The 144,179-nt window shown below is 45.7% G+C and overlaps 3 protein-coding genes and 1 long non-coding RNA gene across 8 annotated transcripts; 1 reads left to right on the top strand and 3 right to left on the bottom strand.

The window, feature by feature from the left end:
• Positions 1 to 17,330: 17,330 nt before the first annotated feature.
• Positions 17,331 to 45,603, bottom strand: CELF5 (CUGBP Elav-like family member 5; the record flags this gene model as incomplete). The annotated part of the gene is made up of 3 exons (XM_032233677.1): positions 45,360 to 45,603; positions 18,894 to 18,982; positions 17,331 to 17,357 (listed from the first exon to the last, which is right to left on the bottom strand). Coding segments are annotated over exons 1-3 (360 nt in total), but the record flags the coding sequence as incomplete, so codon positions are not given.
• An 8,044-nt stretch (positions 45,604 to 53,647) lies between these two features.
• On the bottom strand, positions 53,648 to 94,202 carry NCLN (nicalin). 4 transcript variants are annotated; one of them, XM_032226933.1, is made up of 15 exons: positions 93,922 to 94,202; positions 83,468 to 83,658; positions 80,302 to 80,446; positions 76,618 to 76,712; positions 75,399 to 75,479; positions 68,874 to 68,977; positions 68,674 to 68,762; positions 66,684 to 66,823; positions 62,965 to 63,155; positions 61,566 to 61,653; positions 58,353 to 58,391; positions 58,044 to 58,207; positions 57,637 to 57,690; positions 56,126 to 56,204; positions 53,648 to 53,949 (listed from the first exon to the last, which is right to left on the bottom strand). In XM_032226933.1, the coding sequence occupies exons 1-15, from the start codon at positions 94,106 to 94,108 to the stop codon at positions 53,890 to 53,892; spliced, it is 1,707 nt and encodes a 568-aa protein (XP_032082824.1). In that variant the 5' UTR covers positions 94,109 to 94,202; the 3' UTR covers positions 53,648 to 53,889. The 4 variants fall into 4 exon arrangements, with proteins under 4 accessions (XP_032082824.1, XP_032082905.1, XP_032082966.1 ...); XM_032227014.1 differs by having other exon boundaries at positions 58,044 to 58,204; XM_032227075.1 differs by having other exon boundaries at positions 62,977 to 63,155.
• A 126-nt stretch (positions 94,203 to 94,328) lies between these two features.
• On the top strand, positions 94,329 to 132,349 carry LOC116515360. 2 transcript variants are annotated; one of them, XR_004256248.1, is made up of 3 exons: positions 94,329 to 94,447; positions 108,860 to 109,115; positions 132,216 to 132,349. It is a non-coding gene; the product is annotated as an uncharacterized LOC116515360 (long non-coding RNA). The 2 variants fall into 2 exon arrangements; XR_004256243.1 differs by lacking the exon at positions 132,216 to 132,349 and adding an exon at positions 120,752 to 121,098.
• Positions 103,796 to 109,975, bottom strand: S1PR4 (sphingosine-1-phosphate receptor 4). Its single transcript, XM_032227267.1, has 2 exons — positions 109,890 to 109,975; positions 103,796 to 105,915 (listed from the first exon to the last, which is right to left on the bottom strand). Exon 2 carries the CDS (start codon positions 105,556 to 105,558, stop codon positions 104,230 to 104,232), a length of 1,329 nt encoding a protein of 442 aa, XP_032083158.1. The 5' UTR covers positions 105,559 to 105,915; positions 109,890 to 109,975; the 3' UTR covers positions 103,796 to 104,229.
• Positions 132,350 to 144,179: the final 11,830 nt, after the last annotated feature.

Raw genomic sequence — 144,179 nt, 5'->3', positions numbered from 1 at the left:
GAAGTTACTTACTTCCGGGTTCGGCGACCAACCGGATCGCAGGGACCGGTGCGAACCGGTTGAAACCCACCCCTGGAATGTATATATCCTTTTTATGTACACCGAGAGCATCTGCACCCCTGGTGTATAAGCCTGGCATTGTGCACGTAGCTAAAAACACACTCGCACATGAGATACTACAAAATGTAACACACACACAAACACACACACACACACACACACACACACAGGCAGAACTTCCATGTGCTATCTAGGACAATATTGCAAGGCTGTATAACCACAACCTGCCTTCTATTCTGGCAAATTCCAGAACAGTCAGGATGTGGTGATTTGCTTCCTGGTTACATAAAAGGGACTCTGCCCAATACAGAAAAATACACACTGTAAAAAAAGAGCCACTGTGCCTCAAAGCTCAGCACTAGCACTATTTGCAAAACGCATGTTTCCTTCGCATCTGCAGGCGGCCTGGGTCTCTCCCCCTCCTTCTGTTTTGTTTTTTTTCAAACGTGAGATTTAAGTTTATTAAGTTGACACCATATGGGTGACACTAGGGAGGAAAAGTCGACTGTGCATGGGCTGCTTTAACACCTGGTCAAAGCTATAACAACATCCCAGGTGTACAACACAGAGCATGGATAGTATACAGCACAAAATGCTGCTTGCTCTGTCTATCATCTATTTATCCATCCTGTCTGCCTGCCTTATCTATCTATCCATCCATCCATCCATCCATCTCTCCATCCATCTGCCTCTCCATCGATCCATTCATTCATTCAGCAATCCATCCATCTCTCCTTCCATCCATCTCTCCATCCATCCTTCTCTCCATCCATCTGTCTCTCCATCCATCTGTCTCTCCATCCATCAATCCATCCATCCATCCATTCATCCATCTGTCCATCGCCTTGCTATCTTATCAATCCATCCATCAACTGATCCCTCAATCCATCAGTCCATCGATCAATCCATCCCTCCTTCCATCCATCTCTCCATCTGTCTCTCCATCCGTCTGTCTCTCCATCCATCAATCCATCCATCCATCCATCTGGCCACCCACCCACCCATCTGTCCATCGCCTTGCTATCTTATCAATCCATCCATCCATCAACTGATCCATCAGTCCGATCAATCCATCCCTCCTTCCATCCATCTCTCCATCTGTCTCTCCATCTGTCTGTCTCTCCATCCATCCATCAATCCATCCATCCATTCATCCATCTGGCCAGCCGCACCCACCCATCTGTCCATTGCCTTGCTATCTTATCAATCCATCCATCCATCCATTCATCCATCCATCCATCAACTGATGCCTCAATCCATCAGTCCATCAATTGATCCATACCTCCTTCCATCCATCTCTCCATCCATCTGTCTCTCCATCCATCTGTCTCTCCATCCATCTGTCTCTCCACCGATCTCTCCATCCAGCCATTTATCCGTCTCTCCATCCACCCACCCACCCATCCATCCATCTCTCCATCCATCCATCCATCCATCCATCTAGCCAGCCGCCCACCCATCCATCTGTCCATTGCCTTGCTATCTTATCAATCCATCCATCCATCCATTCATCCATCCATCCATCAACTGATGCCTCAATCCATCAGTCCATCAATTGATCCATCCCTCCTTCCATCCATCTCTCCATCCATCTGTCTCTCCATCCATCTGTCTCTCCACCGATCTCTCCATCCAGCCATTCATCCATCTGTCCATCGCCTTGCTATCTTATCAATCCATCCCTCCATCAACTGATCCCTCAATCCATCAGTCCGATCAATCCATCCCTCCTTCCATCCATCTCTCCATCTGTCTCTCCATCTGTCTGTCTCTCCATCCATCCATCAATCCATCCATCCATTCATCCATCTGGCCAGCCGCCCACCCACCCATCTGTCCATTGCCTTGCTATCTTATCAATCCATCCATCCATCCATTCATCCATCCATCCATCCATCAACTGATGCCTCAATCCATCAGTCCATCAATTGATCCATCCCTCCTTCCATCCATCTCTCCATCCATCTGTCTCTCCATCCATCTGTCTCTCCACCGATCTCTCCATCCAGCCATTTATCCGTCTCTCCATCCACCCACCCACCCATCCATCCGTCTCTCCATCCATCCATCCATCCACCCACCCACCCACCCATCCATCCAACCATCTGGCCAGCCACCCCACCCATCCATCTGTCCATCGACTTGCTATCTTATCAATCCATCCGATCCCTCGATCCCTCCATCCAATTTACAGACCAACCCAATCCATATGAGTCTGGCCAGCTTTACAAGATCCAACAATGAAAACCTTACCAAACACAGACTCTATAAATCAGACAAGCATGGCAGAGTGTGGCATGGCCGATCCGATTTTATGACCTCGTTTTTGCAGCAGTCGTTTAAGTGAAGCAATTGTTTGCTATGGTTGCTGAAAACCGGGAACAAGTGCCACTTTTTTTTTGGCAAGACCATCATAAACCGCAATCCCGTGTGTCCACGGGAGACCGCAAGCAGCCATGCCACGCAGCCGGTGAGCGCCTGAAATTCGGTCACATAACCATGGGAAGGGAGCACCGACCCTCAGAACTTTGAATCCGGGTCATAAATAAGGTAGGTTTGTCATCACTTCGAATGGTTGCTAAGCAACCCATCGTAAGTCGAGGATCACCTGTGCTGCCTTCGGATGGACACACACCCCAGGGCCACGACAACAGGCTGCTATCTTCCCGCTATCTCTGCAGCACCTCCAAGCGAGTGGCACACAGCGCATAAGCCAAGGCAGGGTCTCTCTCTCTCCTTTGGGCTCCAAAGCCCCATTAGCAACGCGTGCAAGACGCAGCTCTTTGGTTCTGTGTTTTGCGTGTCACCGAGATGGAGCGTGCAACAGGGGTTGTTGTCAGGCGAGGCACTCCGTAACGTCCTGCACCCGCTGGAATATTCGGCAGTTCTTTGCTGCACGTCGAGCCGACGCCGAGGGGAATACGTCAAACTTTTCGGACAGGCGAGCAAAGTGGAAAACAAAAATTGGGGAAGCTGAAATGGATCTTCGCACGCGCACACACCACACACACACACACACACACACACAAACGCACACGCCGTCACCCGGGTTGGGAGGGAAACACACAGTGCCGTGTTGCCATGAGAACGGCGGTGTGAATCCAGGGCTGCGCGAGGCCAAGTGGAGAATGGCGACACCCTCCTTCCCTCCCTCCTTTCTTTCCTTCGACAAGAAAGAACATTTAATTAGCCGAGCCTAAATTATTCCCAAATTATGGTAATTAAGCCGGAGAAGAGAGGAGTTTGCAAGCCAGTTTCTTTGCTCGCTCAGTGGGGAAGCGGGGAACCTGAATCCCGCCTGACATCCGAAGAGCTGATTTGGGGGTGTAGATGCAAGATAGTTTCCCCCTTTGGAAAAAGTAAATGACCCCTCACTTTTGCAAGATGTTGGTGGTTATAATTTGGGGGTCTCTTTTGAGTCAAGCTTGGCTTCCGTGGATGTGAAGCAATTGTTCCCCGTGGCTTTTTCGCCCGCGAAAATAGCTCAGCTGCTTCCTTTAAGGCAGCCGTCACCAACGGGTGGTCCACGAGAAAATTTTGGTGGTCCGCAGAAAAATTATTTTCATTTTTTATATTGCACTAAATCAGGGGTCCTCAAACTACGGCCCATGGGACGGATACGTGCAATGAAAGCTTGTGTTGCTGCAGAGAGTCTCCCCCTTTGGGGTCTTTTTGTGTGGGTCGGAGGGGGAGCAGAAATTCTGATTTGGGGTCTGCTTCAGCCTCCTGGTGGGGGGCTTTGGGTGAAGGCTGGAGGGAAGCACGGCTGGTGGTAAAGAGCCGGAGGGCCTCGTTCCAGTGGGACTGCATCATGGCCTGGAACTGGCTGACCATCTCAGCCCAGTGAGCCTCCAGGCGCCAGTATCTGACCTTGCATTCCCGCAGGTCTTCCCTCTGCTTGGAAAGCCTATGCTCCTAGTCCTCATTGAGGTGCTTCTCCTGAGCCTCCTTCTCAGTCAGATCCAGTTTGAACTGAGCTGTTTTGCCAACCCTTTCTCATGGGGGCTGCTTAGCTCCAGCAACTGCTTCCTGTTAGGGTCTTAAGGAGCCCAGGCAGGCAGGCCAGTAGTGGCTGGGAGGGGAGGGGCGAGTAGAGGCTGGCGAGGTGCCCCTTGATGTGAGTGACATTGATTTGGCCACGCTCACCCAGTCACATGACAACCTAGCCACGCCCACCCAGCCAGTCATTAGGCAGATCATATTAGTGGTATGTGGGATTTAAAATTATGAATCAGGGGTGGGTTTCAACCGGTTCGTGGCGGTCCCCGCGATCTGGTTGGTCGCCGAACCCGGAAGTAAGTAACTTCTGGGAACGGCGAAGGGCCCCCCCCGCGCCCACACGCCCGCGCGCGCCCGCGCCTGCTCCTTACCCGGTTTTGCCGAATTCTGCGCTTCCACGCATGCGCAGGACGCATACAGCACCTGCGCGATCCTCCAGGAGCAGCTGGAGCATCGCACAGACGCTAGTACGCATGCGCGAGGACGCCGCCAGCCTCATTCCAACCGAACCGGTTGGAACGGGGCGAGAAACCCACCCGTTATGAATTTAGCGGTCCCTGAGGTCCGAAAGGTTGGTGACCCCTGCTTTAAGGCATGATTTCGTGGCGTATCTCAATTTAGCTCTCAGATCGGGCTCGTCTAGTGGTCTCCTTTCCCCCACTCACTAACCAACCTGTGCTGATGCTGGTCAGCTTTTTGAGATCAGGGAAGGCCGATTAGGACCTCCCACTTGAAGTTAAATCTCCCAAAAGTCAAGCTTGTGACTGTATGGAGAAATACCGTAGAGAGCGTTCTTAGAAGTGGTTGGCCAGGGCCTTCTTCTAATACCAGTGGTCCTCGACTTACGACCGCAACGGAGCCCAAAATGTATGTTGCTAAATGAGATATTTGTTAAGTGAGTTTTGGTGCATTTTTTCAACCTTTCTTGCCACGGTTAAGTGAATCACTGTAGTTGGTGTTAGTAATGTGGTTGTTAAGTGAAACCGGCTTCCCCGTGGTCAGAAGGTCACAAAAGGGGACCACACGACCCCGGGACACTGCAACCCTCACAAATATGAGTGGCCAAGTATCTAAATTTTGATCACGTGGCCATTGGAATGCTGCAAAGGTCACAAGTGTGAAAAAAGTCTCTTTCTTTCGGTGCTGCTGTAATTGTGAATGGTGGCTAAATGAATGATTGTAAGCCAAGGACTACCTGCATAGGATTGGGCTCACCTGGTGGTCTCCTATCTGCAAGCAACTAACTGGTCTTGACCCCACTCAACTTTTGGAGATCAGCTATTAGGACCTGTCACTTGAAGTTAAGTCTCCCAAAAGGCAAGCTTGTGACTGAATGGAGAGATAAGATAATGTGGGGGCTTCATCAATACAATACAATAGCAGAGTTGGAAGGGACCTTGGAGGTCTTCTAGTCCAACCCCCTGCCTAGGCAGAAAAGCCTACACCACTTCCGACAAGGGAAATAGGTATGCATTGTGTCAGAACCTCTGGTATGTCAAATATGGGAGGGAGCATACTGCTTCCTTGTTCTGTCTATCGGCTCACTCTGGGAGCCATCCAGGCAGAAAGCCATTGCAGCTTTTCATTTAGTGAACGTCTGAAGTTACAACAGCACATACAACCGTTTTCCACACTTACAACTGTTGCAGCATCCCCATGGTCAGCTGATCAAAATTTGAGTGCTTGGCAACTTGCTCGTATTTATGACGGTTGCATTATCCGCGGAGTCACGCGATCCTCTTTTTGCAACCTTCCGACAAGCAAAGTCCATGCGGAAGCCAGGTTCACTTAACAGCCATGTTCCCGACTTAACAACTGCAAGTGATTCGCTTAACTCTACATGCTCTACATGGGGCAGCCCTTGAAGAGCATTCGGCGACTTCAGCTTGTCCAGAATACAGCCGCGCGAGCGATCGTGGGTGCACCTCGGTTCACCCACGTAACACCTATCCTCCGCGAGCGGCACTGGCTGCCTATTGGTCTCCGGATACGCTTCAAGGCGCTAGTCGTCACTTATAAAGCCCTTCATGGTATTGGACCTGGGTACTTGAGAGACCGCCTGCTGCCAATTACCTCCACCAGACCGATTAGATCCCACAGACTAGGCCTCCTCCGAATTCCATCCGCCAGCCAGTGTCGACTGGCGACTACCCGGAGGAGAGCCTTCTCTGTGGCTGCTCCGACCCTCTGGAACAAACTCCCCATGGAGATTCGCACCCTCACCACCCTCCAGGCCTTCCACAAAGCCCTTAAAACCTGGCTGTTCCAACAGGCCTGGGGCTAAAGAACCGTTGCCCCTATCTCGAATGGTATGATTGTTGCGTGTTTTTAAATTATGTATTGTTTTGTGTTGTTGTTAATTTGTCTGTATCCCCTTTCCCTGGTTTGAGTTGTGAGCCGCCCTGAGTCCCTCTTCGGGAGAAAAGGGCGGCATACAAATGAAATAAACATTCAACATTCAACAAACATTAACCACTGTGGCAAGGAAGGTTGTAAAACGGAGCAAAAACTCCATTCCAAATGGTTCTTGTTTAGCGAACAGAAATTTTGGCATCCATTGTGGGTTTTTTTTAAGTCGAGGACTTAATGAAACTCCCCAGGTTCCCGAAAGCAAACCGAGTATTTCTATGCACAGGACTTTGAGAGAAGATGCACCCACACACAAATTCAGAGATTTTATTTTTAAAACCACAGAACGTGGATCTGACATTTTCCATTTCCCTTCGAGCCCCCACAGGTGGCACCTCTGTGATTGCCCCCCCTGCAAATATAAGAGAATGAAGCCAGCGAGAAAATATTTCAAAATAGCAGAGGTGAAAAGGCTAATGGTCTTCTTCCTTGACTGTTCTACCTTAAGAAATAGCTGTGGAAAGGACTGAACTTTAGAAGAGGGGGAAAAAATTCCCTTTTTGATGTTTCTGCGTGGGAGGGAAGGAGAAACGACCAGCTGCTTTAGAACTACCTTCCCCAGACTGGATCCTGGCCAGGGTTTTTTGGACTACAACTCCCATCAGCTTTAGTTATCGCAATCACAGGCAAATCTCAACTTAGAAAGTCAGCTGGGACTGGAATCTGCCATTGAGCCTGTTAGGAATATAATCTAACGTTTGGGTTGGCAATATATAAATCATGTAACAATGCTATACCTGTTTCTTTAAATCGTGCTGTAAAATGTGATTGGTTGCTGTTTTCCTCAATCGGCCATAAGAGGGAGCCAGAATGACTGTTAGCTCTCTGTTTTGTTAGATGCTGGGCTGATCTGATCTGAGTGTTTTGGAAGGTGGCTGTTAGAAAGTGCCGTGAGCTATTGTAAGTTTTGCAACTGCTAGCAAACTTTGAGTACTGAACTGATTATATGATACTGGACTATGTTATTTGGATTATTTGGACATTGATGACTGACTGTCTTATCCGTGTATGACTTGGACCGTTTGATGGACGTTTGATACCTCTTATTTCCACGAAAGTAAAAGCCTATTTAAACTGCAGTGTCTCTGTATGCTGGTTTGTGTGGTCTCCAACACAACTCTCAAAACGCTTCTTTGAACGCACTCGCTCTCACAATGGGGAGCTTACCTAACAGAGCCAAATAGTGATTAAGCGAGATGCCTACGTGACTACTTCGCTCAACGATTGCAATCCTGGCCTTACCAATTGCAGTTGTTAAGCAATTGCATGGGTTGTTACGGGGAGCACTGGAGAGCTTCGGGGATGAGGGTGTCCCTTGGCTGAACTCCTTGTTGGGGTGCAGAAACAGAGTTTAAGATCATGCTTCCCACCCCACCACAGCCAGAAGGCTTCGGGCGGCTTCGGAGGAGCTCACGGGTGTGTTCAAAGCTGCGACAGGCCAGGTAACTACAAGGCCCATAAATGGCTCCCTTTCTTTTTATGTTTTTTCTGCAGCTGCTGGTGGTTGCATCCATCTGACGAGAGGCACAGCTTACAGTTACAGAGGCGGCTTCGCACCATTTCTGCACCAGCCAGGAAAAGGGCAGTGAAAATATCTACAGACACCCCCCTCCCCAATCCAGTGGTGGGTTTCAAAAATTGTTCGAACCTACTCTGTGGGTGTGGCCTCCTTTGTGGGAGTGGCTTGCCACCCATGTGACCGGATGGGAGTGGCTTGCCGCCCATGTGACCGGATATGAAGATGCCGACGACACTTGTCAGAACCACCTTAAATTACCTAACACACAGCACTGGCATGCATGAGAATAGGATGTCAACTTGTTTTTTAAAAGGCATCTTTGGTTTGCGTTAAAACAACTTCAACACACGCAATGTTCTGATTGCACCACAAACGCAGTAGTCATCCTTACCTTTCACAGAGGCACTGAGTTTTATAAATATGAGCATGATAGTGTAAAATAATCATATCCAAGGACCAGTGGTGGGTTTCAAAAAATTTCGGAACCTCTTCTATAGGTGTGACCTGCTTTCCGGGTCCACTGGTGGAGCCTCTTCTAACTGGTTTGGTAGATTTGACGAACTGGTTCTACCGAATAGGTGCGAACTGGTAGGAACCCACCTCTGCCCCCATCCCACCCACCCCCCGTCCTGGACACAAACGGTTTTAACTTCTTCCCTCAAGATGATGCTACAGGGCATGGCATGCCAAAACAGCCCGACACCAAAGCAATTTCCACCCCCACCCCCTGCATGCCATCACTCAGCTAAATAACGCATTCCCACAAGGCTTTCATCAGATTAACAGAATGGGAAGGGACCATGTAGGTCATCTAGTCCAACCCCCCGCCCAAGCAGGGGACCCCACACCATTTCTGACAAATGGCAGTCCAGTCTCTTCTTGAAAGCTTCCAGTGATGAAGCTCCCACAACTTCTGAAGGCAACTTCTGTTCCATTAGGCCCTGGGATATCAAACCACCTAATAGAACCTGTATTACTAAATGTTTTTACAGATGGCACCTGGCACCAACAAGGTTAGCTAAAATCTTAACAAATACCTCCCCAAAATGTTGGAAATGCGAATCAATACAGGGAACATATTACCATTTATGGTGGACCTGTGAGGAGGCTAAAAAGTTTTGGAAAAGGATCAAAAATTGTCTGGAGGCAATAACGGGGGTTAAAATAGAATGGAAACCTGAAGTATTTTTTAATGAGGAATAATGTCTGCGAAATACAAAAAAGAAATCCAGTATTTAATACTACATATAATTACGGCGGCAAGGATTGCCTTTGCCCAGAAATGGAAAAACAAATTAACTCCAAGCGAAGATGAAATAATAAGAAAGGTTATGGATTGTGCTGAAATGGACAAACTAACTAAAGAAATCCAGGGAGAAGAAGAATCAGAATTCTACCAGATATGGGATAAATGGTATAGGTGGATGGAGGAAAGAAACAAGAATCAATGAAGGAATGTAACAAAACTCAAAAAATAATACTTATGAGTAAAATAAGAGGGTTAAGAATGGTGAAATCCAAATGAAATACAATAGAAGGGGAAATAATATACGGTGAGCGGTATCAATTGATGATTGCTATTAGAAAGAACAGGGGGAAAAAAAGAACCTGTATTACTATTATCTTTCTTATCTTTCTTATTACTTTTATTACTTCTTTCCTTAGCTTCTTATGACTATCGCTTTGTTGTTTATATCTTATAGTTTATGACTGTCACAGACTGTTGTGTCTTATGATTCACTAGCCGATAACTCGGCGTTGCCTGGGTATTTATTTATAGAAGGAAAATGTCCAGATCAAACATAATTTCTAATGTTGGATTTTCCCCCTTGCCAGAGGGAGCCCCCCTGTAGAGTACTGTGAAGCCGTTGCCATGGTAACTCCATAGCGCTGTACAGTAGAAGCCATTTACAGTTCAATACAATAGCAGAGATGGAAGGGACCTTGGAGGTCTTCTAGTCCAACCCCCTGCCTAGGCAGGAAACCCTATACCGTTTCAGACAAATGGCTATCCAACATCTTCTTAAAGACTTCCAGGGTTGGGGCATTCACAACTTCTAGAGGCAAATTGTTCCACTGGTTAATTGTTCTCACTGTCAGGGAATTTCTCCTAGTTCTAAGTTGCTTCTCTCCTTGATTAGTTTCCACCCATTGCTTCTTGTTCTACCCTCAGGTGCCTTGGAGAATAGCTTGACTCCCTCTTCTTTGTGGCAACCCCTGAGATATTGGAAGACTGCTATCATGTCTCCCCTGGTCCTTCTTTTCATTAAACTAGACATGCCCAGTTCCTGCAACCGTTCTTCATATGTTTTAGTCTCCAGTCCCCTAATCCTCTTTGTTGCTCTTCTCTGCACTCTTTCTTTAAGTCTCCACATCTTTTCTACATCGTGGTGACCAATGCTGAATGCAAATATTCCAAGTGTGGCCTTACCAAGGCATTATAAAGTGGTATTAACCCTTCATGTGATCTTGATTCTATCCCTCTGTTGATGCAGCCTAGAACTGTGTTGGCTTTTTTGGCAGCTGCTGCACACGGCTGGCTCCTATTTAAATGGTTGTCCCCTTAGGACTCCAAGACCCCAAGATTTAAAGGCACAACAGGCTGCATCTTAACAGAACATACACCCCGAGGGGTGTTGGGGCATTTTTACCCCCCACGGTATTTGTCTCCAGAGGGTAAGTCATCTGTGTACCAAGTTTGGTTGAAATTGCTCGAGGCATTCCAGAGCTGGAACAAACACACATACATACATACACACACACACACACACGTATGTATGTATGTATGTATGTAGAAGATGATGAGTGTATTTAACGATTATGATCATAAACAACTGTCTTACTGACTTAACAACTGCAGCGATTGAAGTCACACAACAGGGACAAGAAAGGTCACAAAATGGGGCAAAACTCACTTTGAACAACTGCGTCGCTTAGCAACGGAAATCTTAGGCTCCGCTGAGGTCATAACCCGAGGACTCCCTTTACTCAGGTAGGAGGTACAAGAATGTAAATGAAGTCAACAGCTTTGCTTTCAAGCAGAATTCTTCTCAAGGCCACGAATTCAGCTCTTTTGTAAAGTGGAGGCTTTGAAACGATTTCCATTTTACTGTTGTTTTGTTTTATTTAATCATTAGAGGCGATAAGAGGATAGAACAAACTGGATACTAATGGAAATAGTTAATAAAAGAAATATCCTGAGATCTGGGGACCAGGCTGTTACTCTCTGGCCTCAAAACTGTGCAGAGGAGAAATGAGCCTGAATCTCCACCAGGATGTGAGAAACCATCCCGCAGTGTGAAAATGATTGTGTGTGTGTGTGTTTGTTTGTGTGCCACAGCTTTCAGAGAAAGTGTGGAGGAAAAATGCTGTATGAATGGCTTTTCCTCCAGACGAAATGACTACAGTAGCAACTGAATGAAATGCTAGGGCAAATCCTAGGCTGCGTAAACAGAGGGATGGAATCAAGATCATGTGAAGTGTTGATACCACTTTATCATGCCTTGGTAAGGCCATACTTGGAATACGGCATCCAGTTTTGGTTGCCACGATGTAAAAAAAGATGTTGAGACTCTAGAAAGAGTGCAGAGAAGAGCAGCAAAGAGGATTAGGGGCCTGGAGGCCAAAAGATATGAAAAATAGTCATAGGAATTTGGTGCTTCTAGACCAGGGGCGTCAAACAAACCCCAATTTCATTGAGGGCTACATCAGGGTTGTGTTTGACCTCGGGGGGGCTGGGGTGGACATGGCCAGCATGACGTCACTTGGGGGTGCCTGGAGTGGGTTCCACCACAAATGCGCGAATGACAAAAGCGCGCCTGACTAAACCGCGGTGACAAAACCGCGCCGACAAAACCGCGCCAACAAATGAGCGCTGAAGCGCGCCGACAACAGTGCGCCAACAGAAGCGCGCTGTAACCCTAACCCTAAATCAAACCCTAAACCTAAACCTAAACCTAAACCTAACCCTAACCCTAAACCTAACCCTAAACCTAAACCTAACCCTAAACCAAACCCTAAACCAAACCCTAAACCTAACCCTAAACCTAACCCTAACCCTAACCCTAAACCAAACCCTAAACCTAACCCTAAACCAAACCCTAAACCAAACCCTAAACCTAACCCTAAACCTAACCCTAACCCTAACCCTAAACCAAACCCTAAACCTAACCCTAAACCAAACCCTAAACCAAACCCTAAACCAAACCCAACCCTAAACCAAGCCAACAGAAGCGCGCTGTAACCCTAACCCTAAATCAAACCCTAAACCTAAACCTAAACCTAACCCTAACCCTAAACCTAAACCTAAACCTAAACCTAACCCTAAACCAAACCCTAAACCAAACCCTAAACCTAACCCTAACCCTAACCCTAAACCAAACCCTAAACCTAACCCTAAACCAAACCTAACCCTAAACCAAACCCTAAACCAAACCCTAACCCTAACCCTAACCCTAACCCTAACCCTAAACCTAACCCTAAACCAAACCCTAAACCAAACCCTAAACCAAACCCTAAACCTAAACCTAAACCTTACCTTAACTTAAATCGCGCTTCTGTCGGCGCACTGTTGTCGGCGCGCTTTTGACATCGCGGTTTTAGCGCTGCGGTTTTGTCGGCGCGCTTTTGTCGTTCGCACATTTGTCGGGTCATGCCTGGAGTGGCCTGAGCACTCTGCCAGCGAAAACGGGCTCCTGAGCTCCGTTTTCAGCTAGGAAGGCCTCCTGCAATCCACTTCCAGGGAAAAAACCGAGCTCCGTTTTCGCTGGCAGAGATATTGCAGGTCGGTCCTTGGCTATTTCCAGGGCAGCCTCGCGGGCCAGATCTAAGCATCTCGCGGGCCGGATCCAGCCCCCCCCCCCCGGGCTTTGAGTTTAACACGCCTGGTCTATAAGGAAGAGAAGGACAAGGGTGACATGATAGCAGTCTTCCAATATTTGAGCGGCTGCCACAAAGAAGAATGGGTCAGCTTATTTTCCAAAGCACCTGAAGGCAGGAAGAAGGAATAGGTAAATAATTAATAGGAATTAGTAAGACCACACCTGGAATACTGCACATGTGGTCACCACATTACAAAGAAGATGTTGGGAAAAGTGCAAAGAAGAGACTAAAACAGATAAAGAAAGGTTGCAGAAATTGAGTATGTCTAGTTTGAAGGCAAGGCAAGAAACAACGGATGGAAACTAACCAAGGAGAGAAGCAACCTGAAATTAAGGAGAAACTTCCTAAACAGTGAGGACAAATAACCAGTGGAACAGCTTGCCACCAGAAGTTGTGGGTGCTCCATCACTTAAGGCTATTAAGAAGAGACTGGACAGCCGCTTGTCTGGAATAGTGTAAGGTTTCCTGCCTGAGCAAGGGGTTGGACTAGTCTAGAACAGTGTTTCCCAACCTTGGCAATCTGAAGATGTCCAGACTTCAACTCCCAGAATTCCCCAGCCAGCATTTGCTGGCTGGGGAATTCTGGGAGTTGAAGTCCGGACATCTTCAAGTGGCCAAGGTTGGGAAACACTGGACTCTAGAAGACCTCCAAAGTCCCTTCCAACTCTGTGATTCTATTAGGCAAAGGACCCCCTGGGAGGTGGGAGAGGTGGTTAGTTATGTTAACCCACACATTATTCTCTTTTCTGGATGCTTTTCTTCTGAGGAGAGCCCCCCCCCCCCCATCAGGCCTGCTGCCATCTTTTCTTTTGGATCTTTGGCCTGCCATAGTTTCTATTATTCTACCATGCAATTTCTATTGCGGGAAAATGGGAGGGGGGTTGGAAGGAGTGAGATGCGATGTAGCCATAACAACATTCTTCCTAAAAAACCAAGGTCATCCTTTGTCTCTGCAACTCTGCACCTGACCGGAACTGGATGGGTGGAAGTGCCAGCGTGGCAGTGGGAGATTGGACCGTGTGATGGTCTTGTGGGTGTGGGGGCAAGATCTTGAACTTTCAACTGGGTGGGGAAAACCGGGAAGCTTTCAGATTCGGGTTTTCCCAGATGTGCCAACGTGTCTCTCTTAATCAATTGGACCTTTGAGCAATACTTTGCCTTGGACTCTGATTTACTTTTGGATGCTATTTGGAACCCAGACACTGTTAAATTGTCAGCTCCACCCTTTCACAAAAGAAACAGTTCTCCTCCCCCCTCCCCCCCAATAGGAATAGCAGGAACTAATTGCCTGCATACGTAGGTAGTCCTTGATTTATGACCGCAATTTAGCCTAGAATTTCTATTGCTAAGTTGTCAAGTGAGTTTTGCCCCATTTTACAACCTTTCTTCACTTAGTTGTTAAGCAAATCTCTGCAGCCGTTAAATGAATAACGCTGTTGTTAAGTGAATCCCTGCAATTGTTAAGTCAGGAACACGGTTGTTAAATGAAGCTGGATTCCCCGTGGGCTTTGCTTGTTGGAAGCTTGCAAAAGGGGATGATCACATGACTCCCTCGGGGACTCTGCGACCGTCATAAATATGAGTCGGTGGCCAAGGGTCTGAATTTTGGTCATATGACCATGGGGAAGCCGCACCGGTCGTAAGTGTGAAAAACAGTGTAAGCGAGGATCACTTTTTAAAAAGTGTCGGCGTAACTTTGAACGGTCACTAAATGGATGGTTGTAAGTAGAGGACGACCTGGAAAACAAAGGCATGAAGAAGTTTGCACTCCTAAAAGGAAGTGGCTTGAAACTAAAAAAAATAATGGGTGGGGACAGACTAAAACCAAAATGATGCTATTAAAATCAAAGCTGTTTTAAGACAATTAAAGGAAGTGATGAGAGTCTAGGCGCCTGATGGCGAACCTATAGCATGTTTGCCAGAGGTGGCACTTAGAGCCCTCTAGATGGGCACGCACACGGTCGCCAGATGCTCTTCTAGATTTTGTGGGTGCAGGAGTACTGGAAAACAGCCCGGAAAATGGTGAGGAAATGGCCAAAAACCAGGGTGTTTTTCAGGCCACTTTTTGGGCCATTTTTGGCCTGTTTTCAGGCTGTTTTTCAGGCTGTTTTTGGCCTGGAAAATAGTCTGAAAAAGGCCCAAAAAATGGCCTAAACAGCCTGAAAATGGCCCGAAAAATGGCCTGAAAATACCTCTGGAAATGGCCTGAAACAGCCCAAAACCAGCCTGAAAGCGGCCCCAAAAAATGGCCTGAAACAGCCTGAAAAACAGTCTAAAAACAGCCCAGAAAATGGCCCCAAACAGCCCACAAAAAACACCCTGAAAACAGCCCAAAAAACAGCTTGAAAACAGCCCAGAAAATGGCCTGAAACAGCCCAAAACTGCCTGAAAACGGCCTGAAAAATGGCCTGAAAATAGCTCTGAAAATGGCCTGAAACAGCCCGAAAAACAGCCTAAAAACAGCCCAGAAAATGGCCCCAAACAGCCCACAAAAAAACACCCTGAAAACAGCCCAGAAAATAGCCTGAAACAGCCCCAAAACAGCCAAAAAAACAGCCTCAAAACAGCCCAGAAAATGGCCTGAAACAGCCCCAAACAGCCTGAAAACGGCCTGAAAAATGGCCTGAAAATAGCTCTGAAAATGGCCTGAAACAGCCCGAAAAACAGCCTGAAAACAGCCCAGAAAATGGCCTGAAACAGCCCCAAAACCAGCCTGAAAACGGCCTGAAAAACGGCCTGAAAACAGCCCAGAAAATGGCCTGAAACAGCCCAGAAATAGCCCAAAAACGGCTTGAAAAATGGACTGAAAACAGCCCAGAAAATGGCCTGAAACAGCCTAAAAAACAGCCCGAAAATGGCATGAAAAATGTCCTGAAAACAGCCCTGAAAACACTAAAAAAAAAAGGCAAAAAAACAGACAAAAAAACAAGCAAAAAAAGAGGCATGTGCACATCGGCCAGCATTCCAGTTTGGACACTTGGTGCCGAAAAGGTTAGCCATCACTGCTCTAGGCCTTGGGTCCCATGGATGGGCTGCAGCCTATTCGGAATTGGACCCCGTGAGTGGCTGGCTGGAGTGTGTGTGTGTGTGTGTGTGTGTGTGTGTACACAGTTCAACATGTGTGAACAGTGGGCTGGCAGGAACTAGTGCACACTGTCCCACCGTTTGTGCAAGTCGAGCTGCGCCCATGTGCACCGGCCCACCCCTCGCACTCATGTGGCCCACTTCCCCTCTCCCTCCCAAGACAGGCCACCAAGCTGCAAAATTTGGGGACTGCTGGCCTGGGCTACAGCGTTGTGATCTCTGAGTGGTCTCCCTTCTAAATAACTGGTCCAGCTTAGCTTCCTGAGCTCAGCTAAGTGCTAAGGCTTTATTCATGTTAAATATTACAATTTGGGGAAAAGAATGGAGCAGTTCTTAGAATATACTAATCATTCGAGCAGAAGTTCCTAAAATAAAGTTTGCTAAGCTTAATTTTCATTGATTCAGTCTGCTTTTTTGCAACATTTATCTGGTCCCGAAGGCAGCCTCTGCCATTTAATATTTCTGAAAGAGTGGCGGAAGAGGGACAGGATAGAAGAAGGAAGTGTGAAGAGTTTCTTTCTTGTTCCATCTGCTGAAAAAAAGTAATGTTCCTTTCAATCTCTTGGCTCGAAGAAGATTACGAATATTGATAAAGGTAATTGTTCGGACCGAGGCTTCCTGAGAGCATGAAGCAAACTCCTTTGTCCCGACAAAAAACCCTTTTATTAATTTGCTGTGAATTCTGCTCATTCACATCCAGCAAAGGCTTTCAAGGGAGGATTTACAGTCACAGACCTTATCTGGCTTGGAGAGCTGCCAGGCCGAGATCTGCAGAACTTGGCAAGGAGCCTCGGAGGGTCACAAACCAATTAAGCGAACTAATTGTCTCTTCTAATTGTCTCTTTATAGAGCCAAGGTGGCGCAGTGGTTAAATGCAGCACTGCAGGCTACTGCTAGATCAGCAGGTCAGCGGTTCAAATCTCACCGGCTCAGGGTTGACTCAGCCTTCCATCCTTCCGAGGTGGGTAAAATGAGGACCCAGATTGTTGGGGGCAATATGCTGACTCTCTGTAAACCGCTTAGAGAGGCCTGAAAGGCCTATGAAGCGGTATATAAGTCTACTGCTATTGCTATTGCTATCATTCTGCAAACTCCACTCCCCTTTCGCTCCTCTTTTATTTCTTCTGGGAGGGGCCATTCACCGTCCACCTGAGGCCTTACTCCCAAGTCGAACCCTGTTCTTTAGCTCTTCCCTTCGCCTGGCAACTCTGGGAACAGGCTCCACGTGTTCTTCTGCCTCACTGATGTCTGACTCTGAAGGCAGCTGATAACTGTCAGAGGGCCCTGGCCCCCTCTCTGCCTCCGACACAGAGCCCTCATCAGAGCCTTCCCCAGACTCCAGGACTGGCCCAGGTTCTTCCCCGAACTCCTCACTCTCCGACTCTGCTGCCAGCTCCACTGGGTGCTGGGAGGTCACATCAGTACCCTTTGACTTACAACAGTCCATTTAGTGACCGTTCAAAGTTACAACAGCAGTGAAAAAAGTGACTTATGACCGTTTCTCACCCGTCTACACGTAAACATTTTCTAGACCCACCAAAGGAAAAGCGATGTAGGAAGCATCTCAGAAGGGGCACACCCTTGTTTTCCAGAGTTTGAAAGAAAAGGAAGGAAGAAATCATTTCACCCTTGCAAGATTCTTGCAACAAAAATAGAGCTATACAAGTAGTCCTCGACATACAACGGTTCGTTTAATGACCAAAGTTACAACGGCATTGAAAAAAACCCTGACTTTGACCATTTTTCACACTGACAGCCTTTGCAGCATCCCCATGGTCATGTTCAGATACTTGGCAACTGGTTCGTATTTATGAGGGTCGCAGTGTCCCGGGGGTCACCCGATCCACTTTTGCGATCTTCTGACAAATAAAGTCAAAGAAGAAACCAGATTCACTTCACAACCGTGTGACTAGCTCAACCGCTGCAGTGATTCACTAAACAACTGTGCAAGAAAGGTCGTAAAACAGGGCAAAACTCACTTAACAAAACTTGCTGCTTAGCAATGGAAATTTTGGGCTCCATTGTGGTCATAACTGGAGGACCACCTTTATTATATTTTCCTGTGAATGGGGAATGGATGGATGGATGGATGGATGGATGGATGGATGGATGGATGGATGGATGGATAGATAGATAGATAGATAGATAGATAGATAGATAGATAGATAGATAGATAGATGATAGTGTCAGTGTGTGCACAGTGTGACTATTTTGAGACAACCTTGGAGCAAACTACAGTAAACAGAGGTTTGTCTTTCAAATTGTGGTTTACCTACGAGGAATATATACATACATGTACTAGGCAAAGTCAGGGAATCAATCATCAACTACAGCACAGAAGTACACATGGAGAGAGAGATGCCCTCACAGGGCCTCTCTTATATAGACAGCCTCTTAAAGTGATAACCCTGCTTATTCATTCTCATTGCATCATTATTTCAGTTTACTGGTCAGCTATTAAATCATCATTACCCTGACAGATAGATAGATGTAGGTAGATGGGTAGGTAGATGACAGATAGATGATAGATAGATAGATAGATAGATAGATAGATAGATAGATAGATAGATAGATAGATAGATAGATAGATAAATAGACAGACAGACAGACAGACAGACAGACAGATTAAAAAGTGAACAAAACTTCTTCTAAGGCCTGAACTCAAATTTGGGGTGCAAAACTGGAGTTCATTGGTGAAGGTTTCGACACCGGAAAAATCAGATTTTTCAGATGGCCCTTGGCCTTCTATCTCAAATAAAGAAATGCAAGATTACTTTGATGTGACATTTGTCTGGACTACCTCGCGGGGCTAAAACCAATGGGAGGAAAAATATCCCAGGAACAATTCATCTGTTCCCCCAGCACATTTTAGCACATGATGCAAAACTGAAATCGTTCCAAGATTAAGGGGTCCCCTCCTGCAAATGTACTCGATTCCCACACTTACCCCCGGCAGCGTCTTCTGTTCGTGTAAGGCAGTCTGAGCTTTGATAGCAGAGTCTCGGGCGCAGTAGGTCAGGAAAGCGCACCCTGAAACGGAAGCAGAAGGAACATTAAGCGCATCACCTCGTCTCTGTGCGCAGAAAGCATTTAACCGATTTATAAAAACCTTACCAGTAGGGGGCAGGGCTTCAGGAGGCCAAAAATGCTGTGTTCAGTGTATAAGAGGCACCCAGATTTTCACCCTCTATTTTGAGGGGGAAAGGTACGAAAGTAGGTGGCGCATTGGTTAAACGCAGCACTGCAGGCTACTGCTAGATCAGCAGTTCAGCAGTTCAAATCTCACCGGCTCAGGGTTGACTCAGCCTTCCATCCTTCCGAGGTGGGTAAAATGAGGACCCGGATTGTTGGGGGCAATATGCTGACTCTCTGTAAACCGCTTAGAGAGGGCTGAAAGCCCTATGAAGCGGTATATAAGTCTACTGCTATTACTATTACTAATACTCCGAAAAATACGGTACTTATATTAAAATGTCATCTTTCATTCTTTCATTAATCGGTGTCTCAATATACACTTCTCGTACCAATCACAATCATTTCAACATTTAAAGTACTGGTACATCTGTTCATATTCTTTCCAACCCTTCAACCCATATAATTCTACTGTTACTACACATGTCTACATTAAAATACGTCTCCACGATGTAGAAAAGATGTGGAGACTCTAGAAAGAGTGCAGAGAAGAGCAACAAAGAGGATTAGGGGACCGGAGACTAAAACATATGAAGAACGGTTGCAGGAACTGGGTATGTCCAGTTTAATGAAAAGAAGGACTAGGGGAGACATGATAGAAGTCTTCCAATATCTCAGGGGCTGCCACAAAGACGAGGGGGTCAAGCTATTCTCCAAGGCACCTGAGGGTAGAACAAGAAGCAATGGGTGGAAACTAATCAAGGAGAGAAGCAACTTAGAACTGAGGAGAAATTTCCTGACAGTGAGAACAATTAATCAGTGGAACAGAAGTTGCCTCCAGAAGTTGGGAATGCCCCAACACTGGAAGTCTTTAAGAAGATGTTGGATACAATAAGAATGCACTTGTATACTGTTGCTCTCTTTTCTTTTCTTTTTCTTTTTTTTCTTTTATTTTCTCTTTTTTCTTTTCATTTTTCTTAATTTTAGAGTAAAATATAAACTGAATAGATTAATGAATTGTAGAGATACACCAAAGTGAGGAGTAGAGGGAAAGAAGAGGGAGAAGTAAAGAGGGAGTGAGAGGGGAATGTAAGGAGGGTGAGATGGAGGGAAGGGGAGAAAGGAATGTTTGAGGGGGAAGGGAAGTAGAAGAGGGGAATGTTGGAGGGGAGAAATGAAAGTTGGAGGGGGAGAAGAAAGGGTGTATGGGGGATTGAAGTGCTATGTTGGTTTTCTATGGTGGAAGATGAGTTGTGTTCATTGATTTTCCCTTTTTTTTTAAAATGCACAGTATATAAGTGATTGTATAAAATGAAAATGAAAATGAAATAAACAGTTTTAAAAGGACAAAAAAATATATATATATAAAAAAAAAGAAGATGTTGGATAACCATTTGTCTGAAACGGTATAGGGTTTCCTGCCTAGGCAGGGGGTTGGACTAGAAGACCTCCAGGGTCCCTTCCAACTCTGCTGTTGTATTGTAAAATATATTCTTTCATTTTCTAATCAACCATTGTTTAATTCTAGCGTTTCACCGCGAATCATATTTTTGTGACCCCACCTGGAATACTGCACGTGGTTTTGATCACCACATTACATAAAAGAGAGAGATATATCTGAACCAGTGATTGGTTTCACATTTTGTTACCACCGGTTACGCCGGGCATTCTGCGCATGTGCCTTGCTCGTGCGCGTGGCTTCTATGCATGCGCCCTCTCTCAAAAACGTGTCTCAATAGGACAGCATGGGTGGGTGGGTGGGGCCCAACCATGATTTCTGCTACCGGTTCGAGTGAACTGGTCCAAACTGGCTGAATACCACCTCTGATCTGAACTTGGCATACTGTATATCCTGCAATCAGTGGTAAATACATGCCAGCTGCCAAGCAATTATTTTTATCACATGACTGTGGGGATGCTTGATGCATGGTGGTGCAGTGGGTAGAGTAGCAATAGCAATAGCAATAGCAGTTAGACTTATAGACCGCTTCATAAGGCTTTCAGCCCTCTCTAAGCGGTTTACAGAGTCAGCATATTGCCCCCAACAACAATCCGGGTCCTCATTTTACCCACCTCGGAAGGATGGAAGGCTGAGTCAACCCTGAGCCGGTGAGATTTGAACCGCTGAACTGCTGAACTAGCAGTCAGTTGAAGTAGCCTGCAGTGCTGCACTCTAACCACTGCGCCACCTCGGGTTGTGGTACTACTTCTGCTGACTGCCGGCGTCTGCCTGCAGTTTGGCTGTTCGAATCTCACCAGGCTCAAGGTTGACTCAGCCTTCCGTCCTTCCGAGGTGGGTAAAATGAGGACGCAGATTTTGAGGGGGCAAGAGGCTGACTCTGTCAACTGCTAAGAGAGGGGTGTAAAAGCACTGTCAAGCGGTACATAAGTCTAAGTGCTACTGCTATGCTGTGATGGTCATAAGTGTGAGGACTGGCTGCTAGTCCCTTTTTTTCCCGTGCTGTGGTAACTTTGAGCTGTCATTAAATGAGTGGTTGTAAGTGGAGGGCTACCTGTAGGTCACACACCCATCTCATAAGCATGGAGGAATCACGCGAAGTAGCGCTTTATAAAACCTTAGTAAGGGCCGCACCTGAAATTCTGAAATTATTAGGGGGAAAATGTTATGATATAGGATATAGTTAAATAAAGAAAGGATAATGATTATATATATATATATATATATATATATGTATGTATGTATGTATGTATGTATGTATGTATGTATGTATATATATATGTATATATATATATATGTAGGTCTCTAGTTGTTCGGGTTTTCCCGCGTAGAATTGGAGATGTCTTGGCGACGTTTCGACGAAGTCTCATTCGTCATCTTCAGGCTGCTTCAGACTACTTCAGGTTTCCAGAAACACCAAACCTGAAGTAGTCTGAAGCAGCCTGAAGATGACGAATGAGACTTCGTCGAAACGTCGCCAAGACATCTCCAATTCTACGCGGGAGAAAACCCGAACAACTAGAGACCTACATACTAACACCCGCGAAAACCTCAGAAAACATATATATATATATATATATATATATATATATATATATATATATATATATATATATGTGTGTATGTGTGTGTGTGTGTGTGTGTGTGTGTGTGTGTGTGTGTGTATGTGTGTGTGTGTGTGTGTGTGTGTGTATGTTGTATTTGTGCTGATAAATAAATAAAGGGAGACTAGTATAGATCTATTTCAAGCTATTTAGCTCTCATCAGCTAGCCATACCCTTACTGGGATTTGAACCTGTGCTGTATTACATCTTAGGCAGATGTCTTAACCATTAAGCCACAGGTCCTCCTCCATTATCATGTAATACAGCACAAATGTAACAAAGGCAACAGTAAAAATATTGGGTTTCTGTCTGGATTGTCTCTTGTGACGAGCCGATGGACAGAGAATGGAAGCAGTTAGCTTCCTCCCATAATTGGGGCATACCAGGGGTTGTGACACTAAATATATACCTACCTCCCTGGCTCAGCTGATAATGGAGGAGGACCTGTGGCTTAATGGTTAATACATCTGCTTAAGATGTAATACAGCACAGGTTCGAATCCCAGTAAGGGTATGGCTAGCTGATGAGAGCTAAATAGCTTGAAATAGATCTATACTAGCCTCCCTTTATTTATTTATCAGCACAAATACAACACAAATGTAACAAAGGCAACAGTAAAAATATTGGGTTTCTGTCTGGATGGTCTCTTGTGACGAGCCGAAGGACAGAGAACGGAAGCAGTTAGCTTCCTCCCATAATTGGGGCATACCAGGGGTTGTGACACTAAATATATAATATATATGTATATGTATATGGGTATAATATAAGGGAATTGGATGTAAATGGTAAACAGGGATTTGGAAAGGAGGATTAGAAAATTTTGGTATTAAATATTATGGATGTTTAGCTAGAATAGAATATGAGGATTTAATGTTAATGGAGGATTTTATAAATAAGTAAATGAAATGCCAGTATGTGGTTATGTATTAAATCTTGGTATATTTTATGATGAAGGACGTTTAAATAATCATAGTCAAATAAAAGTGGAGATATGATGATGGTAATATAATAAATATCCGAGTTAAGATATTAGAGTTAATATGAATTATATTTGATGACGGTGGAAGAGATGCACAAAAGCCTTTTGTAACCAACTGATACACTTTCTACAGTATGTAAAGAAGGAGGATTTGAATGTTTGTTATGAAAATAAATATATATATTTAAAAAAAAGAAATTCCGCATCCAGTTTTGGTCACCACGCTACAAAACAGATGTTGGGAAAAATGCAAAGAAGAGCAACTAAGATGATTAAAGGCCTGGAGAATAAAATGAAGAAAGGCTGCAGGATTTGAGTTTGGCCAGTCTAAAGAAACGAAGGACCAGGGGGAACATGATAGCAGCATTCCAATATTTGAGGGGCTGCCACAGAAAAGAAGGGGTCCCCCTATTTTCCAAAGCACCTGAAGGCAGGAAGAAGGAATAGGTAAATAATTAATAGGAATTAGTAAGGCCACACCTGGAATACTGCGTCCAGTTTTGGTCACCACGTGACAAAGGATGTTGGAAAAAGTGCAAAGAAGAGATTAAAACAGATAAAGAACGGTTGCAGAAATTGAGTATGTCTAGTTTGATGAAAAGAAGGACCAGGGGTGACATGATAGCAGCCTTCCAAAGTTTCAGGGGCTGCCACAAAGAAGAGGGTGGGGGGGCAAAAGACAGCACCAGAACAAGAAATAATGGATGGAAACTAATCAAGGAGAGAAGCAAGCTGGAGTTAAGGAGAAACTTCCTAACAGTGAGAACAATTAACCAGTGGAACAGCTTGCCTCTAGAAGTTGTGGGGAAGTTTTTAAGAAGATGTTGGATAGCCATTTGTTCAGATTGGCAGAGGATCACCTGCTTGAGCAAGGGGTTGGACTAGAAGACCTCCAAGGTCCCTTCCAGGTCTGTTCTGATCGAATGAACCCCGGAAGCGAATCTATGGCCCTGGGTTTAACTCCCTCTCTATCAAGCCCAAGGGAATCCGCTCGCCCCCTGCATTGTAGGCAAAGGATCACGTTAGCAAAAATCGGTAGGTTCACCCTTTTCCAATTGAGACAGTTTACAGGCGGTCCTCGATTTACGGCCATTCATTTAGTGACTGTTCAAAGTTAGAAAGGCACTGAAAAAAGGGACATGATCAATGAACTATGATTTATGGCCTACGGCCTATAATTTTGTTGTTGTATGTGTTTACACTGAGAACATCAGCATCGGAGACAAATTCCTTGTGTGTCCAATCACAATTAGCCAATAAGAATTATATTCTATTCTGTTCTGTTCTGTTCTATTCTCCATATTCTATATTCCATTCCATCCTATCCTATTCCATATTCCATTCTACTCTACTCTACCCTACACTTCCTTATTCCATATTCCATATTCCATATTCCATATTCCATATTCCATATTCCATATTCCATATTCCATATTCCATATTCCATATTCCATATTCCATTCCATTCTATTCTCCATATTCAATATTCCATTCCATAGTCCATTCTATTCCATCCCATCCCATCCCATCCTATATTCCATATTCCATATTCCATATTCAATATTCAATATTCCATTCCATTCTATTCTCCATATTCAATATTCCATTCCATAGTCCATTCTATTCCATTCCATTCCATTCCATCCTATCATATTCCATATTCCATATTCCATATTCCATATTCCATATTCCATATTCCATTCCATTCTCCATATTCAATATTCCATTCCATAGTCCATTCTATTCCATTCCATTCCATCCTATCCCATTCCATATTCCATATTCCATATTCCATATTCCATATTCCATATTCCATATTCCATATTCCATATTCCATTCCATTCTATATATTCAATATTCCATTCCATAGTCCATTCTATTCCATTCCATTCCATCCTATCCTATTCCATATTCCATATTCCATATTCCATATTCCATATTCCATATTCCATATTCCATATTCCCTATTCCCTATTCCATATTCCATATTCCATATTCCATATTCCATATTCCATTCCTTTCCATTCCATCCTTTCCTATTCCATATTCCATTCTACTCTACTCTACCCTACACTTCCTTGTTACATATTCCATATTCCATTCCATTCTATTCTCCATATTCCATATTCCATTCCATTGTCCATTCCATTCCATCCTATCCTATTCCACATTCCATTCTACTCTACTCTACCCTACCCTATCCTATCCTTCCATATTCCATATTCCATTCCATCTTATCCTATTCCATATTTCATTCTACTCTATGTCAAGGCTGCTTCACTTAATAACCAAGAAAGAAACCACTCAATTCCATTTTGCAGAATTAAGAGTACTGTTCTGACCCCCACTCTTCATACACCAAAGCACGCCGAGACAAAGATACTTCAAAGATTTATTAACACACAGACTAGACCTTGGCAGCAATCCAGCACAGACCACACCTTGGCAGCAATCCAGCCTGCCAAGCTAGCCACGTTAGCTTCTCCAGCTCTAGTGAATACGTTGATTCCTGTGACGAGCGTGTGGAAAGTCATTCCTTTTATAGTCTTGAGAGGAGCCTAATTACCACCAGCTGAGTTCAATTATCTCCTGTAACTGCGTAACTGTTCCTTACGCCTATTAGCCCTCCGTTGCCGGGCATCCAGGACCAACTCCCTTGTCTCCTCCTCACTGCTCCAATGCATGACGTCAGGATCACACTCCCTTGTCTCCTCCCCACTGCTCCAAGGCTCAGGCGCCTCCTGGTGGCCAACCAGCCTCTCTGCTCCCTGTTCGGAGTCGGAACCCTGTCCGGGGTCCTCCACATCCTCCAGGGCCGACTCATAGGACCCCTCGCTGTCGGAGTCTGGTGGCAGCTCCAATGGCTCCTACTGGGCCACAACATCTACCCTACCCTTCCATATTCCATTCTATTCCATGTTCCATTCCATTCTTCCACTCACAACCGTTGCAGCATCCCCGTAATCACATAATCAAAATTCAGAAATTTGAAAACTGGCATGTAGATATGACGGTTGCAGAGTCCCGGGATCTCTTTTTTGCAATCTTCTGACAGGTAAAGTCAATGGGGAAGCCAGATTCACTTAACAACCGTTACTTTCTTAACAACTGCAAGTGGCTCACTTAACAACTCTGCCCAAGCAAGGTCTTAAAATGGGCCAAAACTCGCTTAACAACCATCTTGCTTAGCAGTAGAAATTTTGGACTCCATTGTGGTCGTTAGTCGAGGACTACCTGAATTCCCTTCACACGCCTGTCCCTCTGATTGAACTCTGTTCATTCATAGTTGTCCTGGGCATGCCTGGTTCAAGTCCATCAGTTGATCCTTTTAACCATAAGTAAGGCTGTTTTCATTTGAAATCCCCGGAGCCTTACAGAGGGCAAAGGAGTTGTCTGAATGAAATCGTTCGTGAAATTTGCAAAATCTGATTTTCTCCTCTATCAAAAGTCACTTGGAACAAGGCACCAAGGGAAGGATCGATGTTAGATCCAGTCAGGACATAATCAGGGGTTGTGGTTGTTGTTGTTAGTTGCAAAGTTATGTCTGACCCATTGCAACCCCATGGACAACGTTCCTCCAGGCCTTCCTGTCCTCTACCATCTTCTGGAGTCCATTTAAGCTCACGCCTGCTGCTTTGGTGACTCCATCCAGCCCCCTCATTCTCTGTCGTCCCCTTCTTCTTCTTTTGCCCTCCATCGTTCCCAGCATGAGGCTCTTCTCCAGGGAGTCCTTCCTTCTCATCAGGTGGCCAAAGTCTTTGAGTTTCCTCTTCAGGATTTAGGACCTTCTAAAGAGCAGTCAGGGTTGATCTCCTCTAGGACTGACCAGTTGGATGGCCTTGCAGTCCAAGGGACTCAATGCAGGAGTCTTCTTCTCCAGCATCAGAGTTCAAAGGCCTCCATTCTTTGATGCTCAGCCTTCCTTATGGTCCAACCTTCACAGCCGTCCATTGCAACTGGGGAAACCAGAGCCTTGGCTAAACGCACTTTGGTTGGCAAGGGGATGATATCTCTGCTTTTTAGGAAGCTGTCTAGATTTACCCTAGCTTTCCTCCCCAGGAGCCAGCCTCTTTTAATGTCTTGGCTGCAGTCCCCATCTGCGGTGATCTTGGAGCCAGAAAAATAAAATCTGTCACTGGCTCCATTTTAATTGGAGGCTAAAACATATGAAGAACGGTTGCAGGAACTGGGTATGTCTTGTTTAATGAAAAGAAGGATTAGGAGAGACATGATAGCAGTTTTCCAATATCTCAGGGGTTGCCACAAAGAAGAGGGAGTCAAACTATTTTCCAAAGCACCTGAGGGCAGAACAAGAAGCAATGGGTGGAAACTAATCAAGGAGAGAAGCAACTTAGAACTGAGGAGAAATTTCCTGACAGTTAGAACAATTAATCAGTGGAACAGAAGTTGCCTCCAGAAGTTGTGAATGCCCCAACACTGGAAGTCTTTAAGAAGATGTTGGATAGCCATCTGTCTGAAATGGTATAGGGTTTCCTGCCTAGGCAGGGGGTTGGCCTAGAAGACCTCCAAGGTCCCTTCCAACTCTGCTATTGTATTTGTATTTAAAAGTCCCAAATTCTGTTTTTGGTCATCTGGTGTCTCCTCAGATAGAAAATGTTTGGTTTGCAGACAGCATACAGGTAGTCCTCAACTTACGACCACAATTGAGCCCAAAATTTATGTTGCTAAGTGAAAAATTTGTTCAGTGAATTTAACATTCACTTAACACATTTGTTAAGTGAATCAATGTAGTTGTTAAACTAGTAACACGATTGTTAAGTGAATCTGGTTTCTCCATTGACTTTGCTTATCAGTTGGTCGCAAAAGGGGAACACATAACTCTGGGGCACTGCAACTGTCACAAATGTGAGTCAGTTTGTGAAGCATCCAAACGTAAATTGTGTGACCATGGGGATGCCGCAACGGTCAAAAGTGTGAAAAATGGTCATCAGTCACTATTGACAGGGCTGTTGTAACTTTGAACGGTCGCTAAATGAGCTGTTGTAAGTCGAGGACTACCTGCAGTTCCGTTCACTCCCTGTTTGCTAAAGCAGCCCCTTAAAGGTACTCCTGGACTTACGACTACAGCCGGGGACAGAATTTTAATTGTTAAGCAAGACCGTTGTTAAGTGAGGCATGCCCAATTTTACCACTTTCTTGTCATGGTTGTTAAGCAAATCGCTGCGGTTGTTAAGGCAAATCATGTGGTCATTAAGTGAATTGGGCTTCCCCAATGGACTTTGTGGTTAGAAAAGTTACAAATGATGATCGTGTGACCCCAGGATACCGCAGTTATTATAAAATACACACCCAAATTTTTGATCACATAACTGCGGGCGTGCTGTATGGCTTGTAAGTGTTAAGGACCAGTCATAAGTCACTTTTCTGTGTTGCTGTAACTTCAAGCTGTCACAAAATGAATGGTTGTAATTAGAGGACTACCTGGAAATATCCCTCTCCTAAAAAAATATAGACGAAATCATCCTATATAGCCCAGAAAAGGCACATCCAACCAGCCCACAAACCACAAAAAATTGACAACAGAGTAGAAATTAAAAAAATTAAAACTGATGGCAAGAAGTTGGCCTGTGAAAGAAAGATGTCTGCCCCCACATCAGTGAAAAGCACAAAATACGACAACATTTTGTAGCAGACCCACCTCGACAGGTTGCTACTGTCAAGGTGTGTGGGTTTCTGGGAATGGAAGTCCACAAATGCTGGATGGGGAATTCTCGGAGTTGAAGTCCACAGATACGGGCTGAGGAATTCTGGGATTTCAAATCCACAAATGCTGGATGTAGCATTCTGGGAGTTGAAGTCCATAGAACCTGACTGGGAAATTCTGGGATTTCAAATCCACAAATGCTGCCTGGGGAATTCTGGGAGTTAAAGTCCAAAGATGCTGCCTGGGGAATTCTGAGATTTCAAATGCAGAAATGCTGCCTAGGGAATTCTGGGAGTTGAAGTCCAAAGATGCTGCCTGGGGAATTCTGGGAGTTGAAGTCCAAAGATGCTGCCTGGGGAATTCTGGGAGTTGAAGTCCATAGAACCTGACTGGGAAATTCTGGGATTTCAAATCCACAAATGCTGCCTGGGGAATTCTGGGAGTTGAAGTCCAAAGATGCTGCCTGGGGAATTCTGGGGTTTCAAATCCACAAATGCTGCCTGGGGAACTCTGGGAGTTGAAGTCCAAAGATGCTGCCTGGGGAATTCTGGGAGTTGAAGTCCATAGAACCTGACTGGGAAATTCTGGGATTTCAAATCCACAAATGCTGCCTGGGGAATTCTGGGAGTTGAAGTCCAAAGATGCTGCCTGGGGAATTCTGGGGTTTCAAATCCACAAATGCTGCCTGGGGAATTCTGGGAGTTGAAGTCCAAAGATGCTGGCTTGGGCATCCTGTGATTTCAAATCCACAAATGCTGCCTGGGGAATTCTGGGAGTTGAAGTCCAAGGATGCTGCCTGGGGAATTCTGGGAGTTCAAGGGCAGAAATGCTGCCTGGGGAATTCTGGGAGTTGAAGTCCAAAGATGCTGCCTGGGGAATTCTGGGGTTTCAAATGCAGAAATGCTGCCTAGGGAATTCCGGGAGTTGAAGTCTACAGATGCTGGCTTGGGCATCCTGTGATTTCAAATCCACAAATGCTGCCTGGGGAATTCTGGGAGTTGAAGTCCAAAGATGCTGCCTGGGGAATTCTGGGACTTGAAGTCCACAGATGCTGGCTGGGGCATCCTGTGAGTGTGATTTCAAACCCACAAAGACTGAATGGGGCTTTCTCAGAGGTAAAGCCCACCATGCTGGCTAGAGCATTCTGGGAGTTGAAGTCCGCCCATCTTAAAGTTGCTGAGGTGAAGAAATACTATTCCAGAGCACCAAAACCGCCTTGTCTGATTGCCCGAAAGCTAAGCAGGGTCAGGCCTGGCGAGTGTGCAGATGGGCGAGGGCTTCTGTTCCTTCCTTGCTGCCTCTTTTTCCTCCCCCCCCCTCCGGTTTCCTGAACGGGAACAATTTATAGACAGGAGAAACGGAACCCACACTTGTTGTGTATGTGTGTCTGTGTGTGTGTTTGCCTCTTGTTCCATCTGTGAAAATGCAACCTACACACCAGCTGGAACCAACACGGCACAGAGATAGTGGGGGGGAAAAATGAAAGGGGAAGAGAAGAAACGAGAGTTTTGGGAGGGGACAGCGGAGAACAGATCGTTCGATGAAGTTCAGTTAAATTCTGCCACGGGAGAACAGTTGGCGAGAGGCCCTGAGAGGTCAAAAAAGTCAAAATGGTGGACACGTCCGTTCTACCGAAGCCCTGCCACTCAGGAGGAGTGGTATTCCCTTACTTTCCCTACCAGTTCACAAATGTGAGGACACACACCCACACATGCGCTCGGCCTTCCGTGCGTGTGCTAACGTGTCTAAATAGGACGGCAGCTGCCATTTTGACTTTTTTGACCTCCCCTCTGTAGATACGGTAGCCATTAAGAGGACGCGTTCTCAAATAATGACAGGTATTCCTCGACGTACGACTTACAACCGAAGCCAAAATTTCCATCGTTAAGCAAGACAGTTGTTTTGCCTGAGTTCAGGACATTTTTGCTACGGTTGTTAAGTGAATCTCTGGGTTGTTAAGCAAATCCAGCTTCCCCCATCGACTTTTCCTGTCAGGGATGGTCGCAAGTGGGGGTCGCATGACCGCTGAATGCCTCAACCGTCAGAAATAGAGTTGTAGGTTGTTGACTAACCACACTTCAGTTAATGACGGTTCAAAGTTGCAACAGCGCTGAAAAAAGTCACTAAATGAACTGTTGTAAATTGAGGATTACCTGCATTTTTTTTTAAAAACGTATTACTTCTTTTTTTTATTAAACAGCTAATCACACGAAGAGAAAAATGCAAAGAAATTTGATCCGTGGGACATGAATAACTTAGAGGGCAAAATCTAATTATCAACAAGGCAAAGATAAATCCTTTTTTTGTTTGGAGACTTTTAATTCACAGTAATCTAGTTTACCTTACTTGCTGTAGTATCTTCAAATAATAACAGGGTATGACAAAAAAAAATGCAGGATGGAAAGGAGAGAAAGAGGAGGAGAGAGGGTAGAAAGGGGAAGAGGAAGAGCAGGAGTAGGAGAAAGGTAAGGGAAGAAGGAAGGGGAAGGAGAGGAGGAAAGTAGAGAAGGGAGGGAGGGGGAAAGGAAAGGGAAAGGAAAGGAGGATGGAAGGGAGAGAAAAGGAAGGAGGGTAGGAAGGGAAAGAGGAAGAGCAGGAGCAAAGGAGAGGTAAGGGAAGAAGGAAGGGGAAGGAGAGGAGGAAGGAAGGAAGTAGAGAAGGGAGAGAGGGTGGAAAGAAAGAGGTAAGGAGAGGAGGATGGAAAGGAGGAGGAGAGAGGGTAGGAAGGGGAAGAGGAAGAGCGGGATTAGGAGAAAGGTACAGGAAGAAGGAAGGGGAAGGAGAGGAGGAAGGAAGGAAGTAGAGAAGGGAGGGAGAAAAGAAAGGGAAAATAAGGTGGTGTTAAAACAGGCGGGTGGGATGGTAAAGCAACCCAAACTGTATATTATAACCTATTAAATGAAATAATAAATGTATAAGAATGATAAATGTTAAAACACTTGTAACCAAATGACATGCTATATGTGATGATGTTTTTTTTTCATTGTTGTGGGTGTGTTGTCTATGTAACAAAATAAAAAATAATAAAAAATTTATAAAAAAAAAATGCAGAATTCAAAAGTCTTGTAATGGAGTCTCGACTTAACGACAGTTGGTTTAGTGACCGAAGTCACAATGGTACCCAAAAAATTGACTTATGACCATTTTTTGCACCACCATTGCAGCATCCCTATAGTCACATGATCAAAATTCAAACCCTTGGCCACTGGCTCGTATTTACAATGGATGCCGTGTCCTAGGGTCACGTGATCGGCTTTTGCGACCCTCTGAGATGGCAAAGTCAGTGGGGAAGCCAGATTCACTTAACAACCGTGTGACTCACTTAACAACCGAAGGGACTCACTTAACAAGTGTGGGGAGGAAGGTGGTAAAATGGGGCAAAATTCACAGAACAAAAGTCTTGCTTAGCAACCAAAAATTGAGGCTCAATTGTGGTCATAAGACGAGGACTACCTGTACATAATTGAGAATTTTGGGGGGGGGGGGGTCGGAATGTAAAGTGACTCCGAATCTGTGCATTTCAATGATTCCAGGATTAAATAGATGCAACACCAGAATGCAGAAATAGCATTGCAGTGATAGGAATTGCAATGAAAGCAAAATATTAAATTTATGCTGAATGTCACTCTTAGACAGCATGGCTTCAAGCTGTGTTATCACTGGGATATCACTCCAGTCTTAATTCCTAAAATAGATAAAGCCTTCTCTAAAAATTTGTTGGAAATGTAACGAGAAGTTTAGGTCGATATATATTTGATGGCAATGTTGAAGAGCTCAACAGTTCTGGAAGAGGATTCATACTAAAAGGAAACAATGATTAAGAGCTGAATTCCGAATTGTAAAAAGTATGGTAAAGTCACACCTTAAAAAAAAAACCCGACATAGAAATTAATTCAAAGTAGAAACCATTCCTGCACCATAATTCAGTACATGGACTTATAAGGTAAAGGTTCCCCTCGCACATATGTGCTAGTCGTTCCCGACTCTAGGGGGCGGTGCTCATCTCTGTTTCAAAGCCGAAGAACCAGTGCTGTCTGAAGACGTCTCCGTGGTCATGTGGCCGGCATGACTAAACGCCGAAGGCGCACGGAACACTGTTACCTTACCACCAAAGGTGGTCCCTATTTTTCTACTTGCATTTTTTACATGCTTTCAAACTGCTAGGTTGACAGAAGCTGGGACAAGGAACGGGAGCTCACTCGATTACGCAGCGCTAGGGATTCGAACTGCCGACCTTTCTGATCGACAAGCTCAGCGTCTTAGCCACTGAGCCACTGGGTCTCTAGATATTAATGATATTAATTTCTGCTTAAACCTCAATACTGTTTTTTAGTCATTTAAAGTGATAAATTCACTTGTTGCTATGGGTAGACCTCGACTTACAACCGTTCCCTTAGTGAACTTTCGAAGTTACAAAAAAATAATAACTTACAACGTTTATTTCAAACTTACAACTGTCGCAGTATTCCCACCGTCACGCGAGCAAAATTCGAATGCTTGGCAAAGTGACTCATATTTGTGACCGTTGCAGAGTCCTGGGGTCACGGGATCCTCTTTTCTGTGACCTTTTGATAAGCAAAGTCAATGGGGAAGCCTGATTCACTTAACAACCATGGGACTGACTGACTGACTTAACAACATCAGGGATTTCACCAAATGGCTGTGGCAAGAAGTGTCGTAAAATGAGGCTAAACTCACTTAACAACTGTTACACTTAGCCAACAGAAATGTTGGGCTCAATTTCGGTCGTATGCCGAGGACCCCCTGTATTTTATGCCTTAGTAAATTTCAACAATTCACAAATGATATGCCAGAAAACATGTATTTCTTTAACCTACGTTCTTATTTTATTTCCTTCCTTTGTTTCCTCTTTTCTATTTGCACTGATTTATGCAGGTAGTCCTCGGTTAACGACCACTCGTTCAGCGACGGCTTGAAGCTACCACCGTGTTGAGTGAAGGGTGGCTATGACTGGTCTTTGAAGTTCTGTTCCCATGGTCATGTGATCCACTAACCAGGCGCTTAGCAACAAGCTCACACTTCTCTCCTATAAATATATTTTATTCATTTTTCAGATTCCATTTGCAATCACTTATATACAGGGTATTTACTATAAGAAAAGAAAAAAAGAAAAAGGAAATAAAACGAACAAGTAAAAAGGAAACACAACTCATCATTCACAACCCCACCTAACCCTTCCATACTCCTTCCTTACTCCTCCCTCTTCTTTCCCTCTACCTCCCTCCTTGGTGTATGCCTTTATTCGAGTGTTAAAATGAACCAAGAAAAAGAAAAAATAAAATAAAAGAAAGAAAAAACCACCGTATATAAGTACATTCTTATTCTTATTAAGACTATTTTAACACCCCCCCACCCCACCCCCACAAATCCCCATCCCCAATCCTCCCGACTTCCCAGGGCCCACACCTGGCACTACCTTCTGTCTAAAATATCTTGTATACATATGGATTAAAAAATAAAAGTAATATGTCAAAAGAAAGAAAAACAGAAAAAAAAAAGAAGAGAGAAAAAAAAGAGAATAGAAAAAAGAAGAAAAAGAGAAAAAGAGACCACTCTTTGTGTTGATCTCAGCCCCCCATCTTTATCTATACTTAAATAGTATAAATCATTCTATCTATATTTTATTCTCGTCTCTTACTTCTTTGCTATTTACCCCAACCTTCTATAGACTCTCCCGTTCCTCTTCCTAAACCTCATGATCCCTTCCGATAAGATTTAAGCTACGTGGTTCATGCCACATATTCAAATATGACTTTACAGAAGAGTAATCAAACTTTCCCTTCTAGTAAAATTTAAACAGCGTAAGTGATCTTTCTTAACCTCCTTTTCAAACAGTAATTCAAAATAGTCTAGCCAAGCTTCCCCTTCTTAGTAAAATTAAGCAGCGTAGATCAAATATTACTTTACACAGAAATCAATTTCTATCTTAAGATAATTCCAACCGACTTTCTCTTCTGATAGGATTTAAATAACGTAGTTCATTCCACATGCATTTTACCCTCATCCCTTACTTGTCTAATATTTACCACTATCAAATTTATACTAGCATTTGTTTAAAATCTAACTCAAAGCAATTTCAACCAACTTTCCCTTCTAATAAAATTTAAATAGCATGGACCGTTCCACATATTCAAACAATACTTTCAGCAAGAGTCAGTTAACCTTCTATTTTAAAGTAATCCCTTCTAACAAAGTTTAAACAACATAAATCATTCCGCATTCTTTTTACACTTATCTTAAGATAATCCCAACCGGCTTTCTGTTCTAATAAGCCCAACGTAAATCATTCCACATATATTTTACCCTCATCCCTTGCTTGTCTGATATTTACCACTATCAAATTTATGTTAATGTTAATTTAAAATCTAGCTCAAAGTAGTTTCACCCAGCTTTCCCTTCTAATAAGAATTAGTCCGCTTTTTCTACCGGAGAGAGGTCTCAAACCCCCATTCAGTCCTCAACTTTGGCGAGTATTTTAAAATGTCTAAATTCTCGATCTCCGTTTTTCTGCTTCTCCGAGGGAGGAAGGGCTACCCCCTCCATCTTGCAGCCACATGGCCTGCCGTTTGCCTTCTCCTTCCGCTTGTCTCTCCTCTCTTCCAAGCGAGTCAGGAAGAATCCTGCAATAGAATCTTGAGCCTCCAAAACAGAGTTAAGACAAAATCTTTGATTCTCAAATGTAACCGTGATGCCGGCAGGGGCCTCCCATCTGTATCGAATCTGTTGACTCCTAAGCTCCTTAGTTAAAAAGGTGTAATCCCTTCTTGCCTTTAACATCTGGAAAGGTATTTCTTTGAAGACAATCAAGTTCTGGCCATCAACTCGGAGACTGTTATTATAAAACTTTTGCACAATCGCATTTCTAGATTCTTTTGTAGAAAAATATATAATTATGTCCCTCGGGAGCTGTCGCTGTTCCGCAATCAATGAGTTCTGGCGATAGATTTTCCGAATCTGCCAATCAAAGTTAAGTCCCGGGCTTCCCACCGCATCGCTGAAGGCTTCAGCAAAGGTCTGTTTCAAATTCTCTTGCTCCTTTTCACGGAATCCTCTGACTCTTATTGCAAATGCCTTCCTATTAAAATTTATCATCATGAGCTCTTCTTCATTGTCTCTAATTTTTTGTTGTAAAATGTGAATGTTGGTAGTCAAATTAAAATTAGCCTTCTCCAAACTTTCCAATTTGTTCTCTATTTCAGCAGAGTAATCTGACAGGGCAGACACGGCTGCAAACGTATTCGCCTTCATTTGATTAACTTTAGACTTTAAATCATCATAAAGTTCCCATACAAATTCCTTAATTTCTTGTTTAAAGGCATTAAACATTTTAAAGAAATATTCCTGTGTTAGAAATTCTCCAGTAGAGGGCATAGGAGACAAAGGCTGTGGTTCCAGTAAAAATTCTTTAAATTCTTTAGACACATTTGTAGCAAGACGCTTCTTTGACCTGGGTGCCATAATAAATAAACAAGTAAGCAGCGCTTTGCTCCCCTCTATTTCCAAAAAAAAAGAGTTTATTTTGTTAAGGAGCGGTCAGCAGGAAGGTAAAACCGGCTAAGTACGTCCACTATTAATCATCCACGGAGAGAAATCGCCATTTTGAAGTCATTTAGACAAAGAAGTCTCTAAAACAAATGGTGCTGGTATTTAAGATAGTAATAAAAGCATAAATCTCACAGGGGTGGGACCCGCCCGTATCAATTCTAGCTTGAAAAAACTTTGTTTTGTCCTGGGGGGCGCTAGCCTGTCTGGGGCTGCCAAAAAAAAAAAAGGCAGCTGAGAAGAACTGGCTGGAGAAAGCTCTGCTCCGGCTGAATCTAATCTCTGTCCACAGCCAAAAAAAAAGAAAAAGGCTGTGGCTTACGAATAGACCCTCGCCTACAAAGCTACTCCCTGCCCCTTTTTTTGCCAAAAAGGGGTGCTATCTATGATCTTGTTTAGATATACAGACCAGATCTCTGAGGAGCTCGGTGGAGCCCTCCTCGGCAACAGGCCACGCCCCCAGGAAGTCCAACAAGCTCACACTTAAGGTTGTGAGTCCCACAGATCCACAGTGATCACTTGCCCCTTCCTTGCCGGCTTCACACAAGGAGCATCGATTGATGCTCCTGATTAGGAAGCAGGCAGGGAAGGTCCCAAGTTCTCTTGGTAAGTGTCAACAACCTACAGAGCCTTCCCAGTCTTTCTACGTGGAAGTTGTGCCTTGCTGGCCACCTGCACCATCTGTATAGCCACAGTAAGGCTCACTAAGCTTGCACTATGCTTCTCTGGACACGGACACACACACACACGCAAACACACTCTTCCACCCAGCAGTAGCAGTTTGGTCTAGGAAGCAGGAGACAGTGAGTTCTAGTCCCACCTTAGGCATGAAAGCTGGGTGGAGGACCGTTGGGCCAATCACTAGGAAATGGTGAGTTCTAGTTCTGCCTTTGTCATGAAAGCTGGCTGGGTGACTTTGGGCCAGGCACCAAGAGACAGTGACTTTCAAGCCCCACCTTAGGCAGGAAAGCTGGGTGGATGACTTTAGGCCAATCCTCAAAAGATGGTGAGTTCTAGCATGAAAGCCAGGCGGGGGAACTTTGGGCCAATCACTAGGAGACTGTGAATTCTAGTCCTGCCTTAGGGATGAAAGCTGCCTGGGTGACTTTGGGCCAATCACTTGGAGATGGCGAATTCTAGTCCCGCCTTAGGCAAGAATGCCAACTGGGTGACTTTGAATCAATCATCAAGAGAAAGAAAGAAAGAAAGAAAGAAAGAAAGAAAGAAAGAAAGAAAGAAAGAAAGAAAGAAAGCTTCATGGTAAATTTCTGGGGGGGGGGGGAATAGAATAGATTCAGGAATTTGTTTCCCCTGTATCTTTTTCGTCTATAGCCCCTTGTTGGGTCTGGTCCATTTTCAATCTTGATCTCTCTTTTCCTTGTTTTTCCCCCTCTTCTTCTACACATTAAATAGTCCGGTTGTGTTCATTGGGGGGGGGGAGACGCCATCAAGTTGACCTTTAGAGTTTTTACACCCCTCACCCCCCCTGCATAATTTCCTTCCACTATTCTGCTGTGTTTGGGAGGAATTCAAAGAAAATTGTGAATAGCAGACAGGAATTCTCTAGAGGAAAAATTACTCATGATTTCAGCTCTGCGAGAGTGCGTGTAACCATATTCTCTCTCTCTCTCTCTCTCTCTCACACACACACACACACACACACCCCAAATCTGCAGAATTCGCAAGGCAAAACCAGCCCACCTGCCACATATTCTGGCACTTCCCAGCTGTTCAACCCACTCCTGGGGGGGGGATTTATTGCACTCAACTGGGACTTCTGAATATGAGTGTGGATGAAACCAGGATGGTGGGCCAAAATTAGGATCTGAAGTTGCCAGGGAGAAGGTGGCAAAATTAACAGCTGCAATCCCGGCTTCCAAAGCCAGAAATAGTTTTCTGTAGTCCCTTCCAAAACCAGATAATTAATTCTCCTCGAAGTCAGGGTATTAAAATTAGCCCGCCGAACTCCTGGCCACAGGAGAGCTAAATTGTGTGGATTTCTTTAGGGATTGAAATGTGCCATCTCTGCACGGCCCATCTGGCTGAAAGTGATGCTGGGGAGGTTTGCAACATCGTAATAAAAGCATATAATAAAAGTATAAATGGAAAGAATTAAAAACGTACAAGAAAATTAAATTTAACCATGATTGTTGGTTAGAATAGCTTACCGGCTGAAACGCTTATGCTTAACAAAACACCATGATTGTGTCTATATAACACATTTAAGGCACCAGGCCAAGAAGTAGGAGACCCTGAATTCTGGTCCCATTTTAACCTTGAAAACCAACTGGATTTCTGAGTCAATCAGGTTGCAAGTTTTAGTCCTGCCCTCTGCATGAAAGCCACCTGGGTAGCTTTTGGCCAATCACCTGGCTGAGTTCTCAGAAGATTCTTAATAGCAGTAGACTTATATACCGCTTCATAGGCCTTTCAGGCCTCTCTAAGCGGTTTACAGAGAGTCAGCATATTGCCCCCAACAATCTGGGTCCTCATTTTACCCACCTCGGAAGGATGGAAGGCTGAGTCAACCCTGAGCCGGTGAGATTTGAACCGCTGACCTGCTGATCTAGCAGTAGCCTGCAGTGCTGCATTTAACCACTGCGCCACCTTGGCTCTTAAGCCAGGTAAGCCCCAGGTCAACAAAAGACCATGGCTTGTGTCAATATAACACCCTTATGCTTAACTCAGCAAACATCTTAAGCTTCAATAAGAAAGTAAGAGGCAGTTTGGTCTAGTGGTTAAAGCGCCACACTAGAAAGAGGGGGGAGACAGTGAAAGGAGGAAGAGGAAGGATTATGTTGGATATGGTTGCCTCTGGAGTCATTGGTAAAAAATACTGAAGGACGGATGCAAATAAATAAATCAAGTGTTGTTCTGGTGGAGCTTTCAAACACTTCTAAGCCTTTAAAAGTCAACTAATGCAAACAATGGATCTCATTTTCCCTCCATTGGGCTCTTACACCATTTCAGCATTCTCCCGCCTACCTTTACATGTTTTGAAGATATGTTTTCCTTATCCTATTTAACATTCCTTCCTTCCTTCATTCATTCATTTGGGTCTTCTTCCATTTTTTGACCACCACATTACAAAAAAAAGATGTTGAGACTTTGTAAAAAATAAAAATAAAAAGTGCAGAGAAGAGCAACTGGGATGACTAAAGGCCTGGAGAACGAGAACATACCAAGACCAGTTGTAGGAATTGGGTAGGGCTAGTCTATAGAAAAGAAGGACTAGGGATGACGTGATAGCGGCGTTCCAATATTTGAGGGGCTGCCACAAAGAAGAGAGGGGTCAAATTATTTTCCAAAGCGCCTGAGGGCAGGATAAGAAACAATGGATGGAAACTAATCAAGGAGAGAAGCAACCTAGAATTAAGGAGGAACTTCCTGACAGTGAGGACAATTAACCAGTGGAACAGCTTGCCACCAGAAGCTTGCCAAACCAAAAAAAGGTTTAGAAACTTTATTAACAGATTCTATTATGTTCTGTTCTGTTCTGTTCCGGTCCAATCCAATCCAGTCCAGTCCAGTCTATTCTTTATTCCTTATTCTATTCTATTCCTATTCCTATTCCTATTCCTAATTCTATTCCTATTCCTTTCTTACATTCTATTCTATTCCTATTCATTTCTATTACATTCTATTCTTTCTATTCTATTCTATTCTATTCTATTCCTATTCCTATTCTATTCCTATTCTATTCCTATTCCTATTCCTATTCTGTTCCTATTATTATTCCTATTCCTATTCCTATTCTTCATTCCAATATTCTATTCTATTCTATTCTATTCTATTCCTATTCTTATTCCTATTCCTATTCTGTTCCTATTATTATTCCTATTCCTATTCCTATTCCTATTCCTATTCCTATTATACTCTACTCTAATTCTATTCTTTATTGCCCAACCGTTGATACTCAATGGATTTAGTCTTTGTTTTATGACTAGGTAAGGTTAAAGGTTCCCCTCGCACATATGTGCTAGTCGTTTCCGACTCTAGGGGGCAGTGCTCATCTCCGTTTCAAAGCCGAAGAGCCAGCGCTGTCTGAAGACGTCTCCGTGGTCATGTGGCTGGCATGAGTCTCAACACCGAAGGCGCACAGAACGCTATTACCTTCCCACCAAAGATGGTCCCTCTTTTTCTACTTGCATTTTTTACGTGCTTTCAAACTGCTAGGTTGGCAGAAGCTGGGACAAGTAACGGGAGCTCACTCCGTTACACGGTGCTAGGGATTCGGACCGCCAAACTGCCAACCTTTCTGATCAACAAGTTCAGCGTCTCAGCCACTGAGCGACCACTTGTTTTATGCCTAGGAGCACCTTTCAGCAATTCAGGATGACCCACCTGTTGCAGGTGAGAAGTTGACCAGAAGGCCATCTTCAGGTGCCCCATCATGGGAGAATTTCAAGAAAAGCAATAGCAATAGCAATAGCAGTTAGATTTATATACGGCTTCATAGGGCTTTCAGCCCTCTCTAAACGGTTTACAGAGTCAGCATATCGCCCCCAACAACAATCCGGGTCCTCATTTTACCCACCTCGGAAGGATGGAAGGCTGAGTCAACCCTGAGCCGGTGAGATTTGAACAGCCGAACTGCAGAGCTGCAGTCAGCTGAAGTAGCCTGCAGTGCTGCATTTAACCACTGCGCCACCTGTCATTCATTTATCCAGGATAGTGTGAGGACTCCTGCACTGGGAAGGGGGTTGGGCTAGAAGACCTCCAAGGCCCCTTCTAGCCCTAAGGCTCTAGGGGTGAGTTCCAGATGTGGGGGTAAATTCCAGGTGTAGGGGTGATTCTTTGCCACCACCCCAACACCCAGAGCTTAAGGCATAAGGAACTTAAAGAGGGAACCAACAGCCTTCATAACTTGAAGTGAATCTGGGTTCCCCATTGACTTTGTCAAGCGAGACGGTTGTTCAGTGAGGCACGCCTGATTTTACGACTTTTTCTGCCACAGTCGTTAAGCGAATCCCTGCAGTTGTTCACTGAACCACGTGGCTGTAAATACATGCTGGTGGTTGCCAAGTGCCCAATTTTTGCTCATGTGACTTACGGGATGCTCCAGCAATGATCACTGCTAATACCACTTGTAAGTCAGCACCATTATGGGTGATATTTTTTATTTTATTTTAAACACATAAGCACATCAACAAAAACAAACACATAACTTAGAAACAACATAGGAACAATAAGTTCCATCATATATCATACAGCAGTTCCGAATCGGTTTCTTTGCAGTTAAGTGTTTTCCCTACTATACATTTCCATCTTTCATTCATAATCTCCTTATTCGTTATCCATTTGTATGTACATTTCTTTATTTATTTATTTAAACTTAGCATACTTATGACCAGATATTATTTATGCTATATATTTTTACTGTCATTTGTTCTCTTAACATACAGATTATCGATATACATTCACATAATTATTCTTTTTCTTTGCCATTCTTATATTATTATTATCCCATTTGGAAGGTTATAAGGTATAGTTTAGAATGCTTTGTTTACCATCCTTCGCACCTGCTAAGACACCACCTTGTTTTCTCTTTCTTTTCTTTTCTCCCTCCCTTCCTTCTCTACTTCCTTCCTTCCTCCTCTCCATCCCCTTCTTCCTTCCCTTATCTCTTCCCTACTCCTACCCTTTTTCTTCTCCCTACCTTCTCTCCTTCTCTTTCTTTCTCTTCCTCCCTCCTCTTCTTCTTTTTCTCAGCACCATTATGTCATTGAATGGTTATTAAGCAAATAGTTGTAAGTGGAGTAACTAAGAAGTAACTAACTACCTGTGACCTGCAAATTCTTCTGTAAATACAGGTAGTCCTATACAAATCTATATAAATCATATGTCTATTTATGTATGTTTATGACTGTTTCTGTAACTTAACGAAACTGGTTTAGTTAATGAATAAATCTCATTTAATAAATCACATATAGATTCAGTTAATCAATAAATCTTATTAAATTCCTGTCAAAGTGATGAGGGCACAGCCAGGTTCTTGCATACAGGTAGTCCTCGATTTACGACCATAACTGAGCCCAAAACCTCTGTTGCTAAGCAAGGCAGCTGTTAAGTAAGTTGTGCCTCTTGTGCCACAGTTGTTAAGTGAATCACTGCAGTGATTGAACTAAATCGTGAGGTCATTAAGCAAATCTGGCTTCCCCCATTGACTTTGCTTGTCAGAAGGTTGCAGAAGGGGAATCACGTGACCCCGGGACACTGCAACCGTCATAAATACGAGTCAGTTGTCAAGGGTTTGAATTTTGACCACCTGACCACGCTACCGTGGTCATAAGTGTGGAAAAGGGTCATAAGTCACTTTTTTCAGTGCTGTGGTATCTTCCGTCACTAAATGAACCGTTATAAGGCGAGGACTACCTGGATTCTTCAAAGACACCCGTATTTGTGTGATTTTCAAAGGCTGCGTGAAAACAGGATGCGCTTTCACTTTGAAAATTAATTTTACTTGTAATTCATTGGACCTTTCTTTATATAATACAAAGCACCACTCATGAACAAGATTTGTGCTTTTGTAAAATAAATGAATATGTAAAGAAGTGTTCCTCTTTTGTTTGTGTGTTGGTGACACACCAACAGAATCAAGTTAGGCATTTTCCAATTTTTTTTATTTTTGACATGCCAAGCCCCTAAAAAAAGGTTTATCATCATTGCCCTACGACCTGAATCTCCATTAGGAATTTATTTTCTTAAATCTAATTTTTAAAAAACCCACACACAGCACTTGTATTTAGCTCTGATCAACTAGGTTAAGTTACCAAGATCCCTTTCCCAAATTTGCATTTGTTTCTTGAACGTAAAAATATTTTTTAAATGCAACCACATTCCCTCTGCTTTCACAAACCTTCCAGTTCCTTGATCATCATCATCATCATCATCATCATCATCATCATCATCATTATTATTATTATCACAATTTTATCACAGCGGCCAGTTGTTTCGCCGGATTTGGCATTGGTTACTAGTCGGGCCCCACCCAGGGGCCTAGGACGTCGTAATATGCGTGCAGATCCAAGCAGTGCGGCTTTTTGCATTTGACTGATGGTGATTTTGTCAATTTTTAACTGTTTTAAATGTAATTCCAGTGCTTTTGGAATAGCACCCAGTGTGCCAATTATTATTATTATACAATTGTATCACAGCGGCCAGTTGTTTCGCCGGATTTGGCATTGGTTACTAGTCGGGCCCCACCCAGGGGCCTAGGACGTCGTAATATGCGTGCAGATCCAAGCAGTGCGGCTTTTTGCATTTGACTGATGGTGATTTTGTCAATTTTTAACTGTTTTAGATGTAATTCCAGTGCTTTTGGAATAGCACCCAGTGTGCCAATTACCACTGGAATTACCACTGCTGGTTTGTGCCATAGTCGTTGAATTTCAATTATTATTATTATTATTATTATTATTATTATTATTATTATTATTATTATTATCTTTAAAACACATTGAAATACAGGAGAGAGTTGGAAGGGAGTGGCCCGCAGGCTGGAAAAAAAATATAAAATGAGTCTGGTTGGTAGCAGTGATGGGGGGGGGAGGGAAAGGGAGACAAGAGATGGAATTTGGGTGCAGGAATTAAAAAAATAAGGTGAAGATAACCAAAGAGGTTGAGACACAAGTGTTGCGAGAAAGGCCTCTAGATAATAACAAAATAACAGAGTTCAAAGGGAGCTCGGAGGTCTTCTAGTCCAACCCTCTGCTCAAGCAGGAAACCTTATAATGGTTGTCCAATATCTTCTTTAAAACTTCCAGTGTTGGAGCACCTCCAACCTCTGAAGGAAAGTCATCTCACTGGTTAATTGTTCTCACTCTCAGGAAATTCCTCCTTGGTTCTAGATTGGCTTCTCTCCTTGATTAGTTTCTATTCGCTTTAGAGAATTCGGGGCAGCCTCTTCGATATTGGAAGACTGCTATCGTGTCACCCCCAAATCCTTATCTTCCTTAGACTAGACATGCCAAATTCCTGACATTATTCCTCCTTAATTCTAGGTTGCTTCCCTCCTCTGATTCATCCCTTGCTTCTTGCCCTGCCTTCAGGTGCTTTGGAGAATAGCTTGAAACCCACCCAGCCCTCTTCTTGATAAACCTCCACAAGGAGATGGTTATGGGGTGAGAAAGAAGGAAGCTCGGCTGATAGGAGATCTAGGATCTTTCCCTCCCAACGCACCGTAATTTTAATTTGCAAACAGTAGAATAGCCCAGCTGATACCAGCCACAGGGCCTTCCCTGAGTGTCAGGCCTGGAGTCCTCTGTGTGTGTATGTGTGTGTGTGGTGTGTGTGTGTGTGTGTGTGTAGGTGTGAGTGGGCTTGGACTCTGACCATGTCACGGTGCACCCCAAGAGATGACCACAGGGTAGGGGTAAATCTGAAATAAAATAAAGACAAGGGGTCATTGTTTGCTCCGCAGGGGGGAAAAAAACAGACGGGACATCTTTGGATAACATCTGCGTGGACAGCAAAAAAAAAGGGGGGGGGGAAGGTTTGTGTTTGTGTGTGTGTGTGTGAGAGAAAAACGCACATGTGCGGGTGTGTGCGCGGGCAGACGTGTGTTTGAGCGTAAGCCGGGTGGCTGGAATGAAAGGAAGGAAAGACCGGGGGAGCGAATGAAGAGGAAATGAGAAATGTGAAAGGGATGGGGGGGGAGAGATGGAGAAACACCCAGGAGATGCTTTAAAAAAAGGGGGGGGGGATGCAGGAAACCCAACGGAAGAGGGGGAAGCGAGGTAGGTGGGTGGGTGGGAGGGAGGGCAGAGAGCACCGGGAGGCGGAGAATGCCTGGTCTCCAACCTGGGGCTCCTCCCCCCAATTGTCTCGGACTACAGCTCCCATCCTGATATGGGATTTGTAGTCCCTCCCATTTAATGGGGGACAGATTTGGGGAGAAAGAGGGGGGAGATAGGGAATCCAGGCGGGCCGAAGAGGAGAAGGCCGACCTGGGGACGGGGGTGGGTGGGTGGGATGAAAGAGGTGGGGGGGGGGCATCAGCCTACCTTTGTGCATGCCGGTGTAGCGGTCCTTGAGCACGGTGAGCTCGTAGATCTGGCCGAACTGCTCGAAGAGGGGCTTGAGGTCCCTCTCCTCCAGGTTGCGAGGGATCTGGCCCACGAACAGCTTGATGGCATCCAGATCCTTCATGCCCTCCGGGTCGGCGCCGCCGCTCATGGGGGAGGCGCGGGGCGGCGGCTGCTGGGGCTGCGCCTGCCGCCTAGGCTCGCTGGCCGGCAGTCTGGCCATGCCCCGGGTCCCGACGTGGCTGGGCGGGCGGGCGCCGCACGGGAGGAGGAGGAGGAGGAGGATGCTGCGGGCGGCGCGGAGACGGGAGCTGCGGGCGGCGACCAGAGAAGATGCAGAGGGAGGCGAAATGCCGCTCGCAGCATCAGGACCACAAAAGGCGGACGCTCCGCAGCGACGCCGCCTGGACGGGCGCGGAACTGCAGCGCCGCCACGCGAGAAATGGGGGTGGGGGGGGGAGAAAAAGGGAATCGGGAAGGAGGATGGGGGGGGGGGGTTCCCCGGGCCTGCGAGAGAAGCAGCCGCCCCCCGCGACGTTCACATGACCGGCTGGGCTTGGTTCGGGTGTGCGGAGGGTATTGAGAGCCCCGGGGGATGGTGGGGAGGGGAGGGAGAGACAGATGCTCCCGTGGATCGGCAGCGTGGGGGGGGGGGGGAGAAGCTGTTGAAAGAGTCACACAAATCACGGAGGGGGCACGTTTGGGGGCGACTCCAAACACTTCCGGGTGGAAAAATGAGAGAGAGAAAAAGGGAGGGAGAAAGAGAGAGGGAGGGAGGGAGGGAGAGAGAGGGGGAGGAAAGGGAAGTAAGAAAGAAGGGGAAAGGGGGAAAGAAAGGAAGGAAATGGGAGAGAGGAACAAATGAAATCGGAAGGAGGGAAGGAAGGAAATAGGAAGGAGGAAATAGGAGGGAGGGAGGAAGAAGGAGGACGAGGGAAAGACAGGCAGGCAGGAACGAAATGAGAAGGCAGAACTAGGGAGGAAGGGAAGGGAAGGAAGAATGAAAGAAGGAAGGAAATAGGAAGAGGAAGAAAATGGGAAGGAAGAAAATAAGGAAGGAAATGGGAAGGAAGAAAATAAGGAACAAAATAGGAGGGAGATAGGAAATGGGAAGGAAGGAAGGAAGGAAGGAAATGGGAGGAAGGAAATGGGAAGGAAGAAGGAAGGAAGAAGAAAAGAAGGAAAGAAATAGGAGGAAGATAGGAAATGAGAAGGAAGAAGGAAGGAAATAGGAGGAAGGAAATTGGAAGGAAGAAGGAAGGAAATGGGAAGGAAGGAAATGGGAAGGAAGAAGGAAGGAAGGAAGGAAATGGGAAGGAAAGAGGAAGGGAGGAAGAAATAAGGAGAAAGAGGGAAAGGCAGGCGGGCAAGAAGGAGGGAGAGAGAGAGAGAGAGAGAATGAGGGAGCAGGCTCCAGCATTTGGGGTTCCACCCATGAAACTCCCTCACCCTCTTCTAGCATTTCAAAAGGGAGTGGGTGGGTGGGTGGGTGGGGTTCCATCTTACCCAGCCGGGCTTTCCCCCTGGGTGGTTGGATTTCTGGTCTTCGTCTTGGGGGGTGGGGGCGTTCTTTGCATTCGACCTGATCTTTCTCCTCTGTGGCACCCCAAGCCAACACCTCGGTTTGGGGGCAGCTCCCCAAACCTGTGAGAATGGCAGAGATCACACCCCAGGGGTTTTTCTCACTCTTTCGCACTGCGTGAGCCTGAAGTCATCCTTGGAAAAAGTCCACACCCAGAGAAGGAATTTCCCCCCCCACCTCACACCCAGCAGAGGGTGTGAAAGGGTGAGGTTTGCCGTGGTGACTTCAGGCCTCTCAGTGCTGTCACATCTGCTGTTAAATCTCTACAGGAGGCCACTGGGTGTGATTGTGGTCCATCAGTTGTGAGCCAGACACCATCAATACCTTGGTGATTGTACCTGTGTACCTGACACTCTGAAGGTCTTCTCGGAGGGTCTGGGGGCTGCGTGAGTCTGGATCGTGATCCGTAAAAGACTGCTTGGTTTTGTGGTGGCCATCCAGCAGCCAGCAGAGCTGGCAGCAGAGTCAGACAGTGAGGAGGGTTGGGGAGGAAGATGGGCCAGTCCTGGAGGCTGGGGAAGGCTCGGATGAGGGCTCTGCGTCGGAGGCAGAGACAGGGCCGAGGCCATCTGGCAGCGATCAGATGCCTACGGAGCTAGACAGCAGTGAGGCAGAGGAACAGCTGGAGCCTGTGTGCGCATGCACAGAGCTTCCAGAAGAAAAGAACAACTCAGAAATCAGGGTAGACTTGGAAGTAAAGTCACAGGTGGAAGGTGATTGGCCCCCTCCCATAGGAAGCAAAAGAGGAGCGAAAGGGGAGGGGGCCTTTGCAGGAAACAATTCCTTCGTTCGGGCATTAGATCTGTTTCAGGAGTGTGAAGATCTGTCCGTGAATCTCAGAGACTCTGTGCCCAGTCTTTCCTTGCACAGCACTTCATTTGGAAAATGTTTACATGGCAGCTTTCCAAGTTAGATAAGGTCGGTGGTCTTAAATACTCCTTTGAAAGAATGTTTGCCAGGCCTTGGCTGAATGTGAATGTGAGGGATTCACATTCGTTTAATAAAAGGGATTTTGTTGGGACCAGGACTCTGCCTCGTGCTTTTTGGGGAAGCCTCGGTCAGAACAGGTTTTGGGGCTACCCAGATCTTCAGATGCCCCTCCCTCTTTAGACCTAAATAGTTGTAATTTGGGGAACATTTTGTTTCCAAGGAGCAGGTGACCAACTATGACCAGGAAGTTCTTTGCACAAATCCAGTTCACAGCCCAGTTTGCTCTAGTGATGAAGTGCTGGCGTAGAAACCAGGAGATGGTGAGTTCTAGTTCTGTCTCAGGCACAAAAGCCAGATGGGTGACAACCACAGTGAATTTTAGTTCTGTCTTGGCCATGAAAGAGGATTGGGCAATTCACCATCTTCTGGTGAGTTTGTGAGGCCAATCACTAGGAGACTAGGAGTTCTAGTCCTACCTTAGGCATGAATGCCAGCTGGGTGACTTGGCCAATCACCAGGAGGAGCCGAGGTGGCGCAGTGGTTAGGGTGCAGTACTGCAGGCCACTTCAGCTAACTGTTATCTGCAGTTCAGCAGTTCTAATCTCACCGGCTCAAGGTTGACTCAGCCTTCCATCCTTCTGAGGTGGGTGAAATGAGGACCCAGATTGTTGGGGGCGATATGCTGACTCTGTAAACCGCTTAGAGAGGGCTGAAAGCCCTATGAAGCGGTATATAAGTCTAACTGCTATTGCTATTATCCTACCTTAGGCATGAAAGTTGGCTACATGACTCCGGACCAATCACCAGGGCACTGTGAGTTTTAGTACTGCCTTACGCAGGAAAGGGATGCACAGAGGGTCCGTTTTTGGCCTGCAGAGTCCTTCTAGATGCTGGAGAGGGTAAAAACGGGACGCGTGGAGGCCAAAAACTATAAACAAAAAACTAAGCTTAGATGTGTCTTATAGTCCAAAAAATATGGTAATTAAGGAGAGAAGCAACTTAGAACTAGGGAGAAATTTCCTGGCAGTGAGAACAATCAATCAGTGGAACAGCTTGCCTCCAGAAATTGTGAATGCTCCAACACTGGAAGTTTTTAAGAAGATGTTGGATAACCATTTATCTGAAGTGGAGAACGGTTTCCTACCTAAGAAGGGGGTTGGTCTAGAACAGTGTTTTTCAACCTTTTTTGTGCAAAGGCACACTTTTTTCATGAAAAAAATCACGAGGCACACCACCATTAGAAAATGTTAAAAAAATTTAACTCTGTGCCTATATTGACTATATATAAAGTAATTTTCCCACGGCACACCTTACACTATGTCACGGCACACTAGTGTGCCACGGCACAGTGGTTGAAAAACACTGGTCTAGAAGACCTCCAAGGTCCCTTCCAACTCTTATTTTATTCCCTTCTATTCTAAGAGTGGGAAGACAAAAGACAGAAATGATAATGCTATGTTCTTCTTAGGGATGGCGGGTGCATTTTTGCTGAAAAGCTGTTTCTCTTTCTCTTTTTTAGCACACCGCGTGCGGGAAATGGCTGCTGTTTATTTAACATTCTCCAACAGCCAATAAATTAACACGAAAATACAAAGATATATGCAACATAACAAATGTAAATGCTTGAATATTCAACACCCAGGACAGAATTGAAATCCCAAAATAGGCCAGGGTGCCAAATTTGTTTTCACCCAGCAATAGGAAGTTGCACTCCCGAGCATTTTGAATGTGTTGCAATAAGGATGGAGCAAAACTGGGGAAATTACAGGGAGTCCTCGACCTGCAACAGTTCATTTAGTGAACATTCAAAGTCACAACCACACTGAAAAAAGCGACATAGGACATTTTTTTGGGGGGGGGGGCAGCATCTCCATGAGCATGTGATCAAAATTCAGACGCTTGGAAACTGGTTCATACTTACAACGGTTGCAGTGTGTCCCGGGGTCATATCATTTGCTTTTGGGAACTTTGGACGAGGAAAGTCAGTGGGGAAGTTAGATTCACTTAACAACTGGGTTGCTAATAGTAGAATAGAATAGAATAGAATAGAATAGAATAGAATAGAATAGAATAGAATAGAATAGAATAACAGAGTTGGAAGGGACCTTGGAAATCTTCTAGTCCAACCCACTGCTTAGGCAGGAAACCCTACAGCACTTGAGACAAATACTTGTCCAATCTCTTCTTAAAAACTTCCAGTGTTGAGGCATTCACAACTTCTGGAGGCAACTTCTGTTCCACTGATTAATTGTTCTAACAGTCAGGAAATTATTCCTTAGTTCTAGGTTGCTTCTCTGCTTGATTAGTTTCCATCCATTGCTTCTTGTTCTACCCTCAGGTGCTTTGGAGAATAGTTGTGACTCCCTCTTCTTTGTGGCAGCCCCTGAGATACTGGAAGACTTCTATCATGTCTCCCCTAGTCCTTCTTTTCATTAAACATTAGACAGACCCAGTTCCTGCAACCGTTCTTCATGTTTTAGCCTCCAGTCCCCTAATCCTCTTTGTTGCTCTTCTCTGCACTCTTTCCAGAGTCTCCACATCTTTTCTACATCATGGTGACCAAAACTGAACGCCGTATTCCAAGTGTGGCCTCACCAAGGCATTATAAAGTGGTATTAACACTTCACGTGATCTTGATTCTATCCCTCTGTTTATGCAGCCTAGAACTGTGTTGGCTTTTTTGGCAGCTGCTGCCCACGGCTGGCTCCTATTTAAATGGTTGTCCACTAGGACTCCAAGATCCCTCTCACTGTTGAGCAAGGTACCACCTATCCTGTACCTGTGCATTTTGTTTTTCTTGCCTAAATGTAGAACCTTACTCTTTTCACCGTTGAATTTCATTTTGTTAGCTAGTGCCCAATGTTCAAGTTTGTCAAGATCCTTCTGTATCTTCAGCCTGTCTTCTGGAGTGTTGGCTATTCCTGCCAGCTTGGTGTCATCTGCAAATTTGATGAGTTCCCCACTTATTCCCTCATCCAAATCATTGATGAAGATGTTGAAGAGTCCTGGGCCTAAAACAGAGCCTTGGGGTACTCCACTGCATACTTCCCTCCATGTAGATGCAGTTCCATTGAGGACTTAACAGATGTAATTCCATTGAGGACGTTGAGTGCGGTTGGTCAGCCAGTTACGAATCCATCTGGTGATTCACTTAACAGCTGTGGCAAGAAAGGTCGTAAAATGGAGCAAAACACAATAAATTTTTGGCCTCGATTGTTGGTTGTAAGTTGATGATTACCCATATTTATAACAGATTCCACTGCTTGCTAGCCGCAGGTTAAAAGAATTATAGGCAATCCTCGTCTTACAGACACAATCAGGACCAGCATTTGCATTACTAAGCAACATGTTTATGTCTGGTTTTATGACCTTCGTTAGGCAAACCACTGCAGTTGTTCAATGACTCACACGGTCATTAAGTGAATTCAGCATTCCCCGTTGACTTTGCTTGTCAGAAGCTGTCTGGGAAGGTTGCAAACGGCGGTCACATCATCACATGTTGCCACTGTCATAAATTCATGCTAGTTGCTAGGTACCCTGATTTTGTTCACATGACTGAGATGCTAGGACGGTTGTAAGTGTGAGGACGGGTTGTAAGTCAATTTTTTTTCAATGCCACTGATAGTAAGCCTAAAATTATCTGTACCTTCCTGTCCTTCATATTTCCCGACCGTAACAGCTTGAGGTGTTGGACTTCAACTCCCAGAATTCTCCAGCCAGCATGCTTGCTGGGGAATTCTGGGAGCTGGAAGTACACTTAATTTACAAGCTCCCCAAATTGGGAAACATTGAGCTAAAGGCATTTGATTGAGCAAAACAGTGACTGGTGTTGTGTCCCCCCCAGGATCTGTTCAAGCCACAATTCATGGTCTATCCTGCAACAACACACTCCATGAAGGTTCTTTGGTAAAACCAAGTTATTCCCCAAAATGTGTTTTTGTTCTGTGATCTATTTCCGTGCAACTAATTCTTTTCTTCCATGTTCTATACACACTCTGTGCCCCACTAAGTATTCTTTACCTTTGTGTACAAAACATTTGGAGAGAACCTGGAGTTCATCAAGACCAACCCCTGAAAAAACCCACATTAAGCCATCTCTGAGTGAGGGCTTTTTAGTTTCAGATTTGCAGTGACGCCCCTCACCTCTCTGGGTCACAGGTTCCAGTTCTCGTGTTGAGACTTTGGGCCAGTCACTTTCTCTTAGTTCAACCCACCTCACAGGGTTGGTTGTTGTGGGGGAAATAGGAGGGAGGAATATTGGGTGTGTTCACCATCTTGAATTCTATCTATCTATCTATCTATCTATCTATCTATCTATCTATCTATCTATCTATCTATCTATCTATCATCTATCTATCTATCTATCTAATCTATCCATCCATATCTGTTGTGGCCCATCAGGAGTCGTTGGAGCTGCTGCCAGACTCCAACAGCGAGGGGTCTTATGAGTTGGCCTTGGAGGAGGTGGAGGATCCTGGACAGGGTGTCAACTCCGAGCAGGGCAAGGAGAGACTGGTTGGCCACCAGGTGGCGGCAGAGCATTGGCTCAAAGGAAATGTTCAGGAAAACATTTGGGAGTTGTTTCAGGATGCATGCAGGCGAAGGGCTACTCGGAAGGAACAACTGCGTAATTGTAGGAGATGATTGTGCTTAGCTGATGCTGATTTAAGATCCTCTCCTGATTATAAAAGAGACTGTTTGTGCCGTGCCCTGTTTGCAGGAGTCAACGTTCTCGTTCACGAATTAAGAGAAACCAACTTGGATAAGTGGTGCGGCTGTGAGAAGCCTGTTTGCAGTGCTGCGTAGGTTTACAAGACTTTTTGCCAGAGTGATTGTCTCTTGTTTATTTTGGGCTTGCAGCCAACAAGAGTCTGGACTGATTAAAAGATTTTCGTACTTCTGTTTTGGCTTTTGTTCCTGGACGGAGAAGGGGGGGGGCAGAACACATTATCTGTCTGTCTGTCTATCTATCTATCTATCTATCATCTATCTATCTATCTATCTATCTATCTATCTATCTATCTATCATCTATCTATCTATCTATCTATCTATCTATCTATCTATCTATCTATCTATCATCTATGGCTGTTCATGTGTGCGTGTTTCAGCATAGCTCTGGAATGCCTCAAATAATTTCAACCAAACTTGATACACAGATAACTTACTCTCTGGAGAAAAATACTGTGGGGAGGTGGGTGGGGAGTAAGATACCCCTTGGGGTGTGTGTTCTGTTAAGATACAGCCTGGTGTGCCTTTAAATGGCTTCTACTAAACTGCCACAAAATGGCTTCTACCGTACAGCGCAGTAGAGTTGCCATGGTAACAGCTTCACAGTATTCCATAAGGGGGCTCCCTCTGGTAAGGGGGAAAATCCAACATTAGGAATTGTTTGGTCCGGACATTTCCCCCCCTATAAAGAAATACCCGAGAAACTGAATGAATGAAATGAATGAATAAATGTCAAAATCAGGCAAGCTCACAGATATTGTTTTTTTTTATAGTTTTAATTTACATGTGCACATTTTTTTTTAAAAAAAAACCAACCACATCCCCCTTTCAAGTTCTTTTGACAGGCGGGTGTGGGGCCCTCCCCACCCCAGTCTCCTGCCTCTCCCCACCCACCCCCAGCTTAGAATTATGGCACATGTTGTTTCTCAACCAGCAGCAACAGGTTGATGGAAAAAAAAGTCATTTTATCCGGGAAAAGGTTTCCATCTGTAGTGGGTAGAGATCGTGTCCAGAAGTTTGATCGGGTCTCTGCAGCTCTGTGCCAGGGAAAAAGAGGACAGGGAAGGAGCTTTTGCAGAAATGCAAGGGATGTGGGAAGAGTGTGGTTGTTGTGGTGTTGTTGTTTTTGTGGTTTGGTGGGTTCTGTTTGTTTGTTTACCATCTCGAGCTTTTGCGTCCTGCCCTTGCGGGAGAGGAGAGCAGGAAGGAGGAGGAGGAGAAGCAGGATGCAACGAAGGAAGAAACAACACCAGGATGCAATTGTTGTTTCATTGCTGTTTGGATTTCCGAGAGACCCTTTGGACCAGCTTATAAAGGAGGCCGAAATGCTAAAAAAAGAAAGACAGAATGAGCAAGCAACCTACATCAGGAAAGGGTTTTTTCCTCAAACTTGGCAACTTTAAGACGTGTGGACTTCAACTTCCAGAATTCCCCCAGGACTGTGGATGAAACAAAACCAGGAATGGCTAATGCACCAACGCACGAGACATTATAAAGGAAGTTTATGTCATGTCAATCTAGGATCAGCATCCAAAGTATTTTAATGTATTTGTTACAGTGGTACCTCAGTACTCGACTGCTTTAAAATGCGATGGATTTGGTACTCTTAAGCCTTTTTTCATTGCAAATATTGTCCCAGTAATTGGTCTTTGTTTAGTACTTGACACACTGCGAGAGGAAGAGGGGGGCGGCTGTGGGGAAGAGACAGGAAGTCAGGCATGCTGGGAAGGTTGCTGACATAGGAAGAGGAACCCTACAGAATGGCAGATGAAGTGTCGGTTTTTTTCTTAGGAGACGCTTCGCTTCTCATCCAAGAAACTTCTTCAGTTCTTTTTCTTCTTGGATGAGAAGCGAAACATTTTCAAAGAAAAACCAGAATGTCCAGTTGCCTCTCAACCCCCCCCCCCCTTTCAGACAACCACTATCCACACTGACTGGATGGTGAGGAATGGGAGGATTTATGCTCCTTGCAGACAAAGCTGGTCATCTGCATCCTTTCAGAGGGTTCTTGAGGCCACCTGGAGATTTGTCTGTGTCCTCAGAGTCACCTGAGTAGTGGAAATGGTTCCTGTAAGTCTTCAATTGTGTTCCTGAGGACACAGAGAAACCTCCAGGTGGCCTCAAGGACTCTCTCAAAGGATGCAAATGACCAGCTGTCTGCAAGGAGGGTAAACCCTTCCGTTCCCCACCATCCACTGTGAAGAAGCTTCTTGGATGAGAAGCAAAATGTCTTCAAAGAAAAACAAGGAAGTCCAGTTGTCTTTTGCTTCTTCCCGACTGAAACAATGGATTATATGATTAATCACACCGCTTCCTTGGGACTCTGCTTTTTTAATATCCGTCGCACCTCCCAGAAACAACGGCGAGTACCAAGGTACCACTGTATAGGTTGACGTGTGTCTTCTTCACACATTATTATGTTCGACCAAGGAGTATTACAAAGAAAAGAGTATGAAATATTTATCAGCCTCTGGACCAGCTTTTAAGGGAGGTTGGGGTGCTAAAAAGGCCAAGAAAAACTGAGAAAACAGAGCCCTAACTACGTTGGGTGCAGGGTTTCTTCAAACCTGGCTACAAAATGCTAGAGCAACATTTATTTCATTGTATTTATACGTCAAATTTAGAAGCAGCCCACATCACTTGCAGAGTGGCTGAAGATTATCTTTAGCCTAAGATAACAGGGGCGCCTCGGCGTATATGTTCTGACCGAGGCTTCTCCAGCAGTACGAAGCTGAGTCCTCATCCTGAAAAACTCCTTTTTATTTCATTGACAGTGAATTCCTCTCCAGCCAAGTCTTTCCTCTCCCACAGTCTTTCAAGATAGTCCACAATTACTGACCTTCGTCAGGCTTGGAGAGAGGCCAGGCCGAGATCTTTCAGACGCCCACAATACTTGGCAAGAATGTGGGAATGAATTGATTCCTGCAAACTCCCCTCCCCTGTCGCTCCTCTTTTATTTCCTCTGGGAGGGGCCATTCATCGTCCACCTGTGGCCTTACTCCCAAGTTGATTCCTGTTCCTTAGCTGCTCCCTTCATCTGGCCACTCTGCGTATGCGCACACTGAGAACAGACTCCAGCTGTTCTTCTGCCCCACTGATGTCTGACTCCAAAGGCAGCTGATAACTGTCAGATGGCTCTGCCCCCCCACCCCCACCCCTCTGCCTCTGACACAGAGCCCCCATCAGAGCCTTCCCCAGACTCCAGGACTGGCCCAGGTTCCTCCCCAACCTCCTCACTGTCCGAATCTGGTGCCAACTACACTAGCCACTGACAGGCCACAACATTATAGTTATGATGGCCACATGACCCACGGAAGCATCTTTGGACAATGTTGGCTCCCTTGGCTAAGAAACAGAGATGAACACCAACTCATAGTTGGACATAACTGGACAAGGCAAACCTTTATCTTTTTAGCCTAATCCAGCAGGGCCCATTCCTACATTCTTAGCTTCCATTTCATGCAGCAAAAATTCTGTAGTGAAGGACCGTGCGTGGGAACTCACCTGCACAGCGATGTATGCCACACCAAGGTAGGCTGCTATGCAGAGAGCCAGGAGCAGGTCAAAGATGGCCGGCTTGACCCTGAAAAACACAAGCCACGTTCTCACACCCAGTCATGGGACACTGGAGTTTCCCTTCCCTCTGAGCTGCTTGTTCGCACGTCTGCTCCGTCAAAGACCTCTTTCTTCTATCACACCTTTTCTGGCTGCCCCCAGCCCCAAAGGACGGGCCCAACTTTGACGGTTGTCAGCCACCCAGAATCCCAGAATCAGACAGCATACAAGTTTAATACATCTAAGCTTGTCGATCAGAGAGGGTGGCAATTCAGCAGTTCAAATCCCAGCTTCTGCCAACCTAGCAGTTCGAAAGTGCGTAAAAATGCAACTGGAAAAATAGGAACCGCCTTTGGTGGGAAGGTAACAGCGTTCCATGCCGGCCACATGACTGTTAGGAATATAATCTAACGGTTGGGTTGGCAATATATAAATCATATAGCAATGCTGTACCTGTTTCTTTAAATCATACTGTAAAATGTGATTGGTTGCTGTTTTCCTCAATCGGCCATAAGAGGGAGCCAGAACGACTGTTAGTTCTCTCTCTGTTTGTTAGATGCTGGGCTGATCTGATCTGAGTGTTTTGGAAACTGGCTGTTAGAAAGTGCCGTGAGCTATTGTAAGTTTTGCAACGGCTAGCAAACTTTGTGTGCTTGACTGATTGTATGATTATGGACTATGTTATTTGGATTATCCCTTAACTAAGAGACGTTGATGACTGACTGAATTATCCGTGTTTGATGGACTCTGATACCTCTATTTCCACGAAAGTAAAAGCCTATTTAAACTGCAGTGTCTCTGTATGCGGGTTTGTGTGTTCTCCAGCACAACTCTCACGCTTCTCTGAACGTACTCGCTCTCCCAATGTGGAACTTACCTAACACTGGTTATAGGCCCAGGTTATACCAGACGCAGCTAAAGGGGAGTTGGTGTTGATACCCAATATTGCATACAGACAGCTGTCTATTGTAGTGATTGTTACTATCCTGGAGAAGATGGCGAGCGACCCATCAACAAGCCTATCGATGATAACTCGGGTTGGATGGAACAAACTATGTTTCCTAGTCTATGAAATGCAGTCTACTCCTGCGTAGGGAAGGTTTACAGGAGAACAGAATCCACCGGATGTAACTGCTTGGAATCCAGATAACGATGATGATGCCAAGAAGACAGCAGATTCGGACACGTCTTCGGACAGCGCTGGCTCTTCGGCTTTGAAACGGAGATGAGCACCACCCCCTAGAGTCAGGAACGACTAGCACATATGTGCGAGGGGAACCTTTACCTTTCACCTTACCCTCCAGTTAGCCCATATGGTGCATTATGCAGGGACAACTTTTGAATTAGATTGCCTCCAATCTGCTAACTTAAAGAATATGCTTTTTATACTCTGAGTCTTAAAGGAACGGCTCAGGGCCAGTCAAACTCCAAAACCCTTTTTGCCGTTGTCCCACACTTACCTATACGCGTTCATTACTTGCTTCAGCTGGTCATAGAAAACAAATTCAGGATCCCTGTATATATATATATAGGAAAAAAGGAAATAACAAGAAGGTTTAAAAGAGCTACAATTTTTAAAGGCAGGACTAAAAGCCCAGAGACGACCTTATACCAAGTGAAAACAGACATCTAGCCCATACAGGTATTCCTTGAGTTTGTTTAGTGACCGTTCATAGTTACAACGGCACTGAAAAAAAGTGACTTGGGACCGGTTTTCCACATGACCGTTGTAGATGCGGGGGTCCTGGGTGCAGTCTGAGCTTGGCGGTTTTCTCGCGGATGTCTCTTTGCCAAACTAGGTTACATCATCAGGGCTAAATGAAGGGGGGGGGGAGGAGACAAGTGGGAATGCCATCACCATTCTCACCGCTTGTCTGCCTTCACGTAATGCTGCTTGACGTCTTTCAGGTAGCGGCTCAGGTAGTACTCCAAGGTGTTGATGAACGTGCTGTCTTTGTCCACCAGCTGGGCAGCCCTGGGTTGACTGCTGAGCCAGTCCATCACCGACTCCATCTGCTCTTGCTGAATCTGCTGAATCAGGGAAGAGGGAGGGAGGGAGGAAGCCGGCCGGTTCTGCAGATGAAAACCCCAAAACATTCTTCTCTCTCCCCTCCCCTCCTCCCTCCCACACCTCTCTCTCTCTCACACACAGAGAGCCCTCTGCCCAGGAGCTTACCATATGTTCAGTGAAGATTTGGAGGTCAGCAGGCACACCCTAATGAGGGAAGGAAGAAAAAAAAAAACAGAGCTGGGTGAAAATCCTCAACTGACCACAATGTCCGTTATCACCATAAAGCTGGAAGTCTTGGCAGCTGCTGTTCTCCCTTCCCGTACGAGTCCTCAGCTCCGTGATCCAAGACCTGTCAAACACCTGGAGGAAGTCTCATCTGTGCTCTCTGCTCTGTCCTTGGCCTTTGTGGGCAAGAGTGTGTTTCCGACCTTGGACTGAGTGGAGCACAAACTTCTCAGCTTTGTGGAGCGGCAGGGCAGGGAGAAGGGTTGGTTAGCAACAGCAATAGCAATTAGACTTATATACCGCTTCATAGGGCTTTCAGCCCTCTCTAAGCGGTTTACAGAGTCAGCATATCGCCCCCACAGTCTGGGTCCTCATTTCACCCACCTCGGAAGGATGGAAGGCTGAGTCAACCTTGAGCCGGTGAGATTAGAACTGCTGAACTGCAGATAACAGTCAGCTGAAGTGGCCTGCAGTACTCTTTGGTTCCGGGTGAGCAGGCACACGCAGATCAATTTGTGCAAGCAGTCAGCACTCACGCTCAAAAAATGGAACTGCACGCACGCAGGTTGCTCACAAAAGGGGAGTTGCGCGCACGCTCGCCCGTTGCGTCCATGGCCTGCTTCTGAACGGCTGCAGTCCGGTACTGGGCTGGGGATTGGGGACTCCTGGTGTGGAGCCCATCAGCGTTGAGTCTCTAATGATCAGAGCTCGAATGAGGTGGGTGGGACGCATCCTCGGAATGAAGGCCTTGTCAGCTGCTCTGTAGCCGGGGTGAGCAATTTGACTGACCCGTGGACTTCAATTCCCAGAATCCCTGAGCCAGCCATGCTGGGAGTTGATGTCCAGAGGCTGTAAAGTTGTTAGATCTGCCCTGCTCTTGGGGTTTTGGAATATGGGAAGAGACCTTGAGGCTGATTACCACTACTTAGCAATAGCACTTGGACTTATATACCATGTCACAGTGCTTTGCAGCCCTCTCTAAGCAAGAAAAGAGACGTGTCTGAACTAATGGACGATTAAATCTGAATTTAAATTAAAGCCCTCTCTCTTCCACAGATCTGGTGAAGGTTTTTCACATCGGCTCACAGACACCGATGCCTTTTTATAAAATGTGTTAGCTGGAAAAGGAGCTTGTGGCCGTGGCAGAAAAGGCTCCCACCAGATGAAATCCCTTGGCTGATGGGGTCTGCAGGAGGCCCTTTCTACCACCGTGTGTGAGACAGGCCAATCCAGAGGTGGGTTCCTTCCTACCGGTACGGTCCAACTCGGTCGAATAGGTAATAACTCCGTACCGGTTGTATCCTCGGCGCTGCCATCTTTATTTTCTGTTCTGCACATGCGCAGAACAATCTTCGTTGAAAAAATGTAATTATTTCCCCTTTTTAAATGGTGTGCGCATGCCAGTCCCAGCGATGGGCTGCTTTTCGCAAAAAACAGGGGCATTTTTGCCTTCCCTCCAGCCCTGCTGAAGCCCTCAGAATGTTCCTGGGGGCTGGGAAGGACAAACACTTCTTTTCTTACTAGGCAGTTTGCAGGCGCTCCCTTAACTATGCTGATTTTTGTGCGAAAACCTCAGAGCTAGCCTCGTTTCTTCTGTGTCTGTATGGATCTATCAGTAAAGTTATACTCTTGGTAAAATAATGTCCCAGGAGTTTCTTTTGCTGCAAATTGCCAAGGGGACAGTTGACAAATGCTTAAAGCAAATTGGCGGGAGATAAGAGTCAACAGAATTCAAGGTGCGCTGGACAGTAATAAGTATCTGGGGGTGCAGATAACTTAATCTGAACTGGTCTCTCATCCTTAGTGAAGCGTGCAAACCAGCGTCTGCATTTCTTGCATCGCCCTGGCCACTTTTTACAGAGGCATGACTGAGAGCATTTTAACAAACTGCATTGGTGGCGGCAGCACCTCAGATAAAAAGTCCCTACAGAGAGTGGTGAGGACAGCGGAGAAGATTATAGGAAGCTCACTTCCCGTTATTCGGGATGCTGCTTATAAGCGCTATGCGCTTATAGCTCAAAGAAATGTTAGAGACCCCCACACACCCACTTCACGGTCTGCTTCTGTTGCTCCCCTCTGGGAAGAGGTTTCATATTATTTCTAGCAGGACTATCCAATTCTGTAACAGCTTTGTTCCGTAGGCCATTAGCAAATTTGCAAGATTCATTTCTCTCACCATGTACATGAATACATCTGAACTACACTGTGTTGTTTCTCCATATCATATAATGCATGTGGGTATATGCATAATTTTATATTTATTTATTTTGTCATGTTTATGTAATATGTTAGAGGTGGACACCCTTTGAGAGTTGTAGGCAACAAAATTTCATTTTAATGTATGCCGATTAGTGTATACCGTATTTTCTCGAAAATAAGACATGGTCTTATTTTCTTTTGACATCCAAAATAAACACGGCCTTATTTTCGGGGAAGTCTTATTATTTCTGAGATGCAGGAGGCAAATGAGCATGGTGACCTCTGGCTGCTATGTTGCAATATTTTCGGGGAGGGCTTATTTTGGCGCATGCGCTCAAAAGCCCGATTGGGCTTATTATCAAGGGAGGTCTTATTTTCAGGGAAACAGGGTATTCAAAGTGACAATGAAGTTATTCTAAGTCTAACTTAGAACTCTTTTTTTTTTAATTAAAAGTTTTAATGAGTTTTACAATTACATCCACCTTCCCTCCCTCCCCCCGAACCCACATCCCCTCCTCCCCTCCCCACCCAACCTCCCAAAGCAAATACAGGGTATAAACATTTAGCAACCATATACTAAAATAAACTAACTAACTTTAGTATCATCCTTCGCTTGTACTTTAACTCCCCTTTTGTAAAGCTAACTTTAGATAAGTTGTAACATTCCTTGTTCATTCATTCATAAACTATCTGGAATTTGTTAGTCCCATATTTATTCTAACTTAGAACTCTTGTGGGCACGCAGCGGCTCAAAACCGTTGACGCCTTTGACCTGTCCCTCGGGCTCAGCCTGCTCATCTCCTACAAGGCCATTCCCACAGGCCGTCACTCTCTGATTTTTTTGGGGGGGGAGGGGAGAAGTGAGTGGTGCAGCCCACTACTAGAACTGAGCAATCCCAGCCACTGCAGGGGTTCCCAGCAGCCATTTCATCCGCCCTAAGAAAAGACACTCACCTTCTCTGTTAAGTTGTAGACCACCCTTGTCAGAGCCTCTACAATGATCCGGGTGTTGCGGGTGAGGATTTGGAGGTTCACCCGTGGCCTGCAAGAGGGAGAACAGCAGCTGTGTCAGAATCAGGTTTCTAGGGAGGGAGAAGCGCCGAGGTGAGGCTTCTGATGGCACTTGGCACAGCCTCACAACTCACGCAATGTTGATCCCAGTTTACATGATCAGATCAACATTTGGGGGTTAGCCCATAAAATGATCTGTATAATATGTTTGCCTTGAAAATTCTTGGGAAGAGGTACTGGGGAACATGAAGGAAGGCTGGCGTAGCCATTCTTTAAAGCAGCAACCTCTTTCCTCCCACCTGGGATTATAGCATGAAGAAACCTAATGCTCTGTAGGTATAAATAAGGTAAAAAGATAAAGGTTCCCCTGGCACATACCGTATTTTTCAGGGTATAAGATGCATCTCCCGCCCCCTAAAAGAGGGTGAAAATTTGGGTGCGTCTTATACATTGAATGTAGCCCTACCCACCCCAACCCTTTGGCCTCTGCCTCCCACCAATTTACCTCCTTGCAGCGGAGGCTTCAATAAGCTATAGCAATCCCTGCAGCCTGAAACAGCTGATGATCGGGAGAAACTGAAAGTGAAACCTGTGGTTTGCTCCACAAGGCAAATTGCTGGGAGGCAGATTTTTCTTCTTCTTCTTGTGCTAATCAGGCTGTTTGCTGCAAGGAGGTACGTCAACAACTATAAAGGCCTATAGGATGTTCAAATTATTAGACTTATTTTTTAAAGACCACTTTATTATTGTTCTAGACAACTTAAGAAAATGAAGAAGCTTTTTAAAATAAATGCTTGATCTGAAGAGGACCAGTGCTATTGTATCTTCTTTTAAGTAGCAGAGAAGAACTATACTTCCAGAAAGCCACATCCATTTGAACAGCATCTGTACAAGTATAGTCTGAAATATAACACTACAAACAATGTATATTGTCTGTACTGTTTGTTGCAAGGAGGCAAATTGCTGGGAGGCAGAGGCAGATATTTTTCCCTTGTTTTCCTCCCTAAAATCTAGGTGCGTCTTATACTTTGGAGCGTCTTATACTCCGAAAAATACGGTATGGGCTAGTCGTTCCCAACTCTAGGGGACGATGCTCATCTCGGCACTTAGGCTTTGGGAGCAAGACAGCCTGGACAGCCTTCTCATTTTTCCCAACCTCCCATATTGGAGGGATGAAAGAAACGAAGGGAGAAGAAGCAACCAGACCTTGGTCCTTTTCTGCCTGGTGTGCCTCAAAGGGGAGAATGCGCTTCCCAAGACAACAGGGGGGGCAGCACAAAGCCTTCCCACCCACACCCAGCCCCCTCTTGTCGACCCATGGGTCCATGCAGCGCCTCCTCACCCAGCGGCTGACCTGACGTCCATGATGCTGTTGCGCAGGCCATCGCGGTGGCTCTCCAGGTGGGAAACCGTGAAGGCCGGGAGGCGACGGATGGCGAAGCGTTCATGCTCCCAGGCCAGCATGTCTTCAGCCAGGTTGATCTTCTTGTGCACCATGGAGAACCTCACCTCTGGGAAATGGTGGGCAATGACCTGGAGATGAAACGGAAAAAGGTAGGCCACAGGGTCAGTGGAGGAAGCAGCGTACGGCCCACTGTTCTTCCAAAGGAACGATAACCCATCAGAATAGAGCTGGAAGGGACCTTGGAGGTCTTCTAGTCCAACCCCCTGCTCAAACAAGAGACCCTATATCATTTTAGACAAATGGCCGTCCAATCTCTTTTTAAAAGCCTCCAGTGATGAAGCACCCAACATTTCTAGAAGCAAGTTGTTCCACTGATTAATTGTTCTCACTGTCAGGAAATTTCTCCTTAATTCCAAGTGGCTTATCTCCTTGATTAGTTTCCATCCATTGTTTCTTGTCCTGCCCTCAGGTGTTTTGGAAAGTTGACCCCCTCCTCTTTGTGGTAGCCTCTCAAATATTGGAAGACTGCTATCATGTTCTCCCTAGTCCTTCTTTTCACTAGACCAGTCAAACCCAAATCCTGCAGCCATTCTTCATATATTTTTGTCCTCCAGGCCTGCAATCATCTTAGTTGCTCTTCTCTGCACTTTTTCTAAAACCTCAAAATATCTTTTTTGTAATGTGGTGACCAAAACTGGATGCCGTATTTCAGGTGTGGCCTTACTGAGGATTTATAAAGCGATACAAAGACTTCACGTGATTTTGATTCTATGCCTGTGTTTATACAACCCAGGATTTATATTCAGGGTTTTTTTTGGCTATTGCAGACACTGCTGGCTTAAAAAGGATCAGTGCTGCAGAGTCCTTGATGTTGTTTCAGCTTGGCTGTTCGCTTGCAGAAGCTTCATTCCCCAACTATTCCAAAAGTTTTTCTTCCACAAGGCAACTCAACCAAGAAGCTTCTTCAGTTCTAACTGACTGATGGGGAATGGAAGGATTGAATCCTGGAAAATCTTCTTGGATGAGAAGCAAAATGTTTTCCAGGGGGGGGGGGGAGATAAAACCCCAGAAAATTTGGAAAAAGCACTTTTGGGATAACAAGGCCCCGATGGTTGAGAATCTCCACAGACATTACCCAATGGTAACATAATTACATTACCCTAGGTAACATAATCAGTGTGAGGCTTTGCCCTGTTTTTATACATTTGCTTGCCCGGCCAATGTTTTTGGGTGTGTGTTGTGGGCCAGCAGGAGCCGTTGGAGCTACCAATGGACTCCAATAGCGAGGGACCCTATGAGTCGGCTCTGGAAGATGTGGAGGACCCTGGGCAGGGTTCAGACTCAGAGCAGGGACCAGACAGGCTGGTTGGCCACTAGGAGGCGCCTGAGGCATGGAGCAGCAGCGAAAGCCAAAGGGAGTGGGTCCCTGACGTCAGGCCCTGGAGCAGTGGTGAAGACGTCAGGCCCTGGAGCAGTGGTGAAGACGTCAGGCCCTGGAGCAGTGGGGAGGAGCAAAGGGAGTTGGTCCCGGATGCCAGGCAGAGATGGGCGGATAAGCGCCGGCAGCAATTGGGGAGACATAAAAGATAATCAGGCCCAGGTGGTTGTGATTTGGCTCCTCCCAAGAGAGTATATAAGAAGAGATGTTGGGAGGAGACCTTTTGCAAGACACAACCGTTTTACTATAGCTGGAGAAGCTCCTGTGTGTATGTCTTATCTGTGGGAGTCTGGGTTGCTGCCAAAGTCTTGTCTGTGAGTAATTACTGTGAATAAAGCGTGGCTAACAGTAATCTTGTGTCACCGTACGAAGGGGGGGGGGGTCAGAACAGGTGTGTATGTAGTTTTACCCCCCTAGTAGTTCCTTGATTGGGGTATTGTTTTTTTCTTCATTTGCCTGGGGTTAATTTCTTTTATCTGGGTGTTGGCTTTTGGAGATAATTCTGGTCTGTTTGTTTCCTTCAGTTTCATGATGTTCTCTTTTGAATGGTGTGAATATTCCTCCTCCTCCTTTCCACAAATATCACCCCCTTCTAGCACTGATGTGATTACCAAGTTTGGTAATGAAACATCTCAAAGAAAACAACCAAGCTCAGAGAGCACCAAGTGTCCCACACTTCAACCCTGAGCTACACATTTTCTCTTCAATGAAGAGCTTTGCATCTGTTCTTCTTTAAGCATCCAGCAGATGGAGCTATTGCTCTAGGCCAGGGGTCTTCAAACTTGGCAACTCTGGGAATTGAAGTCCATGAGTCTTAAAGTTTGGAGACCTCTGCTCTAGGTAGGCCAATGATGCCTAACCTTTTTTGCCCTCCAGAGCCTTCAGGGAAGCCTCCTGAAGGTCCCTGAAGGCTCTGGAGGGCAAAAACCAGCCCTACGAGCAAAGCGGAAATGCCTTCCGGTTTGTCCGTAACGCTGTTTTTGCCCTCTGGAGCCTTCAGGGAAGCCTCCGGAGGGCAAAGAAAGGCCTCAAAAGAGGGCCAAAGTCAGATGGCCAGTGCATGCATGTATGCTGGCCAGCTGACAGGGCAATGTCTCGCGTGCCCTCACAAATGGCTCCGTGTGCCACCTGTAGTCCTTGACTGATGACTGGTTGCTTTGCAATCGTTCAAAGTTATTGACCCTCCAAAAAGGTACTTATAAACCAGTTTGGAAGTTCCAAAGGGCACCCAAGCAGTTACATGATTGTATTTTGGTTGCTGGGCAACTGGCCTGTATCTACAGCTATGACCGTGATTTATGACTTGTTTTTTTTTTTACAAGAAACTGTCAAATAAACTAGCATTTATTTCCAAGTTTCATGTCTTAACCGCTGCAATTTGCTTAACAACTCTGGATTCACGTAACAACCATGGTGTTTTATTTAATGACCACTGCAAAAAAAAAAAAGCCATACAATTGAGTCGGCTACATGATGACTTGCTTTATGACTATCACAGGCTCCATGTGGGATGTAAAACGAGGACTACCATAGCATGCTGGCTATGAAGTGATTTAATCCCTCACATCCTGGGCATAAATTGTTTCAGCTCCTACCCTGAAAACGATGCTATAGAACACTGTATATCAAGACCACTACACCCAAGGACAGTTTTTCCCCAAATGCCATCGTTCTGCTAAACAAATAATCCCCTCACCACTGTCAAACCATTCACTAAGGCTGCATTACTATGAGTATTAGTCTTCTCATCTTTCCTATCACCCACCTCCTCCCACTTATGACTGCAGGACTGTAACTTTGTTCCTTGTGTCCTTACGATTTATATTGTTTCCTAGTATGATTTGATTGCTTATTTGTAGCCTAAGATTATCATTAAGTGTTGTATCTTATGATTTGTGACAAATGTATCTTTTTTTATGTACACTGAGAGCATCTGCACCAAAGACTAATTCCTTGGGTGTCCAATCACACTTGGCCAATAAAGAATTCTGTTCTGTTCTGTTCTAGTCCTATCCAGTCCACTCCATTCTGTAGTATTCTTTCCTTATTTCTTTCTTATTCCTTCTCTTCTCTTCCCTCCCCTTCTATTCTATTCTCACTCCACTGTTTCCATAGCTTCCCGGAGGAGAGGGGCAAGGAAAGTCCACCAACCCAGGCTGGAGAAGGAGGCAGCTGTGACCCCAGTTCTCACCCCCAAGGCATCCCACCTCCCCTTTACCTGTTCCAGCTCCTTCAGGAAGGTGTGCTGAAGAGTCCCTTCTTTTGGAGGCTTTGAGACGTGTAGGTGAAGACTGTTGCCCCTCCCCAGAGTGTCCAGGCAGAGGACAAACGCCACATTATCCTGCAGCAGACTGAAATCTGGAATGAAGAGAAAGCCACACAATTACAGGCAGTTCCCGACATACAACAGTTCGCTTAGTGACGCTTTGAAGTTACAAGGGGGCTGCAAAAAAGGGACTTAAGGACTATTTTTCACCCCTAGGACGGTCAGTCACGCGATCAAAATTCAGACGCTTGGCAACTGACTCGCATTTGTGACGGTCCCGGGGGTCATGTGATCCACTTTTGCGCCTTTCCGATGAGCAAAGTTAACGGGGAAGCCGGGTTCAATTAACAACCATGTCACTCGCTTAACCAACTGCAGTGAATCACTTAACAACTGCGGCAAGAAAGGTCGTAAAATGGGGCAAAGTTCACTTCAATACACATTTCACCTGGCCGCAGAAATATTGGGCTTGATTGTTGTTGTAAGTTGAGGACGAACTGTCTCTGTACCATGTTTCCCCAAAAAGAAGACAGGGTCTTATTTTCTTTGAACCCCAGAAATAAGCGCTTGGCCTTATTTTTGGGAAGGTCTTATTATTATTATTTTTCCAATATATATATTTTTTAAACATAAAAGACAACATAAAAAAAATTCTCATCCATTACATACACAGCATGTCGTTTGGTTACAAGCGTGCATCCATTTTCAATTACATATACAATCACAGATTTTCTGTCTAATATAACTAGATACCTCACTTTCATTGTACAACATATATTCAATTATGATTAATATTTCTTTCTTTTCAACAAACCTAATTCCCTTGCATTCTTGATTGTCTATTCTGAATATTTTTACAGTGTAAAAGAATTTACCAACTGTTTATGTTTATACATCACTATTTTCAATTATGTACAATCCCGCCAATCATCCATCAAGTATGCTTATGTTCATTGTTGCCCTTGTACATCATACAATCAAATAAAAATGTTATTCCTTCATTTTTCAACAAGGTATTCTAAATACTCACTTCATATATATATGTGTGTGTGTGTGTGTGTGTGTCTTTTTATTTGTGCTGATAAATAATATATATATATATATCCTTCATTACTTCCTTATTAAAATTATTTATCAACAACAAGATATAAGGGAGGTCTTATTATTTTTGAGGTGCGGGAGGACCTCATGGCTGCTGCTGTGTTGCAATATTTTCAGGGAGGGCTTATTTTAGCGCCTGCGTTCAAAAGCCCGATTGAGCTTATCGTCTGGGGAGGTCTTATTTTCGGGGAAACAGGGTAACACCCCCAAGAAATAGGTCTTGCTCATACTTGGGCCCTCAGGTCCGGGCACGGTGGCAGGTCTTTAAGGTCTTATGAAACACCTGCAGGATCAAGACCAGCAGAAAGAATGTTCCAGAAATTGAGCTTTACAGGAGAAAGGATCCATCCCAGCCCTATCAACCCCCATTCCTTAACAACCGATAAGACCTAAAGCATGCCCGTCCTGTCTAACCGGATGAACAGGTAGAAACAATGGGGGAGATTGTGCCAAGCCATGAAGGGGTTAAAACCCTTTGAAGAAGGGGTCTCCAACCTTGGCAACTTTAAACCTGGAGGACTTCAACTCCCAGAATTCCCCAGTCTTCTTTGGGGATGTGAGTTATGACCATTTTTCGCACTTTTTCACATCACGATCAAAACTTGCTTGGCAAGTGGCATGTATTTATGACGGTGGCACTACCTGAGGTCATGTGATCACCATCTGTAACCTTCCCAGTGGCCTTCTGACAAAGTCAATGAGGGAACCAAGATTCGCTTAATGATGGATTCACTTAACGACTGCAGCAGAAACAATAGTAAAATGGGGGCAAAACTCCCCTAACAAATCTTTCTCCATAAATCCCAAGCGTATCAAAAAATGCAATAATCTCCGCTCACACCTGTGTGATCCAGGTTGTCTTCCAGCCACCTCTTCGTCCCCTGATAGTTAAACTTGCCACCTCCGGATGCAAAGAAGAGCAAGTTGTACCTGCGCAGAGAAGAGAAGGAGGCAATGGGTACATTTCTATTGGCAAAGGCGCACCCGCCACCTGCCACCTGGTGCGGGGTTTCCCTACCCCAAAGCCGATCCCGTTCTTACGCGGCGTGGGTCCTTTTGTACGTGTAGAGCCGGGAGAACAACCTGGCAAGTTCTAAGAGTACCGCGACCCCACTGCCATTGGAGTCAGCCCCATGGGACAGCCACTGGAAGGCAAGAGAGGGACTTTAGCCAAGGCTGAGCAGGGAGGTTTGGGAACTTAAGAGCAGCACCAATAAAGGAGAATATCTGTAGCTCAGGGTTGAAAGGAGGGGCCCTTGGGGACTCTCTGAGCTTGGTTGTTTTCTTGCAGATGTTTCATTACCCAACTAGGTAACATCATCAGTGCTAGAAGAGGGTGAGATTTGTGGGAGGGGGAGGATGAGGGGCAAAGAGGATGGGAGGGTGAGAGAGGAAGGAGGAAGAGGAGGGGAAGGAAGATGAGGAGGAGAGGAAGGAAAAGAGGGAAGGAGAAGAGAGGGAGGAGCAGAGGAAGTAAGAGAAGGAGGAGGAAGAGGAGGGGAAGGAAGACAGGGAGGAGGAATATGAGGAGGAGAGGAAGGAAGAGAGGGAAGAGGAGGAGGAAGAGAGGGAGGAGCAGAGGAAGTAAGAGGAGGAGGAAGAGGAGGGGAAGGAAGACAGGGAGGAGGAATATGGGGAAGAGAGGGAAGAGGAGGAGGAAGAGGGAGGAGCAGAGGAAGTAAGAGAAGGAAGAAGAAGAGGGGAAGGAAGACAGGGAGGAGGAAGATGAGGAGAGGAAGGAAGAGAGGGAAGAGGAGGAGGAAGAGGGGGAGGAGCAGAGGAAGTAAGAGAAGGAGGAAGAAGAGGAGGAGGGGAAGGAAGAGGGGAGGAGAACACCACCACATTGGGGTCCTTGGTGCTCTCTGAGTTTCCTTGTTTTCTTGCACGTTTCATTACCCTAACTAGGTAACGTCATCAGTGCTAGCCCCACGGGATTTACATTCAGATGCCTGACAGCTGTCTCACATTTATGATGGTTGCAATGTCCCAGGGTCACGTGATCCCCTTTTGCAATCTTTGGACAAGCAAAGTCAATGGGGAAGCCAGATTCACTCAATAACCGCATTTTGGTTTTTGGTTTTCGAGGGAGGGGGAAGGGGTCCAGGTGTGAAAATCCCTAGACACTGAGGGATTCCTTCTGGATATTTAGAATAGAATAATAAAAATGGAAGGGACTTTGGAGGTCTTCTAGTCCAACGACCTGCCTAGGCAGGAAACCCTACACCACTTCTGACAAATGGCTATCCAACACCTTCTTAAAGACTTCCAGTGTTGGGGCATTCACAACCTCTGGAGGCAACTTCTGTTCCACTGATTAATTGTTCTCATTGTCAGGAAATTTCTTCTTAGTTCTAGGTTGCTTCTCTCCTTGATTAGTTTCCACCCATTGCTTCTTGTCCTTCCCTCAGGTGCCTTGGAGAATAGTTTGACTCCCTCTTCTTCGTGGCAACCCCTGAGATATTGGAAGACTGCTATCATGTCTCTCCTCATCCTTCTTTTCATTAAACTAGACACACCCAGTTCTTGCAACCGTTCTTCCTGTTTGAGCCTCCAGTCCCTTAATCCTCTTTGTTGCTCTTCTCTGCACTCTTTCTAGAGTCTCCACATCTTTTCTACATCGTGGTGACCAAAACTGAATGCAAGATATTCCAAGTGTGGCCTTACCAAGGCCTTATAAAGTGGCATTAACACTTCATATGATCTTGATTCTATTCCTCTGTTTATGTGGCCTAGAACTGTGTTGGCTTTTTTGGCAGCTGCTGCACACTTGTTCTGTCCTCGGGTGCTTTGGAAAATAGCTTGACTCCCTCGACTTTGTGGCAACCCCTGTGATATTGGAAGGCTGCTATCATGTCATTTGTGTTGATGGAAGGGGAAAAAAAACAAACAAACCAGGGCCCCCAGGCTGAATCTTGGCTGGGATGGAGAAATAAAAGCAGGAAAGAAACAAGGATTGTGTGGGGGGGCGAGGGGGGGATTTCCTTAGCAATGGTACATGGAGGGGGGGACGGACAAAGAGGCACAGAAGCACAGGGGTCACGCAGAGGAGGCAGTTGCAAGGCAGACACAAGCCACACTAGCCTCAAGACATGCCTGGTTCCCAAACTCAGACCAAGTAAAACACTCCTGGTTCTTTTACGGCAATAGTCTGGCAGAACATTTTGGAGATAAACAGTTTGTTTAAGATTAGAAACAGAACATATTTTTCCACTCTGAACAAACTCCTCGCCTGCAAATCATCCTGAAGGCTACCCTCTAATATTCCTCCCCTTCCCTTGTTTAGGTCCTCTGGAGTTCAAGGAGATGGATCAGGATTCAGCCTTTTGGAGCAGCGATGCTTCCATTCAAATGATCAGGAGTGGGCCACTTTACACCTGTGTGGACTTCGACTCCCAGAATTCCTGAGTCGGCTTAGGGATTCTGGGAGTTGAAGTCCACAGGTCAAAAATGCACTACCCTTTCTTCATAAGACCTCCATTTTTAAATTGCTGGGGAAAGAGGAGAGGCACTTCTGAGAGGCTGAAAAATAGAAATGTGTGTGTGTGGGGGGGGGGAACAGAGTGCAGGTTGTCCTCGATTTATGACTGGTTGCTTAGCAACAATTTGAAGATGCAACAGACTGTTGTGGCTTGCCTGAAGCCAGAAGAGCTGGGAGCAGATTCGGAGAGTGAGGAGGTTGGGGAGGAACCTGGGCCAGTCCTGGAGTCTGGGGAAGGCTCGGATGAGGGTTCTCGGAGGGGGGCAGAGACGGGGGCAGAGACATATGCCAGTTTTCAGCTGCCTTCGGAGTCAGACATCAGTGCGGCAGAAGAACAGCTGGAGCCTGTTCCCAGTGTGCGCATGTGCAGAGTTGCCAGACGAAGGGAACAGCTAAGGAACAAGGGCTGACTCGGGAATAAAGGCATGGGTGGATGGTGAATGGCCCCTCCCAGAGGGAATAAAAGAGGAGCGACAGGGGAATGGAGTTTGCAGGAGACAATTAGTTCGCTTAATTGCTTCGTGACTCTCCGAGACTCCTTGCCAAGTTTTGCAGATATTGGCCTGGCAACTCTCCAAGCCAGATAAGGTCTGTGACAACGGTGGCAAGAAAGAGCCTAAAATGGAGCAAAACGTCAGTTAACCAATGTCTCATTTAGCAACAGAAATTTTGGACCCAATTGAAGTTGTAAGCCGAGGACTATCTGTAAATCCTTCAGGGAACAGATTTCTGGAGAAAAGGCTGCTGATTCAATCAGAATCCTGATTAAATTTATCAGATTTTATACACGCCTTGGTGTTCTCTGAGCTTGGCTGTTTTCTTGCAGACATTTCATTACCTTAAATAGGTAGCATCCTCCTCCTCCTCGTCCCTCTTCCCCCCCTCCTCCCCACAAATCTCACCCCCTCCTAGTACTAATTGTTCTGACCTAGGCCTCCCAAGACCATGAAGCCGTCCCGATAAAGCCTCTTTTATTTAGTTTAAAGTTAATTCCTCTCCAACAAAGTCCCGGCCAACAGCCTTTCAAGGGTGAATTTACAACTGCAGGCTTTTATCAGGCTTGGAGAGCTGCAAGGCGGATATCTTCCAAACTCCACTCAATGGCAGACTTCTTGCCAAGCATCGCCTGCTAAACAGACCCTCACCCTAAGGCAGTGGTTCCCAAACTTGGCAACTTTAAGACTTGTGGACTTCAACTCCCAGAATTCTGAGAGCTGGCTGGAGAATTCTGGGAGTTGAAGTCCACAAGTCTTAAAGTTGCCAATTTTGGGAACCACTGCCCTAAGGAGTTGAACTAATTGTCTCCTGCAAACTCCCCTCCCCTCCCCTTTTTGCTCTTCTTGATTCCCTATGGGAGGTACGATTCACCTGTGGCTTTACTCCCGAGTCGGCCCTTGTTCTTTAGCTGTTCCCTCTGTCTGGCAACTCTGCACATGTGCGCACTGGGAACAGGCTCCAGCTGTTCTTCTGCCTCACTGAACTCTGACTCTGAAGGCAGCTGATAACTGTCAGAGGGCCCTGGCCCCCTCTCTGCCTCCGACACAGAGCCCTCATCAGAGCTTTCCCCAGACTCCAGGACTGGCCCATCTTCCTCCCCAACTTCCTCACTCTCTGAATCTGCTGCCAGCTCTGCTAGCGGGCCACAACACTGATGCTGTTACCTAGTTAGGGTAATGAAAAGTCTGCAAGAAAACAAGCAAGGACCCCTAATTTCATCTCTGAGCTACAAACATTCTCCTTTGTTGGTAGATATGCATATAACGTGAGTTGTTCTTGAACGGCAAAGGTGACTAGCAAGCAAATATTGGAGCACATCACACCAGCCATGTCTCTGGAAGGCAAAAACCACAAAGCCACGCCTCACATATTTTGGCCAAGTCATGCAGGGGTAATTACTGGAGAAAGTAATCATGCTTGGAAGAGTCAGTGGCAAAAGGAAACCAGCCTGTCAAAGAACACGGCGGATGGACGACATCAAAGCTGATATCGTCTGGAGCATAGAAAAACTCAAATAAGCAGTGGAAGATCGGAAGATGCAGAGAGGGGTCTGGCCCACGGAATCGCCAAGAGTCGGACAAGGACTGAATGGATAAAATCATCGTTAATGTGAGCTGTTTCCTCACCAGAAAGCTCAACTCAGAAAGCTTGGAGTGCCCAAGGATCTGCTTATCCAGTTCTACAGAGGAATGATGGGGAGTCTTGTCCTTTGGACCTCAAGAACTGTCTGGTTTGCCACAGCAACCAAACAGGACAGGTACAGACTTCAAGGGATAGTTAGGCCCGTAGGAAAAACAACCTGCCTTCCATTGAGGGCAAACATATAGCCGATATAGGTGGTCCTCGACTTACGGCTACAATTGAATCCAACATTTCTGAAAGCTTTTAAGAAGAGATTGGACAACCACTTGTCTGAAATGGGATAGGGATTCCTGCCTGAGCAGAGGGTTGGACTAGAAGACCTCCAAGGTCCCTTCTGTTTCTATTCTGTTTCTTTCCTTTTCTCCTTTTCTATTATTCTAAGTATATTCTGTATTCTATTCTAATCTGTTAAGTGAGACATTTGTTAAGTGAGTTTTGTCCCATTTTACAACCTTTCTTCCAGTGAATCACTGTGGCTGTTTAGTGAGTAACCCAGTTGTTCAGTGAATTTGGTTCCCCCCCTCCACTGACTTTGCTTACCCCACTGACCGTGGGGATGCTGCAACAAGTTATGTGTGAGAAACGGTGTCACAAGTCTACTTTTTTCAGTGCCGTTGTAACTTTGAACAGTCACTAAATGAAACATCAGACAGAGGGCTGATCAAACTATCTGGACCCCCTCACATCCTCAACGTAAACTGTTTCAGCTCCTCCCCTTAGGACCCCGCTAGAGGGCATTGTGTGTCAAAACAACTAGGCAGTGCTGTGGGAATTAGGTTTTCAACCGAATGAGGTCACAAGGGAAAAATTCCCACAGCGCTGTCTTAGGCCTAAGGATATTTGCCCATGTAGTATGGGTGTGGTGTATTGCTATTCTTCTCATCTTTCCTATTACCTTCCACTATTGGTATCTTATGATTTATCACTTGTTTGCACCTTACGATTAATGATTTTAACTGTGCTTTATGATCTCTGACCTATCACTTTGTTTTTATTTATGTACACTGAAAGCTGATGCACCAGAGACAAATTCCTTGTGTGTCCAATCAGACCTGGCTAATAAAGAATTCTATTCTATTCTAATTTTTTTAACCTATTTTACATACACTCTATTGCCAAAAGTATTCGCTCACCTGCCTTTACTCGCATAGGAACGTACTGTAAGTGACATCCCATTCCTAATCCATAGGGTTCAATATGACGTCGGCCCACCCTGTGCAGCTATAAGAGCTTCAACTCTTCTGGGAAGGCTGTCCACAAGTTTCAGGAGTGTGTTTATGGGAATCTTTGGCCATTCTTCCGGAAGCGCATTTGTGAGGTCACACACTGATGTTGGACGAGTTTACGTGGCCTACCACTTCGTGGCTGAGTTGCTGTCGTTCCCAAACACTTCCACGTTCTTATAATACAGCTGACAGTTGACTGTGGAATATTTAGGAGGGAGGAAATTTCACGACTGGGTTTGTTGCACAGGTGGCATCCTATCACAGTTCCACGCTGGAATTCACTGAGCTCCTGAGAGCCACCCATTCTTTCACAAATGTTTGGAAAAACAGTCTGCATGCCTAGGTACTTGATTTTATACACCTGTGGCCATGGAAGTGATTGGAACACCTGATTCTGATTACTTGGATGGGTGAGTGAATACTTTTGGCAATATAGTGTATATTTAAAATGATGAATGGTATTTTACATGAATGCTAAAACTTAAGAATCTACTATCAAAATTTGGTCTGTTGCATCCAAAACCTGCAAAACGAAGCTTTTTAAATGGAAGGTTTACTGTTCAGAGCCCTGGTAATAAAACGTTCTCTCACATCCAGCACACATGCCTGCAGTGATTACTACAACTTACTACAAGTTGTAGCTTGTAGGTAGCTCAAATCAGTGAGCCAAGCTGCATCACACTGAAATTGCCAAAACACAGACATTTGCCAGCCAGTCCTTACCGGTGCAACTCCAAAGGAGTCATAATGAGCAACTAGCACAATGGTAGGCAGGTCTTCTCCTCCCAGGCCTGTCAGCCGCCCCTTGCAAGGAAAGAGGTAAAATAAGAGCAGCTGCAAAATCATCACACCGAGATCAGCACAAGATACATTTCCTCTTTAAGATTGACACCTGTAACACATAAAGGGCTTTAAACTTGCTGAAAGTGTGTTTAAAATCCAACACTGGCTCCCTTTCCTGATTCCTGCCCTTCGTATGGTCTACCTGAGGCATGAAAGCACACCTGCTGACTCTGCACCAATCACTAGGAGACGGGGAGTTCTAGTCCCACTTTAGTCATGAAAGTGGGCTTGGTGACTTTGGGCCAATCAGGAGTTTAGGACAGAGCCGAGGTGGCGCAGTGGTTAAATGCAGCACTGCAGGCTATTTCAGCTGACTGCAGTTCGGCTGTTCAAATCTCACCGGCTCAGGGTTGACTCAGCCTTCCATCCTTCCGAGGTGGGTAAAATGAGGACCCAGATTGTTGCTGGGGGCAATATGCTGACTCTGTAAACCGCTTAGAGAGGGCTGAAAGTCCTATGAAGCGGTATATAAGTCTAACTGCTATTGCTATTGGGAATTCTAATCCAGCCTTAGGCATGAAAGCTGGCTGGGTGATTGTGGGCCAGTGAGTTCTAGTCCCGCCTTAGGCATAAAAGCCAGCTAGATGATCTTAGATAAATCCAATGAGTCAATAAATATGAATATTAAAAAAATTAAAATTAAAATAAAATACGAGGAAGGAATATTAGGTAACCTTGTCTTATTTACAAAAGTAACCAAAGTGGGATTTTTTTAAAAAAAAAATCTAGTAAAATGTTTTTTTTTTTTAAAAAGAACCCTCCCCACACTTCTCGTATCTTCCCTAATAAAGTCCTTAGCTGTGACCTCCACTCCAACAGCTCAACCAGGCAGGGTGTTCAAAGAAGGCCAGCCTCCTCAATGGAAGGGTCTAACCCTTGGGCCCTGCTGCTTTGGCTTCAAAAACGAACCAAACTCCTTCCTTCCAGTTGCTCCCTAAAACTAAAGGGCCCAGGGAAACCATATGCTCAGCACTCCGGCTGAGGTGTTTTTGAATGATATCAAAGCAGCTTAGCAAGGGCCCAAGGGAAGATGCTGGGTTTGCAAATCGCAGGCAGAACTACAAAAAATATTGTGCAAAAAAACCACTCCAAAACTCACTTCTATACTTGTGATGAGCCAATCGTTGATGGCTTTACTCTGAGCTCCACTGGTCACCATCTGGAAGCCGTTGGCTGTCGCGGTGTGCAAGAGGACTAGGAAGGAAAAACAAATAGAAGTTTGCAATGATGCCTCAATCTTTTGACTCCCATTTGGAAGGTTTACAGACAGAGACCCAAAGACCACACGGAACAGACTCTAGGCAAAATTCTCAAAGTGATGCACTGCTCTCTTCTGAGGAATCACACTACTCTCTTGACAGAAGAGACTTCTAAAATTGGCGTGCTAGAAAAAAGTGCAACGTTTGCCCAATTCTCTTGATGCCTCCAGGGTTTAAAAGACAGGAGTTAATACAGGTAGTTCTTCACCCAAGGATGCTTTTTCAGGAGGCAACTGGACTGTCTTGTTTTTTCTTTTGAAGACGTTTCGCTTCTCATCCAAGAAGCTTCTTCAGCTCTGAAAGGACGGTGGGGACTGGAAGGATTTATAATCCTTGCAAATAGCTGGTCATTTGCATCCTTTGAGAGGGTCGTTGAGTCCACCTGGAGGTTTATATATGTCCTCAGGGTCACCTGAGTGGTGCAAATGGTTCCTGTAGTCTGCAGTTTTTTCTCTGGAAATCTATTCCTTCTCCTACTCCATTCTAAGGGTGATCGTCACAAATTGTATAGCTAAAAGTCTGCAGATATTCTTAAATCAGGGAAGCCTCCTGAAGGCTCCAGAGGTGGAAAATCGGCCCTACGAACAAACCGGAAGTCACCAATCCCAAACTTCCGGGTTCCCCCTAGGTCCATTTTTTGCCCTCCGGAGGCTTCAGGGAGGCTCCTGAAGCCTCCGGAGGGCCTGTTTTCACCCTCCCCAGGCTCCTAGAAAGCCTCTGGCGCCAGGGGAAGGCGGAAAAACCACACCAAAAGCAGTGTGTGTGTTGATCGTGTGCGCATGTAGGTCGGGGGGCATAGCATCATGGGTGTGGCATGCCTGTGCACAACCCCCCCCCCGCGCTCCCCTGCTTTTGGTACAGGAGCCAAAAAACAATAGCCATCACTGAGCTAGAATATCTGGTTTCTGTTTTAAAGATAATTATATAAAACACAAAAGCAATTTGACAAATGTACTCGCGCCTGGTGCCTGTAACCATGCTCAAGAACCACTCATCTTTCCGATTTGCTGATTTAATGCACTATTTTTCTGTCAAAGTACATATCCTGTTCATTAACTACATAATGTACTGTGTTTTCCCGAAAACACAGGGTCTTATTTTCTTTTGACCCCCCCCCCCCCAAAAAATAAGCACTTGGCTTTATTTTCGAGGAGGTTTATTATTTCTGAGGTGTAGGAAGCGGTGAGCATGGTTACCTCATGGCTGCTGCTGTGTTGCAATATTTTCAGGGAGGATTATTTTAGCGCATGCACTCGAAAGCCCAATTGGGCTTAATAATCCGAAGAGGTCTTATTTTAAGGGAAACAGGGTATTTAGGTGGCTAATATACAATAGCAATAGCAGTTAGACTTATATACCGCTTCATAGGGCTTTCAGCCCTCTCTAAGCAGTTCACAGAGTCAGCATATTGCCCCCAACAACAATCCGGGTCCTCATTTTACCCACCTCGGAAGGCTGGAAGGCTGAGTCAACCCTGAGCCGGTGAGATTTGAACAGCTGAACTGCAGAACTGCAGTCAGCTAAAATAGCCTGCAGTGCTGCATTTAACCACTGCGCCACCTCGGCTCACATACATTGATCAGATTTCCTCAATAGTGAGACAGGGGGCGGGGGGGATATAAATTGAATAATAAACAATATCACATGGATGTACAATGAAATTGCCCAGAGAACAATCAGTGACAAATAATCGGTGCAACAGAATCCAGTATCAAAAGGATGAGTTACAATTCCTAACGCTGTATGGAAAAAAACAGCAAGAAAATAATAAAAACAATGAAGCAGATGGACAGCCCATGAGCTTGCTTCTAATTAGTATAGAATTGTGGCCACAGGCAGTAAAAAGTCTCCTGATACAGAACTGCCATTTGCTGACATCAAGTGCTTCCATACGCATTACAAATGCTTCACCTCTGAGCTCCTACAGAGAGTCCTTGACTTGTGATTTTTGTGGAGCCCAGAATTATGTTCATAAGTCATGCCGGTCCTTAAATGGCTCTCCTCATGATCTTGCCCGATTTACACATTTTTTGTGATGGTCACCACAAAATCATCACAGCTGTTAAGTTAAGTCCATTGTCCGTAGTGAGCGTTTTATTCACCAGAAATTGGAAATAAATTCGTTTGTGGCAAAAAAACAACAACACGCATAAATCAGGACACTGCAAATGGCTGTGAATGTGAGTTTGAGTTTGAGTTTGATTTATTTATAGGCCGCCCTTTTCCCTGAGGGGACTCAGGGCGGCTTACAATCAAAAAAAGGAAGGGGAGTGTAGGACAATACAAAAAAGAAATGTGCACAAAGTAAATCAGACAGTAAAACTCAACATTCACTCAGCATTCGGGAGGGGCAAAAATAAGATTATCCCCAGGCCTGACGGGATAGCCAGTTCTTAAGGGCTGTGCGGAAGGCCTGGACGGTGGTGAGGGTACGAATCTCCACGGGGAGATTGTTCCATAGTGTCGGAGCCGCAACGGAGAAGGCTCTCCTCCGAGTAGTCGCCAGTCGGCACTGACTGGCAGATGGAATACGGAGGAGGCCAACTCTATGCGATCTGATGGGACGCAGGGAGGTAATTGGCAGAAGGCGGTCTCTCAAATAGCCAGATCCACTACCATGGAGCGCTTTATAGGTGGTGAGTAGGACCTTGAAGTGCACCCGAAGACCAACAGGTAGCCAGTGCAGCTCACGGAGGATCGGTGTTATGTGGGCAAACCGTGGTGCGCTTTGGTTGCCAACTACGTCAAATGCAATTGTGTGACTGCAAGGGTGGGTGGCTGGTTGTTGAAACTTAGAATTTCAACAACCAGCCACCACCTTTGCAGTCACACAATTGTTGTAAGTAGCCCTGGTGAGGTCCGTTGTAATTTTGAATAGTCATTAAGCAACCGTCATAAGTCAAGGACTACCTGTATTCCATATAATTCAAAAAGAAACCTATTCAATCTTTTTTAAAAGGACAGAAACATAGTAAACATATGGCATGAAACTCATAATAGAATAGAATAACAGAGTTAGAAGGGACGTTGGAGGTCTTCTAGTCCAACCCCCTGCTCAGGCAGGAAACCCTACACCACTTCAGATAAATGGTTGTCCAACATCTTCTCAAAAATGTCCAGTGTTGGGGCATTCACAACTTCTGGAGGCAAGTTGTTCCACTGATTGATTGTTCTAACAGTAAATTTTTCCTTAGTTCTAGGTTGCTTCTCTCCTGGATTAGTTTCCACCCATTGCTTCTTGTCCTGTCCTCAGGTGCTTTGGAGAATAGCTTGACTCCCTCTTCTCTGTTGCAGCCCCCGAAAGTCTAGTGGTCCAATCACTCTGCCCTTTGGGTTTATCTGATTTTGCTTTTCTTTTTAATTCATGTATTATTTTTTAATTATTAAAAAATGTTTATTTTAAATTTTTGTCTCAGGATAGTCCTGAGCTGAAAGGCCACCAATCAATGGATCTTTCAGGGAGTCTACCTTGGGGTGGGGGCAGCGATCCTGGGAAGCCCAACCGAACTTCACAAAATACTGACCTTCAGCAGCCGAAGCTGAGCCCTGCGATGCCGAAGCGGCCTGGGTCTGCTCATAGATAGAGAGCAGCTCGTCGTCTTCCTTGGCAAAGTAGACTGGCACGATGGTCTCCATGGCCAACATCTCTGGCTCAATCTCCATGAATTGCTTCGGGCAAGAAGAACAGGGAGTCAACCTCAGCATGGCCAAGAAGGGTAAAGGCCTGGTTCCACCACAAAACCGCGTTCGACGAAACCGCGTAGCTGACGTCATCAACAGCGCGACAACAGCGCGGAGACAGAAGCACGCTGTAAACGCTAAACCTAAAATTAACCCCTAACCCTAAACCTAACCCCCCTAAACCTAAACCTAACCCTTAACCTAACCCTAAACCTAACCCTTAACCTAAGCTTAACCCTAACCCTTAACCTTAACCCTAACCCTTAACCTAACCCTAAACCGAACCCTAAACCTAACCCTTACCTTAACTTGAATCGGCTTGCTTTCAAAGCGCTATTTAAAGCGCCCTTCTTTCTCCCCGCTCGCTGTTGTCGCCCTGTTGATGACGTCAGCGACGCGGTTTAATCGGGCGCGGCTTAGTTGAGCGCGGTTTTGTCGTGCCACGTAAAGGCTTAGCGTCATAGGATAGAGATGGAAGGAGTCATGAAGGCCAACCTTCTGAATATTGCAAGGTCCACTACGCCAGTTTTTTTCTTAAACTTGGCCACTTTAAGATGAGTGGACTTCAATTCCCAGAATTCTGCAGCCAGCCATTCAATTTTGGGAATAGCAACAGCGCTTAGAGTTATATACCGCTTCACAGTGCTTTTATAGCCCTCTCTAAGCGGTTTACAGAGTGAGAGCATCTTGCCCCCAACAATTCTGCATCCTCATTTTACCCACCTTGGAAGGATGGGTGGCTGAGTCAACCTTGAATCTGGTGAGATTTGAACTGCCAAATTGCAGGCAGCCGGCAGTCAGTAGAAGTAGCCTGCAGTACTGCACACTACTGCACCAATTCACTGAAGTTGAATTGAAGTTCATCCATCTTAAACGTGATCAAGCTTGAGAAACACTGCATTTATGTCATTCCCAACATATTGTGGGATCCAGACTCTTATAGGAAAGCTTCCAGTGAAAGAAAAGCCCTCCATATAGTAACCCATTCCATTGATTGACAGCTCTTATTGACTGGCCCCTTGCAAAGAATCCATTACATCTATGGAGGAATTATAGCATAGATTTGATATTTAACTCTCAGGAAAACAGGATTGTATTTTGCGATACAGGCATACAATCCTATGCAGGTAGTCCTCGACTTACAACAGTTTGTTTAGTGACCGTTTGAAGTTACAACAGCGTTGAAAAAAATGACCTAGGACCATTTTTCAGACTTACGACAGTTGCAGCCTCCCCATGGTCACACGATCAAAATTCAGATGCTTGGCAACTGACTCATATTTATGACGGTTGTAGTGTCCCCGGGGTCAGGTGATTCCCCCTTTGCAAGCTTCTGACCAGTGAAGTCAAGGGGAAGCCAGATTCACTTTAACAACCGTGTTACTAACTTAAAGCTGCAGGGATTCACTTAACAACTGTGGCAAGAAAAGTCGTAAAATGAGGCAAAGCTCACTTAACAAATATATCACTTAACAACAGCAATTTTAACTTCCATTGAGGTCATAAGGACCTGCATAAACAGCCCATCGGATTTGAAGGGCTTTGTGAGTTATATTTTTTAATACACTATGATCCTTTTGAGGCCTCAACTGAATGGGTCACAAATTTACTAATGACCACAGTTTTAAATGAGGAGCCTTGCTTGTCACCACAAGTCTTCAACTTACAACCACTCATTTGGCAACTGCACAAAGTTGCAATGGCTCTGAAAAAAGTAACTTACGACCCATCCTTGCACTTATGACCTCTGCAGCATCCTAATGGTCACTAGATCAAAATCTGGATGCTTGACAACATGCGTGTATTTATAACGTCTGCAGCATCACATGATCACCATCTGCAACCTTCCCGGGCTGCTTCTGACGAAGTTAGTGAGGGAAGCCAGATTTGCTTAGTGGCCGCAGTGATTCACTTAACAACCGAAGTGATTCAATTAACTGTGTTAAGGTGTAAAATTGGGCGTGGCACATTTAACAGCAATTCACAATTTCCTTAGCAAAGGAAATTCTGGCGACAATTGTAGTTATTAAGAGCTACCAGTAATGGTTGTCTATAGGTGGTTCTTGACTTACGACCATAATTAAGCCCAACATTTCTGTTGCTACCCTGTTTCCCCGAAAATGAGCCCTCCCTGAAAATATTGCAACATAGCAGCAGCCATGAGGTGACCACGTTCGCCCCCTCTTGCACCTCAAAAATAATAAGACCTCCCTGAAAATGCCGAGTGCTTATTTCAGGGGTCAAAAGAAAATAAGACTCCGTCTTATTTTCGGAGAAACACGGCAGGAAGAGGAAAAGGATGCTATTTAGTTAGGGTAATGAAACATCTGCAAGAAAACAGCCAAGCTCAGAGAACACCAAGCCCCCCCCCCCTCCTGTGCATGTACAAAATCTGATAAATTTAATCAGGATTCTGATTGAATCAGCACCCTTTTCTCCAGAAATCTGTTCCCCGAAGGATTTAGAAGTAGTCCTCGGCTTACAACTTCAATTGAGTCCCAAATTTCTGTTGCTAAGTGAGACGTTTGTTAAGGGCATTTTGCCCCATTTTACCACCTTCCTTGCCACATTTGTTTCTTGCCACATTTGTTAAGTGAATTGTGGCAGCTATTACATTAGGAACACGGTTGTTAAGTGAATCTGTTGTCTACATTGACTTTGCTTTTCAGAAAGTCACAAAAGGGGACCACGTGACCCCAGGACCCTGCAACCATCATAAGTACGAGTCAGTTGCAAAAGGTCTGAATTTTGGTCACATAACCGTGGGGATGCTACAACGGTCTCAAGTGTGAAAACTGGTCCTGTGTCACTTTTTTTCAGTGTCGTGTAACATTTGAACAGTCACTAAGTGAACTGTTGTTAGTCGAGGACTACCTGTGTTATGAAGAAAACCAGCCTGATGACATTGCTTGTGGTATTACACATGGCAGAAGGCTAAACCGCGGGAGGGCACCAACGTCCAACTTACATTTAGCCCTGCGATTCGCACTCAGAACTCAGGGCACTCACCCGGATGATATCCTGAGGCACCGATGCCATGCTGTGCGGCAGGATGATCACCACGGCGCCGGCTGACTGGCGAAGAGCTTTCTGATACTGTTCGTAGGAGAAGTCCATCAGCCGGATCATCACACAGCGGCGGCTTAACACATCTGCCTCTATGGTGCGTGCCTCGGTGTTTAATACAGCATTACGGGTGCCTGTCAAAAGCAGGGGAGAGGCTTGGTGATCTGGAATCCACAGAATAGCAATAGCACTTAAGACTTACATATTGCTTTACGGTGCTTTACAGCCCTCTCTAAGCGATTTACAGAGTCATCCTATGGCCCCCAACAATCTGGATCCACATTTTACCAACTTCGGAAGGATGGAAGGCTGAGTCATCCTGGAGTCTGGTGAGATTTGAACTGCCAAATTGCAGGCAGCTGGCAGGCGGCAGCAGTAGTCTGCAATACTGCACTCTAGCCACTGCAGCTCACAGAATCTGTGAGCCACTGCGGCTCACAGCTTTGCCAAGAAGACCGTTGGGCAGGGGTGGGCAATTTTCCAAGGGGTCACATGAGAAACTGGGACTACTATGGAGGGCTGAACCTAGAAGCTGTGAAGGTGCATGGATATGCGCGCATACATATATGTAAATTAGCCCCAACCACCCTCAAAACAATCCATGTGGGCCGGACAGGGACTGCCAAAGGATGTCGCACAGAGGGCATAAAATGCTCAGGTTTGCTTTTATGGGACCTTACTGTAATTGATATACCTTGTTCCCCGGTTTGTAGGATTTACAAATATGCATGGAACTGGATTTTCAATTATCCCAGTCAGTCAGAGGTTGCTGTGGCCCACCAAAGGCCAGCAGAGCTGGCAGTAGATTCGGACAGTGAGGAGGTTGGGGAGGAACCTGGGACAGTCCTGGAGTCTGGGGAAGGCTCTGATGAGGGCTCTGTGTCGGAGGCAGGGGGTGGGGGCAGAGCCGTCTGACAGTTCTCAGCTGCCTTTGGAGTCAGGCATCAGTGAGGCAGACGAACAGCTGAAGCCTGTTCTGCGCATGTGCAGAGTGGCCAGATGAAGGGAACAGCTAAAGAACAGGGGTTAATGTGGGAGTAAGGCCACAGGTGGACGATGAATGGCCCCTCCCAGAGGGAATAAAAGAGGAGCGAAAGGGGAGTGGAGTTTGCAGGAGACAATTTGCTTAATTGGTTCATGACTCTCCGAGGCTCCTTGCCAAGTTCTGCAGATCTCGGCCTGGCAGCTCTCCAAGCCAGAGAAGGTTTGTGACTGTAAATCCTCCCTTGAAAGACTTTGCTGGATGTGAACAAGAGGAATTCGCAGTAACTTAATAAAAAGGGGGGTTTGTCAGGACAAGGAGTCTGCTTCGTGGTTTGGGGAAGCCTAGGACAGAACTGGCGTCTTTGTGAATCTCACAGACACATTAAAGTCTTCCCTCCAGGCTTAGAAGCAGTGGGAAGGTTATATTGGGACACTAGGATGTAACGGCATGTGGGAGACAGAAGAGCCACAACCAGACAATAGTCTGATAACCGAAATTTGAGACTAAAGGAGGAGGGGTGGAGCAAGCGTCTTAGAAGGGACCCTCTCTAGTTTTCCAGAGAGTATAGGTAGTCCCTGACTTACAACAGTTCATTTAGTGACCGTTCAAAGTTACAACAGCATCAAAAAATGTGACTTGCGACCATTTTTTTTAGTTAATGGTCCTTGCAATATCCCCACAGTCACGTGATCAAAATTCAAATGCTGGGCAGCTGGTTCATATTTATGACCATAGTGGTGTCGCGGGACCATGTGATCCCGTTTTGCGACCTTCTGACGAGCAAAGTCAATGGGGAAGCCAGATTCACTCAACAACCGGGTTACTAACTTATCAAATGCAAAGAGTCACTTAGCCACTGTGGCAAGAAAAGTCTTAAAATGGGGCAAATCTCACTTAAGAAAAGAAATTTTGGGCTCAATTGTGGTCGCAAGTCAAGGACTAGGGGACGGGAAGGGGAAGGGAAGATTAATTTCAAACTTTCAAGATTCTGTTAATGTAACCTTACAATACAGGTAGTACTCAACTTACAACCATTCATAATTACAAAGGCACAGAAAAGTGATTTAGGACTAATTCTCGTACTTACAACCATTGCCATATGTGATTAAAATTCAACAACTGGCATGTATTTATGACAATTGCACTGTCCAGGGGTTATATGATCACCATTTATAAACTTCCCAGCCTGCAAAGTCAATGGGGGAAACCAGATTCAATACAATACAATAGCAGAGTTGGAAGGGACCTTGGAGGTCTTCTAGTCCAACCCCCTGCCTAGGCAGGAAACCCTATACTGTTTCAGACAGATGGCTATCCAACATCTTCTCAAAAACTTCCAGTGTTGGGGCATTCACAACTTCTGGAGGCAATTTCTGTTCCACTGATTGATTGTTCTCACCGTCAGGAAATTTCTCCTCAGTTCTAAGTTGCTTCTCTCCTTGATTAGTTTCCACCCATTGCTTCTTGTTCTACCCTCAGGTGCCTTGGAGAATAGTTTGACTCCCTCTTCTTTATGGCAACCCGTGAGATATTGGAAGACTGCTATCATGTATCCCCTTGTCCTTCTTTTCATTAAACTAGACATACCCAGTTCCTGCAACCGTTCTTCCTGTTTGAGCCTCCAGTCCCCTCTTTGTTGCTCTTCTCTGCACTCTTTCTAAAGTCTCCACATCTTTTCTACATCGTGGCAATCAAAACTGGATGCCGTATTCCAAGTGTGGCCTTACCAAGGCCTTATAAAGTGGCATTAACACTTCATGTGATCTTGATTCTCCCCCTCTGTTGATGAAGCCTAGAACTGTGTTGGCTTTTTTGGCAGCTGCTGCACACGGCTGGCTCCTATTTAAATGGTTGTCCACTAGGACTCCAAGATCCCTCTCATGGTTACTACTATTGAGCAAGGCACCACCTATACTGTACCTGTGCATTTCGTTTTTCTTGACTAAATGTCGAACCTTAACTCTTTTCACCATTGAATTTCATTTTGAGATTCATTTAACTTCAGTAATTTACTTAACTGTGTCAAAAAAAAAAGGGTTAGGATTAGACAACACACTTATCAACTGCTTTGCTTAGCAATGGAAATTTTGGGCCGAATTGTGGTTTCAAAACCTGTACAGACAGAATTCATATTCACTGTCATGTTTCTTGTCTGGAATGCCTTGAAGGGCTAACATAGAAACTGTTCTCCCTGCTGTGGTTTTACTTTTCCTCCAGTTTTAAAATCAGAATGTGGTGTCTTCTTTTGTTCTATCATATGTCACCAACCTGCAGGAAAATTGTATCGTTCTTCTCATCCTAGGGCGCTGACAGTGTTCCAATATTGGAAGAGCTGCCTCAAAAAAGAGGGGGGAAAACTATACTCCAAAGCACCTGAAGGCAGGACAAGAAACAATGGACGGACATTAATCAAGGATAGAAGCAACTTAGAACTAAGGAGAAATTTCCTGACAGTGAAACAATTAATTAGTGGGATGACTTGCCTCCAGAAGTTGTGGGTGCTCCAACACTGGAGGTTTTGAAGAAGAAACTGGACAACGATTTGTCTGAAATGGTATAGGGTTTCTTGCTTGAGCAGGGGGTTGGACTAGAAGACCTCTAAGGTCTCTTCTGTTATTCCTTAACAAGGGGGTATGGCTGGACCAGTCTCATCTGCCAAAACTTACACGAGTGTTTTGGAGGATACATTTAAAAAGAGGCCAGCGAACCCAGGATATGAAGTAGCTATTTCAGCTGAAGAAGCTTCTTGGATGAGAAGCAAAATGCCTTCAAAGAAAAACCAGAAAGTCCAGTTGCCCCTTGGGGAAAAAAAAAGCACCTTTGGGACAAGTTCAGAATTGTTCAATTCTCAACTGTGTTGAACAGCAAACTGGCTGAAATCGCAGAACAGCAAAGCTGGGAAGAGGTCAACTAGGAAAAAAAATCATCAGGTGAGGTGGTGGAAGACATACCTAGGAAATTTTAGCGTGGGAAAAAATTGGTTTTGAAAAGAGGGAAAAATGAAAACTAGACAGCGCTGACAAGGTATACAAACCGGGCGTGGCATGTGTGTGTGTGTTTATGGTGTTCTGCGTTTCAACATATATATTATCTCCTCCTTTTCCCTTTGGAGTCAAAACTATTGGGAGGGAGGAGCTCATTAACGGATTTTAATTGGGGAGGAGGAGATCTTTAGAGATTTCCCACGTTTATTACAGCAACTGGGGGAGGGCGTTGAGAATGGCACTTTTTCTTCCACTAGGTTAGATATTACAGCTCTCGTTAGTTTCAATTTGTCCAGTTTATTAACAGCCAGAAACACAGATACGAAAGTGTGCCTGGCTGGGTTTTTTTTAAGTCTCCCCCCCCCTCCCAAAATGGGGATGTGGCACTTTGGAGGTGATTAAGAGAGTATGTGACACGCTGCCTTCTTCCTGTATGCACTTTGCTCCCTTCCTCTGTGTTAGCTTTAGTTTAATTCAATTTTAAATTTATGGCCCTTATTTATTGTTTTAGTGTTTTATATAATTGAATTCCCGTAAGCCATATAGAGATGGGTGGCGTGCAAGTTTAATAAATGCCAGATTTACTTTTTCAAACAGCAGTAAGGTAAAGGTTCTCCTCGCACATATGTGCTAGTCGTTCCCGACTCTACGGGGTGGTGCTCATCTCCGTTTCAAAGCTGAAGAACCAGCGCTGTCCGAAGATGTTCTCCGTGGTCATGTGGCCAGCATGACTAAACGCCGAAGGAGCATGGAACACTGTTACCTCCCCCCCGCAAAGGTGGTTTCTATTTTTCTACTTGCATTTTTACGTGCTTTCGAACTGCTAGGTTGGCAGAAGCTGGGACAAATAACGGGAGCTCACTCCGTTACATGGCAGTAAGGATTTGAACCACCGAACGACAGACCCTTCTGATCGACAAGTTCAGCGTCTTAGCCACTGAGCCACCCTATGAAACAGCAGTATATCTGTGTTAATAAGAAACCCACGTAACATGGGAAAAGCCACTCAAAAAGGGCCAGAAATTCTGGTCTTTCTTCTCATATGGGAGTAAATGGGCAGAAGGTCCATTGCCAAGAGGTTGGAAGGTATGACATATGCCCACACCAATCTGAAGTATGCAGTAGGAATTGGGCAGATTCCACTCCTGAATATGCAAGATAGTCCTTGACTTACACCTACAGTTGAGTCCAAAATTTATGTTGTTAGGCGAGACGTTTGAGTGAGTTTTCCCCCATTTTACAACCTTTCTTGCCGCAATTCTTAAGTGAATTAGCTGCAGTTGTTAAATTAGTAACACAATACAATAGCAGAGTTGGAAGGGACCTTGGAGGTCTTCTAGTCCAACCCACTGCTTAGGCAGAAAACCCTACACCACTTCAGACAAATGGCTATCCAACACCTTTTTAAAGACTTCCAGTGTTGGGGCATTCACAACTTCTGGAGGCAAGCTGTTCCACTGATTCATTGTTCTAACTGTCAGGAAATTTCTCCTCAATTCTAAATTGCTTCTCTCCTTGATTAGTTTCCACCCATTGCTTCTTGTCCTGCCCTCAGGTGCCTTGGAGAACAGCTTGACTCCCTCTTCTTTGTGGCAACCCCTGAGATATTGGAAGGCTGCTATCATGTCTCCCCCAGTCCTTCTTTTCATTAAACTAGACATACCCAGTTCCTGCAACTGTTCTTCATATGTTTTAGTCTCCAGTCCCCTAATCCTCTTTGTTGCTCTTCTCTGCACTCTTCCCGGAGTCTCCACATCTTTTTTACATTGTGGCGACCAAAACGTAACACGGTTAAGTGAATCTGATTTCCTCATTGACTTTGCTTGTCAGGTCGCAAAAGGTGATCATGTGACCCTGGGACGCTGTAGCCGTCATGAATCTGAACCAGTCTGACATGCATCCGAAATTTGATCGTGTGACCCTGGGGATGCTGCAACAGTTGGAAGTATGAAAAATGGTCCCAAATCACTTTTTTCAGTGCCTTTGTAACTTTGGTCACTAAACAAACTGTTGAAAGTCAAGGACTACCTGTATTACCAAGACGGTCAATGAAATATTGTGATGTGTTTCTTGCAGGGCAATTTATAAAAGAAGTGAGGAAACACGGCTTTTAAATTACTACAAAGAAAGTTACATAAACCACCTCTGTGCTGGGCTGGATCAGAGATTAAGGCACCGCTTTGATGGCCCAGCCTTTAATAACAGGTAGTTAACCAAAAGCAGAGATAGAGAACAGCCCTGGGCAATTATTTTAAGAAATTGTTTTCCACCTGAGTTTTGAAGCTCCTCAATACACGTAGTCTTCAACTTACGACCAGAGGCTCAGCAATCAAAGTACGACAGAACTCCTCCCAAAGGCACTCAAAACCCTGACTTGTAGTTCCAATAGGTGCCAGCTCCCTTGTGGTGACATGACCACATTTGGGGACTCAGCAACCACCTTGCATTTACAGCCATTTAGAATATAGAATAACAGAGTTGGAAGGGACCCTGGAGGTCTTCTAGTCCAAACCTATACCACTTCAGACAAATGGCTGTCCAATCTCTTCTTAAAAACTTCCAGTGTTGGAGCATCCACAACTTCTGGAGGCAAGTAGTTCCACTGGTTAACTGTTCTCCCCGTCAGAAAATTTCTCCTTAGTTGTAGGTAGCTTCGCTCCTTAGTTTCCACCCATTGCTTTTTGTTCTACCCTCAGGTGCCTTGGAGAATAGCTTGAATCCCTCTTCTTTGTGGCAACCCCTGAGATATTGGAACACTGCTATCATCTCTCCCCTAGTCCTTCTTTTCATCAAACTAGACACACCCAATTCCAGAAACCGTTTTTTTTTTGCAGGTTCCCTCAGCCATGTGATCAAAAATGTACAACATTTTGGCTGGGAATCGGAGTTTACTACCAGATTCCAGGCGAAAACATGCATGACAAACCATTGCAAAACCACGGCAAAAAAGATTGTAAAATCGGTAAGTCACATGATCACCAGCATGACTTACAAGAAAATTTTCAGTCTCAATTACATCGCAAATTGAGGACTACCTACACCACCAGTGATGGTTAGCCTTTTCTGGACCGAGTGCCCAAAGTGCATGCATGTTTGCACGCCCAAACCCCCAAAATGCAATCCGCATGCAACCCCTGTGCATGCACATCACCCCCATGCATGCACGCCCGTTCCCCGCACACACCCACACATGCCCCCAGCATCCTGTGCGTGTGTGCATGGCCCTCGCACGCCCCGCATGTGGTACCCTCCACACACGCCCTGCCCCACCGCACTTGTGCAGCAGAAGCCCAAAAACCAGCTGGCTGGCGGGAGGCACATGCGTGGCGGAGCTGAACTGGGGCGATGGCTCACGTGCCATCAGAGGGCACTGCGTGCCACTTCTGACACGTGTGCCATACATTTGTCATCATGTTTCTACACGGACAGGGATCTGACAGCAAGACTGCAGAAGGGAATATTTGAGGATACAACACGCCAAGACGCCTTTAATCTTCCCTATGCAATGCTGCAAGAGCGTTAAGTTACATCACAGCGTAATGCACTATTGCAACATCCCACTACTGAAGAAGAGCCATTTCTTAATAGTAGAAAACTTTCTCAGGCTAGCTGTCTCTTTCCCAAGTAGCAAGCAGCTACTCTAAATTACTCTGCTGTTCTTGCTTTAATCTTATAGGTACCTTTTGGGGTATACCGATAGCCCCCTATTTACAACCGTTTGTTCAGTGACTGTTACGAAGACAGTGAAAAAAGTGACATAGGACCATTTTTCACACTTACAATCACTGAAGCATCCCCAGGGTCCCATGACCAAGATTTGGACGGTTGGCAACTGGCATGTATTTATGAGGGTTGCAATCTCCCTGGGGTCAGGTGAATCCCGCTTTGCGACCTTCTGACAAGCAAAGTCAAAGGGGAAGCCAGATTCACTTCACAATCGTGTGACTAGCTTAACAACTGCAGCGATTCCCTAAACAACTGTGGCACGAAAGGTCATAAAATGGGACAAAAGTCACTTTTAACAACTGTCTTGCTTAGCAATGGAAATTTTGGGCTACATTGTGGTCGTAACTCGAGGATTATCTGTATTACATTTACCTGTGAATGAATAAATAAATAAAAGTCATTAAAAAAATTTCTTCTAATCCTCAATGGGGAAGCTAGATTCATTTAACAATCACATTCACTTAATAACCACTAGCAACTCTAGTGAAACTGTTAAAAACCATGGCAAGGAAGGTCATAAAACGGGGCAAAACTCATTTAACCATCTTGCTTAGCAACAGAAAATTTGGGTTCCATTGTGGCCGTAAGTTGAGGACTACCTGTATTGTATGTCCATTTTATTTTACCGCAAATCTATGTGGTGGCTAGGAGTCGAAAATGATTTGCTGTCCTAACCAATCAATCAATCAATCAATCAATTTTTACAACAAGCGGCCAGGATTACTTAGTCCTTTTGCCTCTCTGACTCAACTTGAAACAAGTTCTCTGTTAATGAGAAATGCTTCCCAAAATTAAGGGGGGGGGGAATAAGATTCCAATAGAAGAGCAGAGACATAGAAGTTCCAATAAAGAAAGAAGTTTCAATAAAAGAGAAAATCCAGGCTGTGGTTTCAAGGGGCACCTGGATTCCTTGAAAGGGTGTGGAGAGATGGTTTCAACACACAGAGCCTTCACATACCAAACTTCCCCCAACTTCTCTGACAATCCCGCTTAAAGTGCAGAAGAGAGGTCCATTGACCAAAAGATCGAATCCTGGGATTGTCAGTTAGGCTGCATTAAGTAGGGCCTTTGTCCAAGACTGTGCAGAAATTCCAGCCAAAGGGTGGACGCGGCCAGATAGACCCAGATGAGGTAAACAGCTGTGTCATGCTTGCCCTTCCCTTCCCGGAGGGCTCCTTGGCAGACCCTTGCCCGTAAAGGAGAATATCCCTAACTCAGGGCTGAAATGAGGGGTCCTTGGTGTTCTTTGAGCTTGTTTTCTTGAAGGCGTTTCATTACTTGGATTAAGCAAAATTATTGTGTGAGAACAACTGGTTTGGGTCTTGAAATATCTGCCTTCTATTAGCCTGAAAGAGGAGGATTGTGGGGTTCTTGGTGCTCTCTGAGCATGGTTGTTTTCTTGCGTTTCATGACCCAAACTAGGTAACATCATCAGCCACTAGTATATAAAATGACAGCAAAACCTACTCTCTTATTAGTACTGATATTACCTCGGTGGGTAATGAAACGTCTGCAAGAAAACAACCAAGCTCAGAGAGCACCAAAGACCCCTCACAGGCCTCCTCAGCCTCTCCACCAAGTCCATCGCTTTTCTAGCACTGATGATGTTACCTAGGTGGGTCACAAAACATTTGCAAGAAAGCAACCATGCTCAGAAAGCACCCAAGGACCCCACAGTCGTCGTCACTGTCGTCTTCCTCCACCACACTCTTCTAGCACTATGATGTTGCCCAAGGTAAAGGTTCCCCATAGTCGTTCCCGACTCTAGGGGGCAGTGCTCATCTCCGTCTCAAAGCTGAAGAGCCAGCGCCGTCCGAAGACGTCTCCATGGTCATGTGGCCAGCATGATTCAACGCTGAAGACGCACGGAACGCTGTTCCCTTCCCACCAAAGGTGGTCCCTATTTTTCTACCTGCATTTTTACGTGCTTTCAAACTGCTAGGTTGGCAGAAGCTGGGACAAGGAACGGGAGCTCACTCCGTTACGTGGCGCTAGGGATTCGAACCGCTGACCTTTCAGATCAACACGCTCAGTGTCTTAAGACACTCAGCCACCGCGTCCTCCAGAAATCACACCCCCTTCTAGCACTGATGATGTTACCTAGTTTGGGTGCTGAAACGTCTGCAAGAAGATAACCAAGCTCAGAGAGCATCAAGCAGCCCACGGTCCTTTTCCTTCTCCTCTCCAGAAATCACACCCCTTTCTAGCTCTGATGATGTTACTTAGGTGGGTCATGAAACGTCTGCAAGAAGATAACCAAGCTCAGAGAGCACCAAGGACCCCCTCACCCACCACTAGCTGCCCCTGTTAAGCTCTTGGGGCTGCTTGAATCTCAGGGTCATTTGCCCCAAAGAGAGAACCTTCTGAAAGGCCTATTGGGGGGCGGGATATTTTCCTATCTCAAAATGAGGGGATACCTTGAAGCAGGGGGGGGGGCGCCCATGAATCAGCTGCTTCCCCCCCTTGTCACGTTACGAAAGGCGAACGAGAGGTCTTTATTGCAAAGCTTCTCGAAGGCCAGGCCTCAATTCATCCCACCCACGGGGCTTCTCAGGGCCCAGAGCCGCCGCCCCCCACGCCACGCGGGACGGACTCCAGCTCCCATCATCCCCAGTCCTGGGGAGGCGGATGGGAGTTGGAGCCCGGCGCTTAAATTGGGGGCGGTTCCTGAAGAGGGCAGAGCGTTCCCCTCCCTCACTGACCGTAGGGCTGCCCCCCGAGCTCGTACTGCTGCATGCGGTAGACGGTGAACTCGTGGGCGGCCGAGGCCGGCGGCGGGCCCAGCAGCAGCAGCAGGACGGCGGGCAGCACCAGCAGGAAGCTGAGCGGCAGGCACGAGGCCTTCAGCAGCACCGAGCCCAGCACCTCCTCGCCGGCCTCTTCCAGCATGACGGCGGCTGCTCCCGGGCGCGAAGGGAACGAAGGAGAAACGCCTCAGCCGGAGAAGGGGGCGCGGGGCACGCCGGGAAGTGGAGTCCGCCGCCCCTGGAGCCGCCCCCTTTACCGCTTTTCCCTCCCGCCCGCGCGAGGCCCTCTGGGAAGAAGGGATCACGTGCTGCCGTCAACTGCCTTCCACTCCGGCGCGAGGCATGCTGGGAAGATGGGGTCACGTGACGCCCTCAACCGTCTTCTCCGGCGCAAGGCACGCTGGGAAACGGAGGCTTCCCCTCTTCCTTCTGAGGCGTTTCTCCTTGTCCTTCCTCGCCTTTCTGCGGTTCTTTTACAGTCGTACGTTAACGCTCGGTGGAGCGGGGTTGTCAATGGAATTTATCTCCCTGACAGAGAGAGAAAGCGAACGAGCATTTATAGGTTTAAAGATAGTTTCTATCCTTGGGTTGTGAGACTTTTAAATACAACCACAATCACTCCATGCACACGCTAGGTTTTTTTTCTTTCTTTTTTCGTTTCTGTTATAATTTTGCACCAGTGAGGCTAAAACCAATTTCGTTGTATTTTAAGTACAATGACAATAAAGATTTATAGTTAATACTTATGCTTAATAAGGCATGGTGGGAAATGGAGTCTTTCTCCGCCTACACCAGTGATGGGCAACCTTTTTGGCATGGTGTGTCAAAAATCGGCAAAAAATCGAGCATAACTCGCGTTGTGTGTCACTTCGACAAAAACATAATTTTGCGCAATTTATAGTTTAAACTACAAAAATGTATAATTGCAATATATAATTGTATTTAATAAACCAAAAACAAATTATTTAACATACCTGCTTAGTAACTTCTTTGTTAAGCGCTTTTGCATGCTGAGCTATGGAGTGAGCAATGCTCAAACTTGCAGAGTTTAAATTTGTAGAGCCTTTCATAAATTTAAGGATGGAGTTAGATTGGCTCTTATAAAGGTGTAGCTTCCTGGAAATGTATTCCCTCCTTTCATCCTCACTTTTTTCCAAGAGCTGGGAATTATTAGTTTCAAAATGTCTATTTATATTCCACATTCTGCTTACTACCGTTTCAGTACATAGAACGCAAAATGATCTGCCATTTTTTTCTATAATGCCATACATCTCGCTCCATGTCTCTTGAAAGGGTCGGCTACTGCCACTACCACTCCCTTTACTTAACCTTTGTTTTTTATTTTTTGGGTGCTCCATCAGTGGGCCAGTGACAGCAGATAGAATTATAGATAGCCAATTAGGGGTTAACTAGCCTAACAAGCTAACACAACCTCCCCCTCACTTATCTCAGTTATTGTGGGCAATTACAAGTCCATGGCACCCCAATAGTTGCTGCTAATGGCGCTCACAGTTCCCGTTGGCACTCCGCTGTTCCCTGCTGTGGTGCGGTCGTAACCGACAGTCCCAGGAGTAGACTCTCTGTGCCGGCCTGACTGGAGAGGCTGTTCCCGCGCTCCTCTCCTGCAGGTCCTCCCTCGCCACGCTGATGACCTGTGTGCGCACGGCACACACGCCTTACCAGCAGCCCCTGCGCTCAGAAAGGGGCGGCGGAGATACAGTAAGTGAGTGTGGGCGGGGGAGATCACACGTCCCGCCCCCCCGTTCCTCCAGCACAGATTCTTTCATCCTCGGTGGCCGTGCAGGAGCCGAGGATGAATCGCATGAAATCCTGTGCGTGTCACCCCAAATGGCTACGCGTGTCAGCACTGACACGCGTGTCATAGGTTCGCCATCACTGGCCTACACCCTGATTCTTTCGCCGTTGGGAGGGGGGGGAATGTCTTTGAGACATGCGCGTAGTCTCGCCACATGGGGCATGCGCGGTCGGGAAAAATAAACGGTTTTTGGTTTTTTTGGCCCGAGTGCGCAAGGCACGATGGGAAATAGAACTCTCTGTCCTGCCCTAAAGCGGCGTTCTTGCCCTCTCAGTTGAGTTCGCGCAAGGCTTGCTGGGAAACTTCTCTCGCGTTGGGTGATGGGAAAAAGAGGCCGTAGAGATAGGAATGATTACCACGCTTAGTGATTTACGTAACTCCTTAATATTTTCATTTTGCGGCCATGCAGTCGCTTTATCTGCAGCTCTTTATATGGCAAGCTTCTGAAGACACTTGGTCCATAATGGCCCCTACAATGCAAGCTAGAAAATTTAAGTGGTGAGAATTGTCACGCTTACATCCATAGTGATAATTAGAATACCATAAATATATGTAAAATAAGAGGTATGCGGGTCCTAAAATTCCGGGTACCTTTTTAGTCTCCCCCCCCCCCCCGGTGATTTCTCAATACTATACATTTTTCCCAGTGATTTTCATACTTAACAACTATTAAGATGAGCGGATTTCCATTCCCAGAATGCCCCTGTCAACATTTGCGGACTTCAAATCCCAGAATGTGTAAGCTACCTGGGGCATTATGGGAATTGAAGTCCATTAGTCTTTAAGTTGCCAAGTTTGAAAAACACTATTATATCCATTGCTTTTTCATAGACAAAAGGCAAATTTTGTTTTTTAAATGAGAACAGAAAACAAGTCCAGTTTTAAATCTTTTGTTAATATTCCAGTAGCAGCTATCACAAAAGTGAGGGAATCACATTTTTTTAAAAAAAAAACAGGTGTATTGATCCCAGTATTTTTTCATGCATTAATGAATATAATGTGCAAAACTTATCCAGATTAATTATCCAGAAAACAATTGTCATGTGAAAATATACTACTGATAATGTATGTGTCGTTTAAGATATAAAGTTTGCCTAAAAGCTTACCTAAATCCCTTCATTGCATGGGAGAAACAGTTGATTCCAGAGTGATTAGAAGCAAATTGTGTACATTTGACCTTGTAATCCCTTGCATTGGGGTGGAGTCACCCAATTGAATGGAGCTTAGTGTTTACTTGCTGGATGCTCTTCCTGTCGCCTATGTAGAGTATATATATCTGTGCCCAGAGAGAGAAATATCTGCGGCTACTTAGGATCGAAATCACAGCCTCCTGATTGTGAGCAAATTCCGTACAGCTCCAGCCAAAAGAATCTATCTGGGTTTGATTGGTCATTATCCACAGATAGTCCTCAGCTTACAACCATTTCTTTAGTGACCATTCAAAGTTACAACAGCATTGGAAAAAGTGAGTTATGACCAGAGGTGGGTTGTTCTCAGTTCAGACAGGTTCAGGCAAACCAGTAATGGTAATTGGGCCTGGGTTGCCGAACCGGTAGTGATGGATGGATGGCCACGCCCCCCGAACCGGCCCACCCAGATGCTCGCCCTGCCTCTCATGGGCTCTCTGGAGGGGAAGGAAAGTTCTCTCTCAAGACCAGCTTCTTTCCTGCCCTCCTGCGGCGTCAGTCCATAGGCGGAGGGCACGGACCATTCGGCGCTAAGGTAGAAGCAGCTGCCACGGTGGGGAAAGCGAGGCTCCTTTGCCTGCCTCCCAGCTGGCAAAACAGAAATTTTGGTGGGCGTGGCTAGGTGGGGGGCATGTAACTGAGTGGGCGTGGGCATGAGCGACATCAAGTTGGCCACGCTCACTCAGTCATATGCCTCCGCCTATCCACGCCCACCGAACCGATAGTAAAAAAAAATTAGAACCCACCACTACTTATGATCTTTTTTTCACACTTATGACTGTTGCAGGATCCCTATGGTTACGTGATCAAAATGTGGGCACTTGAACTTAAAAATAAAGGGGAATCAGAATATTTTGAAGTCTGGAACAGATTTTATGACTGGTATAAGACAAGGTGACAAGACTGGAACAAACTGTATATATGGTGATTGGACAGAAGGATTGATAATGTATTAAGTAGGCTAATTGTCAATGGTTGAGACTAGCTGTATATAATGTGAATTTGTGGTCACTTCGACTTCGTGGTACTGCATTGTTTTAAATGTAAAAATAATAAAAATATATGGGGAAAAAATGTGGGCGCTTGGCAACTGGCATGTATTTATGGTGGTTACAGTGTTCTGAGGTCACAGGATCACCAGTGGTCACCTTCTCAGCCCACTTCCTACAAGTAAAGGAAGGGGAGCCAGGGTCATTTCATGACTGCATGATTCACTTACCGTATTTTTCGGAATATAAGACACACTGGAGTATAAGACGCACCAAGATTTTTAAGAGGCAAATTAAAAAAAAAAGTTTTTGCACTCTGCAGACCTCTCAAAAACGGCCCCCCCCTTTTTTTAAAAAAAGGGCATTAATAGCCTTTAGGAGGCTTGTAGAGTGCTCCTGGAGAGTGCCCCCCCCCTCCAAAATGAGCAAAAATGGCCCATTTTTGTCAAAAATAAAAGGGCATGCATAGCCTTTAGGAGGCTTATAGAGTGCTCTTGGGGGCTGGGGGGTTGGGGGGGGAATTGAGCAAAAAACAGCCCATTTTTTGCTCATTTCTGCCCTTCCCAGGCCCCAGGAGCACTCCAAAAGTCTCCTAAACACTATGCCTGGGTGGATTTCAGCTCCCAGAGCTCCCCAGCAAGCATGCTTTAATTTGGTGGACTTCAGTTCCCAGAATTCCCCTGCCAGCATAATCTGGGATAGCCCAGCATCAGAAGTCTGATAGTTTCTTTTGCGACTCACAAATGTTATTCAAAGGCAGAAAGTTTGTAAAATGCAGCTCACTGCATCAGATATATGCAGTGGTTTGTATATATAGTTTGTAAATAGTGCAAGCACCATAGTTTTGGACCCTATATATCCTTTGTGTGATTAACCTATAAAATCCTATAACTGTAACAGGATAAGAGTTACAACATCATGAGTAAGCATTGATCAACAGCTGCTCCGGATGCAAATTAGTCTCAAGTCCTCTTTTGTAAATGGAGGAGTGACATAAGATCCAAAAAAATTACATTTCCTCTTGTTTAAGAAAGGTTGTTCCCGTGGAATGTCTCAAAGCTTGAGGGACATCCTTGTACAGCACAAAATGTTCTAATTTGTCCGTTCTCTGTCATGCTATGCAATTCATACTTTCCGTCCATTGATTGCTAAAATTACTTGATGTTTCTTAACCTCCGCAACCTTATGGTGTGTAGACTTCAGTTCCCAGAACGTCCCACCCAGTGGTGGGTTTCAAAAAAATTTCGAACCTACTCTGTGGGTGTGGCCTCCTTTGTGGGAGTGGCTTGCCGGCCATGTGTTCTCTCTCTCCCTCTCTCTCTCTCTCTCTCTCTCCTTCCTTTTGTCTCTGTCCCTTTTTCCTTTTTTCTTTCATCTCTCTCACTTTTTCTTTCTTTTTTTCTTTTTTATTTCTTTCTTTCTTCCTTTCTTTTTCTCTTTCTGTGTGAGTGTGTGTGTGTGTGTGTGTGTGTGTGTGTGAGAGAGAGAGAGAGAGAGAGAGAGAGAGGTGAGTTTCAAAAAATTTTGGAACCTCTTCTCTAGGTGTGGCCTGCTTTCCGGGTCCACTGGTGGAACCTCTTCTAACCGGTTCGGTAGATTTGACGAACCGGTTCTACCGAACTGGTAAGAACATACCTCTGGTCCCACCTAGCCTCCTGGGAGTTGAACAGAGGTGGTATTCAGCAAGTCCTGACCAGTTCTGGAGAACCGGTAGCGAAAATTTTGAGTAGTTGGGAGAACCGGTAGATAACACCTCTGGCTGGCCCCGCCCCCATCAGTCCCAGCTGATCGGGAGGGAATGGGGATCTTCCCCTAGAGTGGGGAGGGAATGGAGATATTACAGTATCCTGACCCTGATACGCCTGCAGAACAGGTAGTAAAAAAAAAATTGAGTCCCACCATTGAAGTCCATAATGCTCCAAAGGGGCATTTTTCCAAAGTCAACTGAACTTTGTTTTTCCTTGAAGACCTTTCCCTTCTCATCCAAGAAGCTTCCTCTGTCCTGACTGAACTGAAGGACCATCAGAACGGAAGAAGCTTCTTGGATGAGAAGGGAAATGTTTTCAAGGAGGTCCAGCTGCATTTTGAAAAACAAAAATATCTTTCGGGCAACCATGACCTGGATGACTTAGAATCTCTAGAGCAAACTTTTTTGGCACCAAGTGCCGAAATGGGAGCACGCAGGGGAGCACCAGAAACCGGAAGAGCAACTCACTGGCGTGTGCATGTTTCAGTTTCCGGTACGCATTCACACGTGAAGACCAACTGGCCAGCGTGCAAGCACCCACCAAAAACTGGAAGCTCAGCTTCCCCACACATGCATGCACACTAGGGAGCGGTTCTTACAGTTTCTGGTGCTCCCAGCCATGCAAAGACCAGGTGGCGTGCAGGAACCTGGAAGGGCGATGGCTGCCATGCCCGGAGAGATGGCTCTGCGTGCCACTTCAGGGCACGCGTGCCATAGGATCCCCATCACAGCTCTATAGACATAAAAGCCCACAATCTTAGAAACGGTTGAGTTTGGAAAACCCCTTGGAAACGCTTTGAAATGTGCGTTTGGTTTTCGTCCTTCTTCCCAATGCACAAAACAGAAAATGGACTATTCCTGACCACGCATAGTATGTATAGCTTATTTATTTCATACTTTTTGCCATCTCCACAAGAAGCTTTCAAGGGCGGTTTAAAAAAAGAGGAAAACATTCATACATACACAGATTCCTGTATCCATGGTTGTTTCCGTTTACCAGGGTTTGCAAGACAAATGCAGCTCGTGAAGAAAATAATAATTTGCGAAAAAAAATACATTCAGTCTAAGAAAGTTCAATCAAAGCTGAACACGCCCTTTTCAACAGTCTACGTAGGGCAAAATAAAATCTATTTCAGCAGCGGAATTCAACTGACGTATACACAATTGAAAATATATTCCAAGAAGAACTGGCTTTTGCTGTAACTGCTGTAATTCCCCCCCCCCATGTTTTATTTGTTTTATTTACGTACATTTCCATCAGACAGTGTGTGATCTGGGTACAGTTATCTGAACAGTCGTAATCCACATATTTTTGTCACAATCGTGTTAATAACATAACTATAATTTAATATAATTGCAATCATACATAACATCTTCATCGTCAAATTCTCTCCACATTAATGTGTCTTTTTATATCTCCTCCTTTCTAACTTCTGTTTCTATTGTCTAACCATTTAATGCTATAATTTTGTAAACAAGTGGGAAAGAATCCCTTGACTATTTCAGTTGTCATCTGGATGGATGGATGGATGGATGATAAGGCTTAATAAAGTCTTAATAAAATACAGACATTGCCACACTGTACTGTTGGAGTTGAAGTAAAATATCTATCTTGTTCCGATTGCTGCAAGCTTGATTTTTAAAAATTACTAGATATATCATTCCAGTAAGAATGTCCCAAGGTAGAATACAGGTAGCCTTTGAATTACAACCACAGTAGGGAGACGTTGTGTGAGTTTTGCCCCATTTTACGACCTTTCTTGCCACTGTTGTTAATTGAATCAGTGCAGCTGTTAAATGAATCTGGTTTGCTTGTCAGAAGGTCACAAAAGGGGGATCATGTGACCCCGGGATGTTGCAACCATCATAAATACCTGCCAGTTGCCTACCGTGTTTCCCCGAAAATACGACAGGGTCTTATTTTCTTTTTACTTACAAAATATGGCCTTGGGCTTATGATTGGGAAGGGCTTATTGTTTTGGGGTTGCTCCCTTGCGAACTGGCTCCCGAAGAGCCGGGCACAGCCTCAGGGGTGAAGCAGCCATGAGGTGACCAAGCTCACGAGCAACCACCTGGCAAACCCCCTCTCCAGCCGGGCAGAGCGCCATTCACTGACCTAGGGGGTATCCCTAAGGCGCCAAGCCACGTGGCGCTCTGCCCGCTCCCCAGCTCCTGCGGGTTGGCACATTCGGGATACCCTCTAGGTCAGGGCATGGAGCTTTGCCCGGCTGGAGAAAGGGGTTGCGCGAGCGCCTGTTCCGCCCCCAGCAGGCATGCCTCCTAGCCTCAACATGTCCGGGCCCAGCTCTCCCTGCAGCAGCCACCGGCGCGCTCCGAGCATAACGTCTTCTCCGGTCCCAAACTCCCAAACTCGGCTGCTGAGTCTTCCAGCAGTGGCCGCTCTAGGAGTGCGCTCTAAGGTTGTGGGCTGGCTGCTGGAAGACTCTCTGTCCGGAAGACTCTCTAACAGAGTCTTCCATCCACCAGTCCACTACCATAGAGTACACTCCTAGAGCGGCCACTGCTGGAAGACTCGACAGCCAAGTTTGGGAGTTTGGAACCGGAGAAGACGTTATGCTCAGAGCGCGGCGGCGGCTGTGGCTGCTGCATGGAGAGCTGGGAAACTCCCCCCTCCGGCCAGGCAGAACGCCACTCCCCAACCTAGCGGTATCCTGAAGGCGGCAAGCAATGTGAGCACCTTTCCCCCCCGCCCCTGCGGCCTGGTGCCTTCAGGATACCGCTATGTCGGTGAGTGGTGCTCTGCCTGGCTGGAGGCGGGGTGGTGGTGAGGTTGTCCAGGAGGGTTTATTTTGGGGGGTGGGCTTATATTTTTGCCCACGCGAAAAATGTGGCACGGCTTTAGTTTCAGGACAGGTTGTATTTTCGGGGAAACACGGTAGTGCCCCAATGTTGAACACGTGATCATAGAGATGTGATGGTTGTAAGTCAGGGGTGGGTTTCAAATTTTTTTTACTACCGGTTTGGTGGGCGTGGCTAGATGGCGGGGCATGTGACTGAGTGGGTGTGGACAACTGGATGTCACTCATGCACACTCAGTCCCATGGCCCCCTCACCAAGCCATGCCCACTGAAACGGTGGCGAAAACTTTTGACGGAGTACCTGCTAACTACCCAGTAAGAAAAAAAGTTTTTGTCCTCCCCAGCCCCCAGGAACACTGTGCAGGCTTCAGTGGGGCTGGGAGAAGGGAAAAACACCCCTGTCTTTGCGAAAAATGGGCCTTTTTTCGCCCGTTTTTTGGCAAAAATGGCATTTTCCCCTTCCTAAAGCCTGCAGAGTGCTTCTGGAGGCTGAGAGAAGGGAAAAATTCCACCGCTCACCCCTCGCTCAACCTGCTGTTCAACCTCCCACCTTCACCCAAAGCCTCGTGCCGCACCAGGAGGCTGAAGTTGGAATTTCTTTTCCCCCCTGTTGCGTACCTTGGCAACAGGACTGTTTCTCTCTGCCTCCTTTTCCAGCCAAAAACATGCGGGCAACAGCAGTGGCGATGAGGGAACCGGTTCAGGGGGCGTGGCCAGGCTGCAATTGCTACCGGTTCGGAAAGCTACGGCAGATTTGTACTACCTATTCGGCCAAACCGGACCGAATAGCTAGGAACCCACCTCTGTTGTAAGTGTGAAAAACGGTCATAAGTCCCTTTTTTCCCATTGCTGTTGTGGTTTTGAACAGCCACCAAGTGAACTGTTGTACGTTGAGGACTACCTACCCTCTTTTCTTAACAAGAGTTTTCTCATCTTTCTCAGATCCATTAGAAGAATTGTGCGTCAATACAGTCATAGAGATATATACAATACAGTCATAAGGGACGCGATGGCTCAGTAGGCTAAGACGCAGAGGTTATCGATCAGAAAGGTCAGCAGTTTGGCAGTTCGAATCCCTAGTGCTGCGTAACGGAATGAGCTCCCGTTACTTGTCCCAGCTTCTGCCAACCTACCAGTTTGAAAGCATGTAAATAATGCAAGTGGAAAATAGAGACCACCTTTGGTGGGAAGGTAACAGCGTTCCATGCGTCTTTGGCGTTTAGTCATGCCGGCCGCATGACCACAGAGACGTCTTCGGACAGTGCTGGCTCTTCGGCTTTGCAATGGAGATGAGCACTGTTTTCCAGAGTCATGAAAGACTAGCATATATATGTGCGAGGGGAACCTGTACCTTAGTCATAAAATATGCCGGTCCAGCTTTTGAGATTCAGTTCCATTCCTACAGAGGCACCGAGTCCTGCAAGAAATCGGCCGGTGAAAAGGAAGGGTTTCGTCAAAAGTCAAGACCGAAGAGCAGGATGAAAGGGAAGGAAGGCATGACATCAGCCAGGAAAGTTGAGAACAAGGAACCTCTTCAGAACGTGTGCAATTGAGGTTGCCCAAGGAAGACCTGCTTGGAACAGGACGACCTTTGCATTTCAGGCCGTGGCTGACCACCGGTCATCGAGAGGGCAATGGACCGAGCAAGTCCCCCATCGGGCACCAGCCATTCAAAGGTCTCTGTACGTTGCAGAAGACCCATTTTCTAACCTTGCTGGTAAGGTTGGCCACGGCCATCACTGACCACCAATGCACTCAATACGCTGGAGTTGCTGGAGAGAGGCTCTTTCCTGGCAGTCCGTTTCTCAATCGGCGGGCTGCGGAAGCTCTCGCGCACCTTCAAGGAACTCCCCACCTCCGTGGACGAGCTGCGGAGGTGGTCGCTGGGGGCAAGGCAGCCGCGGGGGCCTTGCCACCCGGCCGAGATGCAGCAGCAGCAGAGGAGCTCCCCCACAGCCCTCCTCACCTCTTTGCTTTTCAAAGAGTAGATGATGGGGTTGATGAAGGAGTTGAGGACGGCCAAGGTCACGAACCAGCCAAACATCTTCTGAAGCCTCAGCGCTTTGCTCCCGTTGAAGATGTCGATCAGCAGCAGCAGGAAGAGAGGGATCCAGCAGACCAGGAAGGTTAAGAGGATGATGAGCACTGTCTTCAGCAGCCGCAGGGACCTCTTTGGGCCGCCGCTGGAGAAGCCCAGTTTGACCCTTCGGCCGACCCAGCAGTAGATGGAGCAATAGAGGCTCACCACGCCCACCAGGATGATGCTGAACAGGACGACGATAAAAAGGATGTAATTCTTGGCGTAAAGCGGCAGCAAGGTGGAGCAGTGCGGCACATCACAAATGCAGTTCCAGCCGAGCAACGGAAGCAGGCCAATCACGAAGGCCAGGAACCAGGAGAAGAAGATGCAGTTCCGGAGGCGGTTGGTCTTGACGGACTCGCTTTCCGCGATGGGCCTCACCATCACACTGAAGCGCTCGATGGCCGTCACCAGCAGGCTGAAGGTAGAGGCCGCCAAGGCGATGAAAAGGATCCCTTCGCGGAGAAACCACATGTAGGGATACAGCTGGAAGGTCTTCCGGCCCGACAAGCAGAGGTTGATCAAGTAAGCGATGCCGGCCAGGAGGTCGCTGGAGGAGATGCTGGCCAGGCAGGTGAAGATCCAACGCCGGCTTCTCACCTTCAGGACGATGGCCAGCAGGACCACCAGGTTCTCCAAAATGATGAGGCAGCTGGCGGCAATGATGATGATCTTGAGGACGTCGAGGCGGTCTTCCTCGGGACGCCGGTGGCTCAGCCGTCCAGTGAGGTTGTAATGGTAGAGAATGATGTTGAAGTCCTCGGTGGCGGTCAGGAGGGAACAGGACTGCTTGCCACGGACGGAGTCAAGAGGGGGCTTGAAGGCAGAAGTAGGGGAGGAAGAAGGAAGGGAGGAGGAGAAGGAAGAAGAGGAGGAGAAGGAGGAAGTGGAGGAGGAGGAGGAGGAGGAGGAGGAGGAGGAGGAGAAGGAGGACAGCTGGCTTCGGTCCGTCATGTTGTGGAGAAAAGAAACCTTCCTTCAAACCAGGAATCGCAACGGGCAACGCAGCTGGGTTTGTGGTTGGAAAGGCGCAGCGAGGACACCAGCTGTGTTCTCCGTCTTTACCAGAGGAGGAAAACGAGAGCACCTTTCAGGACAGCAGCCGCACGCAGGTTGCAAAACCCAGGTGTCCGAATCCGGCTTCCGAGAAGCTGAACTGGATCGGAAGGTGCAAAGACCAGTCGAGCATCTCCGGCGAGGAACCGGTGTGCCAACAATAGCAGCCGCTGCCTTCAAATTCTTCACCCCGGGTTGCAGGAGAATTCCTGATAGAGGCGCCCACGGACTGCAGATACGAAGCCTGGTTTGAAACTGAGAAAAGGGAAAAAAAAAAAAGGGAAAGGAGGTGAAAAGTGTCGCAATGGAATTTGGCAATATTTCCTGCCTTTTCTACCGCCGTCAGCAGCACGCTGTTTTCTAATTTCGGGTTTGGCATCATTTCAGCGCACCATGCAATCTATTTACCGGCTTTTTTCCCCTCCCCCTTGTTTCGCCGGCACGCGACCCCGGTTTAATATTGAACAGCCTTGAGAAATATATGCCGGTGGATTTCCTAATCAGTACGGTGCAATCCATTTACCGCTCGGCTCTCTTTGATCAGTACATGACCTCGGCGGTCAAACGTGACTTTGATGACGTGTCCCGGGGTCACGTGACCCCCTTTGGCGACCCTTTGACAAGCAGGGAATCCAGATTCCTTCAACAGCCATGTGATTAACTTAACACAGGCAGCGATTCGCTTAACAATGGTGCCAAGAAAATTTGCAAAATGGGATAAAGTCCACTTAATGGATGTTCCACTTAGCAGAGTAAGTTTTTGGGCTCAATTACAGTCGTAAAGCCAAGGACTACCTGTACTTCAGACCCACACAAGTGGCCAGGGCAGTGTTTCTCAACCTTGGCAACTTGAAGATGTCTGGACTTCAACTCCCAGAATTCCCCAGCCAGCATTCGCTGGTTGGGGAATTCTGAGACTTGAAGTCCAGACATCTTCAAGTTGCCAAGGTTGAGAAACACTGGGCTGGGGCATCACAAAACATACAGACCTGGATTTCGTTTTCTCCCAGCGGAGAAATAATCAGAGGGTTGGGAGAATTAAGCTCAGATTCTGCACAAATCAATAAAGGCATTGCACTAAATCGATAAAACTAATTTTAACCGCAGTTTTGTTTTCTATTTGTTCATTTTCGTTTGTGGTTGGAAGGCACCTGGAAGGTGGGAGGACGTTATAAATAAACCATTTTTATGTGCGGTTTGTAAAACCTAGTAAGAGGGGACTCTGGAAGAATTCCCTCATTTGATGAGTAATTTACATTCATGAATCTAGCTTAGTCATAACCTGATTTTGTGTGTGTGTGTGTGTGTGTGTGTGTGTGTTACTTATAGTTTAGCGCAACCAGGGGTGAAATTCAGCAGGTTCTGACAAGTTCTGGAGAACCGGCACCGGAAATTCAGAGAACCGGCAAATACCACCGCTGGCTGGCCCCAGAGTGGGGACAGAATGGGGATTTTGCAATATCCTTCCCCCAGGAGTGGGGAGGGAATTGAGATTTTGCAATATCCTTCCCCCTGGAGTAGGGAGGGAATGGGGATTTTGCAGTATCCTTCCCCCTGGAGTGCCGTGGGAATTGAGATTTTGCAATATCCTTCCCCCAGGAGTGGGACAGGAATGGGGATTTTGCAGTATCCTTCCTCTGGAATGCCGTGGGAATGGAGATTTTGCAGTATCCTTCCCCTGCCATGCCCACCAAGCCATGCCCATAGAACCGGTATTTCACCACTGAGCACAACATTGTATTCCAGCTACCAGAGTATGTTAATCCTAGTTTCTTATATTGGGGCACCCTAACCAATTGTGCCTGAGTCAGTAAACCGAGGATCGTGACGGAGTGGTGGGATTCAGCCAGTTTGCACCACTTCAGGAGATTTTAAATCCATTATCCTAAATCACAGGTCTGCTGTGGTTTAAAAGAATCCTCAGAAAGGACATCCCGGGATCCTTAAATCCAGGGAAGATTTCACACACAAAATGTGAAATTGTTTTTTTTCTAATCGAGCTGCTGCTGGCAGAAAAACGCTCCATCAATCCTCCAACCACCGCAAGAATGACTACAGATTTCGGCTCTTAAATAAAAGCGTTGCGGTGAAGAAGAAAAAAGATCACACAGAGAGAAAAAGAATAAAAGATGGAACGTGATAAAATCACCACATGCTATGAAGACAAAGTAGTGGGAAGGGGGGGGGGAATACAGATTTGGTGCCCTGTTCATTTCAAAAATAGAGATTTGCACAGCACGGAGAGGAAAATGTCATTTACTCTGCTTTATTTTTTAAGCGTTGCTACTTCCAGAATTAATGCAGGACAAGAGAAGCAATGGGTAGAAACTAATCACGGAGAGAAGCAACTTAGAACTAATTTCCTGGCTGTGAGAACAATTAATCGGTGGAACAATTTGCCTCCAGAAGTTGTAAATGCCCCAACACTGGAAGTTTTAAAGAAGAGATTGGAGAACCATTCGTCTAAAATTTTATAGAGTTTTCTGGTTGAGCAGGGGGTTGGACTAGAAGACCTCCAAGGTCCCTTCCAACTCTATTATTCTATTCTATTCTAAACACCCCTAGTAAATAAAGGCTTAACGAGTGGACGTGCCTGATGGCTGCAGATTTCTCATTATGCGAAGCCATAATTTACATTAAGCATGATTTGTTCAACAAACTGTGATTCCTAGATCACATCCAAAGCCAAAAGCAAAAGAAATAATGACTCTCTCTACCAGGAGAGCCGACCCTACCACAGAAAGACAAATCTGGGTCCATATATCACACGTTTAACCCCATTATTAAACAAACCCATTTTTCCCGCATTCACACGTTACATCGAACTGTAAATTCGCCCGTCGGGCTGAGAGACGCCGACTATGCCGAGCGAGGGGAAACAAATTAACTAAGGGAAACGTTAAATCAATCCGTTGGCTAAGATTTCACCTGAGTAGGTTGTGTGAACGCAGCCGCACTGTAACACGCAGGTCAGCCTGTAACTAAATCGGACGAAACTTCACTTCCAGGGGAAACCTGTGCAGAAATTTTGCAGCCTTTCCCCTAAACTTGGGCAGAAGAGAGTGGAAGATCCCAGATTCAAAGCCAGAATCTCCAGGGAGGGATAAGGGATAGGATCTACTGTGCGATATCTGTCCGACATAGGCGATTAGAAAAATCAATCGAAGCTTACAGTATCTCTCTTTCTGTCTTCCCGCAGGGGACGATGCATGGGATTCCCCCTGTGTCTTTTGTCCAGTGACATGAAAGCAAGGGAAAAACCCTCCTTTACCCAGAAAGATTTCATTACTCAAAACGGACAACAGATTTCTTTTAAAAAACACTCTTGATTTAACACATTTATAAAGCTGCCTGTCGTATAACCAAGGCTGGGCAGCCTCCGATCCCTGGGATGGATAATCTACTCATCCCCTTGGCTCTGAAAGTGACTTTCTTGGATTTTGCCCTTGGTTGCGGTAAGAATCTGTTCTGGAATATCAATCACGGTTAGTGGTCTTAGCCTTACGCCATGGGGGCTTGCCAAGCAAATCAGGGTTAAGCCGATGACAGTCCAGGGCATTATTTGAACGCAGCTCCTCTCTCAGCATTCCCTTCCAATGCAAGGGAATAAAAGAAGACTTGCAAAGGAGATCAGAGAATGTAGAATGACTGAACGGAGAGAAGATGGAAATATAGATAGATAAGAGAGAGAGATATATATATATGTATGTATGTATGTATGTATGTATGTATGTATGTATGTATGTATATATATATATGGGGGGGTGTATATATATATATATGTATGTGTATATATATGTATGTATATATTTAAAGTATGTATGTATGTATGTATATATGCGTGTGTTTATATCTATCATCTACCTATCTCTATCTATCATCTACCTATCTATCTATCTATCTATCTATCTATCTATCTATTCATCCATCTATCCATCTATCCATCTAACTCTCTATCTATCTATCTATCTATCTATCTATCTATCTATCTATCTATCTATCTATCTATCATCTATTCATCCATCTATTCATCTATCCATCTATCCATCTATCCATCTATCCATCTAACTCTCTATCTTTCTTTCTATCTATCTATCTATCTATCTATCTATCTATCTATCTATCTATCTATCTATCTATCATCTATCTATCTATCTATCTATCTATCTATCTATCTATCTATCTATCATCTATCTATATAAATGTTTGTCCCCCCCCACCCAACTCACCTGCTCAAAATCGAATCCACTTCACCAGCAACTGCTCAGTGCTGTGATTCATCTGGTGATCCTTTCAAGAGTCATGTGTGGTGATCAAAAATTTACTGGGATGTGACTTGACCCTGGGTTAGGATTAGGGTTGCATTGTTTTTTTTTCCTCTTTGGGGGGGAGGGAGGGGAGAGGGAGGGGGAGGGGCTCTGTGTTAAAAATACAAAAACAACAAGAGGAAGAGATATTGCTACACCCAAAACCACAAACCACAAACGGACCCACCCAAAACGCGGCTGGCAGGGAGTCAATTTTTTTAAATAAATATATATATATATATTGTCTTCAGTTGAATCCCACTCTACCACTCGGCGTGTCAGGTTAGCCTACTTCACATCAACAACTCTCCTGTATTTTCTCTCCTGTATTTTCCATTTCAAACGCACAAACACAAAGACCTTAATTGTTAATGCCAAGAGCTAGTTTCAAAATATGAATTGTAGGATCTTCGAGGCAAAAGAATGATTTTTGTCACACGCTTATGGGCATGGAGGGCACAGTTGGTTGCTACACACTCTTCTCTTGTTTATTTCTCCCTCTTCTGCTTCCTCTATTCTCTGTACTGGCTGACCCTGGTAGAAGATGGCATCATGGGGTTGGAAGGGACCCTGGAGGTCTTCTAGTCCAACCCTCTGCTCAAGCAGGAGATCCTCCTGTCATTTCGGACAAATCCCAAAGGTGCTTTTTTCAAAAGGCAACTGGACTTGGTTTTTCCTTGAAGGCGTTTTGCTGCTCATTCAAGAAGCGTCTTCACTCTCTGAAGAACTGAAGAAGCTTCTTGGGTGAAAAGCGAAATGTCTTCAAGGAAAAACCAAGTCCAGTTGCCTTTTGAAAAAGCACCTTTGGGACAATCATGACATCAACATCAACATCAACATCAACATGACCTGGATTTCTGAGAATCTCCATAGACATTCTCTTCTTAAAGACTTCCAGTGTTGGGGCATTCACAACTTCTGGAGACAAATTGTTCCACTGATTAATTGTTCTCACTGTCAGGAGATTTTTCCTCAGTTCTAAGTTGCTTCTCTCCTTGATTAGTTTCCACTCATTGCTTCTTCTTCTACACTCAGGTGCTTTGGAGAATAGTTTGACTCCCTCTTCTTTGTGGCAGCCCCTGAGATATCGGAAGACTTCTATCATGTCTCCCTTAGTCCTTCTTTTCATTAAAGTAGACATACCCAGTTTCTGCAACCGTTCTTCATATGTTTTGGTCTCCAGTCCCCTAATCATCTTTGTTGCTCTTCTCTGCACTCTTTCTAGAGTCTCCACATCTTTTCTACATCGTGATGACCAAAACTGAATGCAGATTAAAAGTATGGCCTTACCAAGGCCTTATATAGTGGTATTAATCCTTCACGTGATCTTGATTCTCTCCCTCTGTTTATGCAGCCTAGAACTGTGTTGGCTTTTTTGGCAGCTGCTGCACAGGGCTGGCTCCTATTTAAATGGTTGTCCCCTAGGACTCCAAGATCCCTCTCAAGGTTACTACTATTGAGCAAAGTACCACCTATTCTGTATCTGTGCATTTCGTTTTTTCTCACCTAAGTGTAAAACCTGACTTTTCTCACCACTGAATTTCATTTTGTTAGAAGCTAAACCGCCTAACCCAAACCATCAGACCTCTTATTATCTTTATTGCTCTTTTCTGCACTCTTTCTGGAGTCTCAGCAACGGGCCTCTTGCCTTCTGCAGATCTCGGATGGACTCGGGTGGACACACAGTTCCCAAGTTCCTTTCCCAGCACCCAGATAAAGGTATCTGCTGAAGGTGATGAGGGGCAGGTGGGGGTAGCCCCTTCTCCAAAATGTGGTGCAGGGGCTACTTCCAGTCCTCTAGCCTTTCCTGTTGGGTGGGTGAGACCCTACAGCAGTGGTGGGTTTCAAAAATCGTTCGAACCTACTCTGTGGGTGTGGCCTCCTTTGTGGGAGTGGCTTGCCGCCCATGTGACCGGATGGGAGTGGCTTGCCGCCCATGTTGACGTGATGTGCCAGTGCCTCGAGGCTGTTAGGGACTGAATGGGGGTTAACAAGCTTGTACTCAATCCGGATAAGACCGAGTGGCTGGTGTGTTTCCCTCCTACTAATTGGCCAAGTTTTCCATCTCTCAGGCTGGGGGGGTCAAACAGTACGCCGCTCAGACAGGGTTCGCAATTTGGGAGTCCTCCTGGACCCACAGCTGACTTTTGAACACCACTTGTCGGCTGTGACCAGGGGGGCATTTGCCCAGGTTCGCCTGGTGCACCAGTTGCGTCCCTACCTGAACCGGGAGGCCCTCACAACAGTCACTCGTGCCCTTGTGACCTCTAGACTGGACTACTGCAACGTGCTCTACATGGGGCAGCCCTTGAAGAGCATTCGGAGACTTCAGCTTGTCCAGAATGCAGCCGCGCGAGCGATCGTGGGTGCACCTCGGTTCACCCACGTAACACCTATCCTCCGCGAGCTGCACTGGCTGCCTATTGGTCTCCGGATACGCTTCAAGGCGCTAGTCGTCACTTATAAAGCCCTTCATGGTATTGGACCTGGGTACTTGAGAGACCGCCTGCTGCCAATCACCTCCACTAGACCGATTAGATCCCACAGATTAGGCCTCCTCCGAATTCCATCAGCCGGCCAGTGTCGACTGGCGACTACCCGGAGGAGAGCCTTCTCTGTGGCTGCTCCGACCCTCTGGAACGAACTCCCTGTGGAGATTCGAACCCTCACCACCCTCCAGGCCTTCCGCAAAGCCCTCAAAACCTGGCTGTTCCGACAGGCCTGGGGCTAAAGAGCTGTTGCCCCCGTCTCGAATGGTATGACTGTTGTGTGTTTTTAAATTATGTATTGTTATGTTTCGTCTTTTATTTTTTGTCTGTACCCCCCTTCCCTGATTTGAATTGTGAGCCGCCCTGAGTCCCCTTCGGGGGAAAAGGGCAGCATATAAATATAATAAAATTAATCAATCAAATCAATCAATCAAATGTGACGGGATATGAAGATGCCGACGACCCTTGTCAGAACCACCTTAAATTACCTCACACACAGCCCTGGCATGCATAAGAATATGATGTAAACTTGTTTTTTTAAAAGGCATCTTTGGTTTGCGTTAAAACAACTTCAACACACGCAATGTTCTGATTGCACCACAAACACAGCAGTCATCCTTACCTTTCACAGAGGCACTGAGTTTTATAAATAGGAGCATGATAGTGTAGAATAATCATATCCAAGGACCAGTGGGGGGTTTCAAAAAATTTCGAAACCTCTTCTGTAGGTGTGGCCTGCTTTCCGGGTCCACTGGTGGAGCCTCTTCTAACCGGTTCGGTAGATTTGACGAACTGGTTCTACCGAATAGGTGCGAACTGGTAGGAACCTACCTCTGCCCTACAGGGTACCGTTTTGGCACTTTGGGGGTTGTTAAGAAGGCAAGAACTGAAACAGGGTCCAATTAATGCTTCAGCATTCTCTAGGTTGCCCTGTTTTAACGACGTAGTTCAACACCCCCCTTCCCCTGAGCTAGCTACTGGATGATATACCTGATTACGGATAGCTACTGCTGCCCCCCCAAAAGAAATTAGGGGTACCTGAGATTCTAGAAAGAGTGAGCCTGTGCGCACACCAGAAGATGGTACTCAGCCAGTTTCTGACAGGTTCTGGAGAACCAGTAGCGGAAATTTTGGGAGTGGGGATTTTGCAGTATCCTTCCCCTGCCACGCCGACAAAGCCACGCCCCCACAGAACCGGCAGTAAAACCTTTTGAATCCCACCACTGGCGCACGGCCTTCCGCGCATGCACTTTTGGCGTAGCAAGCCCCCTAGGAGCACTTTGCAAGCCTCCCAAACCCTCTGCACGTCCATTTTTGCAAAGGGGGGGGGGGGACGGAGTTTCAGTAGGGAAAAATGCTGTATTCAGTGTATAATGCAGTGTATAGGACGCACCCAGGTTTTCACCCTCTTTTTGGGGAGGGGGGGGAAAGGTGTGTCTTATACTCCGAAAAATATGGTAATCAAGGAGAGAAGCAACTTAGAACTGAGGGGTGGGGTGGGGGCACCCGTGACAGGTAGAATACCACCTCTGATTTTAGCCATTGCCTATCCACTGGAGGATGAAGGCTTCTTCCAAATTATCCAACCTACATGTAGGGTCCTGAGCTTTCTAAGTATATATGTACATATACAGTACATACTCAGGCCCATATATAGATTGGAAACATGCAGCAGAGGCCATTGTCTGGCAGTGGATAAATGGACAGTGGCTAAAATGATACACACACACACACACACACACACACACACACGCGAATGAAATCAAATCTCCTTATTGGCAAGAAGCCCTTCAATCCATTGTATCTGAAGCCATATTTTTCTGTCAGAAGGGTGTTGTTTGTGAGTTTTTACCCAATTTCTCAAATCTGGCTTTTGTTTTCGAGTGACTCTCACTTCTCCTTCGGCATTGGTTTCGGATCTATATTTGTTCTTTATAATATCGATTAACGAAACCCCTTGTTTGTCCACAGAGTAGAAGAATGAATTTGAACCACAAACCTTCCTTCAATTCACACGCAGTGAGAGAGAGCCAGTTTTGGCGCAGTGGTTAGACAGGGAGTTCTACTCACAACTTAGGCTTGAAAGCTGGCTGCGTGGCTTTGGGCCAATCACCAGGAGACGGTGAGTTCTAGTCTCACCTTAGGCATGAAAGCCAGCTAGGTGCCTTTGGGCCAATCACTAGGAGACTGGGATTTCTACTCCCGCCTTAGGCAAGAAAGCCGGCTGGGTGACTTTGGGCCAATCACCAGGAGACGGTGAGTTCTAGTCTCACCTTAGGCATGAAAGCCAGCTAGGTGCCTTTGGGCCAATCACTAGGAGACTGGGAGTTCTACCCCCGCCTTAGGCATGAAAGCCGGTTGCGTGACTTTGGGCCAATCGCCAGGAGACTGGGAGTTCTAGTCATGAAAGCCAGCTAGGTGCCTTTGGGCCAATCACTAGGAGACTGGGATTTCTACTCCCGCCTTAGGCATGAAAGCCGGCTGGGTGACTTTGGGCCAATCACCAGGAGACAGTGAGTTCTAGTCTCACCTTAGGCATGAAAGCCAGCTAGGTGCCTTTGGGCCAATCACTAGGAGACTGGGAGTCCTACTCCCGCCTTAGGCATGAAAGTCGGCTTGGTGCCTTTGGGCCAATCACCAGGAGACTGGGAGTTCTACTCCCGCCTCAGGCATGAAAGTTGGCTGGGTGACTTTGGCCCAATCACCAGGAGACTGGGAGTTCTACTCCCGCCTTAAGCATGCAAACTAATTGGGTGACTTTGGACCAATCACCAGGAGACGGTGAGTTCTAGTCTCACCTTAGGCATGAAAGCCGGCTGGGTGACTTTGGGCCAATCACCAGGAGACGGTGAGTTCTAGTCTCACCTTAGGCATGCAAGCCAGCTAGGTGCCTTTGGGCCAATCACTAGGAGACTGGGAGTTCTACTCCCACGTTAGGCATGAAAGCCGGCTTGGTGCCTTTGAGCCAATCACCAGGAGACTGGGAGTTCTACTCCCGCCTTAAGCATGCAAACTAATTGGGTGACTTTGGACCAATCACCAGAAGAGGTAAGTTCCAGTCAGCCTGACTAGTTGGCTCAGTGGCTAAGACACTGAGCTTGTTGATCAGAAAGGTCAGCAGTTCGGCGGTTTGAATCCCTAGTACAGGTCTCCTGCGTGAGCAGGGGGTTGGACTAGATGACCCCCAGGGCCCCTTCCAACACTGTTACTCAAATAGTCCTGCCTTAAATACGCACCCAGCTGGGTGACTTTTGACCAATCTCTGCCTCTCAGTCCAACCCACCTCATAGGGTTTGTTGTTGCAGGGATAATAGGAGGAGGAAAGAATATTAAGCATTGCTATTTGAGTTATTTATAAAAATAAAAGAGGTGGAATAAAAAAAAATATTCTATGCATTTGGCCACCCTTCCTTATGTATGCAAGCTCTCCAAATATGGTGACACCCCATTTGCTTGCTTTGCACCCTTGCAAAGAGTTGCCAAACACACTTTGAGAATCCCCAAGAGCCTCACACCCACACTCCCAATCACACCCTCCTAGGTATCAAGATGAATACTCTCCACACTTAGCATATTTACACAGTCACCGTTCTGTCATTTATTAGAAATGACAGGCCTTTCATTTCAGAAAGCTGTGCTTTAGACTTCAGGTTTCATTGCTCGTCACGTTTCCTATGTGTAAAGCTAAGGGATAAATATTAACAATTGCAATTTTTATCCCTGTAAATATGAGCCAGCCGTGCGCTGCAGCTGCCAAAGGAGCCAAGACAGTTCTAGGCTGCATTAACAGAGACCCAAGAAGTGTTAACATTGCTTGCTTGCTTGCTTGCTTGCTTGATTGATTGATTAGACTTATATACCGCTTCATAGGGCTTTCAGCCCTCTCTAAGCGGTTTACAAATTTTTTAGCAAATTGAGTCAGCAACTCCCCCCCCCCCCCAGTCCGGGTCCTCATTTCACCCACCTCGGAAGGATGGAAGGCTGAGTCGACCTTGAGCTGGTGAGATCTGAGCCGCTGAACTGCAGATCACAGTCAGCTAAAGTGGCCTGCGGTACTGCACCCTAACCACTGCGCCACCTCGGCTCGTATAATGCCTCATAAGATCGAACTTGGAATACGGCATCCAGTTTTGGTCCCTACGATACAAAAAAGATGTGGAGACTCTGGAAAGAGTGCAGAGAAGAGCAACAAAGATGATTAGCGGACTGGAGACTAAAACATATGAAGAACGGTTGCAGGAACTGGGTATGTCTGGTTTAATTAAGAGCCTAGGTGGCACAGTGGTTAGAGTGCAGTACTGCAGGCCACTTCAGCTGACTGCTATCTGCAGTTCGGCGGTTCAAATCTCACCGGCTCAAGGTTGACTCAGCCTTCCATCCTTCCGAGGTGGGTAAAATGAGGACCCGGATTGTTGTTGGGGGCGATATGCTGACTCTGTAAACCGCTTAGAGAGGGCTGAAAGCCCTATGAAGCGGTATATAAGTCTAACTGCTATTGCTAACTGCTATTGCTATTAATGAAGAGAAGGACCAGGGGAGACATGATAGCAGTCTTCCAATATCTCAGGGGTTGCCACAAAAAAGAGGGAGTCAAACTATTCTCCAAGGCACCAGAAGGCAGGACAAGAAGCAATGGGTGGAAACTAATCAAGGAGAGAAGCAACCTAGAACTGAGGAGAAAGGTCCTTACAGTTAGAACAATTAAATCAGTGGAACCGCTTGGCTCCAGAAGTTGTGAATGCCCCAACACTGGAAGTCTTTAAGAAGAGATTGGAAAGCCACTTGTCTGGGAATGGCATAGGCCGGGTCTCCTGCTTGAGCAGTGGGTTGGACTAGAAGACCTCCAAGGTCCCCTTCCAACTCGACTCCCTACCATATCGCTCCCTCTTCTCATTTGTAGAATAGGAAGACAAGGAAATATACCTTCCCTTTGAAAAGGCTGCTCAGTGTAAAGGCGGGAAACTTTCAATAGACACACTGACATTAACAACACCTGCAGACTATGCAAAAAAAAACGACAATCAACCAGTCAAACCGAGAACAAAAAGACTCCAGCAAATCTCTCCACCGGCAATCAGCCCCCAGATCAGCATAAATCCAAGGTTAACAGCAGACAAAGGGTGGGGTTTTTGCAGGCATTACTGCCAGTTCGGGGCATGCGTGAACCGGGTTCCACCACAAAACCGCGGTCGACTAAAGCGCGCTCGACGAAACCGCGTACCTGACATCATCACAGCGCGACGAAAAAAGCACGCTGTGAGCGCTAAAGTTAAAATTAACCCCTAAACCTAAACCTAACCCCCCTGAAACCTAACCCTAAACCTAACCCTAAACCTAACCCTAACCCTAACCCTTAACCTAACCCTAACCCTAACCCTTAACCTAACCCTAACCCTAACCCTTAACCTAACCCTTAACCTAACCCTAAACCTAACCCTAAACCTAACCCTAACCCTAACCCTAACCCTTAACCTAACCCTAAACCTAACCCTAAACCTAACCCTTAACCTACCCTAAACCTAACGCTAACCCTTAACCTAACCCTAAACCTAACCCTTAACCTACCCTTAACCTAACGCTAAACCTAACGCTAACCCTTAACCTAACCCTAAACCTAACCCTAACGCTTAACCTAACCCTAAACCTAACCCTAACCCTTAACCTAACCCTAACCCTAACCCTAACCCTTAACCTAACCCTTAACCTAACCCTAACCCTAACCCTAACCCTAACCCTTAACCTAACCCTTAACCTAACCCTAACCCTAACCCTAAACCTAACCCTAAACCTAAACCTAACCCTAACCCTAACCCTTAACCTAACCCTTAACCTAACCCTAACCCTAACCCTAACCCTTAACCTAACCCTAACCCTAACCCTAACCCTTAACCTAACCCTTAACCTAACCCTTAACCTAACCCTTAACCTAACCCTAAACCTAACCCTAAACCTAACCCTAAACCTAAACCTAACCCTAACCCTAACCCTTAACCTAACCCTAAACCTAACCCTAACCCTAACCCTAACCCTAACCCTAACCCTAACCCTAACCCTAACCCTAACCCTAACCCTAACCCTAACCCTAACCCTTAACCTACCCTAAACCTAACGCTAACCCTTAACCTAACCCTAAACCTAACCCTTAACCTACCCTTAACCTAACGCTAAACCTAACGCTAACCCTTAACCTAACCCTAAACCTAACCCTAACGCTTAACCTAACCCTAAACCTAACCCTAACCCTTAACCTAACCCTAACCCTAACCCTAACCCTTAACCTAACCCTTAACCTAACCCTAACCCTAACCCTAACCCTAACCCTTAACCTAACCCTTAACCTAACCCTAACCCTAACCCTAAACCTAACCCTAAACCTAAACCTAACCCTAACCCTAACCCTTAACCTAACCCTTAACCTAACCCTAACCCTAACCCTAACCCTTAACCTAACCCTAACCCTAACCCTAACCCTTAACCTAACCCTTAACCTAACCCTTAACCTAACCCTTAACCTAACCCTTAACCTAACCCTAAACCTAACCCTAAACCTAACCCTAAACCTAAACCTAACCCTAACCCTAACCCTTAACCTAACCCTAAACCTAACCCTAAACCTAACCCTAACCCTTAACCTAACCCTAACCCTAACCCTAACCCTTAACCTAACCCTTAACCTAACCCTAACCCTAACCCTAACCCTAACCCTTAACCTAACCCTTAACCTAACCCTAAACCTAACCCTAAACCTAACCCTAAACCTAAACCTAACCCTTAACCTAACCCTAAACCTAACCCTAAACCTAACCCTAAACCTAACCCTTACCTTAACGTGAATCGGCTTGCTTTCAAAGCGCTTTTTAAAGCGCCCTTTTTTCTCCGCGGTCGCTGTTGTCGCCCTGCTGATGACGTCAGCGACGCGCTTTAATCAGGCGCGCTTTAGTGGACCGCGGTTTTGTCGTGCCATGCGTGAACCGCACGCACGTGCCCGACACATACTCCGTGCCAGTTGCCCCTTAAATAGGAACATTTAAAAAAATGAAAAAATAACATGCCATGTCAACTGTAGAACTGGTTTGGAGGCCCGGCAGGCCTGGGTCGCTGCTGGTTCCAGCGTCCCAGGCTGGCAAACCACTACTGGTTTGGTCGAACCGGTAGGAACCCACCTCTACATCAGACCAAGAATCAAGTAAACAATACCCCAATCAAGAAACAGCCAAAGCGTCAATAATAAATAGCCCATCTATAAGACTAACTCCACCCACCCAGACAGGCCAGAATATAAAGGTAACAGCAGATTGATGATGATGTTACGTAGTTGGTTAATGAAATGTCTATAAGAAAACAAGAAAGTTTAGAGAGCACCAAACACTCCACAGTCATCGTCCTCCTCCTGCTCCTCTTCCTCCTCCTCCTCTCCTCCACAAACCCAATTCCCTTCTAGCACTGATGATGTTCCCTTGTTGGGTCTTGAAACATCTGCAAGAAAACAACGAAGCTCAGGGAACACCAAAGATCCCACAGTCCTCCTCCTCCTCCTCTCCCTTCCATTCTACGAGCCCCACTCTCTTCTAGCACTGATGATGTTACCTAGTTGGGTCATGAAAGGTCTGCAAGAAAACAATCAAGCTCAGAGAGCACTAAGGATCACACATTCTGTTTCTTTCCTCCTCCTCCTCCTCCTCCTCCTCCTCCTCCTCCTCCTCCTCCTCCTCCTCCTCCTCCTCTCCACAAACCCCACTCCCTCTAGCACTGATGTTGTTACTTAGTTTGGATCATGAAACGTCTCCAAGAAAACAACTAAGCTCAAAAGAGCACCAAACACCCCACAATCCTCCTCCTCCTCTCCACAAACCCCACTCCCTTCTAACACTGATGATGTTACCTAGTTGGTTAATAAAATGTCTGTAAGAAAACAAGCAAGCTCAGAGAGCACCAAGGATCACACATTCCCTTTCTCTCCTCCTCCTCCTCCTCCTCCTCCTCCTCCTCCTCCTCCTCCTCCTCCTCCTCCTCCTCCTCCTCCTCCTCCTCCTCCTCTTCACAAACCCCACTCCCTCTAGCACTGATGATGTTACCTAGTTTGGATCATGAAACGTCTCCAAGAAAACAACCAAGCTCAGAGAGCACCAAGAACCCCTCATTTCAACCCTGAGCTACAAATATTCCCCTTTATTAAATGTAAAGGTGAGGAAGGGGGGTTTGGCTGGTAGAGTAACTATGTATTATTTGTTCTCCTTTTTATTTTATTTTTTTGAAATGCCACGATCCCTTAATCAAACTGAACTTCTGTTGTAGATGTCACCCTTCAGTTCTACACCACAATAATCAGCAGAAACCATAATTTCCTGGAAGGGACACAGGGCAGGTTGACCACAACATTTGTGATAAAGGCTTGCGATTATCTCAAGACGGGAAGAAGAAAACGGTAGCAAACAATCAGCCCCCCAATGAAAAATAGCATGAAGTCAACTGGGGGAATTTGACCAGACAGCAACCGGAAGCAAAGACGAAAGAGAACATTTGGGGATTTTTTGAGTGGGGTGGGGGTTTAAAGCAAAGGGATCTCCATTGTTGGAAGAAATATCCTTCTGGTTCAGTTCCAAGTGGGGAGAAAGACACTTGAAACACGGAGTCTGATTGGAAAGATGGTTTATTGGTGGACAGAACCACATGGGTTTGAAGCCGTGGGAAGCTGAACCCATGGAGTGGAGAGTGAGGGTTAATGTCAGGGTTCCAAATAGCATCCAAAATTAAATCAGACTCCGAGGCAAAATATTGCTCAAAGTTCCAATTTATTAAGAGAGCAGTGACGTGCGGTGAGGTTTATGGCTGGTGAGGCAAGCGGGCAAAAGCCGCCCAGCTGCCCCGGCGCTAGAGGCAAAAGCTGCCCTGCCGCTATGTCCGACATAGAGGCGTCCCACCTCTATGGCGGACACAGCACCGGGGCATCCAAAAGCCCTGCCGCTATGTCCGACATAAAAATGCCAGCCCACATGCCAGCAGAGGCGAGTAAAACAAACACATACACACAAATTACTTACAAATTACATTAATTTTGAATTTCTCCCCCTCCACGTGCCTCATCTACATACGGAATTTTTCGGCTTTTAACCCTTGCTGAACTCTGTTTGAGTGATCATAAAGACAGACTAAATGAGGCACGTGGTTCTCTCGCCTCCTCCAGCAGAGGGCACTTTTTAAGTGAGCCGAGGTGGCGCAGTGGTTAGGGTGCAGTACTGCAGGCCACTTCAGCTGACTGTTATCTGCAGTTCAGCGGTTCTAATCTCACTGGCTCAAGGTTGACTCAGCCTTCCATCCTTCTGAGGTGGGTGAAATGAACCGCTGAACTACAGGTACACCCAGTATCGCTTGCGCGGCTGCATTCTGGACCAACTGCAGTATTCGAACACTCTACATGTCCATGTAGAGTGCGTAACAGTCTATAAGTGTGACATGAGTCACTTTTTTCACTGCCGTTACAAGTTTGAATGGTCACTAAATGAACTTTAGAGCCAAGGTGGCGCAGTGGTTAAATGCAGCACTGCAGGCTACTGCTAGATCAGCAGGTCAGCGGTTCAAATCTCACCGGCTCAGGGTTGACTCAGCCTTCCATCCTTCCGAGGTGGGTAAAATGAGGACCCAGATTGTTGGGGGCAATATGCTGACTCTCTGTAAACCGCTTAGAGAGGCCTGAAAGGCCTATGAAGCGGTATATAAGTCTACTGCTATTGCTACAGAAAAAACTTTGGTTAAATCGAGGACTATCTGTAAATAATAAAAAAATTTAAAAATGAAACCAGTGGTCAGAGTTATGGGCAAACAAGGACTCAAGGAGTCAGCCGAAACTCAAGATCTCACACAGACTACTAAAAGAAGAGAAGGTCCAAGATATGGGACACAAGTTGAGGACTGCCTGTATAGTAGAATAACAAGAGTGGGAAGGGACCTTGGAGGTCTTCTAGTCCAACCCCCTGCTCAGGCAGGAAACCCTATTACCAGGGGTGTCAAACTTGTATTGTCACGTTGTCGTCACGTGACCTATTGTGACTTCCCACCACCACCCTTCACTAAACTGGAGGTGGAGGCGGCCAGTGTGTTAGGTATCCGGCCCGCAAGCCACAAGTTTGACACCCCAATATCATTTCAGATAAATGACTGTGTAGTCTCTTTTTTAAAACCTCCAGTGTTGAAACACCCACGATTTCTTGAGGCAAGTAATTCCACTGGTTAATGGTTCTGACTGTCTCCTTAGTTCTAAGTTGCTTCTTTCCTTGATTTGTTTCCATCCATTGCTTCTTGTCCTGCCTTCGGGTGCTCTGGAGAATAGCTTGACTCCCTTTTCTTTGTGACTCCTGCTATCATGTCACCCCGAGTCCTCTTTTTCATTGAACTAGACATACCCATTTCCTGCAACTGTTCTTTATATGCCAGGCTGTAGAAAAGATGTGGAGACTCTAGAAAGAGTGCAGAGAAGAGCAACAAAGAGGATTAGGGGACTGGAGACTAAAACATATGAAGAACGGTTGCAGGAACTGTGTTAGGAATATAATTTAATGGTTGGGTTGGCAATATATAAATCATATAGCAATGCTGTACTTGTTTCTTTAAATCATACTGTAAAATGTGATTGGTTGCTGTTTCCTCAATCGGCCATAAGAGGGAGCCAGAATGACTGTTAGCCCTCTGTTCGTTAGATGCTGGGCTGATCTGATCTGAGTGTTTTGGAAGCTGGCTGTTAGAAAGTGCCGTGAGCTATTGTAAGTTTTGCAACTGCTAGCAAACTTTGAGTACCAGACTGTTTGTATGATTATGGACTATGTTATTTGGATTGTCCCTTAACTGAAAGACATTGATGACTGACTGTCTTATCCGTGTATGACTTGGAGTGTTTGATGGACTCTGATACCTCTATTTCCACGAAAGTAAAAGCCTATTTAAACTGCAGTGTCTCTGTATGTTGGTGTTCTGTGTTGTCCACACAACTCTCACAATGCTTCTCTGAACGCACTCACTCTCCCAACAGCAGCTTACTTAACACTGGTTATGGTCCCAGAGTGTACCAGACGTAGCTAAAGGAGAGTTGGTGTTGACACGTAATACTGTATACAGACAGCTGTTTATTGTATCAACAAGCCTATCGATGATAACCCGGTTGGATGGAACAAACTATCAACAAGCCTATCGATGATAACCTGGTTGGATGGAACAAACTATGCTTCCTAGTCTATGAAATGCAGTCTACTCCTGCGTAGGGAAGGTTTATGGGATGCTGTACAGAATCCACTGGATGTAACTGCTTGGAATCCAGATGATGAAGATGCCAAGAAGATAGCAGATTTTCAGCGATGCAACGAATGGGCGTTGTGTATAATTGGTCTAACACTGAATGACCAACAATTAGTACATATTCGTGGAGAAAATTCTGCTGCAAGATGTTAGGAGAATTTGGAGAGGATTTATGTATGTGATACTGTAGGTGCACACATAGATCTTACACGCAAACTGTTTAGGGCACGTCTTCTGAAAGGTGGAGATATGTTAGCTCATTTAACCTTTATGAAAGGGTTTTTTCCAGGAGCCAAGAATTATTTTTTTCTGAGCTACATCAAGTTTATATCATACTCTCCTCACTGGATGAGAGTTATGATGTTTTTGTATCTTCTTTTGAAGTCCTAATCCGTAATGAACTAACATTGACTGACATTACTGCACGATTGTTGGAAGAGTCAAGAAGAAGGATGGAGAGGGAACAACTGAGAGAGAAACCATCACAACATGAGGAGTCACTGCCTATACTGTTCGAAAATGTTATTCTTCTGGGGCTAACGGACCAGGGGTGGGTTTCAACCGGTTCGCGGCGGTCCCTGCGAACCGGTTGGTCGGCGAACCCGGAAGTAAGTAACTTCCGGGAACGGCGAAGGGCCCACCCGCCCACCCGTGCTCCTTACCCGGTTTTGATGAGTTCTGCGCTTCCACGCATGCGCAGGACGCATACAGCGCCTGCGCGATCCTCCAGGAGCAGCTGGAGCATTGCACAGATGCTAGTACGCATGCGTGCACCGCGCGCGTGCACGAGGATGCTCCCGGCCCCGTTCCAACCGAACCGGTTGGAATGGGGCGAGAAACCCCCCCCTGTAAGGGACATACAGCTAGGTTCTGTAAAAAGGCAAAACAACAGAATCAGGAAAAGCTAGAAAAAATGCTAATGTCAACTTAGCTATGTCTACTTTGGCTATGTCTAGCAATGCACCAGTAAACCATGATTTGTGGGTTGTTGATAGTGGAGCATCACAGTGCATTGCTAGAGACAGAAAAAGGTTTGTAAAAATGACCACGAGCAAGGAACATGTGTTTCTGGCAAATGGATGGAAGGTGAAGGCGTCTGGTGAAGGTAATGCATGTTGTTCATTCCTAAATGAGCAGTTACCAATGTTATATGTACCTACCCTGTAATACTATCAGTGAGGGCTTTGGTTAACATTGGCTATGTGGTAACCTTTAGGGGAGACATCTGTATTATTGAAAAGGAGGGTAACAGGGTTACTGCTACTTTAAAAAAAAGGTTTGTATGTTATACCGGATGGCCAGATGGCTAACACAGCCTATCATAATGTTAAACCCCATGACGAATGCATACATTTACTACATAGACGCGTGGGGCACATTAATTTCAAGATGCTGCCACAAACTGTTAAGTTGGCAGAAGGAGTAAAATTAAAACCATGCAGTCAATATTTAAACTGCAATGTTTGCAATCAGGAGAAAAGCAAAGTTACTCCAGCAAACAGACTGAATAGTTTTAAAAACAAAGGAACCTCTGGAGGTTGTTTTTCTGATATAATAGGACCTAAGAAACCCACTTTGGGAGGTGTCTGTTATGTTTTGAGTATCATGGATCATTATTCACGATACAGTTTCTAGCAATAGCAATAGCAGTTAGACTTATATACCGCTTCATAGGGCTTTCAGCCCTCTCTAAGCGGTTTACAGAGTCAGCATATCACCCCCCACGGTCTGGGTCCTCATTTCACCCACCTCGGAAGGATGGAAGGCTGAGTCAACCTTTGAGCCGGTGAGATTTGAACTGCTGAACTGCAGATAACAGTCAGCTGAAGTGGCCTGCAGTACTGCACCCTAACCACTGCGCCACCTTGGCTCTTAATGAATTACTTAATGAAAAACAAAACAGAAACGTTTCAGCATTTCTTTAATTGGCTGAGGTTTGCGGAAAGAAAAATGAAAGTCAAGGTTATTACTGTAGTTGCTGATAATGGGATGGAGTTTACCAATTATAAATTCCAAACAATGTTAAGGACAGCTGGAATCGAGCACAAACGTTCTGCTCCTTATAGGCCACAACATAACTCATTTGTAGAACGAAGGGGGCAAACATTACAGGCCATGGCTCGAACTATGATAGCTGATTCAGGTTTGCCGGAAACACTGTGGGATGAAGCTATGATGTGTAGTAACCATGTTTTAAATAATGTGGTGAATGCAACAACCGGTAAATTGCCATTCACTAAGTGGCATGGCAGAAAACCAGATCTAAGTTACCTTCATACATTCGGAGCCCCAGCATGGGTGCATATACCATTACAAGTGAGATTGAAAGGGCAGTATAGAGCTTGACAGTTATTTTTTGTGGGATATGAGGCTAACCATAGATTATTTGGGTTTTGGGAGAAGGGCACAGCTAAGATTTACTGTAGCGCTAGTGCTAAGTTTATAGAACACGTGGGGTGGAATAAATTAAAAACAAATGATAATGTAATTATCGACACCCAAGTAGTCCCTAATGATGAGGTAGGAAAACCAGTAATTAAAGAAATTAAGGAAGAAGTACATGACGAACCAGAAGAACAAGAGCAGGTTATATAGGAGAGTCCACTGGTGAGTCCTTTTCTGTGGCTGCTCTGGCCCTCTGGAACGATCTCCCCGTGGAGATTCAGACCCTCACCACCCTTCAGGCTTTCCGCAAAGCCGTCAAGACCTGGCTGTTCCGGCAGGCCTGGGGCTGATGAGTTCCCAGCCCCACTCGAATTGTTGATTGTTGTGTAGTTTTTAATTTGTCTTTGTATCCTGTTTGTCTCGTTTGTTTTTGTATTGTCCCCTTCCCCATGTGTTTGTTCGCCGCCCTGAGTCCCCCCGGGAATAGGGCGGCATACAAGTATAATAAATACAATACAAATACAAAATACCTAGACGTTCAACTCGTGTAACTAGACCACCTGACAGGTATCGGCATCTAAAGCATGTCAGGCAAATAAGGTTCCTGCTAATTACCAAGAATTAACTCTACATCCAACTGAGGAACAGAAAACTTGGAAAGATGCAATGGAAAAGGAATTAAACTCATTGCATAAGCTAGAAGTATATGAAAACATAAAGTTACCACCAGGTAAACATGCCATTGGTTGTAAATGGATTTCCAAACTTAAAAATAGTGTAGATGGGACTGTAACCCATAAAGCCAGGTTAGTTGCACAAGGGTTTGCTCAGTCAGCCAATGACTATGATGAGGTCTTTGCACAACGTTAAGTGCAGCATTAGTGTGGGCAGCTAAGAATGAATATATAGTTAATCATTTAGATGTAGAGACAGCATATCTTCATGCACCGTTGCAACATACTATATATTTACAGAAGCTTGCGGGATTCAAAACTGATAGTAAAACTGATTGCTGGAGGTTGAAAAAGAGTCAGTATGGCTTAAAGCAATCAGGATATGAATGGAATCAATGTATAGTTAAAGAGTTAACTAAGATAGGTTTTAAAGCTGGCATGGCTGATCCATGTTTGTTTAAGAAAGAAAGTAATGGTATGATTTCATTGTTGCTATTGTTCACTGATGACATAGCATTAATCACTAAACACTGTTAAGGACACAGTTCGGTATAAAACATCTCGGGGAGATTAGGCAATATCTTGGTTTACAAATAGAAATAAACTAGGGGAGGATACACAATCTCACAAACCGAGAAGATTAACCAGCTACTCAGAACGTTTAGGATGGAACTGTGTAAACCAGCTAAAATTTCAATGTGTCAGGAATTTAGCCATGATGATGTAAAAAGCCCTGTGTTTGATAAAGGTATTTATCAATCATTAATTGGTAGCTTATCATATCTGAGTAATTGGTCAACGCCCGACATAGCATATAGTGTAAATCAATTAGCCAGGTTTAATGCTGAACCTGTTGAAAGGCACTGCAAGCTGCTAAGAGGATATTAAGATATCTTAAGCAAACGATGCATTATGCATTGTACTTAGAACCTAAAGATGATCTTAGCTTAACTGCATATGCTGATGCAAGTTTTGCTACAGGTGTGTCTACATGGACATCAACACCAGGGTTTGTTGTATTCCTGGGAAAAGCACTAATTCGATGGCGGTCTATTAGACAAAAACATTTAAGTCTATCAACTATGGAGGCTGAGTTCTCATGTCTGTCATTATTATGTACGTATTTGGTTTGCTATAAACAACTCCTACTTGATATGGGGATTGACATACAAAAGCCTATTGTTGTTTACGAAGACAATCAAGCAACAATTCAGATGGCATCCAATTTTGCTGTAAAAACTAGGTCAAAACACACTGATATAAGATATAAGATTGTAAGATTTATATATTATCCTACCCAAAGGGGAGAATGTTAGGAATATAATCTAATGGTTGGGTTGGCAATATATAAATCATGTAACAATGCTATCTATACCTGTTTCTTTAAATCATACTGTAAAATCTGATTGGTTGCTGTTTCCTCAATCAGCCATAAGAGGGAGCCAGAATGACTGTTAGCTCTCTGTTTGTTAGATGCTGGGCTGATCTGATCTGAGTGTTTTGGTAGCTGGCTGTTAGAAAGTGCCATGAGCTATTGTAAGTTTTGCAACTGCTAGCAAACTTTGAGTACTGAACTGATTATATGATACTGGACTATGTTATTTGGATTATCCCTTAACTGAAACATGTTGACGACTGACTGTCTTAACTGTGTATGACTTGGACTGTTTGATGGACTCTGATACCTCTATTTCCACGAAAGTAAAAGCCTATTTAAACTGCAGTGTCTCTGTATGCTGGTTTGTGCGTTCTCCAACACAACTCTCACAACGCTTCTCTGAACGCACTCGCTCTCCCAACAGGGAGCTTACGTAACAAACTGGGTATGTCTAGTTTAATGCAAAGAAGGACTAGGGGAGACATGATAGCAGTCTTCCAATATCTCAGGGGCTGCCACAAAGAAGAGGGAGTCAAACTATTCTCCAAAGCACCTGGGGGTAGAACAAGAAGCAATGGGTGGAAACTAATCAAGGAGAGAAGCAACTTAGAACAGAGGAGAAATTTCCTGACAGTGAGGACAATTAATCAGTGGAACAGCTTGCCTCCAGAAGTTGTGAATGCCCCAACACTGGAAGTCTTTAAGAAGATGTCAGATAGCCATTTGTCTGAAATGGTATAGGGTTTCCTGCCTAGGCAGGGGGTTGGACTAGAAGACCTCCAAGGTCCCTTCCAACTCTGCTATTGTATTATATTGTATGTTTTAGTCTCCAGTCCCCATATCATCTTTGTTGCTCTTCTCTGCACTCTTTCCAAAGTCTCCACATCTTGTTAATATTGTGTCAACCAAAACTGGATGCAGTATCCCAAAGGTGGCCTTACAGAGGCATTGTAGCACTAGCACTTAGATTAATATATAGCTCCATAGTGCTTTACAATACTCTTGGGGCAGTTTACAAAGCTGCCTCTTGTCCTCATTTTAATGACTTTGGAAGGATGGAAGCCTGAGTCTACCTTGAGCTCCCTTAGGATCAAACCTCAGGCTATGGGCAGAGTCACCCTGCGAATGCCGCTCTCTAACCGCTGGGCCACCATAGCTGTGTAAAGATGCCCTTTAAAAGCGGAAATGCTCTTCTTCTGGAAGATTTTGACCTGCGGCCTATGGAGAAGTACGATGATGATAACTCCGAGAAAGATAATATTCAGATTACCACAGACGATAGTCTCTTCAAAGGCAGATAATTGTCATCTGGACTGAATGAGGTCAAAATAGTTCAGCGTACTTTTTTCAACCTTGGCAGCTTTAAGACATACGGACTGCAACATCCAGAATTCTCCAGCCAGCCCTCGGCAACCTTTATGAAGTCTGGATTTCAACTCCCAGAATTCCTCCGTTCAGCATTTCTGGGAGTTGAAGTCCACTCCTCTTAAAGACGCCACGGTTGGGGAAAATTCAGTTTTAAGGAGACTGTCGGGCCTGCAGCCATCTTTTCTTTTGGATCTTTGGCCTGCCGCACTTTCTATTATTCTACTAGGCATTTTCTATAGTGGGAAAATGGGAGGGGGGATTGGGCAGAGTGAGATGCTATGTAGCCATAACAACATCCTTTCTAGAAAGCCAAGGTCATCCTTTGTCTTTGAATCTCTGCACCTGACCGGATCTGGATGGGTGGAAGCTGCCAGCATGGCAGTGGGAGATTGAACCATGTGATGCTCTTGTGGATGCAGGGGCAAGATTTTGAATTTTCAACAGGGTGGGGGAAACCGGGAAGCTTTCAGATTCGGGTTTTCCCAGATGTGCCAACGTGGCTCTCTCAATAAATTGGAACTTTGAGGAATCCTTTGCCTCCGACTCTAATTTAATTTTGGATGCTATTTGGAACTCTGATCCGTGATGGTCACACATGGTATTCAGCTGGTTCAGACCGGTTCGGGTGAACTGGTAGCGGAAATTTTGAGTAGTTCGGAGAACCGGCAAATGCTACCTCTGGTTGTCCCCACCCTCCCACCCAAATTATTCTCTTGTTTTTTAGCTCAGCTGATTCGTGAGGGGATTGCTGCGCCTCAGCTGAGCTAAAAAAAACAACAACAGTTCAGCTCACCAGCGCTGACACCAGGGACGGTCTTTGAGTGCTGAGTATGTGCGAAGTGCTCTCTCAGAACTGGTAGTAAAAGATTTGGAATCTCACCACTGGTGATGGTGATGTCATAAAAAGCAAGGAAAGACCCCAGATGGCCCTATCCCCATAACCAAGGAGGGTCAGAATGACACCAAAGTAGATGATCCAGTAAGAACATCCTTTGCTTCTTTAGTGGATGGCTTCGTTTTCCATTTGCTTCATGCTTCTTGGACTCCCCAAATGCTCCAGATTCCAAACAATCATCAGGAGACATCCAGGTTAGAAGAAAGAGGGTGGCGGAAAGAAGCATTGAATCTCTCTCTTGAAACCTTTCAGAGAAGGCTAGAAGTTTAGAATAGAAGTACAGAGTTGGAAGGGACCTTGGAGGTCTTCTAGTCCAACCCCCTGCTTAGGCAGGAAACCCTACACCACTTCAGACAAATGGTTATCCAACATCTTCTTAAAATTTCCAGTGTTGGAGCATTCACAACTTCTGGAGGCAACTTCTGTTCCACTGATTGATTGTTCTCAGTTTCAGGAAATTTCTTCTTAGTTATAAGTTGCTTTTCTCATTGATTAGTTTCCATCGCTTCTTGCCCTGCCTTCTGCTGCTTTGGAGAACACCTTGACTCCCTCTTTTTTATGAGATCCCCTGAGATATTGGAAGACTGCTATCATGTCACCCCTAGTCCTTCTTTTCATTAAACTAGACATACCCAATTCCTGCAATTGTTTTTGATATGTTTTAGCCTCCAATCCCCCAAACATTTTTGTTGCTCTTCTCTGTACTCTTTCTAGAGAAGGACCAGGGGGACATGGGTGGGTAGGTAGGGTTCCACCACAAAACCGCGCTCGACGAAACCGCGCTCGACGAAACCGCGTAGCTGACGTCATCAACAGGGCGACAACAGCACAGAGACAGAAGAACGCTGGAAACGCTAAACCTAAAATTAACCCCTAAACCTAAACCTAACCCCCCTAAACCTAATCCTAAACCTAACCCTAAACCTAACCCTAAACCTAACCCTAAACCTAACCCTAAACCTAACCCTAAACCTAACCCTTAACCTAACCCTAAACCTAACCCTAAACCTAATCCTTAACCTAACCCTAAACCTAATCCTAACCCTTAACCTAACCCTAAAGCTAACCCTAAACCTAACCCTAAACCTAACCCTTACCTTAAGTTGAATCGGCTTGCTTTCAAAGCGCTATTTAAAGCGTCCTTCTTTCTCAGCGCTCGCTGTTGTCGCCCTGTTGATGACATCAGCGACACGGTTTAATCGGGCGTGGCTTAGTCGAGCGCGGTTTTGACGGGTCACAGGTAGGTAGGTAGGTAGGTGGGTGGGTGGGTAGGTAGGTGATGGATGGATACATATGATAGATCGTAGATGATAAACGATAGATAGATAGATAGATAGATAGATAGATAGATGGATGGATGGATGGATGGATGGATGGATGGATGGGATGGATGGATGGATGGATGGATGGATGGATGGATGGATGGATGGATAGATAGATAGATGATAGATAGATAGATAGATAGATAGATAGATAGATAGATAGATAGATAGATAGATAGATAGATAGATAGATAGATGAGAGAGAGAGAGCAGGGGAAACAGACAGAAACTGTAGAGATAGATTGGTAGAAATAGGTGTATGGATGGATGCATCGATAGATGGATGACAGACAGGCAGGCAGGCAGTAGTTTTTATCACCCCAAACTGATACTATTGAGATAGGGATGGATGGAGGGATGGATGGATGGATGGAAGGAAGGAAGGAAGGAAGGAAGGAAGATACCTCTTAGAAGCCATTAAAACTCTGTGGTTTGATTGTCTCTTTTCCAGAATGACCGTAACCCCCCTGCTCCTTCTCCATGGGTGGTGACAATCACAACTTCCTGAAACTTCTCAGTCCCCAGAAGGTTTTCATCCACCAGAAGCACAGAAGCAGCAACTGGCTGGCCAGAGAAGGCAGGGCCAAAGAGCTTTATGGGCAACAAGACGACACGTCAACCATCCCCACCACCACCCATACTACCCCCACCACCCCCACCACCCCCACCAACAGCAACAACCCCTATGCCTGGCCCCTATCCAGGCTACCCACCGCCGGGATATCAACCCTATTATGAAGGTTACCCACCACGTGTCTATGTGACGGAGCCGGTGTACAACAGGGAACACGCGGCTGGCTGGCTGGAAGGCTGTTGCACAGTGCTCTGCTGTTGCTGGCTCTGGGAACTCCTCTCACGCCACTTCGCTGCCCGTCCTTTTTAGGATCGCAACTATCAAAAACCCAGCTGGGCATCATCGTCTGATATGGCTTTCCAGGACTATAATAAACAATAAACATCTTTCTAACAGGGAGAAGGACCTGTGTCTATCCAATTCCAGTGTTCATTTCATTTCATGCACCAGGTTAGGAACTATGAGGCTGACTTCTACTCCTGCCTTAGCCATGAAAGTCAGTTGGGTGGCTTTGGGCCAATCACCAGTGACCATGAGTTCTAGTCCTGCGTTAGTCATGAAAGCCAATGGGGTGACTTTGGGCCAATCAGCAATTGACTATAAATTCTAGTCCCTCCTTAGTCATGAAAGCCAATGGGGTGACTTTGAGCCAATCAGCAGGAGACAGTGAGTCCTAGTCCTTCCTTAGGTGTGAAAACCAGCTGGATGACTGGGCCAATCACTAGAAGGTTGTGAGTTCTAGTCCCGCCTTTGGCATGAAAGCCAATTGGATGACTTTGGGTCAATCAGCAGGAGACAGTGACTTCTAGTCCCGTCTTAGGCGTGAAAGATTACTGAGTGACTTTGGGCTAGTCCCTCTCTCTCCCCACCCAACTGAAGAGAGAGGGACTGTTGGTCACTTTGAGTTTTTTGTAAAAACAATAGTGGAAATCAATCAATCAATCAATAACAGTCAATGACCAACAAGGAGAAAAATCCAACACCACGACTCGGGGCATTAAAATTCTGCCCTGGTCCTCTAAAGCCTAAAATGAGAAAACTTAAATTAGGATCTACCAGAGGACAGGAAAAGAGGGGACGTCGTTCCAACCTATTTAAAAAAAAGGAGGGGGAATGGATCCAGGAAATTATAGGCCAATCAGCTTGAGATCAATACCTGGGAAAATCCTTAAACACATGATCAAGCAACGGATTTGTGATCACCTAAAAAGAAGATGACCTAAAAGAAAAGGGGCATGGGTGGCTCAGTGTCTAAGATGCTGAGCTTGGTCGATCAGAAAGGTCGGCAGTTCGGCGGTTCGAATCCCTAGTGCCGCGTAACAGAGTGAGCTCTCATTACTTATCGCAGTTTCTGCCAACGTAGCAGTTCGAAAGCATGTAAAAATCCAAGTAGAAAAATAGGGACCACCTTTGGAGGGAAGGTAACAGCGTTCCAGGCACCTTCGGTGTTTAGGCATGCTGGCCACATGACCACGGAGACGTCTTCGGACAGCGCTGGCACCTAAAATGAACAAGGTGATTACTAGAAGACCACATGGGTTTGTTTCTAGATGTTTTATCTTTGGGGTGGAAAAGCATGCGCGAAGAAGGCGGCGATGGCAGCTCTTTCTTCTTGCTACACTGCTGCTGCTGCTGCTGCTGCAACCACTGCAGCTGGGACAGGGATGGGGACCCTGCCCGCCACTGCTGCCGTTCCTTCCACCACCACTGCCTTCTCCTCCGGCCGCCATCTTCTTCTGCTGCCACCCTCTTCAGTACGTGAAGCTTGCCGGGCTGTCCCCGCCGCAATGCTTGCCTGGGTGCAGGCAGGAGGCGGCAGTGGATGCATGTGGCGAAGGCAAGGCAGGGTGAGTATCCAAGCAGGCAGACCGGTTCGGGGGCATGGCCAGCCAGTGGTTACTCCCAGTTCTGCCATCCAAGCCGACATATCACCCACCGTTTCAGCTGAACCAGTCCGAACTGGTAGGAACCCACCTCTGATTGGTACTGAATGAGTTCAAAATAGTTCAGTGCACTTTTTTCAACCTTGGCAGCTTTAAGATGTATGGACTTCAACTCCCAGAATTCCTCAGCCAGCATTTCTGGGAGTTGAAGTCCTCTTAAAGCTGCCACGGTTGGAATAAATACAGTTTTAAGGGGGCATTAATCCTCGGGAGGCCTCTGATCCATGATGGTCAGATGTGGTATTCAGCCAGTTCGGACCGGTTCGGGCGAACTGGTAGCGGAAATTTTGAATAGTTCAGAGAACCGGAAAATACCACCTTTGGCTGGCCATGCCCTCCCACCCCAATTATTCCCTGCATTAGATTTCTTTGTTTTTTAGTTCAGCTGATTAGCGCATCAGAGGGGATTGCTGCACCTCAGCTGAGCTAAAAAAAACAGCTCAACTCACCAGCGCTGACACCAGAGACGGTCTTTGAGTGCTGAGTATGTGCAAAGTGCTCTCTCAGAACCGGTAGTAAAAGATTTGGAATCTCACCACTGGTGATGGTGATGTCATAAAAAGCAAGGGAAGACCCCAGATGGCCCTATCCCCATAACCAAGGAGGGTCAGAATGACACCAAAGTAGATGATCCAGTAAGAACATCCTTTGCTTCTTTAGTGGATGGCTTCGTTTTCCATTTGCTTCACGCTTCTCAGACTCCCCAAATGTGTCCAGATTCCGAACTGAACACTAACAATCATCAGGAGACATCCAGGTTAGAAGAAAGAGGGTGGTGGAAAGAAGCATTGAATCTCCCTCTTGAAACCTTTCAGAGAAGGCTAGAAGTTTAGAATAGAAGTACAGAGTTGGAAGGGACCTTGGAGGTCTTCTAGTCCAACCCCCTGCTTAGGCAGGAAACCCTACACCACTTCAGACAAATGGTTATCTAACCTCTTCTTTAAAACTTGAAGTGTTGGAGCATTCATAACTTCTGCAGGGGTTGTTCCACCGATTAATTGTTCCATCAGGAAATTTCTCCTTAGTTATAAGTTGCTTCTCTCCTTGATTAGTTTCCATCGCTTCTTGTCCTGCCTTCACGTGCTTTAGAGAATAGCTTGACCCCTCTTTTTTGTGACAGTCCCCAATGTGATATTGGAAGACTGCTATGATGTCACCCCTAGTCCTTCTTTTCATTAAACTAGACATACCCAATTCCTACAACCCTTCTTGGTATATTTTAGCCTCCAGTCCCCCAAACATCTTTGTTGCTCTTCTCTGTACTCTTTCTAGAGAAGGACCAGGGGAGACACGATAGAAGTCTTCCAATATCTCAAAAGAAAAATTATGGGGTGATATAATAACAGTATTCCAGTATTTGAGGGTGCACCACAAAGAAGGGGGAGTCAAGCTAATCTCCAAAGCACCTGGGGATGAATGGATGGATGGATGATGATGGATAGATGGATAATGGATGTATAATAGATGGATGGATGGATGGATGGATGGATGGATGGATGGATGGATGGATGGATGGATGGATGGATGGATGGATGGATGTACTGTATGTATGTATAATAGATGGATGGATGGAGGGAGGGATGGATGGATGGATCTATCATCCATCCATCCATTCATCCATCCATTCATCTATCTATTATACATACATACATACATACATACATACATACATACAGTACATACATACATACATACATACATACATACATACACAATAGATGGTAGATGGTAGGTAGATAGATAGATAGATAGATAGGTAGATAGGTAGATAGGTAGGTAGGTAGGTAGGTAGGTAGGTAGGTAGGTAGGTAGATAGATAGATAGATAGATAGATAGATAGATAGATAGATAGATAGATAGATAGATAGATAGATAGATAGATAGATAGATAGATAGATAGATGAGAGAGAGGGAGAGGGAGAAAGACAGACACTGTAGAGATAGATTGGTAGAAATGGATGGATGGATGGATGGATGATAGATATGATAGATGATAGATGGATGGATGGATGGATGGATGGATGGATGGATGGATGGATGGAAGGAAGGAAGGAAGGAAGATACCTCTTAGAAGCCATTAAAACTCTGTGGTTTGATTGTCTCTTTTCCAGAATGACCATAACCCCCCTGCTCCTTCTCCATGGGTGATGACAATCACAACTTCCTGAAACATCTCAGTCCCCAGAAGGTTTTCATCCACCAGAAGCACAGAAGCAGCAACTGGCTGGCCAGAGAAGGCAGGGCCAAAGAGCTTTACGAGCAACATGATGACAGAACTACCACCACAACCGCCGCCACCCCTACGGCACCCACCCACACTATATCCACCATACCCTATGCCTGGGCCCTATCCAGGCTACCCACCGCAGGGATATCAATCCCATTATAGAAGTTACCCACCACGTGTCTATGTGATAGAGCCAGCATACAGCAGGGAACAAGAACACGCGGCTGGCTGCGTGGAAGGCTGTTGCATAGTCCTCTGCTGTTGCTGGCTCTGGGAACTCTTCACACGCCTCTTCACTCCCCGTGCTGTTTAGGATCGCAACTATCAAAAACCCAGCTGGGCACCATCGTCTCATATGGCTTTCCAGGATTATAATAAACAATAAACATCTTTCTAACAGAGAGAAGGACCTGTGTCTATCCAATTCCAGTGTTCATTTCATTTCATGCACCAGGTTAGGAACTATGAGGCTGACTTCTAAACCGTGAAAGTCAGCGGGGTGGCTTTTGGGCCAATCACCAGGTGACTATGAGTTCTAGTCCCACCTTAGCCATGAAAGCAGGTTGAATTGACTTTGGGTCAATCAACAGTAGACTGCAAATTCTAGCCCCTCCTTAGGCATGAAAGCCAATGGGGTGACTTTGGGTCTATCAGCAGGAGACAGTGAGTTCTAGTCCTGTCTTAGGCGTGAAAGATTACTGGGTGACTTTGGCTAGTCCCTCTCTCTCCCCACCCAACTGAAGAGAGAGAGACTGTTGGTCACTTTGAGTTTTTTGTAAAAATAATGGCAGAAATCAATCAATAAATAAATAACTGTCAATGACCAAAACGGAGAAAAATCCAATGCCGCGATTCGAGGCATTAAAATTCTGCCCTGGTCCTCTAAAGCCTAAAATGGGAACACTTAAATTAGGATCTACCAGAGGACTGGAAAAGAGTGGATGTCGTTCCAACCTATTAAAAAAGAAAGGAGGGAGGGGGGGAAAAGGATCCAGGAAATTATAGGCCAATCAGCTTGAGATCAATACCTGGGAAAATCCTTGAACAGATAGTCAAGCGACGGATTTCTGAGCGCCTAAAATGAAGGTAACCTAAAAGAAAGGGATGCCATGGCTCAGTGGCTAAGACGCAGAGCTTGTCGATCCGAAAGGTCGGCAGTTCGGCGGTTCGAATCCCTAGCACCGCGTAAAAGAGTGAGCTCCTGTTACTTGTCCCAGCATCTGCCAACCTAGCAGTTCGAAAGCACGTAAAAATGCAAGTGGAAAAATAGGGACCACCTTTGGAGGGAACATTTCTGGGAGCTGAAGTCCACTCCTCTTAAAGCCACCACAGTTGGAAAAAAATACAGTTTTAAAGCGACATTAATCCTCGGGAGGCCTCTGATCCATGATGGTCAGATGTGGTATTCAGCCAGTTCGGACCGGTTCAGGCGAACCGGTAGCGGAAATTTTGAGTAGTTCAGAGAACCGGAAAATACCACCTCTGGCTGGCCATGCCCTCCCACCCCAATTATTTCCCTGCGTTAGAGTTCTTTGTTTTTTAGCTCAGCTGATTACCGCGTCAGAGGGGATTGTTGCACCTCAGCTGAGCTAAAAAAAACAGCTCAGCTCACCAGCGCTGACACCAGGGACGGTCTTTGAGTGCTGCACATGTGCGAAGTGCTCTCTCAGAACCGGTAGTAAAAGATTTGGAATCTCACCACTGGTGATGGTGATGTCATAAAAAGCAAGGGAAGACCCCGGATGGCCCTATCCCCATAACCAAGGAGGGTCAGAATGAAACCAAAGATGATCCAGTAAGAACATCCTTTGCTTCTCTTGTGGATGGCTTTGTTTCCAAACTGAACACTAACAGTCGTCAGGAGACATCCAGGTTAGAAGAAAGAGGGTGGTGGGAACAAGCATTGAATCTCTCTCTTGAAACCTTTCAGAGAAGGCTAGAAGTTTGGAATAGAAGAACAGAGTTGGAAGGGACCTTGGAGGTCTTCTAGTCCAACCCCCTTCTTAGGCAGCAAACCCTATACCACTTCAGACAAATGGCTATCCAGCATCTTCTTAAAGACTTCCAGTGTTGGGGCATTCACAACTTCTGGAGGCAACGTCTGTTCCACTGGTTAATTGTTCTGACTGTCAGAAATTATTCCTTAGTTCTAGGTTGCTTCTCTGCTTGATTAGTTTCCACCCATTTCTTCTTCTCCTGCCCTCAGGTGCCTTGGAGAATAGTTTGACTCCCTCTTCTTTGTGGCAGCCCCTCAAATATTGGACGTCTGCTATCATGTCTCCCCTGGTCCTTCTTTTCATTAAACTAGACATTCCCAGTTGCTACAACGATTCTTGGTATATTTTAGCCTACTGTCCCCTAATCATTTTTGTTGCTCTCCTTTCCACCCTAGAAAGAGTCTCCACATCTATTCTACATTGTGGTGACCAAAACTGAGGATGATTAGGGGACTGGAGGCTAAAACATATGATGAACACTTGCAGGGACTGGGCATGGGTGGTCTAGTGAAGAGAAGGACCAGAGGAGACATGATAGCAGTCTTCCAATATTTGAAGGGCTGCAAAGAGAGGAGGGAGTCAAGCTGTTTTCCAAAGCACCTGAAGGCCAGACGAGGAATAATGGATGGAAACTGAAGAAGCAGAGATTCAACCTGGACATCAGGAGAAATTTTGGTGGACAGTAAGAACAATCAACCAATGAAACAGAAGTTGTGGGAGCTTCATTACTGAAAGCTTTCAAGAATAGACTGGAGTGCCATCTATCAGAAATAGTGTAGGGATTCCTGCTTGGGCCGGGGGTTGGACTAGATGACCTGCAAGGTCCCCTCCAACTTTGTTGGTCTGTAATCTGTCGAACTGGATGCAGTATTCCAAGTGTGGCATCATCAGTGCAGTATAGAGTGGTACTACCCTGTTTCCCCAAAAATAAGACCTCCCCAGATAATAAGCCCAAACGGGCTTTTGAGCACATGTGCTAAAATAAGCCCTCTCCGAAAATATTGCAACACAGCAGCAGCCATGAGGTGACCACGCTCGCCACCTCCCAAGGACCGGCCCATAGATTTCCACTGCTCTCCTCTCCTCTGCCTTCTGTGCATCCAGGCATCAGGCCCTGGACTCAGCTGTTCCTCTTCTTCCTCATCAGCCGCCTCCAGACCTGGGGCTATTGACTCTCCTTTTGAGGGCTGACGCCTGGCCCAGGATTCACCTCTCTCTCTCTCTCTCTCTGCCAGCTCCATTTCCTCTTCCCACTCAGAGCTCTCAGGTTGCCTTAATGCTGACCCTGCCTTCTACCCTGATTCAGCTGCTGGAAGGGCAGGCAGTCGACAGGCCGCAGCCTGAGGAGATGGGGAGTGTTCTGGCCCAGGATGCAGCCAACAATCAAATCTTTCATTGCCCTGCTACCCTGTTTTCCCCAAAATTAAGACCTTCCCGGATAATAAGTCCAGTCGGGCTTTTGAGCGCATGCGCTGAAGTAAGCCCTCCCCTGAAAATGAGCCCTCCCCCAAAATATTGCAACACAGCAGCAGCCGTGAGGTGACCACGCTCGCCGCCTCCTGCCCCTCAAAAATAATAAGACCTCCCCGAAAATAAGGCCAAATGCTTATTTGGGGGGGGGGGTTGGTCCAAAGAAAATAATAATAATAATGTCTTATTTTCGGGGCAACACAGTATCAGTTCTCGTATTCTTAAAAGGTTCTGCAAGATTATTTTTTACTGTAGCCTTACAATGAAGTAGAATGAGCCCAGCTGGGTGTGTTTCCTGTTCAGAAAGGCAGACACCACCATGCTAAATAAGTCAAGCACAACATTGAATAACTTTGCACATGAGGGCCACCCAGCCTATGTAAGGTCATGGTATCCTTCTATACTCGTCACACAGGTTGACGGCCTGCTGTGTGTAGCCACTTTGCTTATCCGTCATGGCACGGCGGCAGCTAAATTTTTTAGATACAAGATCAAGGGACTCCTCCTTGACAGCTATAAGACTTGTGGACTTCAACTCCCAGAATTCCACATCCAGACATGTATACATCTGAAATAGACTGCGTTGTTTCTCAGCGTCATATAAAATATGTGGGTAGGTCAGAAGCCTCCTCCGGATTCCATCGGCCGGTCAATGTCGGCTGGCGACCCCCCGGGGGAGGGCCTTCTCTGTAGCTGCTCCGGCCCTCTGGAACGATCTCCCGCTGAGATCCGGACCCTTACTACCCTTACTACCCTTCCGGCCTTCTGCAAAGTGACTAAGACCTGGCTGTTCCGGCAGGCCTGGGGCTGTTGAATTGTCCAGCCCCATTTTAGGTTGTGAATGTTGCTGCAATTTTAAACTGTTGTTTTATCTTTTATATCCCCCCTCCCTTTTTATTGTAAGCCGCCCTGAGTCTTCCGAGAGTGGGCGGCATACAAAACTAATAAATAATAATAATAAATAATAATAAGGTGGTATGGTGCCAGTTGGCACCGGTTCGGGCATGCGGTAGTAGCGGCGGCACGAGGCTCTGAATTGAATTGAATTGAATAAATTTATTTATAGGCCGCCCTTTTCCCTGAGGGGACTCAGGGCGGCTTACAACGTATAGGGGAGGGAGTACACACAATGACATATAAAACAGTACGTAATTAAAAATAGAAGCAACATTCATCATTCGGGAGGGGACGGATTATAATCTTTAACCCCAGGCCTGACGGGATAGCCAGATCTTGAGGGTTGTGCGGAAGGTCTGGAGGGTGGTGAGGGTACGAATCTCCACGGGGAGATCGTTCCAAAGGGTCGGAGCTAATACTGAAAAGGCTCTCCTCCGCGTAGTCGCCAGTCGACACTGACTGGCGGATGGAACTCGGAGGAGGCCTAATCTGTGTGATCTTATAGGTCGCAATGAGGTAATTGCCCACCCACCCTGACATCATCAGGAACCTTCTGGTCACGTATGAGCTGCCACTACTGAACCAGTAGTGAAGGGAATAAATACCGTTACTGGGTTATACGCATACTTTTGTATGTATTTGTTTATTTTGTCATGTTCATGTAATGTATATTGGAGGTGGTGACCCTTTGAGAGCTGTACTCAATGAAATTTCATTTTAATGTATATGCCGACCAGTGTACATTCAAAGCAGGGGTGGGTTCCTGCCAGTTCTAACCTCTTCTATAGAAGAGGTTCCACAAATCTACCGTGCCGTTTAGAACTGGTTCCAGCTCCCTCCCCTCTCCCCGCCCATCCCCACATCATCAAGATGAAGAGCGAGAAGAGGAATTCTGGGAGTCCACAAGTCTTAAAGCTGTCAAGTTTGAACACCCCTGGGTTTTTTTTTTCCTAAAGGGTTAAGGGTGCGAGGGTCTTGTAACTTGACAGCTTTAAGACTTGCGTGCTTCAAATGCCAGTGTTTTTGAGCCAACATTTTGGTTGCTAAGCAAGAGCGTTGTTAAGTGAGTTTCACCACATTTTACAAGTTGGCCACACCCACCCAGTCACATGGCTGGCAAGCCACTCCCACAAAGCAGGCCACACCTACAGAAGAGGTTCTAAAAAAATTTGAAACCCACCACTGATTCAAAGTGACAATAAAGTTATTCTATTCTATTCTATTCTATTCTACTCTACTCTACTCTACTCTACTCTACTCTACTCTACTCTACTCTACTCTACTCTACTCTACTCTACTTAGCCATGTCAGCTTGGTTCAGCAGACCATCAGATTCTGGCATGAGTAAATCCACACAACCTACCACCATCAACCTGGAGTAGTTTTATTTCTCCATGGGTCTGAAATTTCACCCAACCTTATCTGGAGCTGCTGAGAAATCTGGATTAGGGATGGTGTCTGGAGAATTCTGGGAGTTGAAGCCCATATGTCTTAAAAGGTGCCACATTTGGAGACCTCTGAACCAGAATTTTAGTCTTATTTATCAGATTTCTAGAAGGAGTGAGGTAGGTGGGTGGGTGGGAAACAGGGCTAGGTGGTAGAAGTTTGAATAATTTCTTTTAGGAACCCATGTATTGTAACTCCAGGTTCATGAGCCTCAAGACCTAGAATTCCTTGATTTCCTTACTTACTGTAGTGGTATGCAGTCTGGATTCCCAGGATGGAGATGTCTGCATTCCATAGAGGAAAGAGGCAATGAAACTTAGTTTGGTTGCAGAAAATAGAAGTAAGAAAGCTCCTTGCCTAGCAATTCTCAGAGTACTGATACAAGTACTCTCGACTTGCAGCCATTTCGCTTAGTGACTGTTCAAAGTTACAACCAAAATTCAGCCCCATGGCAACTGCTATGCATTTGTGACGCTTGCAGTATCCTAGAGTCATGTGATCACTTCTGACCAGGAAAGTCAATGGGGAAGCCATATTCATTTAACCACTGTGTTATTTGATTAAGAGCCCCAGTGATTTGCTTTCCAACCATGGAAAGGAATGTTGTAAAATGGAGCAAAACTCACAACTGTCTCACGAAGATGATAGATAGATAGATAGATAGATAGATAGATAGATAGATAGATAGATAGATGGATGGATGGATGGATGGATGGATGGATGGATGGATGATAGATATGATAGATAAATGGTAGATGATATATGATAGATAGATAGATAGATAGATAGATAGATAGATAGATAGATAGATAGATAGATAGATAGATAGATAATGGATGGATGGATGGATGGATGGATGGATGGATAATGGATAATGGATGGATGGATGATGGATGATGAAAGGATGGATGGATGGATGATGGAAGAATGGATGGATGGATGATGGATGGATGGATGATGGTTGATGGTTGATGGATGGATGGATGGGTGAGTGGGTGGATGGGTGGATGACAGATTGATGGATGGATGGATGAAGGAATGGATGGATGATAGATATGATAGATAGATGATGGATGGATGGATGGGTGGGTGGGTGGGTGGGTGGAGGATGGAAGGAAGGAAGGAAAGAAGGAACAAAGGAACGAAGGAACGAAGGAACGAAGGAAGGTAGATACCTCTTAGAAGCCATTAAAACTCTGTGATTTGATTGTCTCTTTTCCAGAATGACCGTAACCCCCCTGCTCCTTCTCCATGGGTGATGACACTCACAACTTCCTGAAACTTCTCAGTCCCCAGAAGGTTTTCATCCACCAGAAGCAGAGAAGCAGCAACTGGCTGACCAGAGAAGGCAGGGCCAAAGAGCTTTACGGGCAACAAGATGACAAGTCTACCACCAGTAACACCACCCATACCGCCCCCACCCCCACCATCCCCAACAACCCAACCACCCCCTATGCCACATCCAGGCTACCCACCGCCGGGATATCCACCTCCTTATGGAGGTTACCCACCACCAGTCCGTGTCTATGTGACGGAGCCAGTATGCACCAGGGAACAGGCCCACGCGGCTGGCTGGCTGGAAGGCTGTTGCACAGCCCTCTGCTGTTGCTGGCTCTGGGAACTCCTCTCACGCCACTTCTCTGCCCGTCCTTTTTAGGATCGCAACTATCAAAAACCCAGCTGGGCATCATCGTCTGACACGGCTTTCCAGGACTATAATAAACAATAAACATCTTTCTAACAGGGAGAAGGACCTGTGTCTATCCAATTCCAGTGTTCATTTCATTTCATGCACCAGGTTAGGAACTATGAGACTGACTTCTACTCCTGCCTTAGCCATGAAAGTCAGTTGTGTGACTTT

The sequence above is a fragment of the Thamnophis elegans genome, chromosome 1 (genome assembly GCF_009769535.1).
Source record: "Thamnophis elegans isolate rThaEle1 chromosome 1, rThaEle1.pri, whole genome shotgun sequence".
In the NCBI taxonomy this organism is placed as follows: Eukaryota; Metazoa; Chordata; class Lepidosauria; order Squamata; family Colubridae; genus Thamnophis; species Thamnophis elegans.
Note: the sequence above shows the minus strand (reverse complement) of the source record. Positions and strands in the feature narration are given on the sequence as shown.

Bases quoted from the DNA above. Each gene is read 5' to 3' on its own strand.
- S1PR4 (XM_032227267.1), bottom strand. From the start codon at position 105,558: ATGACGGACCGAAGCCAGCTGTCCTCCTTCTCCTCCTCCTCCTCCTCC.
- NCLN (XM_032226933.1), bottom strand. From the start codon at position 94,108: ATGCTGGAAGAGGCCGGCGAGGAGGTGCTGGGCTCGGTGCTGCTGAAG. The intron at 76,713-80,301 runs GTCAGTATTTTG...TTTCCTTCCTAG, and splicing joins CTCAGCTTCGGCTGCTGAAG to TCCTCTTGCACACCGCGACA. The intron at 58,208-58,352 runs GTAAGCTCCTGG...TCCCTGATTCAG, and splicing joins AAATCTTCACTGAACATATG to CAGATTCAGCAAGAGCAGAT.